The following is a 144,179-nucleotide window of genomic DNA, read 5'->3' as shown; positions in this document are numbered from 1 at the left end:
AATCCTGATCCACGTTGGTGGATTCTAGTTGGTGAATGGTCGTAGAGACGGGATCTGCTTTCCGATCCAAAATCCGACACTCCTTGACGAAGATACGTCAGGTTGAAATTCCGTGCCAGGGGCGGACCATTGTCTCGGGGATGGCTGATGGCTGCGACAACGAAGTGCATGATCGATATGCCGAGTGAGCGCCTCCTGTTCCAGCTGGCGGAGTAAGCGGAGCTGCGGAGTGGCCTGTCGCTGGCTGAACATTTGTGGTTGCTACGCTCGCACTTGCTTGAGTACTCGAAGGGATCTCGGAGTGATAACCCTTTGTTCTGCCCCTAGATCCAACATGGCGGGCAGGGGCGATCTTGACAGAACGACCAACCTCAGACCAACAAGATTGACCGGTACGCCCAACAAAGGACCTCGCAAACTGTGGCCGCTCATTCCAAAGACTCTCTACGTGCGGGCTCGCCAGATGGGTCGGAGCCAACACTCCGGGACATCATGGGGGCTATAGCTGGCATCAGAACGGAGATGCATAAGCAACATGAGGTCCTGACGCACAAAGTCGACACCCTGGTTTCGACCTCAACCTGATTAGGGCCGACCTTGGCAAAACTAACGACAGAGTGAAATCACTGGATATTAAAACTGCCAGCCTCACGACTGATGTCTCGGACCTGCAGACGGAGGTCCGGAATTTGAGGTCGATCAATGACCTGTTCTCAAGGCGGCTGGAGGACTTTGAGGGACGGGCCAGGCGGCAAAATGTGCGCATTATTGGGGTACCGGAGGGCGCAGAGGACTCGGCCACCGACCACTTTGTCGAGGATCTGATAAAGACTCATCTGGCCCCAGCGGGCCTCAGCCATTTCTTTTCGGTCGAGCGGGCCCACAGAATGCCGGGTGGACCACCGAAGACGGGCGCCACACCGAGACCCATCATCGCTCGTCTGTTCAACTTTAGAGATCGAGATGTGATCCTACAGGCCTCGAGGCGGCATGGGCCCCTCAAGTTCCAGAACGCGGATGTCAACTTCTACCCGGATTTTACTAGGACTGTTCAGAGACAGCGTCAAAGTTTTGCAGGAGTGAAGCGGCGTCTCAGAGACTTGGGGATGAAATACTCCATGATGTTCCCCGCTAGACTGCGTATTGAGCGCGATGGCCGCGCTTTGTTTTTCGACATGCCTGAGTCTGCGAGTGACTGGCTAGACACTTTGCCGCACAGACGCGAGGAGCAGGAGGAACATTCCGAGGGTGCCTCTGGAGGCCCTGATCGTCAGGAGTAGTACTCATCACACTAACTTTGTCGGTTGGTGTTCCTGTTGACTGTGACCTACAAGCCATACTGTTGCACTTTAATGTGAATATCCTTTCTCTTACATGGAGGGTGGCGGGGGGGACTACGTGATCTCCTTTCTCCTCTAGGGTCTTCTTGTAGCTTAGTTTATGGGGCGACAGGCACACTGCTGGTTGGGGGGGCTTTTTAGTCTGATGCAGGGGTGCAGGGTGGGGGGTGGTGTGTGGGATGGTTTTGTGTGCTTTCTTTGTTTCTTCTATCCTTTTCTAAGGCAATGTATTGTATGCTCTAATTCGTTCAATGTATCTGTGAGGTCTACTTGGGTCGGCGGAGGCCTGAGGTTCGACGATGGGGGGTAGGAAATTAAAAGTTCTGTGTTGGAATGCTAATGGCTTGGGTGATCGCATTAAGAGAGGGGTGGTTTTGCAATTGTTCAGAAGAAGTATGCCTGATGTTGTTTTGTTACAGGAGACACACTTGGTGGGAAATACGTGTTGTGCGCTCAATAGGAAGGGTTTCAAAATGGTGGTACATTCAGGGTTCTCCTCGGGGTCCCAGGGGGCAGGGATTATGGTGCGCACGTCTCTCCCTTTTGAGATTGACTCCACTGTCGTGGACGAGAGGGGGCGGTACGCTGCCGTCACGGGGCGGTGGGAGGGGCGTTCCCTGATTTTGGTTTCAGTTTATGTTCCCCCGGGGTTGCAAAACAACACTTTTCAGGACCTTGGAAGCGCCATTTTGAACCTGCCTGAGGGGCTGCTTATTGTGGGTGATGACTTCAATTCAGTCTGCTCCGGGACTTTGGACAGACATCCACCCAGAGATCTCCGTAGCTCACAATCTTGGCTGCCCGATTTCCTTGACACTATGGGTCTGATCGATTGCTGGAGACTTATGTATCCCACCCAGAGCCAATACTCGTTTCATTCTGGGGCACACGGTAGCCTCTCGAGAATAGATTATATCCTGGCCTTAGCGGCCCATGCGCCGGCAATCTCGGAGGCCCGCTTGTTGGCAAGGGGCATCTCGGACCACTCCCCGGTGTGGGTGTCCTTTGATTTCGACATTGTGGTTACCGAGCGGCCTGTGGTGGTCAATCCATGGTACTTTCGGAACCCAAAGACGCGCGGACTCCTGGCCAGAGCTATCGAGTTCTATTTTACTGAGAATACTGGGTCGGTCACATCAGCCGCCACCTTATGGGAGGCGTTTAAGACGGTTTTACGAGGTGAGGCCCTCACCCTCATAGCGGACGTCCGCAGAAACAGGGATGCCGATATGGTGCGCATTGAGGCAGAGATTATGGAGCTGGACTCCCAGTTGGAAGCGGGCCCGATGCCTGAGCTGCTCCATACCCTCTCTCTTAAGCAATTAGAATATCGCGATCTTGCCTCCGACGCTGCCATCGTCATGGGTAGGGAACAACAGGGTAGAATCTATGGATGTCGGTGACAAGCGGGCAAACTCCTAGCTTGGCTTGACAAGAAGGAGAGAGCCGGTCGCGTAGTTCCGGAGGTGTTGGGGGACGACGGCTTGCTTGTTACTGATCCGAGGGCAATCGTTGAGTCGTTCTCGGACTACTTTCAGGGCATTTACACTTCGGTCTCGGAACGGTCTGAGGCCGACTCTTGTGCTCTCTTGGCAGATATTGATCTCCCGTGCCTGTCGGAGACAGACCGTGACGACCTAGACAGGGTCATTACTGCGGATGAGATTGCCATCGCCATTCGCTCCCTAAGGTCTGGTAAAGCGCCTGGCCCCAATGGTATTCCTGTGGAACTTTATAAAATCAAACCGGATGTCGTTTCTCCGCACTTACGGAACATGTTCCTGGAGGCGCGGGAGGCGGGCATGCTTCCCCACGACCAGAGGCTGCCCACCATTGTGGTTATCCATAAGGAAGGGAAGCCAAGAGATTTGTGCCGATCGTATCGTCCCATCTCTCTGTTAAACGTAGAGCCTAAGATTCTAGCCAAACTGCTTGCCAACCGATTGATTGGCGCAATTGGCAACTTAGTGCACCCGGACCAGTCGGGCTTTATTCCACACCGCAACACTGCCCTTAACCTTCGGAGACTCCACGGACCCCTGGCTAGGGCCCACATGCTTGAGGAGCCAGCTGTTCTGGCGTCGTTGGATGCCACGATGGCTTTTGACTCCCTGGAATGGAATTACCTGTGGGCAGTGTTGGCGAAGCTCTGCTTCGGTCCGGAATTCGTAGGGTGGGTCAAACTTCTGTATGCTAGCCCGCTGGCGAATGTGGCGGTCAATGGTCGAGTTTCGGTGCCCTTTGTTCTTCAGAGGGGCACCAGGCAGGGCTATCCTCTGTCGCCCCTTTTGTTCGCACCTGCACTTGAACCATTGGCGGCGTGGATACGTAACCACCCGGACATACATGGCATTCGCTGGTCCCCTGAATTCGAGGACCGAGTGTCCTTATATGCAGATGACATCCTTCTGTACCTCACTTCCCCTTGCAAGTCTCTCATCGTGGCCTGTGATGTGCTTCGACTCTTTGGTCAGTACTCCGGCCTGGCTATTAATTGGTCAAAGTTGCATTTGTATGTCCTGAAAGGGGGGACGCCTCGTCTCCCGAGAGGCTGCAGCATACAGGTGGTGAGACAGGGATTCAAATACCTGGGGATTTACATCTCCACTGACCCTAAGCACGCTACAAGAACAATTTGCTTCCCCCTCTTCTTCGTCTCCGACGTGATGTAGAGGGGTGGCGTAAACTTCCTCTTTCCCTGCTTGTGCGCGCGGCGTTATTCAAGATGATGTCTTTGCCCAGATTCCTGTATGCCCTGCAAAACACTCAGGACCCGGTCCCGGCCCGATACTTTGGCAAAATCGAGAGCTTGCAACGTGCCCTGCTTTGGGATGGTCGGCCCCGCATTGCTATCACAAATCTCACGCTCCCGTGGTACGATGGGGGAATAGCGCTGCCCGACGTGCGAAGATACTATTGGGCCTCCCAGCTGGCGGCCAATAATCATGGCCTATATGGCCCTGCGGATAGTCCAGGGTATGCCATGGACCGGTGGCTCCTGGATGGCAGGAAATATCATAGGGCGCTGTACTCGAAATCTCTTGACAGGCGGATGTCTGGGCCAACGAAAACTGCTGTACACATCTGGAGAACGATCACAAAGGCGCAGGGGTGGAAGGACAGGCTTACAATGGTGACTCCACTTTATGACTCTGAGATTCTGGGTAAACTGTGGCACACTAAAGGCTTTGATAAGTGGGACATGATCGGGATCTCCAGGGTGGAGGACATGATGTTGCGAGGGGAGGTGAAGTCTTTTGCCCAACTGCAGACGGAGTCTCAGCTGGGTGGAACTGAATATTTTCGGTACGCTCAGCTGAGACACGCACTCCTGTCCGCTAGGCCGGAGGGTGAGGTGATTCCCGAAAGTTCTCCCTTAGAAGACCGAGTACTGGATGGCCACATGCCGGACAGCGCTATCTCTTTGACATATAAGAAACTGATCAATGTCCGCAAGGATCTTCTCCTGGGGATGAGAGATCAGTGGGTGTGGGACGGGATAGAGATCGACGACGAGGACTGGCAAAGTGCTGTGTCATCCCCCAAGGAGGTCGCTATCCCCTCCCGTCTTCGATTGGTGCAACTAAAGATCCTGCATAGAGTCTATGTCACTGGCCCCAGGCTTATACACATGGGACATTCAGCTGATGGCCTCTGTAGGCGTGGTTGTGGTGCTCTCGCCACCTTCATGCACATCATTTGGGAATGCAACGTGATAGCTTCCTACTGGAGGCGAGTGCACATGATCATGAGCGAGGTGACCGGGGTGGAAAAGCACGCGGAGGCCCGGAGATGCCTTTTAAATATCTGGGGCCCAACAGACTACAACACTGCTCAGACCCAGTGGGTGACCCTTGGGAATATGGTCGCAAAGCGGGACATCGCACAGATGTGGGGAGCAACAACAGCCCCAAAGGTGGTACACCACAGCAGCATACAGTGACTGCCCCAACGAGACACCATTGAGTCTACCACGTGCTAGTTCATCTTCTCTCTAGAAGTCACCTGCATCAGTGGTACCAGTAACAAAAAATCTAGGCTACGTGTACGTGCATGTTACGGGGGCATATGGGGCCATATGCACGCAACAACCCAACTGCACATTTGTACAATAGGAGTCTGGCTAAAACATTAGCACTGGACCACCCCCCTTTTTCTTTTGTGGAAGGAATGAGTTTGGGCGGCTATTTTCCTGAAATTGAGGGTTCCCAGCAGGGACCTAATTTGCCAGAGTGGTGGTTCCAGAGCTTTATCAAGATGTGCTGGAATTGGTTGGATAAGCTTTGCGGCAGAGTGCTGTTCAGACTATCTACCTGATGACAGACATGTGGACCAACAGTCAAGCCACTAAATATATGTGTATTATTGTACACTGGATCTCATTTGTGCGGGTTAGAAGACAGATCACTACTGTTCTCAGTACTGAAGATACATTTAAGGGCATTTAGCGACAGGTAACAGTAGCCATTTTCACCACGGAGAAATCCCATACAGCTGCAAATATCTTGGAAGTGTTTAAAAGAAAAGTGTTTGAATGGTTGTGATCAAGAGGTGAACAAACCAAACACAAGGAGATGATTGTTCCCATGAGATACTGAGTCAAGACTGATTTACATATAAGCTTGTCTGAACTGTGGTGGCGAAGTGTGCTAAAGAATGATGATGGATTCGACCCACATCTGTGACTAGTGGTGAGTGTTTTAAAAGTTTCAGCACTCCGTCCTTCATCTCCTTGTGTTTGCATTGTTTGCCCTAAGTTGGCAGGGTATGCCCAGACATGGGACCTTTACTCACTTTGCCACTGGATTCAAGCTAGCCTGGCTGATGAGGGGTGTTACCCCAAACCCGGTCCCAGTATGCTTGTTTCCAGTCCAGGGAAGATATGGCTTGGCAGTTCGGGCTGGACTGTTCCCATGAGGCACAGGGTCAAGACTGATTTGCATATAAGCTGTGTCTTAACTGGGGTGGTGAAGTGAGCTAAAGAATGATGATAGATTCAACCAAGATCTGTGAGTGTGGGTGAGTGTTTGAAAAGTTTCAGCACTCCGTCCATCTTCTCCTTGTTTTTGCTGTGATCAAGAGGTCTTAGAACCGGATTTGTCATAATGGACAATAGCAGTAATATAATTAATGACATGGCAGATGGAAAGTATTACAGAGTCCTGTGTTTGCCGCTTTGCATCAACCTCATTGTGCAGGACTTTTCTGAAAAAAGAAGACTTAATCAGTGAATTTCTGACCATCAGCAGAAGAATCTGCCTTCTTTTCTGCTATTCTTTTAAAGCCGGGAAGCAGTTGAAGATCATTCAGCGTGCTAATGAAGTACCAGTTAAAGCCTTCATACAGAAGTTGTCAACACGTTGGCTACTCACCCTCTTACATGTTACAGACTCTGTTTGAGCTGTACAACCGTACAAGCTGATCATTGAGTATGTCATGCAAAGAGGAGGGAGTGTTACTAACTAGTCAAATGCCTGACAGAGATCCTACTTCTTTTTGAGGTTTTCACATGGGAAGTCATCAAGGAGGACAGTACAATGTGCCAAGCTATCCTGTTGTTGTATCTGCTAATGGACCAGTTAAAAAGTGTGTCTGACAAGTTTGCAGTTGTGGACGATGAAAATGAAGATGCATATTCCTCGGTTCAGAGCTTAATCCTTTGCTTGATTGAGAATACAAGGCTGCAAAGATACATCATGTCATCCAAAGAGCACATCTGTGACAGAATATTGGATCCATTTAAAATAAAACTGGCTATTTAATTCCTTTTTGAGAAGGGATGTTTCAAGACGAGAGAGCAGTCCTGTTGTCTCAGAGCAGCCAACACCAGCAACAAGAACAACGGTGGTCAACAACAACAGGAACACAAGAATTCGCCACAACCTCTGCATTGACATGGTATCGAAGGGCAGAGATTAAGTTCAGTACAGAGGGAAAGGCAAAAGAGGTCGATCGAGTGGCATCACCAATGACCATTTAGAGGATGTTCCATGAGAATTTGCATGACCCAAAAAAAGGTCTATGTGGATCAATGTCTATTGTTGTATTGGTATGCTAAGATGCGCAAATGGCTACAGCTCAGCAGACTGGAAATAAAGTATATGACCTGTTCAGTAGCCAGTGTGTCTGCTGAGCATGTGTTCAGTGTAGCTGGTACTGTCATCACAGTGAGAACTTTTTTATTATTTTATATCGAATTGCTTTGCCAAAAACAATCAAAAGAAAAAGAATGATATTGTTAATGGAATATTATGTTTTGTATCTGTCTTATGCTGTCCCACCATTTTTATTTTTAGGCACATGTATTGCCAGATTGGAGTTGGACCAATGTGCAGTGAAACAGCCTCTCCACTTTCTTCAAGGACTTTGAATGCCTGCCTCCCTCCCATGCCTATTCTTTTTTTATCCCCTAGAAGGCTTGCTGCAGTAAAGATCATTTGATTTACAAGACTGTTAAATTCCAATGTGTTGCTTGCATCAAAGTGGAGTTACGAATGTGTATCTACCTGATCTAGCTACCACTGTGCTTGGATAGGTACATGTAACTAACTCATGCACCAATGTGTGATATAATATTGAGTGATTGTGAGTTATGTTTGATGATTCATGTGGTGGCAGACAGTAATGGAGGGTGTTCTACTAATCTATAAATATGTGTTGCTGATTTCCAATGTTTGGGGCCTTATTGGTAATCATTTTTGCCAAAGGCCCTTTTACACTTAGTGAGATTTACTTGCAGAGGCCATTTTGTTTTCTGGTTCTTCAGAGACAGAGGCCAGGTCAATCACTTTAGGTACAAACATAAAGATCCACAAAAAAATACTAAATTTCTGTTTCTCTTCTTCTTCAACAGCAGTGTACTACCGGTCTATCTCACTCAGGTCGGGGCATGGACGTGGAGTGATTTTTTATTGAGAGTCAGGAGGAGGCAGATGGAAGGACTCAAGGCGGGAGCACCTCAATATCCACAAGAATGAAGGAATAGATCGAGTCTATCGACATCATGGGAAAACCAACATCATGATAAATTTGAGAGCTTTATCCACACAATAAAGGGGGAGAGGTTACATTCCTACTCCCACCTCCCCAGCCAAGATACAGTAAATAAAACAGAGGGGTAGGAATGTGTGCTATGGTTCAGTAGTTGAATGTGTGCAAAAATACTGCCCTCACTCACAAATTCTGACTTGCTCCATCATCGGGCATTCTAACTGACACCTCTGTCCAGACCAACCACTGGGGTAGAGCAAAGGGGTTAGGAAAAAACAATAGAAACATAAAGTAGTGGGATCACCAAAGAACGTGCAGAATGTGAAGGTTAAAACTACCTTGGGTGTATCCTTGGTACTATTTTATTCCTGGACCACCCAGCCAGGGTTAAAAACGTGAAGGCTGAATTGGGATCAATTCATCCCTCCTTACTGCAAAAGTGTTGACATGTTTCTGCCTGTTTGACTTCACCCTCAGTGTTGGGACACTATGGCATTTATCAGGACCATTTGTATCCCCTTCAAAAAACCCTCAAGTCCTAGTTAGGATCTTACTGGGTAATTCCCTATTAGCAAGTGGTTGAGTAACTCATACTCTCAAAGGATCTGTCGAAAGGGAAGTCACTCCATCGACAACTCTCATAAGATTAATCATCCCAAGAGCTTGTAACCCTTTGCGTCAGTGCATGTATTGTACCTCACACACCACAATCTCATGACCATCATGCTGGAACCTCTGTGCTGTGTCCATGAATCCATTAAAATCTCAAACACCAGTAAAAGGACCCTATGATATGCTCAAAACATGCCCGTCCATTACTTAGTATGGTAATCTAAACACAAGGTCCCTGTCACTCACTGAGTTCCATCAGAAAGCAAACTCAAAATGGCGTGGGAGAAGGAGGGGTTCCCTGTAGTCACACACTTTATGAAAAAATAGAGATTTTAGTATAAAGTAACTCATCTAGGGTAAATGAGTTATGTATCGTTATCTCTGAGCCTTTTTGCTGATTCCTAAATATCAATCTTAAAGATCTGATAACCATAGAGGCCTTGGCAACACCCACCTTGATGGTGGTCATTGTTTAAAAAAAGTCTCCCTTCTCAGTAGAAACAAACACGTGTTAGAGTTTCTCATCCAATGTGTTATCTTGAGTGTCCTTCATGGTCGGTAGTAAAAACAGGTAGCTAAACTCCTCTCGTTATTGGTGACTGATGCGTGCCCAAAAAATCAAGAATAGCCGCGGTCCCTGGTAAGGCAGACCCACTCTGTGAAGGATTCTTATATACTGCTTGGAACATATTCAAAGGTTGCCTGCAATTACTAAATTCCATCTGCCTATCCCTCAAATATTTTGGAGGATTTGAAAAAGTTACGCCCCCAACCATCCAACTCCTTACTTTGTTAAGATGAGACCTCTTCCCGGCATTGCCTTCATCGCATCGTGAAGGGAGAGTTCTCTCTCGGTGGCATCTCTATTATACGGAGTTTCTCCGGTCACGTGGGGTGGTGTCCCAAAACGTGATCAGGACGTCCTCACGTCTGCGTCTGCTTGCCTCCCAATCCCGGTGGCATATACCTTGCACCAGTGGTGCACGTTCCTCATGGTTATCTTTATTCATTACAACTATGTTGGCTCTTATACATTCTCTTAGATGTATTGGTGCATGTGTGTTGTGTTTGATTCTCCACTTGTCCTCACCATTCAGGTGTAAGAATATGTGGGCTCACCTTCACTTCTAAATTTTTACTTTGCTTATAATGTCATGTTGAAATTTATTCAGGGTAGACGCCTTTGACTGCTGTTTGCCGGACACATAGAGAGGGATATTCTGGGGTAACCAAACCGGTACAAGATGTCCCCCTAACCCCTTCGATGCTCATGACGAGCTCAGCTCGTCATGAGGCATGGTGCTTGTGTGCTCATGACGAGCTGAGCTCGTCATGACCACACCCATTAACATTATGGTCCAGCACAGGAGGGGAAGATCTCAAGCAGTGATGGTGCTAATGGTCGCTGATCAAGGTACCCTTATTGCTGTTGCCCAAATATATGTGAAGTGGATTGTTACATACAATACCCTACCGGTCATCTGCCTGTCATCTAATTTTGTGCGAGGGTAAGGCACACAGTTGTGTCTCTAAACCACTCTCCTGGAGTGCCTAGAGTGGTAATGCACACATCTCTCATGCATATTCAGACTCCCTAATGAAAGACATTACCTGTTCTGAGAATTCCCTTTAATATCGTCATTGTGACCAATCTCATTACTGCAGAGTCTATACACCTATTTCTGTTCCTTCAAGAGAAGCAGTATTTTTACATCTAGTGTTGAGTTATACATTTTAGGTTTGTCCAGTATTGTACAGAAAATGTCATCCACAGAATCGTGTTTCTCTAGTTAGTGCATGGTGAATTTAGTGTTGGTTTTGTGGCACCGTATGTTGCTGCTGTGCTCCATGAGGCATATCTTCACTTTACGTGTCGTCATGCTTACATAACTTTTTTTGCATGGTCATTGGATCAAGTAAATAACATTTTCAGAGTTGTAATTTTTGTGGATTTTATGCACCTACAGGTAAGTCAGACCAACGTCTGTACTTTTCGAGTCCCTGGTCAGATTGCACATCTAGTGTGGAAGGTCACTGGGGTATTTCCACATGGACCCTTAGCTCTGTCTTGCACAGTGGCGTAGGGTTGTGTATGTACCAACATATCTCTCAAATTGTCACTCCTCCTATAGCAGAACTAGGGTTTTTCCAAGATAAGGCCGTTGGTGTTTAAAGTGCACCAGTTCTTTAATATAATAAGTGAGGCTGTATTGAAGGTTGTGATGCAGACTCCTCTGTTGTGGTCGGTGGTCCTGTTGCTTGTGAGACAGACTTGTGTTGTGATGCCATACCAATATTATCACACATGATGCAAGTACTGGGCTCATTTTTGGAGAACAGTTGTGAGATTGATGAGCTCAGTTCATGCAGCTACTTGTCTGTGATTGGTTGTAGATTTCTTTCAATTTCCAGTTAATTGATCTGCCATGAGTGACACAATGAATTATTGCAGCAGTCTATGCTCTTGCTCTGCCTCTGAGTCTTTGTAGTTGGTGCTCTACCCATTTAGCTTACATGTTGGCCTTCTCCTTGACTCTATAATATCATTTCTATTTTACAATTTACAGGCTCTCTTTTTTTTCTTGACGAAAGGCAAAATCTCCATAACACTCCTGCTTACCTTACCAGACCAGTTCAGCCAGGCAACCAAGATGGACATTTTGAAAAGAATGCAAATGCCTAAGCCCAATTTGGCAAAACAATATCATATTTCTTTTCCCAATCATAATTTATAGAACTGTATGGGTTCACCCATTGCAGAGGGAGCCAGGCTTCACAAAATTTGGTTATGGCTGTAAAGTAAACATTAATAGGAACTTTGACCCCTCCTCACTGTGTGACCAGGATCCCCCAAGATCTCTGACACCTTTTATGACCCCTCAGTAGCACCCCATCTGATTGCCCCTCAAATGTTCCCCCCTGGCACCCCGAAATTGGTAGTTCTCCAACCCATTTTCAAGACTTTGAAGCCCAAGCCAACACCCTTTCTATCTTCTCTCCATTTTCATGCTCTCAGTAACCAAGATGCTTCTCTCTCTGTTCAGTCTCAAGTGGCCGGTTGAATGCACATTGCTCAGGTATACACTATCAAGGCACTTTACACTCCGTATAGCCCATCTGCGCACTCAGACTACACTTCTTAAATTTTCTTAACTCCATCATTTGTATTTTTCAAACATAGGTGACAGACATTTAGATTTATTAATAACTTGGGTCTCTGGGGCTGAAGGAATGTTTGCAAAGCATTTTACTGCACTGTATTACTATTTTTTTCATTTCCTTCCACATCAGATTGTTGATGATGTGCTGCTCATCACCCTGAAAAAGATTGTGTTGTTGGGTAGTGTTTGTCTTTGTCACATCTTTCTCCAATTCACATTTCCCATCCATTTTTCGACCCGCTAACCATCTTCCACAGGGCTGTGTGATTTATTGAGGTGTGACTTAATTTACACCATAAATGGATCACACATTAGGTGGGGCAGATATGGTGAAAGTGACACCAACTCACTGTGGGATCAATTATTACATGAGCAATAGCCCACACCCATGCTTGAAATGAATTAGATTAGATATAGAGAACATAATTTGTCAACATCATCATTCACGCCTTGTCTTGCGGAAACACGTAACCTTGTTGAATCCAATTCTGACACTAAGTCCACCTCTCCTCCTGACTTTAGGATTTTGTAACTTTAGTTTTAAATTAAATACTAGATCCCCATTGCTCAGAAGAAGTTACTATTGCTAGTTTCTGTTATACTATCAAGTATTCATTTCTTTATTGTGTCATGGTGGTAGTAGTTTTGTTTCATGCTTTGCAAAGCTGTGATAATATATAACCCACTAACTCTTTAAATTGAGTTGCCTGTGATGGATAATCCTTTAGATTAAACGTCTTGTATGAGCTCACCTAGGAGAGAGTGGGACCTCACTTGTTGTGATTCCTTTCCTGTTAGCACACAATGCTGTTACTACTACCACCTCGGTTAAGAAGGCACCTTGGCAAACTATTCCAGTAGGAGAACTATGGAGTCAGGTGAACTAGTTTAGTTAGTAAGTAACTATCTTCCAGTGCACACAGTACTACTTTGGCTTTCCTTGTTTAGCAAGGTTGTTTTACCAATATCTGCATGAGACACAGGACCAAGAGGGATTTGCATATGGCCAGGACTAAACTGGGGTGGCATGATGAGCAACAGAATGATGGATTTAACCCAGCTATCTTGACTGGGGGTGAATGTTTTGATTTGTTCTGCATTCCGTCAATCAATTGTGTGTCTTTTGCCTTCTCGCCCTAATATATGAAATGGCAGCATACCCTACCACCCTCATTTTCAATCAATAATATAGTTACAGAAGGTAGTTGTACATGTGTAGAACTAACTATAATTAACAAGTATACTATACACTTTGAAAATCAGATTATGAACAGGCTATATGAAAATGGCAGCAATGCAAAGTAAAAGTAAAACACAAAGAACCTACTTCAGGCACAAAGCAGGAGAATATTTTTTCATTGAACCCCTCAACAATAAAGCAAGTAACCCCATCCTCTTTACCTACAACAGGCCCACCCTTCTCCCGAACCAAATCTTCCCGTCCCCGACCAATGTCCAAATCATAATTGTCCAACAAGAAATCCAAAGAAATAGTCCCGGTCCCAACTTTCAGCCCAATTCCTAGCCTCTCCATCTACAACAAGCTCCTCCCACCAAAACAAATATTAAAAAAGGGGCTAAAGAAGAGAGTATTATACATCAGTCAGAAGCCTCTTGAGGTGTCACTCAATGTATGCCATATGACTTTCTACCTGCTCCAGCCTCTGCAGGAGGTGGCACTAGAAAAGGTGGTCGGAGTGGCAGGGGGGCAGCAGTAGTGGTGTGATGGCAGCACTGGCATTGTTCTTGCCAGGAGGCAAGAGGTGCTGGATGGGGCCCTTGGCAACTGCCTCCTCTTCCTCCTCCTTCAGGGCCACTAGTCACAGAATTTTGCCCCTTATGGGCTCCAGCCTCTGCTGCTGCATCCAGGCTGCTATCTCCTGATATGTTGGTGGTCGACCAGAAGGAATAGCTATGTCAAGAAAGACAAAAGACAAAAGTGATATATAAAATGCGGATATCCTGTCTGCTGCAAGTAGACATGGGAATAATGATGCACTGCAGTACATGGGAAATATTAAGGAACTATATATATAAATTGTGTTTTTCATGCTCATTACAGACCATGACATCCGCAAATCTTAAGGAACATAGGGCTATATGTATCAACACATTTCCCCATAGACACAGAATGGGCAAAACCCTTTGTTACCTCTGGCCCTTAGTCCCACTCTATCCCTGGCCTCGCCCTACACCAGCAATTTATAATTATTTCCTACAAATATATTCGCTTAGCTGTAAGGAAGGGAAACTTCACTTACTCTACTGCAGGGTAAATTAGAGGGATTAGGCCGGGAAAGTAGAGGTATCACTATAGAATAGTCGGGTGCCACTGATTATCATCATGTGCCTACACTTTGGCTTAGTCAGTCACTGTAGCTGCTGAATGTGGAAAAGAAAAAATTTGTACAGGTGCAAATCCATTATGGAAGCCATAACATATATATATCACTTTGCCGAAAAAAAATGACATATACCAAGAATGGATTTCTCAATTATTTTGGTAGGCTGGGACAGAACTTAGGAAATAATAAATGCTTTAAGTACTAGGAGGTGACTGAATGGGGAATGGGAGGGAAAGGAAACACATTATGTTTTTATTTTGTTATGCTTTGAAAATTTTGTAAATGCTGCATTAACGGAAGCAGACACACATTGCACAGCCAACAACGCAGTCCTAAATTGAGCATTGCAGCAGTTTGGTCATGGATGCCACTGGTGAAATGCTATATGCAGGAAGGTGATGGTTGATAATGGGTGGGATACATACCTGCCTACTTAACAAAACCAGTGAGTCAAGGGAGTAGACAGAAATATCCCCTCACACTTTGAACCAAAGCTTTAATGAAACCACTCCAAGCAAGCTAAGTAGGTGAGCATGGCCCTCTCCAGAAGAGCTCCATTTTGCTTTATCCAACCAATTATTCATTCATCCTTGTAACAATGGGCAGGGGCCGGGAGGAAAAGATACGGAGTGGTGGCATATTGACCTGTCTTCACCACCCTCTCTACCCCCTTTCCAGCATCACTGGAAAGCTGGTGATTACGAGCCGTGGAACATAGGAAAAGATTACGGCTCCTTTAACGGGAAGACACCAGAGGACGTGACTCCACCCCCTGATGACGAAGCGAGATTCCTACATGGTAAAATTCTGGAAGAAGACGTGCTGGCGTGTGACGTCACCACTGGAGGAGCAAGCGGAGGGGAGCCGATCGGGGAAGGATCCGGAGAACCAGAGATGGGGACGAGTACGCCAGTAGGCCACCAACATCGCGTTTCGCCGTGCCACACTTCCGAGGGAGGAGTGTGGCTTCAGCAGGTACGTGTCAGGCCTATCGTAGCACTTCCTCGGGATTGGATTGATGCTCTATAGGGGCCCACCTCTAGATCGTCCCAAGTCTGGCTTTGTAGATCACAGACTATTAAGGAGATCAAGCGGGGGAAAAAGATGGTAGTCCGGAGGGGAACAGCTGGGCAACTGGAAATGGACACCTGAAAATATATAAAGCAGGGGATCAATGGAAACTTCACTTTCTGCCCCAACCTTCTACTACACAGCGTTATGGTTGACACCCACCTGTTGAGCTATACAGGTGATACCGTAGAATGAGTAACAGACCAAGCGTTTTCTTAATCCCCAGGCGTTCCTGCTTAGAGACATAAAGAAGACCATGAACATGCCCCTTCCTTCCCTCCCCTGTAAGATAGAACTAAGGTATTCAATGAAAGCAGAACATTCATAACCTACCCAAAAACCACAGGAAGGGAACCTAGATGCCAGTGGAGATTAACCTTGACCGTCACAGTGTAAATGAAATGAAAATCCTTCCCCTCCGTTATTTACAATGAAAGGATAGTACCAGCCGGTACTCAGACACCCTAAAAGTATCTCAACCAGCACGGGAGTCAATTAGGGAGTCTTCCAGAAATGAATGTCAAGAACATAAATGTTGCCCAGCCAAAAACAATCAATGAGGAGAGTGGCGTGCTCCCAGGCAGTACGTTAATGCACAGGAGTTTCTCAGTGCCACTCCTCCTGTAACCACAAAGACACTTAGCTTCAGTGTCTGACCAAACCTCCTGACTCAGCCGAGTAGGAGATAATAAGCATGTATACGTGCAATCCCATAAACAAAAAAAGAAGCCCACTGACTCCGTGGGAAAACCTGAATCCGGGTTTGATGACCCAGCGCTGTGGGCGCTTCCAAAGCCCCTCCGTGTAATCCACACCAGGCGATGCGTTACCGAGTAAAAATGCCCGGGGAATCAGCAAGTCGGGACGGGCGCTTCCTAAGCCCCACCTGATAATCCAACAGAACGGAAAACCTTCCAGAGAGAGAGAGCAACCTGCCGCTCCTCTGGACCCTCGAACTCCACAAGTCTGACACACGAACCTCCAGTGAACCGCCAAGAACGAATTATCGGCAATGACTCCACTGTGCACGCTGGGATATCCTGGTTCCTGGTCGCGCATCGTCATTCAGACGCGCCGCGCTAGGAACCATGGGAAATGTAGTCTTTTGGTTTGTTTCTGAATCGATGAGTACTGCAGGCAGTGATTTACCGGAGGTCGGGAATTCCTGACAGAACACCCCCCCTCCACAAGATTCACTGACTGCCACCAGGTTTACCCGGATAAGACAGATGGAACTTCTTCACCAATCTAGGGGCGTGTACAGCACCCGCAGGCTCCCAAGAATTCTCCTCAGGCCCATACCCCTTCCAGGCCACCAAGTACTGAAGCTGACCCCTCACCTTACGAGAATCCATGATACCTTTCACCTCGTACTCAATGTCCTGCTGTACCCACACCGGTTCCGGGGGCTTGGAACGAGGGCCCTTCGCGGGTTTAAGCAGCGACACATGGAAAACTGGGTGAATTTTGAAATTACCGGGAAGGCGCAATTTCACAGCCACAGGATTGATGTGACGAAGCACCTGGTACGGGCCTATAAACCTCGGGTTGAAAACACTATACTTGCGAAAGCGAATATTCCTAGTGGACAACCAAACCCAATCACCCTTGTTGTACAGTGGACAGGGCCTACGATGTTTATCAGCCTGTGCTTTATATTTCAATTTGGCCTTCTCAAGATTTCTCCTAGCCAGAAGTACCGTTTTCCGCAACTGCACCAGCCTTGTGTGCAACTGAGGGATTTGGACTTCAGAGGACGGGACACTCAACGGGGCGAACCGAGGATGAAACCCGTATGTGCAGAAAAACGGGGTGTAGGAAGTAGAAGAGTGGGCAGCATCATTATATGAAACCTCAGCAGTCCACAACCAATCAACCCATGCCTCAGTAGTAGTGTCAACAAAACATCTCAAATATTGCTTGAGCGTTTGGTTTAATCTTTCGGTCTGCCCATCTGTCTGGGGATGAAAGCTTGTGGATAAGGAGGATGTTATGCCTAACCTGCTACACCAGACTTTCCAAAACGTTGCTGTGAACTGGGCCCCTCTATCTGAAATGATCACCTTTGGTAACCCATGTAACCTAACCACATGAAGGAGCAATAAATGAGCAAGTTGGCTGGCAGTAGGGACCCCTTTACATGCAATGAAATGACCTAGCTTGGTCAAATAGTCTACTACTACCAAAATGGCTGTCATCCCTTGATCTTTAGGGAGCCCCACAACAAAGTCCACAGAAAAGCTCTCCCAGGGACTCACAGGAGTGGGCATGCTCTGCAGAAGTCCTTGCGTTGGACGATGGTCACTCTTGGCCTGTGAACAAATGTCACACCTTTGCACCCATGCAAAGACATCCGGACGGATGGTAGGCCACCAATACGTACGTAGCAACTTCTCCAATGTTTTCTTCCCTCCTGTGTGACCTGCACATGGTACATTATGACACCAATGAAAAGCCTGTTGCCTCAATGCTAATGTGGGCAGGAGTAACAGTGAGCCTTTTCTTGGTAATCCCTGTCGGATCTTCCATTCAGGATGTAGGCGAATCCATGTCTTCCAGACAAAGGTCTGCATCCCTTTTTTTACTTTGCGAAGGAATTCCTCGGTGTGTAATACTCCTACTACCTTCCTGGGATCAATGATGCTCTTCTCTGGTAGGACGTCCATGGCTGAGGTGTTTCCTTGACGCGAGAGGGCATCGGCCTTCCGGTTGTCACAACCAGGACGAAAGGTTACCATGAAGTGGTATTCGGCGAAGAACAGCATCCAGCGTAGCTGTCGAGGAGTGAGATGACGAGCAGCTCGCATAAACTGTAAGTTTCTGTGGTCCGTAAACACCGTGATTTGCTGAGAGGCTCCCATCAGCCAATGCCTCCATTCCGTGACGGCGTCTTTGATTGCAAGCAATTCCTTTTCTGCGATGGTGTAATTACGCTCTGCGGTGTTCAGTTTACGGGACATGAAGGCGATGGGATGGAGATGACCAGTATTCTTATTTCTCTGGGAGAGCACGGCCCCTATAGCTAGTTCGGAAGCGTCTGCTTCAACTACAAACGGGAGTTTTGGATCTGCATGAGTGAGCACTGGAGCCGTCGTGAAGGCACGTTTCAATTGTTCGAAAGCTGACTGTTCCCTCGAGCCCCACACAAAAGGAGTGGTCTTCCTAGTGAGCTTGGTAAGCGGAGTGACCATGTCAGAGAAATGAGCAATGAACCTTCTATAGAAGTTCGCAAAACCAAGGAGTCGCTGGATGTCTTTGACGTTGTTAGGTCTTGGCCATTCCACGATTGCCCTTACTTTTCTTTCAGCCATGATTTGTCCTGAAGGAGTGAGCATAACTCCAAGGAATTCCACAGTGGAAACATGGAATTCACACTTGGTTAGCTTACAATATAGGTGGTTCTGTTGTAAGGCGGAAAGGACTTGACATACATGGCTTTGATGTTCCGTCTCCCCATTGGAGTAAATCAGGATATCGTCAATGTAGACGACCACGAAGTTGTCCAAAAAGTCTCTCAGCACCTCATTCAAAAAAAATTGAAAAGAGGCGGGGGCATTACACAGCCCAAAGGGCATCACCAGATACTCAAAAAGCCCGTACTGGGTTTTAAAAGCGGTTTTCCACTCGTCGCCACTTCGTACTCTCACCAAATGGTAGGCACCTCTTAGATCTAATTTGGTGTAGATAGTGGCGGATCTCACTTGCTCCAATAACACCGGTATTAAAGGGAGCGGGTATTGGTTTTTGATCGTAATAGCGTTCAAAGCCCTATAATCGATGCAGCAGCGAAGTTCCCCGTTAGCCTTCGGGATAAAAAAAAGTGGGGAAGCTGCTGGGGATCTGGAGGGTCGAATGAAACCCAGTTTAAGAAGGTCATCCAAGTATTCCCTGAGGTGTGCATTTTCCGGCTGTGTCAAAGCATAAATCCTACCACACGGAACCACAGCCCCTGGTGTCAAATCGATACGGCAGTCGTATTCACGATGGGGAGGAAGAACTTCCGCTTTTACCTTACTGAATACGTCTTCATACTTCCGATAGCAACAAGGCAGCGTTACTTCCTTCTCAGCGGCTGTGGATATGTGATGAATAGCAGCTAAGGATATGGAAGGTCTCGAATTTTCTCTAATACAGTGCTCTTGACAGTATGCGGAGTGGAATTGCAATGACTGCTCCGTCCAACTGATGGTGGGCTCATGTTTTTTCAGCCAGGGAAGTCCCAAAATAACCCCGTATGTAGGGGCATGAATAAGGTTGAATGAGATAGTTTCGGTATGATAGTCCTCATACCACATCTCATAATCTGGCGTGTGTTGGTTGATTGGGCCAGATTCCAGTTCATGTCCATCTACCGCAAATACTGCCTCAGGAACAGATTTAGTAACAGGGACGACCCCCAAACGCTGGGCTTCCATTAGATCCATAAAACAGCCAGTGGCACCAGAGTCTATCATTGCGCGGATGTTCTTGGGGGTGTTGTCTATCCACAACTCAAAGGTTAAGAAGAACAGGCGGTTTTCTACTACTTCTTCTCCTGTGACTGAAGGGATGGAATGAGCGCTCGAGTTACTCCCTTCTGATAAACTCAAGCGTTGGAGTTTTCCGACCCCTTTTCCACTGTAGACCCTGCCACCTGTCCTGAGCGATAACGACCTCCCTTAGGTTTCACAGGGCATTCCCGTAAGAAGTGTCCTTTCTTCCCACAATAGAGGCAAAGCCCAAATTTACGACGATGTTCTCGTTCACTCTGGGTTAGGGATGCCCGCACCGCTCCAATCTCCATAGATTCTGTTTTCCCATCCGATTTATCTCCCGTGACGGGTTTCTCACCCAGAAGTAGAGGTCGGTCTTTACTGCTTCTTTCACCTTTTCGTTCTCGTAGACGATGATCCAGCCTTAATGCTAAATCAATGAAGGCAGCACAAGTCGTAGGCTGTGGTTCTACTTGGGCTATGATATCTTTAAGGTTTTCTGTGAGTCCCTGGTAGAACAGGACCATTTGCTTGGCTTCAGGCCAATCGGTTTCCGCTATTAGTCTCCGAAAGTGGTTCAAATATGTGACCAAGTCGGAAGAACCCTGTTTCAGCACAAGCAATTCTTTATCTGCTGAAAAGGTTTCCGCTCTTCTATCAAAAGTCTTTTCGAACTCATTCCTGAAAAGGTCCCAGTCATACAGAATGGCGTCATTACTCTTCACTATGGGAACCGCCCACTGAGCTGCCTCCCCACCCAAGTACGAAATCAAAAAGGATACTCTGGCTTGGTTAGTGAGGAAACACTTAGGTTTACAGGTGAAGTGTAACAACACCTGGGTCATAAACACTTGTACCTTTTTTCTATCACCCATAAACCGCTCTGGGGGGGCTAATGGAACAGGGGATGGCATTTCCACTACCACTGAGGCAGGGGGAGGGGCAACGGCCCATGCATCAAAAGGGTTACGCTGCGAGGCATCAAACCTAGCCTGCAATGCTGCAGTTTCTTGCCGAGAGGTGGCTAGCTCTGTTTGCACCAAGGCAAGTGCAGCCAGGACATCGTCCAAGGTGGCCATCCTAAATCAACCCAACCAGGAGGAGATGAACTCGTGGGCCGATAATTCTGTCAGGCCTATCGTAGCACTTCCTCGGGATTGGATTGATGCTCTATAGGGGCCCACCTCTAGATCGTCCCAAGTCTGGCTTTGTAGATCACAGACTATTAAGGAGATCAAGCGGGGGAAAAAGATGGTAGTCCGGAGGGGAACAGCTGGGCAACTGGAAATGGACACCTGAAAATATATAAAGCAGGGGATCAATGGAAACTTCACTTTCTGCCCCAACCTTCTACTACACAGCGTTATGGTTGACACCCACCTGTTGAGCTATACAGGTGATACCGTAGAATGAGTAACAGACCAAGCGTTTTCTTAATCCCCAGGCGTTCCTGCTTAGAGACATAAAGAAGACCATGAACATGCCCCTTCCTTCCCTCCCCTGTAAGATAGAACTAAGGTATTCAATGAAAGCAGAACATTCATAACCTACCCAAAAACCACAGGAAGGGAACCTAGATGCCAGTGGAGATTAACCTTGACCGTCACAGTGTAAATGAAATGAAAATCCTTCCCCTCCGTTATTTACAATGAAAGGATAGTACCAGCCGGTACTCAGACACCCTAAAAGTATCTCAACCAGCACGGGAGTCAATTAGGGAGTCTTCCAGAAATGAATGTCAAGAACATAAATGTTGCCCAGCCAAAAACAATCAATGAGGAGAGTGGCGTGCTCCCAGGCAGTACGTTAATGCACAGGAGTTTCTCAGTGCCACTCCTCCTGTAACCACAAAGACACTTAGCTTCAGTGTCTGACCAAACCTCCTGACTCAGCCGAGTAGGAGATAATAAGCATGTATACGTGCAATCCCATAAACAAAAAAAGAAGCCCACTGACTCCGTGGAAAAACCTGAATCCGGGTTTGATGACCCAGCGCTGTGGGCGCTTCCAAAGCCCCTCCGTGTAATCCACACCAGGCGATGCGTTACCGAGTAAAAATACCCGGGGAATCAGCAAGTCGGGACGGGCGCTTCCTAAGCCCCACCTGATAATCCAACAGAACGGAAAACCTTCCAGAGAGAGAGAGCAACCTGCCGCTCCTCTGGACTCTCGAACTCCACAAGTCTGACACACGAACCTCCAGTGAACCGCCAAGAACGAATTATCGGCAATGACTCCACTGTGCACACTGGGATATCCTGGTTCCTGGTCGCGCATCGTCATTCAGACGCGCCGCGCTAGGAACCATGGGAAATGTAGTCTTTTGGTTTGTTTCTGAATCGATGAGTACTGCAGGCAGTGATTTACCGGAGGTCGGGAATTCCTGACAGTACAGCAGCGTTTGGCGGGCTGGGTCGGAAAACGGGGAGCTAAATAGGAACTTTGGGTTAAGGCTCCACCTAATTGTGTGTGTCCCTGACCTTCCCACGTAGTTGCCATTACTCTAGTGTACATTTCCCTCCTCCCTCCTCACGGATGTCTCACCCTGACTCACTTTTGCCTTTCGTTGTGAAAACAGTATAGAAATTGAGCACTCGTGATCCTTGCACTCCCCGGTTCCCCTGTGGGTTTTTCCCAGGTAGAAAATAAATCATGACCATATATTTCGTTTTTCTTTCACGAGGGGGTTTGTCATGGCCCCAGAGAGAAACCGAAGATAGAACCCGGGACCCCACCAACTGAAGAATATATCAAACAACAGTCCCTTCCAGTTAAACACCCCCCAAGCCATCACGGAACCCAAGTACTTTCAGAAGGACAGACTGTCTACCCGCCATAAAGAGTCGTTCACAAAAATAAAACCCTATCTACCAAGAACTGGTCTTAAGTCTCTCTTTGATCCCCCGCCACAATCCATTTATTGTTTTAGCATTCTTCACTCTATGATAACTACTATTTAATCTTTACATTATCTCTTCTCATTCAAATACATCCATACATCCATTCATTCACCTATCCACGGCTCTCAAACATCCTTTCACCAATCCATCCATTTACCCACCCATGCATCCTTTCACCCATTCACTGTTTTTCCCATCGTACTCTAACCCACCCAAGCATCTCATTCACCCATCAACCCTTTCATCTACCCAGGGAGGCATCCTTTTACCCATAAACACTTTCATCTATCTTTCTCCCACCCATGCATTCTTTCATCTACCTAAGCATCCTTTCACCCACCCCTGCATCCTTTCACTCATATACCATTTCACCCATCCTTTTTCCTTCCATCCTTTTTTCCCTTTTCCATCAACCCATCATTTTTAGCGTTCATTATGTGCTTTTGTCTGCTGAGTTGCAGATAGAAGGGGCAATTCAGAACTCAGCCCCTGATGTAGCTGCCAAAGCATGGCTTTCCAAAGCCCTTGCAGTGAGTATACTAGTAATTGTCAATAAACAAGCAATGTGACTTACCACTGCCCATCCCTGCTGCCACTTGGACTCTCACTTCAACCACCACCACATCTGCTCCACCGGCACTCCCACTGGCCCCAACATTGGCGGTCTGTGTCGAAATCAGGTACCCCTCAGCTTTTTTTTTTTTAACCACATAAGAACACAATAGATCACTAAAGTTTGGTTTCAGTATCTTCCATCAAAAATATCATGTTGGGCATTTTTTGGTTGGCATTGGTTGAAAAGCCAGGTAATAAAGCCAAACAAAACTTTTCATAATAGAGCTATGATGACTCTGAGTCATTGAAGAGTAATATATGGTCTTGGTTGGCAAATTCAATCGGACTTTCCTCACACTACTTTCCAGCCATGCTGCACTGTCATCCAACCTGCTTGTATACCACTTTATAAAAGAAAGATAATACATACATAACATTGGTGAGGTCCACCCATGACCATGGCCCCTCTCTAGTTTTTTCTGTTTAAGGTTGATTAAGATAAAGAAAGCCTTCTCAACAAACTGCGTAGAACAGCTTACTTGTGCATGTAATCTTCAACATAGTACCTGTCTTAAAATGTGTTCTCTTAGTCTTACAGTATCAGTCGACAAGAAGTAGAAGGGGAGAGGGAAAGCTCACTGACAAAGCAGAAGATAGAAAGCTACAGACCAGTACAGAAAGGAGGAAATCAAATACAGAAGCTTGAAAAATAGAAAATAACTAGGACAATTTAGGGATAACAAGAATTTAACAAATTAACTCTTCAGCTAGACTGAAGAGGATTTGAAAAGAATTAGGAGACAGGCAGTAGAAAAAAGAATAAAAAACAAATATTCTAAATGTGAAACACTAAAGGCACTGGTGGTGGCAGTGGAACATCCACCCACCGCAACACCGGTGGTGGCACCCCTGGCAGCCTGACCCACTTCCGTGCTTGCCATTTTCTTGACCTAGGATGCTGATGTAAGAAATAAATAAGATACAATAGGTCAGTGGTTCAGTTAATCATCACCCTAAAAATATTTTAAAAGGCAAATGCCCTAACATTGCACTTTTCTAAATCAGATCTCCTAAGGAACTAGTATTGAGTTGACCTATTCTTAATTTCCTAAACCTAAACCCTATTCCAGATTTCTAAAATACATTTTGAAACTACTGATGCATTGCAACAAATTGTCTTTGCTTCTCATCACATTCTCAATCTCAACCCCCTTTGACACAATTTCCCTTTTTTCAATGCATAGATGCATTCTACATATAACTGGGAGATTACTTGGGACTATACAAGCTACATAAAAAAGTCACAGATAACGCTAACTCACTGATATTACTACTACCACTGTCTTAGTGACAGGGCAGAGGATTCTGCATAGCTTCTTAAATATTCAGCCCAAGCAAGCGCCAACGAGTACGATTAGGAAGTGCTGAGCACCTGGCTGACTCACATAATATTTGTTACATAAACTTAACGTACCTCTGAGTGTGAGCAGCATGCTATGGAAAAATATATTAGCATAAAACACAACAAATAAATAATTACTCACAACCTTGATGCCCAGTAGGTTGAGCAGGTCCTGCTCCCTGTCTAGGATATTGGCCCAGTGGTGTGTCAACTGCTGCTGGGTGTGCTGGACCCCAGAGCTCCAACGCACATACCAGTGCACCCTGCCCACAGCAGTCGATGCTCTAGGAGGCTGAAGTCCCTGCCAGGCCTGCTGCCAGCATGAGGAGAAGATATAGCTGCATGTACAAAGCAAGTGCAACCACCACCTGCTCTAAGAAAATATCATGGGCTTCATACCTTGAAGGCGTTGGAAACCCCATGGTGTTCAGCTAACAGCCACACTGGTACCGACATGGCTCCTGCTCTTTGTCTCCTCTGCCATGGTGCTGGATGGGGAAATAAAGAGGAGTACTAAGAAAAGGTTGGAAGAAGTGAGGAACTCAGGAAGTAAAGGAAAAATCCCCAAAAGTATAAAAAGTCACAAAAAACAGAAAAAATCATAAAAATGTAAAATACACAAACACAAAGACACACAATGATACAATAACGAAAAATGAGGGGTGGATGATTCTGCTAGTGGGAGGATTGAAATGATTAAGGGTGGTTTGCAAACAGACAATGCACAGAACAGAAAACAAAATGGCTGAGCCCTTGCAAACCATGTAGAGGTGTTCGCGCACAGTTTCCAGCCGGCATATGTGCCTCTTGCATAGTGAAATGTAAAAAGGTCTTGAAACCAGGCACATTCTGCTGTATCTCACTGACCAAAAGCCGCTCATCAGAAAGCTTCGGCACTTGGGTATCGGTGGACCAGCCCTCAATTGGATATCCTTTTTCCTCATGGACAAAACTCAACAAGTTAGGCTTTCCCCTTAAATCTCTGAAAACAAGAAATCCATCTGGGAAGTCCTTCAAGGATCATCGCTCAGCCCAACACTCCTCAACGTCTACATGACACCCATCTCAGACATCATCAGAGCCTACAGTATCAACATAGTTTACTATGCTAGCAACACACAGCTCATCCTAATCCTTACTGACTCAACTAGAATCACCGAAGTAAGCTTCACCAACTGTATGAGCAACATCGCTGCTTGAATGAAAAACAACTGCCTCCAGCTCAACACAGAAAAACCAAAGTCCTAATGCTATGCATAAATCAATCTCCTGGGATGCCTCTTAGTGGCCCCCCACACACCGATTTGGACCATGCCAAGAACCTCTGGATCATCCTAGACACCAACCTCTCCATGAGCAGTTAGATCAAAGCTCTCTCCTCATCATGCTTGCACATCCTGCAAATTCTACGCACACTGAACACCAGATGAGCGATCAACCAGGCTCTTATCGCAAGTAGGCTTTATTATGGAAATGCCCTCTACATATCTTATCCTGATTCAAAATCCCCTAGAACACTTCCACCAGACTCATTCTGAACATCCTTCAAAATAACCACATCTCTCCACACCTCAACAATCTCCACTGGCTCCCAGTCCTGGAATGATGTACATTCAAGCTACTCATACATGCCTACAAAGCTCTCCACAACACAGGTTCAGATTACCTCAACCACCAACTCAACTTCTCCCCACCCACTAGAGACCTTTGATCTACATAGGCAAAAGCACACCTCCCTTTAATCAAGAAGAACAGAAGCAGAGGATGCTCTTCTCATACCCCTCAGCCAAGACCTTGAGCGACCTCCTAAACACCTTAGAACCTCCCCCTTCCTAATGGACTTCTGAAGAAACCTCAAAGCATGGCTCTTCGGGATGAAACAGGCAGGATCTGCTCCTCCCCTCACAGACCTGCCCCACTCAACGCCTTGATACCCTCATGGGTGATTAGCTGTGGTCAACACATTCACATAACTTGACAGACTTGCAGAAAGGCACATTCAGCTCAGGCACAAAAATTACAACTTTCTAAAAGTGCAATTTTCAAAATAGTAATATATTATCTGACTTAACCATTAAGGTGGACTTTAATTTATTATTAGAACGCGTCCTTGAATCCTTTTTCCAGCCACTCCCAAACTGAAGTAATGCATTGCTAGATGGCATAATATAACTCAGTGCTCATTTTTACTGGAGAGCAAGCTTTACCACAAGGAAAAATTACTTCTGAGGTGTTTCATTGCTTGGACATGTAAAACATAGATGACACATGTCATATCTTTTAAATACCTTGCACCCTGTCCTAAGGGTATTTAGGGCCGACCTTAGGAATAACTTATAATTATCAAAAAGGAAGGTTTAGGCCTGGCAAAATATTTTTGCCAGATCGAATTAGTAGTTTTAATACTGCATACCCAGGCTGCAAGGGCAGTGTCTGGACACATGCCTGTGGTGGTACAATACTAGTGATTTACAGGTAAGTTAAATATTCCAAATAGGACCAGCGCAAATTTGACATGTTTTTAATGGTCAAAGCACATACACTGGGCCCTGGACAGCAGGGTTCCAGTGGGCAGAGTGCAAAAACCAGCACAAAAATGAGGGTGACACAGCAAAAAGGTCCTTTTTGTATTATCAATGTTATATGTACTAACTCAGCGGCTGTTGAAAATATTCTGGAAACAGATTCATGTCTTTCAAAAAAGCATAATCAGTGAAAATACAAAAAGACTGGCATGCTTATAGTCTGTTGCAGAGCCATCCCTGCTACATTTCCTCACCTGTCTGATGAGTATCTCTTTGCTAAAATTGCAAAGGCCAAAGTGGCAGGTCCACTTTTAGCAAAGCAGAACAGCTAGTCCACTTTGCAATCTTATATCCTCCAAAAATGGGTTGTTTCTGAAAAAAGTAACAAAGTTCCCTACCATGTAGCATGTTTTCTCTAAGAGTGCCTATTATTTTATTTTATTTTCCGTCTTGGTCGGAGATAAAATATCAAATATAATTGGCAGACAACCCTGCCCTAAAGAGGGTGGGTCATTTACCAATGTGACCTTGTACCCCTGTGACATATGGACCACCTTGATAATGGTTTTTGATGGCACAGCCAGCTGATGTCCACAGTTTGAAAATTGGGAGAACCGCAGGTTTAGCACAGCTCCCTCTAACCCAAATTCTAAATAACCCTCTCTGTGCCTCATAGGACACCCTTGACCTCATTTCAATGTCCCCAGACATAGGTTCAGGGTCATGATCTCCAATTCCAGCCAGTATCCCTGTACTCTGTAAATTTTCTGTGCATTAAAAATAATTTCACCTTTAATAGGGTATAACATCTTAACATAAGACCCAGGGAATACCAGGCCCATATCTGTAAATATGGACCATCTGCTTGGAGCAAGTGATAAGTGTGTGTGAGGGCTATTTGCAAGGCCATGGTGCAGGGGAAAAGAAATGGCAGAATAACAGAGTGGGTTTGCTGCTCCCACCGGTGCACATACACAAATATCTAGTTTTAAATATTATGATCCAGAAATATTGACAGGAAGAATATCGCGGTCAAGAACATCGACCTGCATGTAAGAAATATCATTTTTGGAAATATCAGAGTTTTTAATATCATTTGCAAAAATATAGGGGCATATTATCAAGGGGGTTTATCTCCGCTTTTTTGGCTTTAAGTTAGCGACAGCTATAAGGAGATAGCGACCATCTTGGGCCCCGCTTTGCATGTCAGTGATATTTATCATGGGTAGCGGAGCAGCGGTGCAAAATAACTGGCGCATCCCTGGGGATGCGCCAGTTATCATAAATCTGCCCCTAAGTATTTTTAAGAAGGTCTAGACACCAAGGACTCTATGGTCCAGTGGAAGGCTGCAGAAGCCGAAACGCGTAGGCCGTCCTATCTTGCAGGCAATCTTGCATATGGTGTGTGAAAAATAAAGTTTTTGTAAAACTTACTTGCTGCTGCTGTGCCGTGACTACTGCCAGAAGGGAACGGGAGGGCAAAAGATTCAAAGTAGCACTTAGCACGAGAAATGGGCGTGCATCACGGGCACCCACAAACTGAGGTGAAGCGGTCAAACAAAGATTGCCAGTTGTCTGTTTGCAAAGAGAAGCTGACCGACGCCTCTACTGTCAACCCTGATCTCCGTGTCATGAAGGTGAAGAGACACAGTGGTTTGAAACGGCAAAAACCCAAACAGTGAGTGTGCGGGATGGAGGGTGGGCGGTGTCTGCACTGCTCGTCAAACGTGTTGGAGGTGGCGTACGAGGAGCGGGGTCCCGTGACTACCGCCTGTGCACAAACCGTGGGGGTAAAGTAGCCGAGCGCAAGAAAATCAGCATACACTGTGAATACACTGGATGCAATTTCTGCATGGAAAATACAAGACACCGCACATTCAGAACAACTAGATAAGATAAGCGCAACGAAGCGCAAACACAAACTAAACAACCCAAAGCCTGTAAGAACTTTCTCCGAGGGGCGCAAAGGTTAAAGGGACAGAACAGTATTCTTGTGATTCCGAGGAGCGCGAGAGCGTTCATAAGAAGCAGCAGTCAAACGGGTGAATCCATCAAGTCTTAAGAGCAGACAATGGAAAACCCTGAAAAAGAATAAATTAACACACCTGCTAACAAGAAAACAAGCAAAAAAAGAAAAACATTAAAACCTTGGTTATACAGATGGCAAATAAGTCAAGGAATCGCCAACAAAGGGCGAGTGAGTTACTCAATGATGAGAACACTCTTATAATGAACACAAGCACAAGAGGAACCACAGGGGGAAAGGAAAAAGACAACAGTAATACCCTGAATATTGTGAGGTAATTACAGCAGAACAAAATATCAGAGATCAATAAATGGTGGGAGAAAGCAACATTAGAAAAATATATAGAGTTCAAAAGAATCCCTCAAGAGCTCAGGATACTCATCATGCCCACCCTAAATTACCTGGACCCAGATTTGATTAAACTATGGCAAACAGATACCAATGAATGTTCCTATAAGCTGAGGAAATATGAATTTTTATGATCAATTGTGTCCCCTATCTTAGACCCCAACGACTCCGTGTACGCGCTACAAGTACATGTATGTTCCCTCCACTTCTAGCTATGAAGACGCAAATACATTTGCGTCCAACGTTAACATGTCCTCTTTCAAATCCACCATGAATGGGTCGAATATTCCGTTCCTAAGTATGCCTTGCCAACGTCTTTATGTGGTGTACTTTACACGTTTTTCAGCTCTGGCGAGTTAGGCCCTGAATTCTGCCATCGAGCCTTTCCTGCCTTCTGCCTCTGAATGCTTCAGCCTGGACCTGCATCTGTATCCGTGACCTCTGCCTTACTCCCTGCGCGGCTAACGGTGCTTGGCTCGGCCTGTTGCCTGCCAAGACTGTATTCAGCCTTCAAGTTATCTGCTCCGCTCCTCGAAAAATACATTCCTGTCTAGTAGTTTTAGGTAAACATCCTTCCAGCTGCAGAGCAAAGGGCCCGGCCTCACTGTCTCCGTGCAAGTAATTCATAGCTCCTGTTACCATGGTAGGCCCATGCCCCCTCGCATCTCATGCAGACACGTAGACGCTTATACACGCACTAGCAGTCAGTATAGAATAGCCTCTGCCCGAGAGACCTTTCCTTCCAGATAATACAGTTCCTTAAACACAAGATATTAGATACGATTTGGGATTAGGTTGATCTGACATCCCAGACTTCTGTCTCCTCATGTAGGGCTAAATGTCAAGTCCCCTTCACCCTCCAGTTACACGTCAATCACACGTCATGCTGCCTGCGCGCGCATCTCTGCCATGTATTTCTGCTGACACTGCAGGATTCTCTTATGGATCCACCCACTTATGACATCCTCTTAATGACGTTTCTAGTACACGCCTTCATGCACGCCTATTGTAACGCCTTTTCATTACGTATGTGTACTCTTATCTCTCCTCTCAGCTGTTACGCCTTCTGCATCTGCCTTTACTGTAATGCATTGACTATATATATGATTAACTGTCAATAAAGTATTGTCTGTCTGTCCCTTCCCGAACCTTCGTGGTGACGGAATGGTGAAGCAACCTGGTTCGAACCAATTCCTTTTTAAGGAATAAAACCCCTTTTAAAACCTCAAATATCACGGATTTTGCCTCTTCTTTTTGACTGAGTTATTCTTATTGAACTTTACCGCATAAATTAAGTATAGGTAATTTAAATTTACCACATAATTGGCGCCCGAACAGGGACCCCTCCCCCACCCCAAGCGCCGGAGGTGCGTTGCAGGCCTAGCCCCCTGCCACAGCCGGACGGACAACTACGCGTACCCGCAGGATTTCCTGTACCTCCCTCGGGCCAACGGAGGTGACTGAGGCTGCGATCAACACCCAGACGAGGCGGTGAGGAGTGCCGAGGATCCCGACCAGAGCCTAGCTGAGAGAGCAAGATCCGAGCTATACGGAGGCCCACCAGGTTCCGAAGTTCCGAAGTATCTACGTCACGAGTCCAGTCCGGTCCAGTCCAGTCCAGAGTTTCCGAGGCCTTCCGTTCCGTGCTTCCCGGTGAGTACCATTGCTGGGGACGCATCTAGACGTGCGCATTAATTTGTGCCGGTCAAGATGGGGTTGGGTACACAGACCTGGTCTGCACTGTTCAGCAGTGTATCTGTACTGTTTAGCAGTATATCCTGTCTGCACTGTTTTAGCGGTGTATCTGTACTGTTTAGCAGTACATCCAGTATTATGCAGTTAGCTAGTTTTATTCTAATTATTGTTGTTCGTTTTAGAATGTTTTAATGTGTTTCAAAATGTCGTGGTATGAGTGATTGTTCGATTTTCATTATTGTGGTTATTGTATTAATTGTGTTCATATCTAAGTAAGGATCAAGTAGCCAGATTTTTAAGATGCCGTTATTCTCCAAATTAAGACAGATAAAAACTAGAAAAGGGATACTCGAGGAAGCCGTTCCCATTCCACCTAGGGACACTCCAGGGTACTTTATGTACCACAAACATGGCCTAGATGCCGTTTTATATCTTGATTTATGGGTGGACTACACCAAGGATCTAGCAGAGAATCAGAGATGGCCCGCTGCTGGGACATGGGATGCAGATTGCATTGTGAGAGTAGAAGAAGCATTATGGAAAAAGAAAGCCAGACAATCACAGAAAGATGCCATTGAATTATGGCGTGAAGAATCGCATAGACGTACAGAAAAAGCACTCAGAAAGGAAGAGAAAAGTAGAGAGGATTCAGACAAGGCCCGAGAAAACGTATTAGTTGAGGAAGGTATCCGAGTAAAAACAGAACAAGTAGATAGACAACGAAACACCCTTATGAATGGTATGTATCCTCTTCTGGCCGACGGTTTACCTAAGGCCACCCCGGAAGTACCAAAAGATATGCCACCTCCATTACTCCCGTCTAAAATGCATCACTAGACCGCAAAGGACATTTTCCTTTCTTCCTATCTAGACGATGTAGCCCCCGAATATGTTAATACCGCACCGCCACGCACACCCCCTACTGGCGGCGCTCGACCCCGAGATACTCAACCCCCACCTCCGCGGCAAGCTACTCCTCCTCCCGTTCCAACCCTTCCGCCCGTTCTTCCACCTCTTCCTGCACCTATTCTCCCTACTTTACACCCAACGAATCCTTTTGGATCCGGCACCTCAGGAGGCACCTCAGGAGGTGCGGCAGGAGGGGCGACAGGTTTCCAAACACCACAACAAGCACACCGATGGACTTATAGGGATTTAGCGCAGCAACGTACCCCTCAATCAGCCGATTTTGACATATATAAAGAACGTCTCGCAGACTGTAGATATGATCCAGTACCTGGTAAAAAGAATGACGACAGAATGATGCTCGCATCAATACGATTACGACGAGTTACAAACTTTTTATTGTTACTACCCGGAATGGTTGATCATCTAGATAGAATATATCATTTTGTTCAAACAGGGGAAGGCCCTGAAAGTATTGGCGAGGCCATGGCTTACCAAAAAGTTGATACTCAAGGCAAGGTATTACGGTTTTTTATAAACTGCCTAATAAGAGAAATGGATAGGCCGTATGCAGACCCCGAAGAAATGAAAGCACTTAATAGATGGGGTCAGAATATAGCAGACGGGAACCATGATAAACAGAGTTGTATAGAAAACATGTACCGAAGGATCAGAAATGCAGTAATAAAGATACATGAAAGAAGACAGCCAGAACCAGAAATAGATTCAGACAAAGTTGAATCCTCAGGGGAGGAGGAAACATTAGAAGCGGCAGCAGGACAAGCACAATTACCAGCTAGAGAAATGATAGCTTATGTAGGTAAAGGAAGATCCTTTAATAATTCAATGCGTCCAGTACGTCCAGAAAGTAAAAGAATTTTTCAGGAAGCCATGTCTAATCCAAGAACTCCTGAACACTTATTCCAAGCCACTGACAACAGACTTCGAGAACGAATGGGGTACCATGTACTCGATTCTATGGACGAACAAGAAATAGCCAGGTCAGCAGTACAATGGGCTGACAGTCCTGAGAAATATAGTGATGATGCGTTAGCACACACATTTTTGAATATGTCACCAAGCGAACAGCGTTTAGCTGGTATGTACATGATACAACACCTACTCATATTGTATAGAAGCCAACACTCCGATCCAGGTCCCCTGCCTGATATATTAGTAGAACTACTCATGAATAAATGGAGAGGTCTAGGTACCGATCTAATTAAAGTAATTCTAGAACATCAGCACAGATATAGTGCCTTCCTGTGTCCACAGCCTGATTCAGCACACTCCATGGAAAGAAAAATGTATTACATAGACAGACAGAATCCCTTACGAGAAGTGCACCCAGTTAAGAATGATGATAATACGTTTAGACGCGTGTTTGTGTACACGCCCATAACTAAAATAGAATTATTGGAAATGAAAAAATTAGTACCCAGCCATGACAAAGATCCCGCAGGTTTTCACCGTGAAATAAAAGACATGTTACTCATGGGTGATTACACCTATCCTGACATTATGAAAATATTGAAAGTACTACTGCCTGCCGGTATTTACGAGAAACTCAAAGAAAAAGAATGGGAGGTGGGATGCAAAGATTGATTGGGCTGCATTAGAAAACGAAGAAAATACCAGAGTTCCAGGCCTAGGGCTTGGGGACAAAGTTAAAGCGTTACCAGGATTGTTAGTACAAGTATTGCCACGTTTATTTGTCGTAATTGGCCCGGCCGCATTAGCGATTAGCTGAACCTACACGTTGTCCTCCTTAACTTGACCATATGCAAAAACGCCATTTTGAATGGTGCGGCGGCCAACTTAGATCATAAGCGGCCTCGTGGCCGGCGTGCCCTTTAGTCCATTGTCCGTTCTACTGACCACTCCAATCTGCCCAGCAACAGGCTATTTTTAGTACTGGTCAAGCCGCACATGCGCAGTTCCAGCTGACCCGTATGCCTTCAGGAATGTGCACCAAACTGACCAGCGGAGTTGTGCCCCCTCCAATGAGCTGGCAGTATTCCAAAACATGACCATATATGTCCTTAAAATGTGTCTTAACTTGTGCCGCCTATCTTTTATTGCCCCAAAACTGTATATAAAACGGGGTCACACCGGTGTTCGGTGTGATACCTCTTGCATTACCGAAGGGTGCTGTTTGAGTGTACCACCACCCCATGGGGTCTTAATAAACTTGTTCTTTGCCTTTTACAGTTTCCGTGCCAACAGTTCTTGAGTGTAAGTGGGTTATCTCCGGAGCGTGTAGGCCTTGGGAACCCTGATTTACTTCAATTGGCGACCACGAAGGGACTCATCGGCGACTCGGATGCCCGAAGGATAGGTCGTGACGAAGGCTTGGAAACCCGCCATGGGCGCGCGCTGCCACGAGTGACCCGAGTCTTGGCTGCCACGGTGTCTTTTCCTTTCCTTCCGATCTGACCTTCCAGGTGGCGCCGGTCTCCGACTGAGTTTTCGAGTGTCTGCATCGCTGAGAAAGTGCCGTTTGGCTGATTTGGCTTACAAGACCTTGGCAGTTGGAATCTGGACATTTGGGAATTTGGGTAAGCTTTGTGATCGGTAAGGTAGTCTTCGGACGCTTACTGAGGTCCTATGATTTGTGTTCGGTAAGGTAGTCTTCGGACGCTTACTGAAATTCTGTGATTTGTGATTGGTAAGGTAGTCCTCGGACGCTTGCCGAAATCTTACGATCTACGTTTTTGATTTGAGTTAGCTAACATTGTGAATTTGTGATCTTTGAACTTATATGTGTAGTGCACTTCACATAGGCAGGCATGTAGAGATGTTTCTCTAACTTTGTTTTTTTCCTCTGAGCGGCACAATCGTGTGAAGAACTGTAAGTGCCATTTTGTCCGGTGTCACGCTTTCGTGATACTTTTCGAACATGCCTGTTTTCAGCACACTCCGAGGAATGTGCTGTCTTGGAGAAGGTACCTCAATTAGGTTAGCAGAAGCACAGCCGGCTCCCCCAGAGGGAACACCAAATCGGGAGATGTACATAAAATTTGGCCTTCCCCCTATTATGTACAGTAAATTATGGCATAAGTACACCAAGGCCGATCCTGAATTGCAATGGCCTCTACACGGGTCGTTTGATTTAAGTAAAGTACAATTTGTAGAGCAATGTCTGTTTCAACGCAGGTCTAGACAAAATATGTTTGATTGCGTGCGAATGTGGGAGAAAGCGGCGCGTGAGCGAATGAAGCGTGAGGTTGCCTTGGCGGACAAAGAGCAGCGCAAGGCTGCTCGGGATAAGGCTTTACAGCTTGAGGAAAAGGAGGCTCAGGAGAAGAAAGAAAGGGAGGAACGGGAACGTAAATTACAAACGACTGGTCAATTTCCTATTCGCCGACCACTTTATCCTGTCCTTAATAATGAAATTGATGATTTTTCTTTGTTAGATCGGTCACCGCCTCCGTACGTTTCGCCGACGGCTCCGGCTGCGGATTCAGAGGACGATGGGCAGGATCAGTTGGGCCAGAAGGGTGTATCGGCTCTGAGGTTTACTGCGGAGAGGTCTGCTCATTTACGCAGTTGGGCTCGTAAAGTGAATAAGAATTGTGTTACTCAGGAGCAGTTGTTAACAGAAAAGAAAGCGTGGTCGGATCTTGAATTAATGTATTTCTTGTCCAGTTTGGCGGATGAAGTTGTAGGCGCGTTTCGTGAACTTTCTGATACGTTAGAGCCTAAATCGTTGTCAGTGTATCGTGAGAATTTGGCTAAAGGTGATTTTGATCTTTCAGATGTTGATGACCTATTCAAGCAACTGATCAAGCTGCGGGATGAGACAACCAGATTGCGGGAGGAACGGAGGAGGAGGCAAAAGGAGTCCGAGTCGGGGAATAATGGGCAGATTAAGGAGTGCTCTCTCCGTGGTTCAGATAAGAGTTCTGCATTACATGTTATGCCTATGCGTGAAGCCGCGCCGTTGTATGTTCCACCTAAAGGGGAAGGTACGGATGATGATAAATTGTCGAAGGATGCGAAAGGGTATTTTGTGTATAATTGGGTATATACGCCGTGGAATAGAGCAGATGTCATGGCATTGAAAAATTCTTTACCTGATCTTCGGAAGAATCCGGCGGCATTCTATGAGGGGGTGGAGGGGGCTATATCGTCTTGTGTGATGACTCTCGTGGATATAGATTTGTTTTTTGGGCTAATTTTACCACCTGATATGTGGAGGCAAATTCGTAAAAATAATGATGAAACGATATTGGGGGGAACATGGAAGGAAATAAATGCTGCAGATTTAGATAGAGAACCAGCATGTAAGCCTTGCCAGCTAATTCTAGATCTTCCGGCAGCTATCTTGAATAAATTAAAAACGCTTGTTCCCTCTAAAAAGATTGATTGGACTATGCTAACGTCGTGTAAGCAGAAACCCGATGAAACGGTCTCAGATTTCTTTACACGCTTCGAGGAGGCATTTCATGATTACAGTGGTCAATCTTTAACTGACGATACGGGTCGACATTTGTTTGTAGATAAGTATGTAGCTAATCTCCTACCAGAGATTGCAAAGCGATTGAAGTCGAGGGAAAGTTCCTGGGCCACGGCGACCCCTGCGTCTTTGTTAACTATGGCTCAGTATTATGAGCGGCAGGAAGTGGAGGCTAAAGAAAGTGTAGAGAAAAAGGCGAAGGAATTGAAAAAGAAGGTGATGTTGGCGCAGGTTCGGGGAACACAGGGTAGAGGGAATGATAGAGGTAGACGAGGTGGAGGAAACGCATCATATGGTCGTACGGACATAGCGGAGGATCAGTGTGCGTATTGTAAGGAGTTTGGCCATTGGGCCGAAGATTGTCCGGTACTTCGTGAACAGCGTAGTCAGCCTGGTCGAGGAAGTGGAAGGTCAAGAGGAGGTTATACTGGAGCGAGAGGTGGTGGAGGTGATCGTAGGCAGGTTGAGGAGAGGGGCCGTGGCCAGGATGAACGAAACACGTTTGATAGACGGAATCAATATCAGATTTCGGAGGGAGAGAATGTGGAACACCAGGATTATGTGCATGCATAGGACTCCGTAGGATGGGGTAAGGAATCAGTTGAAGTGCCGGTAGATCAGCAGGGTCCATATGTAACAGCGGGCATTCTGGGTTCTACTGATCAATTTCTAGTCGACACAGGAGCTACTCGTAGCGCTCTGTCGAAAAACTTGGTTCCGAGGGCTCCCCTGTCTGGCGAAATGATTACGTGTGTAGGGTTTGATGGCACACCCTCCCCCAGCCCATTGTCCAAGCCCCTTGCACTATGCATTGACAAATACTTCAGTTTTGGCCAATTTTTGTTATCACCCCATACCCCAGACAATATCCTGGGCATTGATTTGCTTAAATATTTTCGAGCGACAATACGTTGCGCTCCAGAGGGAGTGCGGGTTATCCTGAATGACAATTATCCTGACCCTGATAGGTTTTATGCTATTTTAGACATTCCAGCTTTGGCCTCTCTACCGCATACGTTGTGGGCGACCTCAGATACGGATGTGGGAGAGATGCGTATTCCACCAATACACATTACTGTTAAGGAGGGGGCCCCTCTACCACGAGTGCCACAGTATAAGATTTCGAGAGAAGGTGAAATTGCATTGACACATATTGTTCAGGATTTGATTTCTGCAGGGGTTGTGGAGGAGGTCCCTTATAATGTTTGCAACAGTCCTATTCTTCCGATTCTTAAAAGAGACACTGACGGCAAGATCTATCGATTTATTATTGATTTGCGAGAGATCAACAAAATTGTCATTCCCCAATACCCGGTGGTGTCCGATATTACGACCTTGCTTACCTTGGTTCCACCGACAGCCACCACCTTTAGCGTTATTGATTTAAAGAATGCGTTCTTTTCCATCCCTGTTCATCCTGATAGCAGATATCTGTTCGGCTTTACGCTCAATAATAAATCGTATAGATTTTGTCGTGTTCCCCAAGGATATACTGAAAGTCCTAGCATCTACAGCCAGGCTTTGAAAAGGCAGCTAGATTCCTTTAAATTGCAGTCTGGCGTTGCGCTCATCCAGTACGTGGATGACCTTCTGCTTGCCGCTGACTCCTATGCACAATGTGAACAGAGCACACTTGCGTTGCTTTCCTTTTTGGCACAAAACAATCACAAGGTTTCCAAGAAAAAGCTTCAGTACTGTAGACCCCAGGTGACCTACCTCGGTCATCTGTTGTCTAAGGAGGGCCGTGCATTAACATCTGATCGAATTCAAGCAATTTTAGACACACCAGTCCCCCGCACGCAGAGAGATGTACGTGCCTTCATAGGGTTGACGTCTTTTTGTAGGCAATGGATCATGGGTTTTTCACATATCATAAAACCTTTGTTAGCATTACTGTCCAAAGCTACACCAATGCCTCTTGAGTGGACAGATGAATGTCAGAAAGCTTTTGAGCAGTTGAGGCAGGCCCTTTGTTCCGCACCCGTGTTAGGTACACCAGACTACACGAAACTCTTCACATTGTACGTGCACGAGAATGATGGGTGCGCGTTGTCAGTGTTAGTGCAATTACACGGGGATAAGCAGAGACCATGTGCATACTTCTCTGCCATTCTGGATCCTGTAGCACGAGGGTTGCCTGGGTGTTTTCGAGCGGTAGCAGCAACAGCAGTGGCCATACGACAGAGTGAGGGAATAGTGTTATCACACAAATTGTTGGTGTTAGTTCCTCACGCAGTAGATGCCCTGTTAAACCAAACAAAGACCCAATACCTTACGAGTGCACGGCTAACAGGATATGAGCTGACACTCTTGGCGCCACATATTACACTGAAAAGATGCGCCACTTTGAACCCTGCCACTTTATTGCCCTATCCGGCCGAGGAGGGTCAGGAAGAAAAACATCACGACTGTGTTTTCCTGACCGAGGAACAGACAAAGGGTTGTGTCGACTTACAGGATGTGCCACTTCCAGATGTGGATGGGGAACTGTGGGTTGATGGATCGTGTTTAAGGCTGCCAGATGGTACGACTTCCGCAGCCTATGCGATTACGACACTTAAGACAGTGGTAGAAACAGCTAGGATACCACAAAAGTCGGCTCAGGCAGCAGAGCTGATAGCCTTAACAAGAGCCTGCGAATTGAGTGCCGGATTATGTGTGAGCATATACACGGACAGCCGGTATGCCTTTGGAGTGGCCCATGACTTCGGGCTACTTTGGAGGGAACGTGGGTTTCTGACATCACACGGAGAGCACATTATGCACGGAGAGCTAGTGCGCGATCTCCTAAATGCGTTGCTTGGCCCTAAGAAAGTAGCGATAGTGAAGTGCAGTGCCCATAAAAAGATCACGGACAAAGTGGGCCAAGGAAATGCCTTCGCAGACAGCATAGCAAGACAAACGGCTATGTCCCGAACTAGCTCCCCCATGTATGTGATACAATCGCAGGCTGAGCGATGGAGTGACGCTAGAGCAGAAATACTGGACATTCAAAAATCAGCTACTGAAACTGAACTCGCGGCTTGGGCAGCAGATGGGGTACTAGATGACGAGGGTTGTTGGAGAAGCAAAGATATGGAGAGGTGGAAATTGCCTGCGGCTTACTTACAGGCGATGGTCCAAATGACACATGGACTGGCCCATGTCGGAGCTCTTGCAATCACTCGGCTTTTAACACGAGTTTGGGAACATCCCGAGATTGCTAATACTGCAAAGAGAGTAGTGCAGACCTGCCTGGTATGTTTGCAACACAATCCTGGAAAGGGGACCCATACTCCGAAAGGAGGGTTCGTTCCACCGTCTGCACCATTTGAGGTGCTCCAAATGGATTACATCCAACTCGAGCGCTGCAACAACCTGAAGTACGTCCTAGTGGTGGTATGTGCTTTTAGCAAATGGGTTGAGGCCTACCCCACGAAAGACAACACGGCTTTGACAACAGCTAAGGTGTTGCTTAAGGAATTCTTTCCTCGCTTTGGAGTTTGTAAATTTTTGTGGAGCGATAATGGGCCCCATTTTGTTGGAAAGATTGTGGAATATGTACTGAAGGGGTTAGGGATTCAGCAGAAGTTCCACGCTGTATTCCACCCTCAGTCAGCAGGTTTGGTCGAGCGGTACAATGCTACGTTGAAACTTAAGCTGGCCAAAATTGTGGCGTCTACATCGTTGAAGTGGCCAGATGCTTTGCCGCTAGCACTGCTCTCTCTTAGATCAGTACCCCACTCACGAACTGGCCTTACGCCTTATGAGGTGGTGTTTGGCCGCCCTATGAATATCTGGGGGGTGCCCAAGCCGCGATTAATACGTGATGTGCCTTGTGTTATGATGAATGATTATTTGGCACGATTAACAAATGATTTGCTCTCTATTCATCAACAGGTTTGAGAAGCGCTCCCTGACAACTCTGCTGGAGAGGGCCATGATCTCCGCCCTGGTGACCACGTGATGATTCGCTCGTTTGAGAGAGCAAGCAGTCTGGAGCCCAGGTGGAAGGGCCCCGAGCAGGTTCTCCTTGCGACCCGCACCTCTGTACGAGTGACAAACAGGAAGCGGTGGGTGCATTCGACACATTGTCGCCGTGTCTCTCCGGACCTGGTGACTCCTGCTGTGCTGACTGATTACAAGGAGATCTTGGAGAAAGAAAAGAGCCCAGCTGTAACGTCGTCTGAAGTTGAGGGAGCCTTCCCGGACCAAGCTGCTGCCGGACGAGAGCGCTACAACTTGCGTCCTCGATAAGAAGATTTTTTTTGTATCTTTTGACTGGTTGGTTACCGCTCCAGGTTTGTGAAACGGAAACCGGGAATTCCAAGGGGGGGGGATCAGTTCTGCCAGTGTAGCGACACCCGTCTTGGCCCGGAGAAGAAAACAACGGCTACCTCGGAGTTCAGCACCGTATTTTTCTTTTTTTTTTAGGTATACACGTACGTGTATCTGAGACTTTGTGAACAATTTGTGCTCTTTGAGACTTTGCATAAACATTCCTGAACTATGGCATCAACGGCATCTCGTGATAAGAAAATATTGGGTGCCTTTCTCTTTGTTCTGACTATTGTGGTGATAGCTGTCATAGCCTGGGTAGTTGAACTTGTGGTGCCTGTACGTGAACATTTGCTGCCGACTACCCCGGCTCCGTCTGAACATTTTCATTTTACACTGCCCTTTCATGAAGAACGACACCGCCAAACGTATTTAAATAACAGCTTCATTCAGATTCTTCACCACACACATAACATGACCAATACCTCAAATTGCTGGGTGTGTGGGATGTTGCCAGGGCACCGAAGAGAGGGGGCACCCCACTTATTCCACTCCCGTTTTCGCATAATGGATCATGTAACGCTTGGTACACCCTCCTCTTTACTTTGAGATGGCCAACCAAAGGGGGGGTGCTTTTCCGCTTGAATAAAGTATGTTCCCATGACAAGGATGGGTTTCCCCGTGCTGAGGGCACTCGATTTGAGTAGGAAGAGTATAGGCCTGATAATGTGTCTGCCCCACGTGTATACAGCAATCAGCGGAACGTTAATGTATCTAGTGCACATGTTATAAATGTCATTGCTACAAAAGCCGATTTATGTATCAGGAATAAGGGCTCGATTGCAGTGGGGAAAAGCGAATGTAATACTACTCTCACTTTTGATAGCCCGAATGGCATTTCATTTGTTGCATCACGAAATACGTATTTTATCTGTGGAACGAAGGGCTACCATCAGCTTCCATTGGGGTGGTTGGGCACGTGCTACGTATCGTTTGTGTTACCTCCTGTATTCATTGCCCCTCCAATGTATCACAATGATTACACCTTGTACCACGACTTCGTCTTGAATAGGGTTAAACGAACTGTTGTCCTGGAAGATATTGACCAAACAGACACTGCATTGCAACAGTATGTGGACTTTAATCTGGGACTATTCTCCTTTGTGGGGGCTGCACTGAACAGCCGGAAAATCAGACGACTGACACGTGTTGTCGAGGCTGTCGCGAATGACACTGCCATTGCCCTGGGGAATATTACCGAGGAACTACAGATTTCCAGGATTGTCACACTCCAAAATAGGATGGTATTGGATGTTGTTTTGGCTGATCGTGGGAGGGCATGTAGAATTATCGGAAGCAGCTGTTGTGTATATATTCCGGACAATTCTCCATCCGTGTATGATGCCATCTCCAAGCTTCATAAAATTGCAGCTGAAATACACCCGGACAATGGAACTTGGACACTTTCGGGATGGTTCTGGTCCATGCTTGCAACTTGGGGCTGGAAACTGTTAACGATTCTGTGTATACTTGTGGGAGCCATGTTTTTCATATGCCTATGTATTCAATGTGGCCCAGCTTTATGTTCCATGTGTTTATCAGCTTGCATACCATCAAGACGAGCTCTTGCCCATGACAAAATGATGCTTCACAAAGAGGTAACACAAATAATGTTAATAGACATCGAGGACGAACATCCTGATTATGTTCACTATGAGGTAGATTCAGCTAAACGCTAAAAGGGTCATCTGTCGTAATTGGCCCGGCCGCATTAGCGATTAGCTGAACCTACACGTTGTCCTCCTTAACTTGGCCATATGCGAAAACGCCATTTTGAATGGTGCGGCGGCCATCTTAGATCATAAGCGGCCTCGTGGCCGGCGTGCCCTTTAGTCCGTTGTCCGTTCTACTGACCACTCCAATCTGCCCAGCAACAGGCTATTTTTAGTACTGGTCAAGCCGCACATGCGCAGTTCCAGCTGACCCGTATGCCTTCAGGAATGTGCACCAAACTGACCAGCGGAGTTGTGCCCCCTCCAATGAGCTGGCAGTATTCCAAAACATGACCATATATGTCCTTAAAATGTGTCTTAACTTGTGCCGCCTATCTTTTATTGCCCCAAAACTGTATATAAAACGGGGTCACACCGGTGTTCGGTGTGATACCTCTTGCATTACCGAAGGGTGCTGTTTGAGTGTACCACCACCCCATGGGGTCTTAATAAACTTGTTCTTTGCCTTTTACAGTTTCCGTGCCAACAGTTCTTGAGTGTAAGTGGGTTATCTCCGGAGCGTGTAGGCCTTGGGAACCCTGATTTACTTCATATTAACTACGAAAAAGGAAGACTGGGGTGCAATCTCAGCCTGCAAACAGAAACCCGATGAAGACACTAGTGATTTTTATTCCCGATTTGAAAAATGTTTTGGTATTAACAGCGGTCTGAAAGCAAGTAGCGAATCATATCAACATCTTTTTGTAACAAAATTAGTCGAGAATTCCCTGCCCCAGGTTAAGAACAGAGTACTGAAAGTCGAGAGCACTTGGCAAGCTAATACCCCTTCACAAATGTTACAAATGTTACAGTACCACCAGAATAGAATTAGAGAAGAACAAGAACACGAACAAAGATGTATGAAAGACACGAAAATGAAAATGTTAGTTGCTCAGTCAGTTCCAGCTGACGGTCACAAAAAGGGTGCGACCCAGCCCAGTAATTCGACGGCTCCTGTTAAAGGGACATGTAACTATTGTAAACAGCCAGGTCATTATATAAACGATTGTGCAGTTCTGAAACACAATATCTCCACGGGTAAAACCAAGGAGAGACCGCGTCCACCTAGACAAGATCAGGCCCAACAACAAGTACCTCAGAATATACAGAATATACCGCCTATGCCAGCTTCACAACAGACCGTAGCAGTACCACAGCCACAGCCTATTGCCGCAACACAAAACACGACACAACAGATGTACCAGTATGCACAAAACGACTACCCCGATTATCAGCGATACACATGAAGCAGCCTATAGAGGGAGGTTGGCTTGCCTCTTATTGAGGTTCCTGTAGATCAAGAGGGTCCTTATGTACACAGTCAAGTATTAGGGAAAGACAGAAAGTTTTTAATTGATACAGGGGCAAGCAGAACAACTATTAGTCACAATGAGGTTCCAGGGGCACCCCTCTCAGGCTCACAGAACGTTTCCCTTGGATTTTCAGGAAAGCCTATTATTAATGAAGTATCGCAACCTCTTCCTCTTGCAGTTGGTCCTCTGACACGGACTACAGATTTATTGCTTACAAAATCATGCCCAGAAAACTTGCTAGGTATTAAAACACTGAAAGCTCTAGGAGCTATAATATGCTGTTCTCCGGAAGGAGTACGATTATTCTTGCGAGATTTTAAAGGTCACTATGTATTGAGAGACATGGATCACCGGTTACAGAATGTCCCTGCACATTTGTGGGCACAAGGCCCCACTGATGTAGGTTGTATACACATTACACCATATCGAGTCACACTCAAAGCAGGAGTGGTATTACCACGAATTCGACAATACAAGTTACCTCCAGATGCTGTAGTGGCTTTGCTGCAAATCATTGACGAGCTCATTGCACAAGGAGTGGTCGTGGAAACCGACTCCAATGTATGTAATTCTCCTATCATTCCAATTCTTAAACATACTGATCCAAATGCACCACCAGTTTATCGATTAGTTATTGATCTGCTCGAATTGAATAAATGCATTGTACCACAGTATCCCGTGGTTCCAGATATCTCATCATTACTGACAGCTATTGATTCAGAAGCAACGTTCTTTACTGTAATTGACCTCAAGAACGCCTTCTTTAGCGTCCCAATCGATCCGGAAAGCCAATACTTGTTCGGATTCTGTTTAAATGGACGAAGTTTCAAATTTGCACGCGCACCACAAGGATTCACAGAAAGCCCCAGCATCTATAGCCAAGCACTAAAAAGACAACTCAACAGTATCCACATGCCTGTTAACACCGCCCTACTTCAGTATGTCGATGATCTGCTGATCACCGCCCGAAGCGAACCCGAATGTGAAAAAGCATCACTGACGGTTTTACATTTTCTGGCCGACAAGGGGCACAAGGTGTCCCCTTCGAAGCTGCAATTCTGTGTTCAGCAAGTTGTGTACCTTGGTCACTTGCTGTCCAAAGGGGGGAGACAGCTCACACCTGATCGCATCCAGTTAATTGTAAACATGTCACCACCCAAGACACAAAAGGAGGTGCGGGCCTTTATAGGCCTCACTTCGTACTGCAGACAATGGATTCCCCAATATGCATTTCTAGCAAAACCACTCATTCAGTTGACAACCCAGGAGGCAGCGACATCGACTGTCCTTCCTTGGACTCAAGAACATACACAAGCTTTTGAAGACTTAAAGAAAGCCTTATGTCAAGCACCTGTTTTAGCAACACCATGTTACAGTAAGCCTTTTACACTTTTTGTCACAGAACGTGAAGGTACTGCCTTGTCAGTACTCACTCAGGAACAAGCAGGTTCACACAAACCGTGTGCTTACTTTTCTAGCACATTAGATCCAGTAGCCCAGGCTCTGCCTACGTGCTTGAAATCAGTTGCGGCGACAGCTTTAGCAATCAGACAAAGCAATTCCATAGTATTAGGACATCAATTGACAGTGCAAGTTCCACATTCCGTGGAAGTTCTTTTAAACCGTACACAGACCCAACACTTGACTATAGCAAGACTGACAGGTTATGAATTGACATTGTTTCAGCCACACATAGAAATCAGACGCTGTAGTACATTAAATCCTGCCACACTTTTGCCATTAAGTGGAACAGACCCATTGGCACATGATTGTATTGAGGTCATTACTATTACGACGAAACCCAGACAAGACTTGACAGACATTCCATTACCAGATCCAGACCTGACACTTTATGTGGATGGTTCATGCATGAGAACAAGTACAGGAGAATTAGTGACCGCTTGCGCAGTCACGACAGACACCGAAGTTATTGAAACCAATTGTATCGACACATTGTCAGCTCAAGCAGCAGAGCTCATTGCTCTGACACAAGCCTGTATTCAAGCCAAAAATAAGAAAGTTAACATATACACAGATTCACGTTATGCATTCGGAGTCGTTCACGACTTCGGAGTCCTCTGGCGAGAGAGAGGTTACTTAACTTCTCACGGTGCCAACATCCAACACGGTCCCCTCATTCAAGCTCTATTAGATGCAATACATCTGCCTACTGCAATATCTATCATGAAGTGTAAGGCACATACAAAAGTCACCGATACCATCTCCCAGGGTAACGACCTGGCAGACAGGACAGCTAAGCAAACTGCCCAGAATCGAACTCATGTAACTGACTTGACAAAGACAATAGTTCCGACATCGACACACTGCATGACAGTCAGGGATCCCGCACATGATGTAATTGACATACAGACACATGCTACACCAGACGAAATCAAGAAATGGACTGAACTAGGAGGGATCCAAACAGATCAGGGATGGATGACGAAGGGAAAATCTACATGGTTTCTCCCTGATTCTATGGTTCAAGTCATCATTAACACGATACATAGTCCAGCACACCTAGGAGAAAAAGCTATGCTAGACAGCATTCAAAACATATGGTTCAATAAAAACTTACGAGCAGCAGCCAAACAGAAAGTGCGTACTTGCATGATTTGTTGTCAGTTCAATCCAGGTAAAAGCATTCCCGTAGAGCAAGGTGGATTTCAACCTCCCGATCACCCTTTTGAAGTCCTCCAGATGGATTATATCCAGATGGAACGTTGTCGAGGATTTAAATATGTCCTCGTAGTCGTATGTGCACTTTCCCGATGGACAGAAGCATATCCAGTCCCAGATTACACTGCTCCGACCACTGCCAAGCAGCTGGTTCGCGAATTCTTCCCACGGTATGGTTTGCCCCGTATCGTGTACTCAGATAACGGTCAGCCATTCTCATCCGAGCTTGTGAAACACATTACACTCCTGTTAGGCTATCAGTGGAAATTCCACTGTGTCCGGCATCCCGAGGCAGCAGGTCTCGTGGAGCGCCATAATCAGACTCTGAAAATCCGACTTTCAAAAATCTGTAGAGAGAAAGGCGTTGACTGGATAGTAGCTTTGCCAGTTGCGCTCTTCTACATGAGGATGATAGCGCATTCTCGAACAGGGCTATCCCCGTATGAGGTGGTCTTCGGTAGGCCACCAAATATGTGGGGGACGCCTATACCTCGTAAAATAACGGATGTTGACTGTATTATGCTGACAGATTACCTTGCTTCCTTGATGTCTGCACTACAATCTTGTCGTTCACAGGTAGCTGCAGCCTTTCCCGACAACACCGAGGTGAAGCCCCATGAAGTGGTCCCTGGGGACTTTGTTTTTGTGCGTAATTTTGACCGGAGAAGCCCGCTAGAGCCCCGCTGGCAAACCCCGAAATTGGTTCTTCTGACGACGAGGACCGCCGTGAAAGTTGAGGGCAGGAAAGGATGGCTGCACTCGAGCCACATTAAAAAGTTTCATGGACTTCCTTCTGATCTGAACTCTCAGCCCTGCCCTCCTCCACAGACTGACTCAAAACTCCCCCTGGTTGAGAAAACCGCTTCCCAAGAATATAGACTGAAACTACGGTCTAGCAAGTCAGACAGTTTAATTGTTTAAGTCCTCCCCTAGGTGAATCGGTTAAATTAGTTTCTGACATGTATCCCCTAGACCGAGATAGAGAGAGAGATAGACAGAGACAGCTCAAGAAACGTGCATATTGTAAATCACTTCGTAGTCACTGTATAGTGACATTATTGATTATGTTTTTTCTAAGTCTTCTGATTATTGCTGCAAGTATATTATTGCATATCTATTATATCATATTATTTCAAGCGTGCACATTCTGCTTTCAACGTCACTGCCGAACATTCTTTTAGTGAATTACCTCCGCATGAATTGTCTTACAGACTTGCGCTGCGCAACAACACATTCATTAGTATGTTACATCACTCCCATCAGACCAACAACGCTACAAATTGTTGGATATGTGGCCGACTCCCTCCCTACCAGAAATACAAGGGAGTTCTGCCCCTCTTTCCGTACCCGTTCACACACAATGGTTCATGTGGTGCATGGTTTAGTTTGATTAATTCTTTAGATTCTGATACTGTAGTTTATGAGGGAAATTGGGTTTGGGGAAACCTGAACTTAGTTTTGCTTAAAGCCTGCTACCCTAACAAGGAGGGACTTCCAACAAGGACAGGAACTGATCTAGAAAATGAAGTATATGGATTAGGTAACTTTACAATTAACCTCATGATTTTGAATGTTGAATCCGAAGCTGCACCAGTCTTGCCTGCCATGTCAGTATTACCAGTCACAGGCGAATTATGTGTTAGAAAAAATGGTTCAGTACACTTAGGTCATAGTAAATGTACTACTGTGGTCGAATTCAGTGATCAAGGCAAGTCTACATTTAGAGCTACCCGTCATTCCTACTTCATTTGTGGTCATACCGCATATATACGCTTACCTTTAGATTGGGATGGTACCTGTTACATTGCATTCCTTCTGCCACCTGTTTTCCTAGCCCCTCCTGATTATCACAGAAATACCCATCTAGTAAACAATAGACTCCGGAGAGATCTCCCGATTGTCGATTACACTGAAACGGCATGGGAGCAATACACAGATTTTAATAAAGGTTTCTTTCCCTACTTAGGTGCTGTCTTTAATAGTAAACTGATACGCAAATTAACTAGAACCCTCGAAGCAGTAGTGAATGAGACTACTTCCGCCCTAGGCAACTTAACAGAGGAGCAGTCTGCGATGCGGATTGTTGTTCTTCAAAATCGTCTTGTCCTTGACGTCATCCTAGCCGATAGGGGCGGAGCCTGTAGAGTCATCGGATCAAGCTGCTGTGTTTTCATTCCAGAAAACGCGCCATCAGTATACAAAGCTATAACCCGTCTTCATAAGATTGCAAGTTTGATACACCAGAATCCAGGCACCTGGACTTGGTCCGGTTGGTTCTGGACCACGTTGACTGCCTGGGGATGGAAGGTCCTATCCTTCCTAGGTATTGCCCTTCTCATAGTATTCAGTTGCTGCCTATGTTTACAATGTGGGCCAGCGATTTGCGGCCTGTGTGCCACATCATGTATTCCACATTCAAGTTCTCATTCAAAACGCCATAAGAAGAAAGAAGAGCAAATGATGTTACGTGAACAGATTGATCGATTCATGAGGATCGATATATCATGAAGGGTTCGTAGGGGACAAGGAGGGAATGAGGAAATATGAATTTTTATGATCAATTGTGTCCCCTATCTTAGACCCCAACGACTCCGTGTACGCGCTACAAGTACATGTATGTTCCCTCCACTTCTAGCTATGAAGACGCAAATACATTTGCGTCCAACTTTAACATGTCCTCTTTCAGATCCACCATGAATGGGTCGAATATTCCGTTCCTAAGTATGCCTTGCCAACGTCTTTATGTGGTGTACTTTACACGTTTTTCAGCTCTGGCGAGTTAGGACCTGAATTCTGCCATCGAGCCTTTCCTGCCTTCTGCCTCTGAATGCTTCAGCCTGGACCTGCATCTGTATCCGTGACCTCTGCCTTACTCCCTGCGCGGCTAACGGTGCTTGGCTCGGCCTGTTGCCTGCCAAGACTGTATTCAGTCTTCAAGTTATCTGCTCCGCTCCTCGAAAAATACATTCCTGTCTAGTAGTTTTAGGTAAACATCCTTCCAGCTGCAGAGCAAAGGGCCCGGCCTCACTGTCTCCGTGCAAGTAATTCATAGCTCCTGTTACCATGGTAGGCCCATGCCCCCTCGCATCTCATGCAGACACGTAGACGCTTATACACGCACTAGCAGTCAGTATAGAATAGCCTCTGCCCGAGAGACCTTTCCTTCCAGATAATACAGTTCCTTAAACACAAGATATTAGATACGATTTGGGATTAGGTTGATCTGACATCCCAGACTTCTGTCTCCTCATGTAGGGCTAAATGTCAAGTCCCCTTCACCCTCCAGTTACACGTCAATCACACGTCATGCTGCCTGCGCGCGCATCTCTGCCATGTATTTCTGCTGACACTGCAGGATTCTCTTATGGATCCACCCACTTATGACATCCTCTTAATGACGTTTCTAGTACACGCCTTCATGCACGCCTATTGTAACGCCTTTTTATTACGTATGTGTACTCTTATCTCTCCTCTCAGCTGTTACGCCTTCTGCATCTGCCTTTACTGTAATGCATTGACTATATATATGATTAACTGTCAATAAAGTATTGTCTGTCTGTCCCTTCCCGAACCTTCGTGGTGACGGAATGGTGAAGCAACCTGGTTCGAACCAATTCCTTTTTAAGGAATAAAACCCCTTTTAAAACCTCAAATATCACAGATTTTGCCTCTTCTTTTTGACTGAGTTATTCTTATTGAACTTTACCGCATAAATTAAGTATAGGTAATTTAAATTTACCACATAAGCGCAACGAAGCGCAAACACAAACTAAACAACCCAAAGCCTGTAAGAACTTTCTCCGAGGGGCGCAAAGGTTAAAGGGACAGAACAGTATTCTTGTGATTCCGAGGAGCGCGAGAGCATTCATAAGAAGCAGCAGTCAAACGGGTGAATCCATCAAGTCTTAAGAGCAGACAATGGAAAACCCTGAAAAAGAATAAATTAACACACCTGCTAACAAGAAAACAAGCAAAAAAAGAAAAACATTAAAACCTTGGTTATACAGATGGCAAATAAGTCAAGGAATCGCCAACAAAGGGCGAGTGAGTTACTCAATGATGAGAACACTCTTATAATGAACACAAGCACAAGAGGAACCACAGGGGGAAAGGAAAAAGACAACAGTAATACCCTGAATATTGTGAGGTAATTACAGCAGAACAAAATATCAGAGATCAATAAATGGTGGGAGAAAGCAACATTAGAAAAATATATAGAGTTCAAAAGAATCCCTCAAGAGCTCAGGATACTCATCATGCCCACCCTAAATTACCTGGACCCAGATTTGATTAAACTATGGCAAACAGATACCAATGAATGTTCCTATAAGCTTACGGGGACACTTACAATACATGCGGAAAGAAAATTGGAAAAAATCACCAGCGTGATTGAAGCCTTGGAGTCAGACACAAACTAAACAACCCAAACGCGTTGGAGGTGGCGTACGAGGAGCGGGGTCCCGTGACTACCGCCTGTGCACAAACCGTGGGGGTAAAGTAGCCGAGCGCAAGAAAATCAGCATACACTGTGAATACACTGGATGCAATTTCTGCATGGAAAATACAAGACACCGCGCATTCAGAACAACTAGATAAGATAAGCGCAACGAAGCGCAAACACAAACTAAACAACCCAAAGCCTGTAAGAACTTTCTCCGAGGGGCGCAAAGGTTAAAGGGACAGAACAGTATTCTTGTGATTCCGAGGAGCGCGAGACCGTTCATAAGAAGCAGCAGTCAAACGGGTGAATCCATCAAGTCTTAAGAGCAGACAATGGAAAACCCTGAAAAAGAATAAATTAACACACCTGCTAACAAGAAAACAAGCAAAAAAAGAAAAACATTAAAACCTTGGTTATACAGATGGCAAATAAGTCAAGGAATCGCCAACAAAGGGCGAGTGAGTTACTCAATGATGAGAACACTCTTATAATGAACACAAGCACAAGAGGAACCACAGGGGGAAAGGAAAAAGACAACAGTAATACCCTGAATATTGTGAGGTAATTACAGCAGAACAAAATATCAGAGATCAATAAATGGTGGGAGAAAGCAACATTAGAAAAATATATAGAGTTCAAAAGAATCCCTCAAGAGCTCAGGATACTCATCATGCCCACCCTAAATTACCTGGACCCAGATTTGATTAAACTATGGCAAACAGATACCAATGAATGTTCCTGTAAGCTTACGAGGACACTTATAATACATGCGGAAAGAAAATTGGAAAAAATCACCAGCGTGATTGAAGCCTTGGAGTCAGAATTAGCCAACATCCCTACATCAGATGAATCTAAAGAACTAATTGAGAATATGGAGAACAAAATCACCCAACATGAAGCAGAGGTGAAAAAATGAAAAGCTAGCAAATTCACAAGAGACAGATTGGAATATGCTAATGGGCGTGTTTACACATTCGCTCGTAAATATGACACATTGAGAAATCGAATTGTGATGTATAAATGCGCAGTCACAGAACACATAGACACGAATCACAGCTCAGAAGTCAGCTCCACTGATGAGGATGCAACAATCACCCCCCTGGATTTTCGTGGGGAAATCCAACTAGCCCAGATGATAATGCGGCAAAGAGGGCGAGGCAGGATGAACACGTGGAGAAGGGAAATCCCAAAACCCCAACCAAAGCCACAACCAGAAGGGGGAGTAGGAGGAGCAAAACCAAAGAGAGGCAAAGGAAAACAAAAGTAATCCTAAAAAAGAAGAGAAAAACAACTGATAACATAGTTATCAATCTATCTCGCAAAAAACTATCTGAGACACAATTGAAACTTTTAAATAGAGGATTGTCCTATTGCCCAAACAAAATCATGGATGTTCCTAATGCACAAATTTTGCCGGAAAGTCAAACTAAGGAAATACTTCTCAGAGAGAAAACCTCAGAGAAATGAACGACAAGAGGAAGATATAAATCTATCAACCATTACTCAAAAAGATGAGGGCTCTGACACACCTAGAGGAGAACTCAATGTCAATGGAGGAAAATGAAAATGAGAATTCTTTTCAATCAGATATTGACTTTTGTAAGAAATCTGGTTTAGCCTTAAACAAAGGAGGGGACAGTGGTCTACGGAAACAATCATGATTCTGTCCACAACTACCATCTGAGAATAAAGTCGATCTATTCCAAGATATGATGGTGGAAGAAATATCAAGACTATTGAGCAAATCCATCAACAACAAAACCGAAACATGGAATAGCAAATCAAGCAATCTGTCGCCAAAAGAATATCAGGCAATGTCAGAACTCAAAACTGATCCCAGCATAATAATAAAAACCTCGGATAAATGGGGAAACATTGTGGTGCAAAATATGATGGACTACATCAATGAGGCAAAGCGACAACTAAACAATCAAGATCATTATACATTATTCAAGAACAACCCAATGGATATTTGGACAGAGGAGTATCATGCCTTATTACTGGGCTGGAAAGATCGAGGATTGATTGACTTCAACGAATACTCATATTTGAAAACGGACATTCCCATCATAGCCACTATATATTTTCTGCCGAAAGTGCATAAGGCAATGAAAAATCCACCTAGCACACCAATAGTGAGCTCTATAGGATCATTGCTGGAAACAACTTCAAGGTTTATCGACATATTCCTAATTAATTATGTAACATCACATCCTTCATATCTGAGGGACACAATGGACTTTCTCAATAAAATGTCAGGTATGGAATGGAGAACAGGATATCTTATGACAACCATAGACGTATCTTCACTATACACCTCGATATGCCATGAGGATGGAATAAGTGCCATCAGGAAGACACTAGAGACGCGATCAGTCAGCCAACTGGAACACTCCGCAATGCTGATTGATATGTTGACCTATTACTTAAACCACAACATCTTTTTGTTTTTACAAAAGCAGGGTACTGCAATGGGAACATCTTTCGCTCCAACATATGTGAACCTCCTGATGGCCATCTGGGAGAATGAAGTTCTGGAACAAGAGAAGAAGAAATACTAAAAAAATCAAAGCATGGTGTTGTTTCATTAACGACTTGTTTGTCGTGTGGGACGGGAACGAATCGGAACTCCAAACTTTCATAGATGCATTAGAAAACAACATGTTAAGAGCTAAACGAAATTGCTCCGAAGATGGGGACCTGAAACAAGAAATTGAAAGAATGAGTGATCGCTTTCTGGAAAGAGTACCCATTAGAAGTGGTTGAAACAGCAGTATTAAGAATGAACTTGAAAGAGAGAACAGATCTCCTAACACCAACAACCAATACTACACGAGAAATGAAACAGGGATCAGGAGAGAAAATGGAAAAAACTTGCCTAATCATGGATTTCCACAATCAAAGTGATGATCTGAAGAGGGCACTAAAGAAACATTGGAAGATCCTATTACTGGATGAAACCTTAAAGGAGAATTTAACTTCATTCCCAAGTGTCACCTACAGGAAAACATCCTTACTACGAGATATCTTAACCAAAAGTCATTTGGAGATTAAACCACCAACTAAGTCAACCTGGCTAACGATTCCTGGATTTTGGAAGTGCGCAAAGTGCAAGGCCTGTGAACACGGTCTTATATCACAGAGTATAAATTGCAGAATGGCAGGTCTGAAAAAATCATGGACCACATTACATGTGAATCGAAATATGTAGTCTACAGACTTTCATGCCTGTTTGGGAAGTCCTACATAGGAAGTACCATCAATAAACTAAAACTAAGGATATTGCAACACCTATATGTGATTAAGAACAAGGACCCCAATTACTCAATGGCAAAAAACTTTGAGGAACATCATCTAAGTGACTGCAGTCAATTACAATACTCAGGGATAAAGATTAGTAAACAATCACAAAAAGGGGGTGACCCCACTATGTAACTTTGTAAACTGGAATCAAGGATGATCCTGGCAATGGGAACGGAGTATCCTTATGGGCATAACCAAGATGCTGAACTGCATGTACATCTGTAAATAGACTATGAGACTCTAAAAATGAACAATTCAGAAAAGTGAGACATGAATTTCCAAAATCAATTAGATCATTTTATATAGGTGTAAATTTCTCAGAAAAGAGTGACTTAACTTACCCACTAAACTTGAGTGATAATGAAACATAAACAGCTGTAAAATGATAGATTTTAAAAGCTAACATCACTAGTTTCTCCTTTGAACATCATAAACTATGTACTAACAATAGACAAAAATAACAGAATATCTCAATCCATACAAGTTTTACAATATGAAATCTGTGGTACTTTACAGAAAGTCATAAGTGACTAATATAATGAGATTGTACTAGGAAGTACAAGAGAAATATATACTTTTAAAAAACAAGTCACGAAATGTACATGAATGGATTGAGAATTTGGGAAGTTCCGTAAATGATTGTAAATAGTGTACATAGTTTGACTGACAATGGAAAAACTAATTCTTCATTTATCAAAAGAGAAAAAGAAGTGACAGCATGAACAATAGCTATTAATTTCAATTTAACATGGTGATCAATATGTAAAATTAGAGTGATGATGCATGCAGTAATATGATTTAACTCAAATTCAATTAATATATGTGTACTTTACGTAAATATTGTTTGAAGTTAGACTCTTTTCACCCAAAAATGGCGCCCATATTTTGGCCATAATCTGTAATCAAGGTTGACTGTCTAGAGGAGCAACAGAAAGGGAAAAAGGGCACGCTCACTAAGTATTTTTAAGAAGGTCTAGACACCAAGGACTCTATGGTCCAGTGGAAGGCTGCAGAAGCCGAAAGCGTAGGCCATCCTATCTTGCACGCAATCTTGCATATGGTGTGTGAAAAATAAAGTTTTTGTAAAACTTACTTGCTGCTGCTGTGGCGTGACTCCTACCAGAAGGGAACCGGAGGGCCAGAAGATTCAAAGCAATATATATACTCCGTGTGCGATTTCTCCTAGAGGATGCCTCTTTGTTGTTGGATATATTGTGGCTGGTCCGGCCGCGGAGAAGTCCCACTGCTGCAACACAGCGGGTCCTGGTGCTCGGCATTGTGAGCACGCTTTGGAATAGAATGGGCCTGACCTTCAGACTATTATTGGGAGCAACTCAGTGCCTGTTTGCTGACCTCCGCCCAACCGGGATAACATTTTGCACATCGTGAGGCTCCTGATCCACTTGGGACCAACGGAACCTGAGTCAGAGGCAGAGGAACTACATTTACCAGGATGCCTTACTGCCTACGCCCAAATGGGCGGGGACTCAATTATCATTAAATACGTTCCAAACCTACCTGGATGCCTCACCCTGTTATTTGCATGCCATTGATAAAGGGCTTACTGCTTGAAACGCGTCTGGTACTTGCAAATGGGAAGTCACAAGTGCGTGCTGAGCTTGCTGCTGCTGGAGGCCGTGTGCGGTAACCACTCCATGTGCGATTTCTCCTGGAGGACGCCTCTTTGTTGTTGGATATATTGCGGCTGGTCCGGCTGCGGAGAAGTCCCACCGCTGCAACACAGCGGGTCCTGGTGCTCGGCATTGCGAGCACGCTTTGGAATAGAATGGGCCTGACCTTCAGACTATTATTGGGAGCAACTCAGTGCCTGTTTGCTGACCTCCGCCCAACCGGGATAACATTTTGCACATCGTGAGGCTCCTGATCCACTTGGGACCAACGGAACCTGAGTCAGAGGCAGAGGAACTACATTTACCAGGATGCCTTACTGCACACGCCCACATGGGCCGGGACTCAATTATCATTAAATACGTTCCAAACCTACCTGGATGCCTCACCCTGTTATTTGCATGCCATTGATAAAGGGCTTACTACTTGAAACGCGTCTAGTACTTGCAAATGGGAAGTCACAAGTGCGTGCTGAGCTTGCTGCTGCTGGAGGCCGTGTGCGGTAACCACTCCATGTGCGATTTCTCCTAGAGGACGCCTCTTTGTTGATGGATATATTGCGGCTGGTCCGGCCGCGGAGAAGTCCCACCGCTGCAACACAGCGGGTCCTGGTGCTCGGCATTGCGAGCACGCTTTGGAATAGAATGGGCCTGACCTTCAGACTATTATTGGGAGCAACTCAGTGCCTGTTTGCTGACCTCTGCCCAACCGGGATAACATTTTGCACATCGTGAGGCTCCTGATCCACTTGGGACCAACGGAACCTGAGTCAGAGGAACTACATTTACCAGGATGCCTTACTGCACACGCCCACATGGGCGGGGACTCAATTATCATTAAATACGTTCCAAACCTACCTGGATGCCTCACCCTGTTATTTGCATGCCAATGATAAAGGGCTTACTGCTTGAAACGCGTCTGGTACTTGCAAATGGGAAGTCACAAGTGCGTGCTGAGCTTGCTGCTGCTGGAGGCCGTGTGCGGTAACCACTCCATGTGCGATTTCTCCTAGAGGACGCCTCTTTGTTGTTGGATATATTGCGGCTGGTCTGGCCTCGGAGAAGTCCCCCCGCTGCAACACAGCGGGTCCTGGTGCTCGGCATTGCGAGCACGCTTTGAAATAGAATGGGCCTGACCTTCAGACTATTATTGGGAGCAACTCAGTGCCTGTTTGCTGACCTCCGCCCAACCGGGATGACATTTTGCACATCGTGAGGCTCCTGATCCACTTGGGACCAACGGAACCTGAGTCAGAGGCAGAGGAACTACATTTACCAGGATGCCTTACTGCACACGCCCACATGGGCGGGGACTCAATTATCATTAAATACGTTCCAAACCTACCTGGATGCCTCACCCTGTTATTTGCATGCCATTGATAAAGGGCTTACTGCTTGAAACGCGTCTGGTACTTGCAAATGGGAAGTTCCAAAGCCCACACATGACAATAACCCGATTCAAGGCCCTATTCACCCGTTTTAAAAAAAATAGATAACACTCCAACAAAGTAAGATTATAAAACTTTATTAACTTTTAACTATAATGAACGGAACAAAAACTAAAAACATTTAAACATTTTTCAACTCAAAAAGCAACAATGGTTAGAAGCTGTCTTTTGTGCGAATAGTCCCAAGGCAGCACAACGTGCAGAGTTCTGGACGGCACCCAGGTGATGTCGCCTGGGTGCCGCACTGGTTTTGGGATCCTACAATGCAGCACAGAAAAACAGCGTGGGGTGTCCCGGGTGGTGCGGGGGGAGGCCTCGTCAGTAGCGGGCTGTTGTGCGAATAGTCCCAAGGCAGCAGAACGCGTTGAGATGTTGATGGGACTGTGTCCAGTGTCCCATGGCTGACACAACATGTACGACAGGCACCCAGGTGATGTCCAGTAAACTGCCGCACTGGTTTTGGTATCCTACAATGCTGCTCCGAAAATTGGCGTGCGGCGGCCCGGGGGGGGGGGGCGTGGGGGAGGCGGCGTGAACGGGCCTCCCCAGGTGGCGGCCATCTAGCTGAGTTGCGCCCGCTCTTGCGGCTACAGCGTCTCGCTCACCATGTTGTTGAGTTGCTCCCACTCTTGCAGTGCAGCGATAGGCGGCTGCCACATGGCTCTTAAAATGGCGGACGGCTCCTCGGTTTTGGGCCTGGTCCACTGAAATGGCCCTGGGACACCTTGGAACTCGGACGCTTGCCTGCTAGGGCTTGGGCTCCATTCTCGAAAAGCGTCCCCTCAGCCGTGAAGATTCTACAAAAGTCTTGGGGGCCCCCGACTCCCGCAGGCTTCCGGTGGGGAGCGGCTGCCATGATTGCTCACGGAATGACCACGACGGAGCCACGAGATGGTGGTGCTCTCATGCTGACGCCAGCTTCAGTCTGAATGATCCAGAAACAAGGTGGGGCTTTCATCGTTTGGGAAAAAAAAATGTTCTAAACCAATGAAAAGTGTTATTTTTAGGTCATATGACCAAGCCTTCCATCTTTAGGAAACCAAAAGTAAAATGAACCAATGAAAAGTTTTATAAACAAGTCACATGACCTGTTATGCGGCATAGGGCTACAAAAAGCGTAGAAAATCCGTTGGCACGTGAGGCGGCGTCAGTAGCGGACCGATGTGCGAATAGGCCGAAGGCAGCACAACGCGCCGAGATCCGGATGGCACCGAGGTGGTGTCCAGCAAATTGCCGCACTGGTGTGGCCATCCTACAATGCTGCGCCGAAAGACGGCGTGTCCAGCTGAGTTGCGGTCACTGTTGCGGTACAGTGACTCGAACGCGCCGAGATCCGGATGGCACCGAGGTGGTGTCCAGCAAATTGCCGCACTGGTGTGGCCATCCTACAATGCTGCGCCGAAAGACGGCGTGTCCAGCTGAGTTGCGGTCACTGTTGCGGTACAGTGACTCGAACGCGCCGAGATCCGGATGGCACCGAGGTGGTGTCCAGCAAATTGCCGCACTGGTGTGGCCATCCTACAATGCTGCGCCGAAAGATGGCGTGTCCAGCTGAGTTGCGGTCACTCTTGCGGTACAGTGAGTCGAACGCGCCGAGATCTGGATGGCCCCGATGTTGTGTCCAGCAAGTTGCCGCACTGGTATGGCCATCCTACAATGCTGCGCCGAAAGTCGGCGTGGGGTGCCCCGTTGGCTTATGAGGTGATGTCAGTAGTGGACCGATGTGTGAATAGGTCGGAACCAGCACAAGGCGCCAAGATCCGAATGGCAAGTCCTGGATGTTGAGTGCCTCAGTTGAGAGTTCTGAGCAGTGCTTGTAAGACTGTCTGAAGCTTATTTGCACCTGCTGCAGCTTCACTATTGCCCTGGTGTGGCCAAAGGTGGCACATGACATAGGCGGCCGGCTCCCGAGGTCCGGCGGAACTTTTTTCCTTTTCCTTTCTGCTTCTTTTCCTACAATCCGTTTCATCTGAAGACACGACCAGGTCCCTGAATGTGTGCAGGGGGACGCTATTGATTGAATGAAAATGGCGGCTTGACACAAAGCTGACTCAAGCGTTACTGTTGATGCTATACAGACAAAAATTGGTTTTCAGTTTGCACATTCTTCAGGTTTTTTTTTTCCATCCAAGTCTGATTGAGAGTTTGTAGAAAAATGGCTTCAGATTTTCCACATACTACTCTTCAACATTCTTCCTAAATGTAACAATGTGAAACTCACTAGGAGAACGGCTGTTTCTGTTTCCTTTCAAAATGCTGCCAACAATATTTTCTGAATGGAAGACACCATCTTGTAGCATAAAGGGCCGAAAGGGGTTCTGGTCTGGCCGATGGTTGGTGGAGACATTTTGACTATATCTTGGACCTGCCCGGCCTCGCCCAAAATGGCGCCGGTATAAATGGGACTCGTAACTCCTTGCCCGCAAATGTATATCTAGAAAATGTTATTGTAAGTGGCCCTGTCGTATTTTAATTACAAAATGTACGTCCACCGATTCCGCAACTGTTAGACACCTTTGTTCTTGCAACCTAATGGCCCGCTCGTTACGTTCTTCTACAGTGTAAATGTCTCCTCATCATATACGATTTCAGTTTGCTCCGTGGCCGGCCCACGTGGTTATAGGCCTGTATTTGTATACTGACATTTTCACAATAAAGGTTTTTAAAACAAAACACGGTAGTAGTATTTACATTGGTAAAGTTTTTACTTTTAGTCACTGTTTTCGAATCAGTAAAGGCAAGTGAAATAAAGCAGTCCAATTACATGACGGATAAAAGGTATAATATGTAGGAACGCAGTAAAGATAAATGCTTAAGGGCAGTTGTGTTTTTCATGTCTGCAATATAAAGTGATCGATAAGAATCTGATAATCAGGCGTATCGGCGACTAAGACAGCAGGCCGAATCTCTTTTACTCAACGGCTCCGTCATGGAAGGAATAAACGCCCTTTTTCTCGAAAAAGGAATATATTTTACTTACAAGACAGTTGTAAATTTTCCGGGAAAGTACATTAGCCTGGAATATTATAACATATGTTTGAAAAAAAAATATTGTTCGAAAACAATAAAAAGCGTAATTTTTAGGTCATATGACCAAGCTTTTCATCATTAAATTAACAAAAGTAAAATGAACCAATGAAAAGTTTTATTAACAAGTCACATGACCTGTTATGCTTACGTTACGCGCTGCGCGCCGCGCCTCGGATCACTTCCGGGTGCTGTAACGCGGCGTGTCATATAACGCATTACGCGACAACGTAGGTCAAGAATATAGTCAAAATGTCTCCACCAACCAGCGTTCGGAACACAACCCCTTTCAGCAGTCCAAAAAGTTCTGTTAAATGACAACAGAGGGGACAGGCAACAAGAACCATCAGTCAAAGAGGGGAGGGCAAGTTCTTCTCTTCCGGGTCATGTTGGGGCGCTACCGGAACTGATCGAATTGGTAGTCTACAGTGTTTCTGGATGTTTCAGACTAAAGCTGGCGTCAGCATGAGACCACTACCATCTCGTAGCTCCGTCGTGGCCATTCCACGAGCAATCATGGCAGCCGCTCCCCACCAGAAGCCTGCGGGAGTCGGAGGCCCCCAAGACTTTTGTAGAATCTTCACGGCTGAGGGGACGCTTTTCGAGAATGGGACCCAAGCCCTATCAGGGAAGCGTCCGAGTTCAAAGGTGTCCCAGGGCCATTTTAGTGGACCAGGCCCAAAACCGAAGAGCCGGCCGCCATTTTGAGAGTCCTGTGGCAGCCGCCTATCGCTGCACCGCAAGAGTGGGCGCAATTCAGCTGGATGGTGGGCAAGACGCTGTAGCCGCAAGAGTGGGCGCAACTCAGCTGGATGGGACAAGGTTCAGAATTGAAGAGTCATCAAAAGGCAAAAAGTTCCGCCGGACCCCGGGAGCCGGCCGCCTATGTCGGGGCGATCTCAGGCTACACCAGTGCTATAAGACTTGGGGAGGGTGTCGGAGCCAAGCGTCTTCTCCGAGTCCATGGCCATCACACCGCCCCTCAGGGGCCTCCGTCAAGCTGTTTAGGAAGGTAACATATCACATTGTTTTCTAATGCAGTCAGGTCCACAAACGACACTCACTTACTTTGAGAATAGTGAAGCTGCAGTAGGTGGAAATAAGCTTCAGACAGTGTTACAAGCGCTGCTCAGAACTCTTAACTATGGCACCCAACATCCAGAACTTATGCCATTTGAGAATGGCAGTGACATCGAAGCAACTCAGGGACCAAAACCATTAACGTACTTTCACGTATGAAAATCTTACTTGGGGAGGGGGCAGGAGCGAAGCGCCCCCTCCCAGTCAGCGCCACCACACCGTATGTTGAAAATTTGAAGCCATCGTTCTACAAAGTCAACCAAACTTGGATTGAAAAATCTAGAAAAATGTACAAACTGAAAACCAGTTTTGGTCTGCATAGCATCAGTAGCAACGCTTGAGTCAGCTTTGTGTCAAGCCGCCATTTTGATTCAACAAAGCACAGGCATTGAAAAGGGCTCAAACTCAGAACTCTGAACTATGGCACCCAACATCCAGGAGCTTGCCATCCGGATCTTGGAGCCTTGTGCTGCTTTCGACCTATTCACACATCGGTCCACTACTGACATCATCTTATAAACCAACGTTATGTAAATAGTTTTTTAATAAAATGTTTTACCCTGTTTCTTTGCTGGTGTGTTGTCTATATTTTTAATATTTGCATAGGGTTTGTCGTTATTTTGTGCGGGATGGGTGATGGAGCCGAGCTGTCTTGCAGCCCTCATGGTGTGGAGCTCAGTTCATCTCACTATTTTCGTATTTCTCATGAAGGGTTGTTCCTAATATTTCTATTTTAGCGAGGTCAAAAAGAGATCCAATTAGTGGCCTACTGATTTTGCTCGATTACTTTTATTTTTTTACACGATTTTTCACTATCTGCAAAGACTAAACAGAGTATTGCGACTTTGTGCTTGTTTGTAAATAGAGAATGATCCAAAGAGAACCAATTCTAAAACAGTAAATGCTTGGACAACAATCAATCAAATGGAGAGACAAGCAGGCACGACGGATTACAACGGGGGTAAAGGCCTGCGTTAACTACCCTTCAGTAGCTGCAAAGAGAGAGTACTACTAAGACAAAAGAGGGGAGGGGGGGGGGGGGGTGCAGCGTTCAAAGCACATCAGCGTGCATAAATACGAAAATGTTTTTATCTATCACGTACTTGACATTTTAAAGCTTTTCATATTTGCTATTAAAAAACCAATGAAATTCACAGAAAAAACCATAGGTTATAGTGGATATATAGTTAGGAATTTGCATTTACAAAACCTTGAAAATTCAATGAAAAAACCATTGGTTTTAGGCCATATATAGTTAGGGATTTGCATTTACAAAACCTTATTTTACTCGCATAAAACCATTGAAATTCCATATATAGTTATAAGCGCTAACTATATATCGCGCACCCGCAATCCACTGCTGATGATGTCACATATTACATCATTCATGACATGGTTAGTGACATCACTGATGACATCACTGATGACATCACTGAAAACATCTCATTTGACATGACTGATAACATCACTGATGATATCATTCATGTGATAATACGATGAACCTCTTCAGACTCTAATATAACCTTAGATACAATCAGTGTAAACAGACACTCACAGACTGTCACTCATCCATGGAGTTACTCACACACCTAGTCAGTCATGCAAAGAATCAATCACACCTCCATTTCCTCAAATATACAGTTATACAAACTTTACTTATTCAAACATATACTAACACATATTTACTCTCTTATACAATCCCTGATACAAGTTCACAATGATCCATACAGCCACTCACACATTCACTGGCTCTTATGCACAGTTATTTATATATGTCAACTCTCACATGTACTGTGTTTTACATATGTACTTACTTTGACATGTAGCACTGAGATATCCATTCACTCACCAATACACTCATGCACACAGTCAACCGCCCATACAGCTGTTTCCACATGCACTTTTGAAACCATACATCTAGTGAATCAACTGCTCACACATCTATGCACAGAGTCACACACCTCCCAGCCACCCACACACACACTCAGTATCCCATACAAATACTTGGGCAACCAATCAATAACCCATATAGTTACTCATATAGCTACTTATCAACACATGCAACAGTTTACAGAACAACAGACATAATGATGCACAAATTAAGACAGTTTAGTCACTAACCCATGCACTCAGTGAGACACATTTAATCACTCACTCATACAGTCAGTCATGCACCTACTAAATCCTTCATCCAGACACTTATATATCCACTCATTCTTCAATATGTAAGAGATATTTTAACTTTACAGAAACATACAGTCACTGGATGATGTCATCAGTGATGTCATCAGTGATGTCATTTGAGATGTCATCAGATATACATATATATATAGCGCTCCCTCTGTACCAGAAATGAGAGGAACTCACGAACGGGTGCAACAGGTGACGGTACCATCCACTTTACATGAAGCTCAAATCCCGACAGTAAGTAAGGAAACAGCACTCACGGGTAGTAGATCACTGGTTTTCTTTATTCAGCCAAACAGACACGTTTCAGCATGTAGCCTTCCTCGGTGTTAACAGCACACAGGGAAGACGCCATTTTTAAAGCCCTATATTCACATGTTGCCACACACAAAGGACCAAAAAAGCTGGCGAAATCGACAGCGCCATATTTCAATGAAGATTCATTATATGTTCGCTCTTGAGTCGTCTGAATATTTTCCTATTGTTGTGCACAAAGGATGTTTTACAAGCATTACTAAACATTATGCCCAATTACATATGGCAAACAGTAGTGGCGCTCACTTTGGCGTCTCAAAGTAAATGTTAAAAATCGGAGATAGACAAATACACCATGTACCCCATTCCATCGTATAAATCCTGACCTAACTTTAAATTTGCCAAACATTGTCAGGATTCAGACATTTGTACGATATTAAGCAAAGCGATATGTGCGAGTCTTATTCTTTCGCGCATGCGCATGAATGTTCAAATACAACCAGACCCTCAATCCTTTATACGATACAGTGGAGAGTCTGCGCCATTTTGTAATGTTTCTAATGGACATTGAACAAGTCCTATGCACATCGCAAGTATCACCATCTAGCCGTATATCGGCTTCATCGTCACTATACATTTACAAGACCTCACTCTTTGAACTCCTGTGTCACAATTAGTTTCTCTAGCCGTGTATCGGAACTGGTCCTATGTAGGCAATTACATGTTGGATTTTATTTCATTGCTTGGCATGTCTAACTTTCTAATACTGTGACTCAACCCAATTGGGTACGTTAGGATACTCAGCATTCAATGTCATTATTTCAACGACTTATCAATTATCAATGCATTTGCTCACAATTCAACCTGATACTTTTCTATGTTTCTGTTAGTCTCGCTGTCCATCTGTGTAGCTACAGACATCACAATACAAATTTCTATTTCTCAACTTTTTCAACACTGCATCTACCCACAGCCCTAAATGTGATGCTAATTCTTCCACGCTATACAGTCCCTTTGGTGCCTTGGTTTGTAAATTCACAATATGGCGTGATTCCAGTCTGCATAATTTCTTTAATCTGTCTCCCCTTCTGATGCTTTCTAGTACATGGTCTAGCCCATAGTATTGTAACAAGTCCCTATTGCTGATGTGCTTCTCCACATAATGTCTTGCTACTGGATAGGCCAAGTCGTTTTTAGCTATTGCCCTCTGATGTTCTAGTATCCTAATTTTGAAGGGGTGGATAGTACTTCCTATGTAGCGCAAGCCACAAGGATATACCAGACATTATACTGCATATGATGTACCGCAGGTTAGGAATTTATATATGATTTTCTTCTCTTTCAGGCCAGGGATGTTATACGGTAGCATTCTTTTGCTATTGGCACAAGCCTTGCATCTACCACATGGGTAGAATCCCTTCATCTCCTTAAAGTTGCTTGTGCCATGTGGTTCTTTTCCAAAGTGGCTGCTGACTAATTTATCCCTCATTGACCGAGCTTTCTTAAATGTCACCAGAGGTTAAGCGGGAATATCAGAGTTAATAACACTATCCGTTTTGAGAATGTGGCAATTCTTCCTCATCATATGTTTAAGATGGTTAGCTTCCTCTGAATAAGGGGTTATCATTGTGAATTGACCTGCTTGTTGTGTGTTCTCAGAACTGGCCACCTTCTTAGCTGACTTAGTTCTTTTTGAGATGGGCAAATCTTCTAGCAAAGGTCAAAATCCTCCCTGATGCATAATCTTTTTCGTTTCTTTTGAATTTGCGTTCTTTGCGTTCCTCTATCTCAGTTTCATATTTTTCTAGCCTGTCATCGATTTCCTTCCTCAATTTTGTTGTTTCTTTTTTATTGGCATGTTGTTTAATTTTGTCTTCAATTTCGGTAATTTTAGCTGTGATGTCAGTGATGTCGATTTTGGCATGTTTTATTAAGATGTGCATCATGTTGAGTGAGCATACTGTGTTGTTTTGTACCCATTCTTCAATAAATTATTTTTTTGTTTCTGGATGAGTCGGCATTGTAAAGATCCTTAGTCCTCTCGGTATTCTCTTTACCTCGATGTATTTCTCAAGGGCAATCACTTCCCAACTTTTGTTTATTTCTTTTTTATACAATTTTTCCACTTGATCGTACATTTGTTTCAAGACATTTGTTTGCGGTGCATTAACATTATTAGCACTTGAAGTTTCTTTGTCTTTTTCTTTATTTATAGTAGTTTTGAACATGTTGTTAGCTTTATCTGCGCGTTTAGCTGCTCGCGCTTCCATTTTCCTGGATTAAGAACTGAAAAGAACAAATGCAAGACATGTCACAATTATAAGAAATAGGGTACTATACCCAAGTTTAAATTTGTACATGTGAATGGAACTTTGAACTGGTACTATACCACAATGACGAGGACTGGCGCAGAAATGCAGCGCGCTATTACATTATATATACCGTGTGAATATCACAACAAAATACAGCGCGTAACAGCAGCGCGTAACAGCAGCGCGTAAATATATTATCATGTCAAAAATATAGTTTGCGTTTAAAATACTGTATGTCAGAGTATTGAAAATGAAAATGTTATTGTTGAAATCATGAACAAATAGTCCCACAATGCACCTTAACAGCCAGGTGGGATAAATAGTAAACATAGAAGATTGCTCACTTACCGTGAACAAAGCCTGTTTCTAGGCTGAAACGCGTTGGTCTGAGCTGGAGTAATAAACCGAATTGAGAATAATTCAGAACTTAGTGTGCCGCATCCTTTGTGAGAAAATTGTACGCTTGGGCCTGGATCCGGCCCCTATGCAGAGCACCCACAGCTGAGCACCCGGAGTCGAAGGATCACTTTGTAGATAAATATAATATATATATATATATATATATATATATATACCACAACGTTCAGTAAGCGCGCTCTCAGGCTGCTGCAAGGTCCACACCAAATTGTTGCGGGAAACGGTGTATATTCACATAACAAGTGTCGGCTGCCCAGCAGCCTTGATCACATGTTTATTTATTTTAATTATAAAGTTTTGTATTGCGCAAACAAGACCCTGACGGGTATCAGAGTGCTACACGTAATGGAAGGGAAGAACAAAGTAAAGGGGAAATTGCAGAGGGAGTAACAGAGAATAGCATAATGAACTAATAGCAATGTACCAGGATGAGAACAAATATTACTTAGTAGAGTGTGACGGACAACCCTGAGCATTACAGTTGTTAGGCCAAAAAGAGTGTAATCAGGGGTCATTTAGAAAGCAGACAAACCGTGATCACCATTTAAGACAAGAATTTGTTCATTAGTATTATTTTTACTTCATGTTTCAGAAGGAGCAAAAAGTAGTGGATTGAATTGAGGGACTCATTTGGTACCGGCCGTGGATGTGTTGGTGACCTGAGCAAACAGAGGAGTCACGTTGCCGAAGGACAAAGCGAAGGTAAGCCCGCACTGAACTTTAACGAAATACTTGCTAATCTGCTCTGGGTCCTACCGTGCCACGCATTGATGGTGTCGGACTGCGACAGTGATCCTGTGTAAGCAGTAATACATTGCTGACTCTTTGGGCACTTACAAACCATTTTGGCATTTTCTCTAATCGGCGCGGCACTGAACTTTCACTGGATGCCGGCTAATCAGCATTGGAAGTGTTTTGCATTGCGGCAGCGATTCTGTGAACGTCTTGAAAAATCGCTGCACGTTGCAACACATATAAACCTGTCTGCCAATTTTGCTGTTCGTTGCGGCATGAAATTTTCACTGTATACCGCCAAATCGGTTCTGGGTCCTGCCGTGACACGCACTTGTTATTGTCCAGTTTGTGGCAGCTTGACAATGCAATATCGCTGATTGTTGAGGCACGTACAAGCTTATTTGAGAATGAAGCCTGCTTTGTTTTCAAACCTGCTGGGACACTTTTACACCAGTGTCTCTACCCTATTGGCTGAACCTTGGCATTGCAGCCAAGGTGTTTGGCGGTATCTTGCAGTCTCACCAGACCTTCGGGATACATATCGGATACAACAGCACTTTGCAGGCAGGTTCACACTTAAGATCAGAGTTACCTCCACCCTCTTGAGAATATATGTTGTTACAATGAATGCGCTACAACGCATTCCATTACAACATGGTGGTTACAACGAGCGCGTTGTTACAACTGAAACCATTGTATCGCAAGTCGTGACAATGACTTGCTGTAGGGGGTCCGCTGTATTTAGGAATAGTATTATTTACTATTCCTACTCCAGTTTGTGCAACAGCACGGAAGGTTTGGATTGTAAATACAACACCAGCGCGTCTCCTAAAGCAACTCGTTGTAACAACTTGCGATGTAATGGTTTGTGTTGTAACAACGCAGTCATTGTAACAACCTTGTTGCAATCACATGCGTTGTAGTGCATTTGATGTAAACAATATCTCCCTCGCAAGCACACTTGTCCAGACTTTGCCATAAGAACAATTTCTGGTGACGGGGGGCGTGGCCGGGGGACACGGCAAGGAGGTGGAGGGCAGTGGCTGACGAGGGTAAGACCGGCACTGGACTGGGCTGCTGAGGTGGGATTTGGCTCTGGCGCCATTTTGAGTGCTCAAGTAACGAGAGGCCCTGGCCACTAAGGCTCAGCGCTAGGCCCTCCAGCTACGAACGCCGCCGGCTCCAGCAATGGCGCAACCACTGCACAGCTGGAAGCAGAGGGACTCGCCTGCACTGCTGAAGCGGGGGCGCCTTTGAAGAGATGTTGCTGGTTGCGACCCTGCACTTGCACAAACAGGGACGGGCATCGGGAGCCCGGAGCCAGCCGATGCACAGCTCCTGATTGCCCTATCACAGTTGTCTATTAGTGGAGGCCACCCGCGGCCCACATACATTTGCCAACACACAGCCCTGCCTGCTAAGATGCGGACCGCACACCCGTACGGCCGCCACTAAGACAGAGTCAGTCTGAGGTATAATTGAGAGCGAGCTGCTGTCCGCAATTGCCTACCCCAACTGATTGGGCGAGTCTGACCACCCCAGTAGCCATAGTCGATGACCGAACAGGCAGAGACGCACTGGGGGGAAGATTTGCTGTTTGCACGCACGGACCCTGACGGGAGGGAGCCCCCACGGGAGTCCGGGAGCAAGGTAGTAAGGCGGACTGCCCTAGGACGCCTGGGAGGCGGCACCTCAGAGCACATCTTGGCGTGAAGGGCGCACTTCCGACAGACCCACAGTGCTGTTAGATTAGCCAGTAGGAACAAGGGCCCCCCTGCTTGGCCCGCCGCTTGGTGGCCCGCGGCGCAGCAGCTGGTAATGGGCCGGCTCAGGGACAAGGCGCAGTTGAGGCAGCAGGAGGCAAGCGGACCCGACACATCGCAGGCTCAGAGGCGGATAGACATGGACCCCGCAGCTGCTCTAGCGGCCAAAATGGACACTGTACTAGCGGCGGTGGAGCGTATCGAGTCGACCATATAGCAAACCAAGGCATCTCTAGAGGGATGGATTGATAAGGTCACGTCTGACTTCACATTACTACATGCAGACCACCGCAAACTGGCAGAGTCAATCACGGAGCAGCGCCAAGTGGTCCAGGAACTGCAACCGGTGGTGCGTAGCCATGCCTCAGATCTACAAGACCTGATCGATAGAGTCCACGCACTAGAAGACCCCGCTGAGGACGCGGAAGAAAACTCTCGGAGCAACAATGTCCGAGTAGTAGGCCTGCCAGAGGGAGAAGAAGGGACAGAGCCGGAACGATACACAGAGATATGGCTGAGGACGATCCTGCCTGATGGAGTACTATCCCCGCAGTTCGTGGTGAAAAAAGCGCACAGGGTGCCCAGAGACCGGGAAGCAGACCCCGACCGTTTCTCTTCAGGCTCCTCAACTATAGAGACCGGGATACGGTGCTCAGGGAAACCCGGAAGATGAGTGACTTTCAGGTGGGCAATGGTCGTGTGATGCTTTTCCCGGATTATACAGCGGCAGTACAAAAGAGGCTTGGCTCCAATATGGCAGTGAAGAAACAACTGCAAGACCTAGAACTGCCTACTCGTTGCTGTTCCCCTGCACGTGGTCTCCAAGAAGGGCACATGTTTCTTCGAGACCCCATCGGAAGTCTGGGATTGGCTGGAAGAGACTGGGCAGTTGATGGGGACGCGACAGACGGGCTCGGAAGACGGCGAATGGCAAGACCAGCGCTCCAGGAAGAGGAGGAGGAAGAAAGGGGCCAGAAGAGGAGCGGGCCTGGGGCAGGCGGTGCCCAGCCCGGAGAGGATGGGACTGGAGCGGCAGGAGGTGCTGGAGGCGGTCACGACGCTGGGAGCAGTGACAGAGCAAGGAGGCCCGGAACATCGACCGCAGCGCGGCACCAGAACTAGCGGATCATCATCGCCATCCACTGTAATGTCGGAGGACGCTATACTGCCAGTAGTAACACCCCAGACAGCAGATTACATCATGTGACTGATGGCAGACCTAAGCTGAACTACTGCATGGCTGGTGTTTTTAGCGAGATCCACTGTATCCTTTTTTTGACTGATGCAACACATTGGCGGGGTAGGCCGCACTGTCGGCCCTGGAGTCGCACCACTGCACAAGCATAATTCTAAGAAGTTGCTGGGGCAGCGCAGGTGTATAGCCGCACCTTCCTCTGGGGTGTGAGTTAGCATATCAAAATGGCAGGGAGATGCTCCTGGGGGGCCCGCACTAGCCCGATGCGCCTCGCTGTCAGCGACACACCAAACGCACCTCAGCAGAGCCAAGGGCCTCCAATGACGGAGTAATCTGACACCACCACTGACTGCGCGTTCCCCCACACGCACACACATTGTGGTCACGTTACCTGAAGCAGTAGCTTAGTTGCCTAGTCTGGACGCATTCCTCGTTGGGAGTGCGCCCATAAAGTTATGAAGTTAGTTCTGGTTCACATGTTTCAGATGCGGTGCTTAGTGATCTCCACCCGAGAGCCTGCCCCTCAGCCCTGCATGATGCACTCCCCGACCCCCCAGGCGGTTCCACCACAGCATTACTTATGGCATGCACTAATATCATGACCTGGAACATTTACGGCATGCACACCCCGTTGCGCCGATACTCTGTTTTCGCATACATGCAACGCCACCAAGTGGGGATCACGCTCCTTCAAGAGACGCACATGTCCCTAGTGGAATTGGAGAGACTTCGCAGGCGCTGGAGGGGGCAGCTTCATGGCATGACCTATTCAGCACACTGATATGGGTGAGGGCAGGTGTCCCCTTCGCATGCACTGATTCGCAGGTAGACCCGGAGGGGTGGTACACTTTTGTGAGGGGGAGACTTAATGGGCAGGAGATAGTAATGGGTTCTATTTATGCTCCCAATACGGAGCAACCTGCCTTCCTGGCGTCCCTAAATCACGTCCTTCAGAAGTATGCAGGCTTTCCCTGGCTGATAGGCGGCGACTACAACATGGTGCTGGACACACAGTTAGACCGCTCTTACCCGCCTCTACGTGCAGTGGCAGCGACCTCGGCGGCGCAGGCCCTCTGGGACTGGTTAACACACTGGGGCATTCATGACTTCTGGCGTGCACAGCACCCCACAGACAAAACATACTCATACTATTCGTCGGTGCACGGCCTCCAAGTTCGCCTGGACAGAATAGTAGGCTCCCAGTCCCTGCTCCCGCTCCTGACCAAGTCGGAATACCTAGGTAAAATGCACTCAGACCACAACCCCCTGTGGTTCCAGATCAGCTGGGCGGCAGATAGACCCCCGGTGCCCACTTGGTGCCTTCAGTCGGCTGCGCTGAAGGACGCCGAGTTCAGGTCATCGCTGGGCACTGCCATCCTATCCTACTTTGAGGAGAATGAGGACACAGCAAGCAGTCCTATGGTGGAATGGGACGCCCATAAGGCAACCATCCAGGGGCACATCATAGGGGCCAAGTGGAACATCCGTGCGCAGATCTCTGAGTCCCTAGCCCGCGTAGAATCCGAGCTACTGCTGTATGAGCAAGAGGGGGAGGGTGAGTGTAGGCATATGCTCAAGCTTGGAGAACTGCGAGGTGAGCACGTGGTCCTACTCGAGAGACTACAGTGCCACAACTATGCAGCGCACACGGCTAAGACACACGTGAAAGTGGATAGAGCTGGCCGCTTACTAGCCTGGCTTATACAGGCCACAGAACGTAATGTACCGATTGGTGCCATCCGCTTAGGGGACGGGACTGTGGTGTATATGCAGCGCGAAATCCATCAGACGTTCACCGAGCATTATCGAGACCTGTATAGAGCTCGAGGCACTGGCCAGGAATATGCGATGACTGACTTTCTGGAAGCGGTTGCGTTGCCCTCTGTCACAGACGCACAGAAGGAAGAGTTGGACACCCCGCTCATGCTAGAAGAGGTGGGCGATGCGATTCAGGCGTGGCGAGTCGCGACCGGGAAAACGCCAGGGCCTGACAGCCTGCCAGCTGAATACTACAAAGCGAATAGGGATGTCCTAGCGCCACGGCTACTCCAGGTGTATAGGGCATCGATAGATGAGAGCCGTCTTCCGTCCTCGCTACAAGAGGCGTTCTTGGTGTTCCCTACCTAAACCTGACAGAGACCCAATGTCCCTAAGCTCGTATCGGCCATTGGCGATGCTCAATACAGACTATAAGATACTGGCCAAGATGCTCGCGGAGCGTCTGGCGCCAATAGTCCTGCATTTAGTCCACTCGGACCAGAATGGATTCGTGCCGGCAAGGTCCACATCTCTGAACCTCAGACGGTATTTTCGAGTAGCGACGGAAGCGGCAGCGGTCTGGCCCAGAGCGGGGTGCCTGGTGCTGGATCTAGAAAGGGCTTTCAATAGCCTTGAGTGGGGCTATCTCCTGGCGGTATTTGAGGCGTACGGGCTGGGAGGGGAATTCACGCAGTTGGTGAGGCTTCTGTATAGGAATCCTGTGGTCTGCGTCCGGCTGGGCCCGTACGTCTCCGAGGAAGTGGCGGTGGGCAGGGGCACGCGGCAGGGGTGCCCCCTGTTGCCACTGCTCTTCGCGCTAGCCATTGAGCCCTTGGCGACGGCCATGAGACAACTCCTGGCTGACGGAATTCCACTAGGGGACGGTGTTCATCAAGTGTCCTTATACGCGGATGATCTATTAGTCTTTGTCAGGGATGTGGACCCCATGCCGGAACAGCTTGCCCCATTGCTGAGTCGCTTTGCCAATCTCTCTGGGCTCCGAGTCAATGCGGGCAAGTCATGCCTCTATGCTTTTAACAGTGAGGTTGCCGATCCGGAGTATAGTCTACAGGGCATGAGAGTGCAGTGGCGAGCGGACACGTTTAAATACCTGGGGATCCAGATCTACCGACAACCAGCAGACCTGATGGACGGAAACCTAGGTAGAGCGTTGGCGGTGCTCAAGGCACAGATAAGTTTCTGGTCCACGCTCCCTCTGACGCCCACAGGTAGAGTGGCCCTGGCCAAAATGGTGATGCTCCCTCGGCTGCTATACTATTTCGCAAATCTGCCTCTGTTCGTGCCTGCATCTTTCTTCTCCAAACTTAATGGGACCCTGCGCAACTTTATCTGGGGCACATCCCGGCACCGCCTGGCGCTATGGAAACTTTTTCTACCCACGGACAAATGTGGCCTAGCCGCCCCCCGCTTTGAGAATTACTATCTGGCAGCGCAGCTCCAATGGATTGCCCACTGGTTAGCAGAAAGGGGGAGAAAGGACACCGCCACGAGAGAGCCGCCCTACACAATGGAAAGGATCACAGCTCTGTTTCGGACCAGACCTGCCCCGCTTCTGCTAGGGGTGGCGTTCAAATGCTACCCCAGAGCACTATACCTCACAAGGAAGGTGCTGTCAAACGCGCCTGCGGTGCCACTAGAGTGCTCGCCAGGGGGTGCGGGTGTCATCACGCGCCAAATGCTAGAGCAGTGGCAGGAGGCGGATGTTCAGACGCTAGGCGATTTATATCAAGACGGAGTCTTGATCCCCTTTGAGACGCTGGTAGCAGAGGTTGGGCTCCCTCCCGGGGGATTCCTCATGCATAGGTCCCTCACGGCCTGGATGGCGATAGGATGGGGTGACATTGCGGAAGAGCCGGCACAGCACTTGACGATGCAATACCTGCATGCCATGGGCAGGGGGAGACATCTCATGAAATGGTTTGCAGCGTACCTGCGGACGCTTACAGAGCTGGACCTGACCCCTCTCCGCGGAAAATGGGAGTGCGATATGGGGCGCCCGTGGCTGACAAAGAATGGGAGAGGATACTTAAAAGCCCGGTGCGCATCTCCAGAAATATCCGCTTTCGCCAGATCCAAGTGTATATAGTCCACAGGGCATATCTCACCCGCCTCAATCAACAAATACTTCCATAGGGCGGATGCATCTAGCCCTCAGTGTGGCGAGCTGGATGCGGACCTCCTTCACCTTCTGTGGCACTGCCCAGGGCTTGGTACCCACTGGAGGGAAATCGGAGCCCGGCTCGCGCAATGTACTGGCCGCACAATTCCTTGTAACTGGCCTGAATTCCTTCTACACCACTTCAAGCGGACACCTAAGGACAAGGCATCGTCGTCCCGCTTTCGAGACCTGGGGATGGTCGTAGCGGTGCGGCTCCTCACAAAACGATGGAAGGCAAGTGACTCGCCCAGTGTGCAGGCGTGGACCTTGTCTCTCCTGTCATGGGCCCAAGCGGAGTGGACCGCCATTAGGAGAGAGGAAACAGTGGGGCTCCGCAGAGAACCCATGGCAGAACGTTGGGAGGGCATGATTAATGCACTGCAGGCTATAGGGACTGACACAGCTGAGGTGGTGGAGGGGGACACAGCGGATAGAAAAGATGGCGGCGGGGAGGGGTGCGTGACGAATACTGCCATTAGCACACAAAATGGGGCCTGTTGTGGGATAGCTGGGAGGGTGCAATAGACGTAGTGATGCATGCACATGATGGGGGGGGGGGACGGGAGAGTCGGTAAGACAGAACGAGGGGACATGCACACATTTACCTGTTTCTCTTTCCTTTTCCTTTTTGGGAGGGGGAGGCGGGCCTGGGGGAAGGGAATGAGGGGACGATTTGTATTGAATCCTAGTGACAATGCCGTATCTTGTTGTTATTGTTTTCTTGCAAATGTTAATATTGCAACTGAGTTACCATGCATGACTTGTCTCTCTAAGCACAACAGGAATGCAAAGACTCTTGCAAGCTGCGGACATGTCTGGGCACCTGAGACTTAGTCACCCGACAGATGGGTGGTGTTGTATTAGCGCCTTAGCAGCACAATGCACTGTCAGCGCACTGATAACTGGACACTGTTGACAAAGTATCTTGATGTACATGGTGCACGTAATGAGCTGTTGCATATGACATAGAAATGCCAATAAAAAGAGTTGACAAAAAATAAGAACTATTTCTGGTGACCACTGCACAATCGAATACATGGCAGGAAGAACCTGTCATTGTAGACAGGGTGACAGCATATCCACGCCATATTTTTACACAGGGGAGACTGTCACTACATGGTGGAGGAAGAGACACAGAGAAGTGCAGCAGCTCTGGCATTATTTGTGCAAACTCCAGGAATGGGGACAACAAGGACCGACAAACCAAATCAGGTTCAACCCCTAGAGGATAAATGGAATAAATTTGAGAAACTCAAGAAAACTGAATTCTCCAAATGGTGGGAGGCCGTATCATTACAATACTACAGCAATAACAACATGGTTCCCAGGGGTCTAAGAATATTTACTACCCCATCCTATGACTCATCCAACCCTAAAATGCCATGCACAGTTCAGTCTCAGAATACACTCTTCAAGTGTTTGGGTACAGGTTTACCAGTTATCAAACTCGCAGTTCACCAGCAATCAACTGCCAGAGTTCATCAGTTATCTCCACTGACGGACTTGTTCATTGCAGTTTGGGTAGAATATTCAGTTCCTGTTGAGTGTGAAAAGGAAGAAGAGCTAGACATGTTTGCGTTGTGCTGTGCGCTACCTCCTTGACTTGACGGCGCTTATGATGAGTGATAAAGTCCTGAAGCTGTGATAGCTGCAGGAAAATGCTGCTATGAGTAATTACCCCTACAGCCGAGTAGCACATGAAGTTCCCGACAGTGGTACACCTAACTCTGTGGATCCCCAGAACACACATACATCTAACTTGAATCCTTGATGCAAAGCATGAAGCAGCAGTTAGGTGTGGTTTAAATAGCCACTTCCAAGATTATGCTCCAATCGCTGTTGACCTGCACATGCTGGTCATAGCCAATAACTAGAGTGTGGCTAGCTCCAGGAAGTAAACATGGCTGTCTCCTTTGAACCAGAAAATAGAGCACCATAGTCAGCGCATACTCTGCAGTTCAACTGTTCTGCAAAGTCTGCAACACTTGCATGGCTTAACAGGACTTACTAGCATATCAGTGACCAGTACTAAACAGCGCTACATACCTAACAATGAAGACTACCACTAGCACACTACTGAATACTAGCATATGTTGGCTATTGAATACTAGCCTATGTTAGCTAAGATGGGTTTAACAATTGACAATAATGACTATGACAGTGATGGCTACTATATAAGCATACCACCAGTATAACAATGATGGCTACCAGCATAACAGTGATGATTAGTGTAACAGGCAGGACTAGCATATTAGAACATAGGACATGAGAACATGGGACTAGGAGAATGACAGTAGCTCGCTCTCAACATGGCCACCAAAACCTGGGATCTGGCTTCTAGTTTTTCAGGGAATGAATGAATGAATACATGCTTGTATAGCGCATGGCTACCCAGAGGCATCCCAGCGCTTTCAGACCAAACAAGTATTCACCGCTCAACGGAACAGAAAGGTCTAAACCCGTTTCCTGAATGCAAGATGGTTAGATTCCAGCCGGATAGAGTCAGGGAGCTGATTCCCAAATTTTGCTGCATGAAATGAAAAACGTCGGCCGCCCATGCGTGTCCGTTTTACCCTAGGGACTATCAGCAGGTTTTTGTAATTAGATCTGAGAGATTGCGAGCTCTGATGGTGATGAAACATAGGGCGCAGGAGGGCCGGGCCGTTGTCAGTAGTTGACTTAGGGACCATACACATGGCCTTGAACCAGACCCTTTCCTGCACCGGCAGCCAGTGTAGTGATCTCAGTGCCGCCTTAGCAGGGCTACGTCTCGGAACATCCATAGGAAGTTGGGCCACACAGCTCTGAATAGTCTGTAAGATTTTAATGGTACCCTGAGCTGCAACCACATAAACCGCATTCGCATAGTCCAGACGGGATAAAATTAACCCTGGGCGAAGAACTACGCTCCGTTCGCGGAGTTTGCGGAGTTTCGGCAACTCCGCGCTCCGCGGAGAACGCGAAGTTGTTGAATACTCCGCAAACTGCTGCGTAGCATAGTTCTCACGCGCTCAATAGCATTTTCGCGTGCGCGAGGATGCTTGTCGGTAAGATCGAGTTGCCGAACACGCAGAAACTGCAATCTGGCACAGAATAACTCGCGAACACGTTAGTAGTGACCGGAATTAAGGGGACGCGAGCGGGCGGGACAAACCTCATGGGTAACTTCGCGCGCTACACATCCCGAGCATGCAGGCAATCAATCAATCAGGATATTTGTATAGCGCGCTACTCACCCAGAGGGTCTCAAGGCGCTTGGGGGAGGGGGGTCCGCTACTGCTCGAACAGCCATGTCTTGAGTTGCTTCCTGAAGCAGAGGTGGTCTTGGGTCAGGTGGAGGTGGATGGGGAGGGAGTTCCAAGTCTTGGCTGCCAGGTAGGAGAAGGATCTTCCTCCCATGGTGGATCTTCAGATGCGTGGCACGGCGGCGAGGGCGTGGCTGGTCGATCGTAGCTGGCGGGTGGGAGTGTAGAAGGTCAGGCGGTTGTTGAGGTACCTGGGGCCCAGGTCGTAGAGGGCCTTGAGTGCGTGGGTGAGGAGTTGGAACGTGATTCTCTTGCTGACGGGGAGCCAGTGAAGGTCTCTCAGGTGTCCGGAGATGTGGCTGTGTCGGGGGATGTCCAAGATGAGTCGTGCGGAGGCGTTCTGGATGTGTTAGAGTCTTTTCTGGAGTTTGGCTGTGGTTCCGGTATAGAGGGTGTTTCCGTAGTCCAGTCGGCTGGTGACGAGTGCCTGTGTGACCGTCTTCCTCGTTTCGGTGGCGAGCCATCGGAAGATCTTTCGAAGCATGCGTAGGATGTTGAAGCACGATGATGAGACGGCGTTGACTTGTCTGGTCATCGAGAGGGAGGAGTCCAGGATGAAGCCCAGGTTGAGTGCGTGGTCTGTTGGTTTGGGTGCGCTGCCCAGGGCAGGGGGCCACCAGGAGTCATCCCAGGCAGAGGGTGATGATCCAAGGATGAGGACCTCCGTCTTGTCTGAGTTCAGTTTCAGGCGGCTGTTCCTCATCCACTCGACTACGTCTTTCATCCCTTCGTGTAGGTTGGTTCTGGCGGTTCCTGGGTCGTTGGTGAGGGAGAGGATCAGCTGGGTGTCGTCAGCGTAGGAGATGATGTTGAGGTTGTGTTGGCATACAATGGCTGCGAGGGGGCTCATGTAGACGTTAAAGAGGGTGGGACTGAGTGATGATCCTTGTGGTACGCCGCATATGACTTTGGTGGCCTTGGATCTGTACGGGGGGAGGCGGACTCTCTGGGTTCTTCCGGTGAGGAACGAGATGATCCACTCCAGTGCCTTCTCTTGGATTCCGATGTTGCTGAGGCGCTGCACTAGGGTGCGGTGGCAGACCGTATCGAATGCTGCGGAAATGTCCAGGAGGATGAGGGCCGCTGTTTCCCAGTTGTCGAGCAGGGCTCGGATGTCGTCAGTGGCTGCGATGAGGGCGGTCTCGGTGCTGTGGTTGGCGCGGAAGCCGGACTGCGAGTGGTCGAGGCTGGTTGGGCGAGCGCAATTGGTGATCCACTGTGTGAGGTTGTTGGCTGCTTGGTTGGGGTCCGTTGAGCTGGCGGGAGGGTTCTGGCTCAGTGAAGTGGTGAGCTGGTCGGTGGTAATCTTGTTCCAGTTCCTGCGGGGTACCTGTTGCGGGTGGTGGTGAGTCGTGGTCTTTCTGAAGCTGAAGTGGACGCAGCTGTGGTCTGTCCAGTGGAGTCCGGTGGAGTGGCTGAAGGAGATGTACTTGCTGGAGGAGAAGACTGGGTCAAGCGTGTGTCCTGCGCAGTGGGTGGGGGTGTTCACCAGTTGCATGAGTCCGAGGTTGGCGAGGTTGTCCAGCAGGGTGGTGGTGGTGTTGTCGTTGTTGTTCTCCAGGTGGAAGTTGAGGTCCCCTAGGAGGATGTAGTCAGCGGAGGCGAGGGCGTGTGGGCTGATGAAGTCTGCGATGTCTTCGCTGAATTGTGTGAGAGGTCCTGGGGCTCTGTAGATGAGGGTGCCTCTGAGTGTGGTCTTGGGGTCGGTGTGTATCTGGAAGTGAAGATGTTAAGCGGCTGTGAGGGTGTCGTCTGAGTTGGTCGTGATGCGGATGGTGTTCTTGTGGAAGATGGCGATGCCTCCTCCTGTCTCGTTGACGCGGTCTCTCCGGGTGATCTTGTATCCGTCTGGGATGGCGACGGCGATGTCGGGCGCTGAGGAGGCGTTTATCCATGTTTCCGTGAGGAAGGGGACGTCTGGAGATGTGGTGTCGAGCAGGTTCCAGAGTTCCACGGCGCTCCCGAAGACGAAAAATGGCTCGCGAACGGGTCAAGCAAGCTACTACGCATGCTCGCGGAGCTATGCGTAGTTCGCGGAGTGCAAGTGCATCTTCGCGTAGCTCCGCGGAGTGCGGCTACGCGAACTACGCCCAGGCTTAGATAAAATAAGTGTCTGGACTAGGAGGCACCTGGCCTCGGGGGGAAGAATGGCCAGGACCTTCCTTAGGAGTCTAAGCAGACCATAACACGTAGCCGCGACCTTACGAGCTTGCACTCGAAAACCCAGACTGGGTAGGATGCAGGGCTTTGTTGTTCTCCACGAACGATGATAATGCGGAATTAACATGTTTCTCCGCAATTTTACCCAACCCAGGCAACAAGGAGATGGGGTGATAGTTTGCCCAGTCTTCAGGGTCTAGGCTTTTTTTTTTTAGAAGAGCCTTGACTCTAGCCTGCTTCCACAGTGGCGGAACCAACCCAGCAGCCAGGGAAGAGTTGATAACATCCCTGATGACTGGGGAAACAGTCGCAGAGGCCAGCTTAAGGACAGATGGAGGCGCAACATCTGAAGGTGAGCCTGATTTAAGATTTCCAAGGAGTCTTTCTACAGTGACTAAGTCAAGCAGAGGGAAAAACTCCAAAACAGCAGGCAATACGGGGGCTGTTGAGAGACGAATGGGATCCAGCGGATGAAATGCAGAGTAGATATTTGCCACCTTAGATGCAAAAAACTTAGCCAACTCGTCACAATGTTTTGGGGGGTCCAATGATTAATTAGGGGGACTGGAAGGGGTAGCCAGTCATTTAAAGATTTTAAAAATTTCCCTAGGGGAGTTGGCAGTGGCGGCAATCTTGTCTTGATAGTAAGAGGATCGTTCCATTTTTATTTTATTTTTATATATCCGTACTGCCAATCTGTATTTGTTCTTGTTGTCCTCCGAAAAAAAATCCTCATTTTCTTTCAGACTGCTTACAGCTTTGTTTGAGCAGTTTTAATTCAAGGGAAGCATTGGTGATATGGTTTCAGCATGGGAGCAGCATTGGTAACATGTGAAATAGGCTCCAAAGACTGGTTTTCAGGGCCATAGCCCTCCCAGTCCATGAGACAGTGTAGTTTTCAATGAAAGCGCTTGAAATCTATGATGTCACACACAACATATTCTGAGTGTCCTTCAATCTCAAGTGGCGCAGATGGTGGTGTGTCTCGGGTATCTGGGTGGCATGGTTTTAACAATGAGGTGTGAAAAACAGGATGTGTTCTCAAGGAAGGGGTAATGCGCAGTTTCATGGGAACAGTGTTTACAATAGACGTGATTTCAGGGGGTCCTATAAATTTTGGGATAAGTTTCTTTTTGCCTTCTAGGGGAATGTATTTGGTTGATAACCAAACTTTGTCTCCTATTTGGTATTGAGGTTCTCGACTCTGGGGTTTGTCAGAGGCCTCTTTATATTGTTCCTCTGCTTGTGCTAATTGAAGATGGGCATAATCCCACGGATGCAGAATATGAGCATGATAGTCTGGGCACTGGGTTATGACAAGGTTCCTCCTAGGGGGTCAGTCTTCGGTGTTCCCGAGAAGACAAAAGAAAGGGGACATACCAATATAAGTATGGTTGGAGTTGTTGTATGCAAATTGACCTGCCCATAACAGTTCCACCCGATCATCCGCATAAGAGAGCAACAGACAACAGAGATATTGTTCTTGAGTTTGGTTTATTCTTTCCACTTGCCCATCTGTTGGTGGGTGACAACTGGAGGACAGGCGCGCATCCATGGTTAATGATTTGCATAATGTAGACCAGAATTCGGAGATAAACTGGGACCCTCTATTGGTGATAATCACAAAGGGTAAACCATGCAAAGTACTACATTGGTATGGAAAATTGTTGCAAACTCAACAGATTTGGGAAGACGCTTTAGGAGTAAAACAAATGGGCATTCCTGGACACATGGTCTACCACAGTGCAAACCGTGGTGTACCCTGTGAATGTTCTTGGACGTTCCACAATGAAATTCATGGAGATCGTGTGCCATGGTTTCAGGGGAACAGGAATTGGTCGTAATTATACACTAAGGGAGCCATGGGAGCTCTTGCCTTTGGCGCAAATGGCATTGGATTCTATACAACGTCGCACATCATTGGACATAGATGGCCACCAGAAGTATTGTTTGACAAGTTGAATAGTTTTTTGCAACCCTAGAAGCCCTGCTAAGACGTTATCATGTCCCAATCAAAGTGCAAGGAGCGAGTAGGTAAAAAGTCATCATATTGCAACCACCCATCAACTTGGAGTTATGGTTCCATGTGTAACCAGTCCTGTAAATGGTTTGGTTTGTAGTTCTCAGCTTAAGTCATCCAGAAAAGCAGAAGATAGTATGCTTCCTTGGGAACATGCTTCAGAAATGATGGGTTTTGATTCCTCCTTGCACTGTGAATGCTCCAGTTCTCCACTCTATGACAAAGCATATTTTTTTGCGTTCTCCTTGCCAGGCCAGTACGTGATAACAAAATCATAATTGTTGAAAAAGAGAGTCCAGTGTAACTATCCAGCAGTGAGGGCTCGGGCAGAACGCAAAAACTGGAGGTTACAGTGATCAGTATAGATGGTCACAGGATATCTAGCACCTAACAAATACTAACGCCATGCTTCCAAAACTACTTTGATGGCAAGTAGTTCCTATTCTGCTATGGGGTGGTTTTCTTCTGCTGAAAGCAACTTACATGAAAAATACGCAATTGGGTGCATTTGTGCTGTGGTGTGGTCTCGTTCGGATGAGGCTTCTCCTATTGCATTTTGGGAGGTGTCAGCCTCAACCAGGAAAGGAATTATCGTGTTGGGATGAGCCAAGATAGATGCTTTGGTGAATTTCTTCATAGAGCTTAAAATGCTTTTTCTGCTGTTGCACCCCCAAGCAAAGGTTTCTCCCTTCTGTAAAAGCCATGTTATGGGTGTGATGATATCTGAGAAATTCTGGATGAAGCAGCAATAAAAATATGCAAAGCCCAAGACTCATTTGACCTGTTTCACCGTATTAAGAGATGGCCAATTTAACACTGTTTCCATCTTTTTTACACATTAGCACCCACTGGGTCCCAAAACATAATCCAAGAAATCAACCTCCATCATGTAGAAATCACTTTTTTGAACTTTGGCATACATATTGGACCTTCTGCAGTTGTTGTAGAATGGTGCGTACCTGTTTTACATGATCGTACAAAGTCACAGAATAGGTGAGAATGTTGTCAATGTACACAATAAAACATACATCAATCAATTCAAGGAGAACTTCATTGATAGAGAACTGATAGGTGGCCAAGACATTTCACAGCCCTAAGGGCAATACTTGATATTCAAATATGCCGGATTTGCTTCAGAAGGCCGTCTTCCATTCATCTCCCTTCCTGACCCACGGCAGATGGTATGCTCCTTTCAAATCTAGCTTGGTGTACATAACAGCATCCTTGATTCTATCTAATAGCACAGGAATTAGGGTAGAGGGTATCTGTTTCTAACAGTTATGTCATTCAAAGAATGATAGTCAATGCAAGATCGTAGGTCACACCCTTTCTTTGGCACAAACAACAAAGGCTATGATACAAGTGACTTAGAGTGGCACATAAAATCATTAGCCAAATTCTCATCCAAGTATTGATGCAGATGTTCGTCCTTCTTTACCTTAAGCGCATAGATGTGGCTACACACCAATTTCACTCCTGGTACCAAATGTGCAATCAAACTCCACGTCCTGCACCCCTTCCACCACAGAGATACTAGGTCCAGCATTGGTCATTTCCTGAGCATGAATAGTCCATGTGTGACAGTGGGTGGCACAGCTATGCTGCTCACAATACCCTGAATTTACAGTCACAACACGAGTTTGCCATTCTATCTGCAGATTATGTTTCACCAGCCAAGGAAGGCCAAGAATCATGCAAAACTGAGGCGCACATATAATATTGAAACAGATCTGTTCCCTATGTACATTGTTACAAGTTATGAGTACTGTTTGTGTGTGAGTCAAAATAGGACCAGAATTAATTTTCTTACTGACCACAGTTCATACATTCTCTGGTTTTGTTTGAGAACAATATTTATACCTAAGGTCACTGTACACGGGGGGTCTATAGAATTACCTTTCCTTCTGGAGTCGAGTAGGGCCTTAACCTTCCAAATTCATACTGATGAGGATTGTAACATAATGGTAATCATGAAGTGACTGTACGCTAATCAAAGCTGGGTCATGTTAAGCATTGAACTCAGTGGGCAGACCCCGTCACCTTTCAAGCCACTCAGGGTACTGACGGTTGACTGATATGTGGGGTAGCAGTGTTGGAAATCCCAGCTGATGTGTTTTGTCTTTGAGGGTGTATTGGGGGATTGGCAATCCGCGAATTTGCGGATTTGCGAACTCGCAATCCGCAAAATCCGCGAATTCCCGCGAATTTGCGGATTTTTTTTTTTTTTGTGTTCGCCCGTGTTTCTGCCAGTTCGCGAGGGTTTTTACAATTTCGCAATTTGCGAACTTACCTGTCGGGTCGCAAGTTTTGCGAACTTGTTGTTTCTACGTGTCCAACCTGTTTGGGACACTCTTCTTCATCACTGCCACTCTCTGTCACCACTGCCACTCTCTGACTACTCATGCCACCCTCTGGCCCACCCATGCCACCCTCTGTTTCATCACCACACCCTCTGGTTGTCCAGTGTACATTATTTTCGGCAAAGCAAAGCACACCTTCCCTGCCTCAAGTGACCTGAATTAATTTGGGGCTGATTAATGTGTCACAGAATATTTTTTTAGCTGGCACCTGCTTCCTTAGTGCGCCCTGATTAGTGATCTTTTGCACTTGCTAAGTGCTTTCATTGTTGCAAAATTAGTTACAACACCTGCCCTGCCCCAACTGACAATAATGAATTAGGGGCTGATTAATGGATTTTAACTTCCAGCCTGGCTCCTGCTTGTCTCCCTTAGCTGTAATTCATGACCTTTGTGGCATATGTGTAACTATTCTGAGGTTCAGAGCAGGGTCACATAATAGTTTCAACTGGCAACTGAACTCTGGAGGGGCCCCTCAGGAAGCACTACAGGAAATGGCTACTAATGATGTGCCTGAACTTTTGAACCTGGTAAGTAGTTACTTTCAGTTTTGCTTAGATCGTATTTCTGCAATTTCGCACTTATTCGCGGGGCGCGAACTCACGCGAACAGTGCGAGCAGTGCGAGCAAAATCCGCTGCTCGCGGATTTGCGGATTTTGCAGGAAATTCGCAAATCTCGCGGATTGCGGATTTCCCGAAAATCCGCAAAATCCGCGAGCGGAACGGATTTTCCGCCCATGCCTAGGGACACTCCTTCACAAAGTGTCCCACCTTGCCACAGTACAGGCACTCATTAGGCTTCCTATGCTTCTCTTTGTCTTCTTTTAGTCAATGGCCCCCTAATGAAGCCGATCTGCATTGGTTCAGTCAAGTCACCAGAAGCCCTGTTCTGCGACTCACTTCTGTGTTTGTCTTGAAGAGCGATCACCTTCTGATCGGAGTGTTTCCCTGTCTCAACTTTCAGAAATCCACTGGTTCAACTTGACCCCAAGATCAATGAATTCAGTAAAATCATCAGGAAGTTCTAAAATGTGTGAGATCCTGCAATTTATCCTTAAGACCCCGGTAGTAGAGAGCAACTCTCTTCTGGCAAATTGGCTTCTTTGTCAAGTCAGTAAAAACTGGTGATATAATGCAAGAGGCCTGACGATCCCTGCTTGAGGTTCAACAAATTGTTTCAGCTTCTTGTAAAAAGGCATGTTGGGCAAAAAGCTATGCATGGCTTCTTTAAACCATCTGAAGTTATACAACAGAGAGTCATCTTATTGAACCTAAGGGATAGACCACATTGCAGCATCACCACATGAGAAAGGATGAATGCTAATTTTATAGCATCATCCAGGAATGCCGTTGGCTGGGCCATGAAATGTAAGTGGCACTGATTTGTGAAGATGCCAAACTTCTGGCTGTCTCCATGAAACCGTTCTGGAGGATCTAAGGGGACCAGGACTAGGGTTATCACCTGGATTTGCACAGGGAGCAAATTACCTTCACTAGAAGCCACCCAAGCTCAGTCTGAAGGTGCTAAAACAGGAGGCTTCACAAAAAGTTTTGGTTGCTTATCTTGTTTTGCTTATTGTTCATGAATCGCGGTCATCTCCTTTTCTAGCCTAGTCGCTAGCATTTTAGCTCTATTCTGTAGGGAATCTGTGGTTCCATATCACCTGGGCAACGTGAAAACCTTGGATTTTGCTTTCTGTCTGTACTGAAGTGCTCTCTTTCCTATCTACGAGCACTACAACATTTCAGAGATGATATGGACCCATCTCCTAGTGCCCCACCTATCGCTCTGGACGTTAGGATACCCCATGAATTAATGATGAAGCGAAGCAAGGAGGGCCTTCCAGGATTCCATCTGTCCAATTCCTATACCTAGTTGTTGACCTTAAAAGTAAGTAATAGGATGACTTCACTCTCCCTATGGGTCTGTTAACGCCCACCAATCACCCACTGACCCATGTATCTAAGTGCTAAGGGAAGTACCTGCAATTAACCTGAAAGCCGTTCTAAGAATGGACATGTTGTTGACCTTTGGCCTGGACTGTGTGGGCGGATTTGCTGTAAGAAATGCAAACAGAATTAAACCCTCTGACACTGATATTCCTACTTTAAATGCATGAGACTAAACACAATATCACTTTTGTACTTGACATCTCTGGATTTGGGGCATACAAGTAAGGACAGCAGAGGTTACATCACTCCTGCGAATGCTTGAACTATGTTGACTATGTGTGTCCTGCACCTACACAGTCAATGCTCTGTGGGAACCTGGCTCTTACCGTGCACAGTTCAGTCTCAGAATGCACTCTTCACAAGGTTGGGTACAAGTTCACCCATTATCAGTCTCACAGTTAACAAGCTATCAGTCTCAAACATACTCTTTGAGTGTTCAAATACCAAAGTTCATCAGTTAGCTCCACTGATGAACTTGCTCATAGCAGTTTGGGGAGAATTTTCAGTACCTATTAAATGTGAAAAGAAAGAAGAGCGCTAGAAATGTTTATGCTGTGCTGTGTGTTACCTATTCGCTGGTACTTATGCTGCTTGATGAAGTCCCGAAGCTGTGATAGCTTCCGACGCTCTGATTAAATGCTCTTTTCAATCAGGACCAACTGATGGCACCTGCAAAGCTGTAAAATGCTGCCATGAGTCATTGCCCCGACAACTGACAGCAGGACCCCTAGCTCTTTGAATCTTTGATGTGACGCATGAACAGCAGTCGGGTGTGGTTTAAATAGACCACATCCAAAATCTCACTGTAAGAGCCGTTGACCCATTGCACATGCTCTTCATAGCCAACAACTAGAGCATGGGTGTCTCCTTTGAACCAGGAAGAAAACGTGGCTGGATCCTTTGAATCAAGAAGTAGCGCACCATGTTCAGTGCGCACTGTGTCTGCCTACTATGCAGAGTCTGCCACACTTGCGTGGCTTAACAGTGCTTACAAGCCTATCAGTAATCAGTACTAAATAGCACTACACATCCAACAATGAAGACTATGGAAAGGGGCACCACTCGGTCCCCCCGAACGTATGGTTGGGTGCCTCGATCCCTCCGGGAACCCATTTTGGGCGGGGGCGTGGCCCGGCTGGTATGCCCGAAGTGGCGCAGCCGGGGAGCGCCTTCTCCCGCCCAAGAGGGGTTGTCCTAGACACCTCCAAAGAAGACCACGCCCGAAGGCGTACAGGAGGAGGGTACACGCCCTCCCGCACAAGAATAAATAGAGCGGTAATCCGAAGAAGCGTCCTCTTGTTCCTCGGCTCGGAAGGCTGCACCCACCCGTTGCTCGTGAGCCCTCGACGGAACAAGCAGCAATTTTGAGAACTTGTAATCTTGTTTTGTCTCTTTCAGTTATCTGGAGTTCGAAGAGTCCAGGACATCGTAGATCGACTAAAGGCGGAATACTCGAAACCATGGCCGGCAAGAAAGCAGAAAAGGGTTCCGAGACGGATAAGGTGTTACGCCTATTGTCGAACCGAATGGCTTGCATGGACCGAAAACTCGGACAAGTCCAATCGATCGAGTGAAGTAGTGTGGCTCACTGGTTAGAGGCGGCAGACCCGAGAGCAGAGGACGGCCCGGGACCAGGGTTCGATTCCCGGCGCGGCAGGTTTCTGGACCAGGGTCAGCGGACTCGATAATTCTCTCGCCTCGGTGCCCACTCTGATCAGCGATCACACTCGGCAACTCTGGGCATTAGCTTGCCTCATCTTCACTAACGGCCCCACCAGACCGCCGGGGATGCCTGGTCTCACCCTGGAGATACCCATTAAGGGACCATCTCTCAGGGAAGCCAGGAAGGGTTTCGCAGCGGTTGAAGCGCCTTGGGACCCTACGGGTAAGTAGTGCGCTATATAAATGCCTATACATTTACATTTACATTTACATCGATCGGTAGAAGTTTGGCGGAGGTAAAGAAGCAACTGGCCGCACTGAGCGACCCGGGTCACCCTAAAAAGGTAATAGGCCCGGCCTTGCCGTGAGTCGTCCCCGAGGGTAGAGGGAAACGGGTTAAGCAGAGGGCGGTTTCGGGGGAGGTCCCTGTTCCAGAGGTACCCCCAGTCGCCCCCATCAGGCCGGCAGACAACCCGGTACAAAACCCAGATATAGGTCAGCCGATCCCGGTTGTGATCACTCCTGCTGATGATGAGGAAATGCCTCCCGAATTGGCCATCCAGTTGGCAGCATGGCTCGAGAAAAAGGCTGGGGGCACAGTGGCCCCTGGAGACCCGGCCGAAGAGGCCAGAATACTAATCAAGCAATTGCGGCAGTCGAGAGATGTCGCAAAGGCGAGTGTTCCTCTTGTTCCCCCACAGGTGGCACCGGTAGGACCAGCAGTTGGTCAGGAGAAGACGGCAGGAACAACGGCCGATCCGGGTAAGCTCGCATTGCCAATGGCGGGGGAGGGCTCAATACCCTCGAGGCGCGAAAAGGTTGCACAGCACATTCCCCTGGCCACGAAAGAGTTAATATGGGGGGACAAGTATGTCAACATGTTTTCATTATTAACTGACCATCGCGAGATGGAATATGCTAAAACACAGAAGGATTTGTGGCACCCGAGCGTCTGGCGCGCCAAGATGGCGGAATTTAGGGTGGATGAGACAGTAACAAACTGGGTTAAAGCCTTCTCTATATTCACTGCAGTTATGGGGGAACGTAAACCTGAGGTTATGACTGAGTTGACTTGCTACCAAAATCGCATTATGGATTTTTATTCAATGTATGAGGGGGAGGAATGGAAAGGTTATGACATGAAATTCCGAAAAGCAAAAGAATATGATGCTACTTTGACTTGGGATTGTCTGGACTCGGTGTCATGGCACAAGCAGCTCTTGCCAGGGGCGGCAGGTACGTCCTCGCTAGGCGGGAGCGGGTCAGGAATTGTCCGCCAAAAGCCCACGGTGCCCTTTCGAGCGGGCACCGGTGGGGATTACCAGCCTAAGACCGGCGGGAATGGCGGCAAACGTGGGGTCTGTTGGGGCTTCAATCGAGGCAACTGTAACAGACCGCAGGGAACATGTAGGTTTAAGCATGTGTGTGCCGGCTGTGGGAATTCCTCACACCCGGAGAGTTCATGTAGATCAAAAAATAGCGGGACGGGAGGAAAAGGGGGGTCTAAGCAGGAATGAGGTAGACCGTTGTGACCGATTGCCTACACCCGTTGATCTCATGGCTATGACTCCTTGGTTGAACAAATACCCTTATCATGTATCCGCTGGGGTGTTGAGGAAGGGATTCTTACATGGCTTCCACATCTCGGCGGGGGATTTTCGGGGGGACTCCTTTTGTAAGAACCAGTTATCGGTACAGCACAACCCAGGCGTGGCAGAGAAGAAAATAGCAAGAGAAGTCAGTTTAGGGCGAGTGGCTGGGCCTTTTCATCGCCCGCCGGTGGCGGAGTTCATCTGTTCCCCGTTGGGGGTTGTCCCGAAGAAAGACGCGGGGAGTTTGGACTTATACATAACCTTTCTGCTCCAAGGGGTTCCTCGGTGAACGATGCCATTGACCCAGAAGTTTGTTTGGTACGGTATGCATCGTTCGATGACGCCGTGGCCATGTTAAACCACCTAGGCCCCCGGGCGCTGATGGCGAAATCAGATATCGAATCGGCATTCCGGTTGCTTCCGGTGCACCCGCAGGATCGGCGCTTGCTAGGTTTTGCATTTCAAGGGAGTTATTACATGGATAAATGCATGCCTGTGGGTTGCTCCATTTCTTGTGCCTATTTTGAAATGTTCAGCTGTTTTTTAGAGTGGGCATTCACCGAGGCTACAGGGCATAGGCATGTTATGCACTATCTTGATGACTTCCTGTTCTTGGGGGCAGCCGGCGATACGAACTGTGCGCAGGTGCTGCACGACTTCTGCATCCTCATGAGGGAGTTTGGAGTCCCATTGGCACCAGGTAAGACGGTGGGACCATCTACTTCACTGGAGTTTCTGGGAATTGAACTCGACTCTGTGGAGGGATGTTTCCGTTTACCGATGGCAAAGGTGGCCAAGTTTAGGGCTTCCTTGACGCAATGCCTGGGCAGGGAGAAAGTGACCCTGCACCAGTTGCGACAAACAGTGGGTCAGCTTAATTTTGCTTTGAGGGTGATGCCTATGGCCCGCCCTTTCTCGCGCTCTATCGCACAAGCTATGGTTGGTCTAAAAGAGGGTCACCACCGTACGACACTGTCGGCAGAGGTTCGCCAGGATATGCGCATTTGGTTGGCATTTCTGGCGGACTTCAACGGTCGAGTCGTGTGGAACTCTCCGCCAGCGTCTTCAGATGAACTAGGTCTAAGGACTGACTCAGCGGGGAGCGTGGGATTTGGCACCATCTTAGGTAATCGATGGTCGGCGCAAACATGGCCGACGTGGTGGCACTCCAACGGTCTCACAGGTAACATTGGGTTCTTGGAGTCATTCCCCATTTGGGTCGCTCTGATGGCATGGCCTGACGACTTCAGGAACCGCTCAGTGGTGTTTTTGTCTGATAATATGACTGTTGTTGACTGCATTAACCAACAGGCAGCACGCTGCAAATGGATCTTGAGATTGTTGAAAGAAATTGTGCTGCTTTGCATGAGATTGAATGTACAGTTCAGGGCGAAACATGTGCCAGGCGTACTGAATCATGCGGCTGATGCACTCTCTCGTTCACATGTGCAGGCATTCAGGGGTTATCTACCTACAGCGGACCTAGAGGCGGCACCATTCCCCGAAGCACTATGGCTAATCGGTGGCCCGGATTACAGGACCTCGTGGCAGCGAGCTTAGCCCCCAGGACAAGGAAGGCATACGAAGGAGCGTTTCGTTCCTATTGCACATTTTTGGGTCCCACAGGGAGTCAGAACTGGGGTCAGGAGGAATCCTTCCTGGGGTTCCTGGTAGCGCTGCACAGGGAGGGCCGAACAGCGGCAACGGCCAGTAGGCATAGAGCGGCCATTTCATTCATGGCTCAGGTGCATGGCATAAAAGACCCGACGGGTTCCTTTTTGGTTAAGAAAGCCATTCGCGGCTGGCAGCACCTCGAGGGTCGCAAGCAAGATACGAGGCGCCCGATTGGCTTGGACAGACTGTCTCTGCTTTTAGCAAAGCTGGATGAGACGTGTTCCTCCCATTTCGAAGCAGTTCTGTTCCGGGCAGCTTTCGCATTGGCATTCCATGGGGCTATGCGGGTGAGCGAACTTGTCGCAAGGAACAAGAAAGATATTGAGGGAGGCTTGTCCAGGGATCACGTCCAAATAAGGGGTGATTCGATGGTGATCTCGATAGCCAGGTCCAAGACTGACCAGGGAGCTATGGGAAATAGTGTTATCGTGCAGCGCGCGCGAGGGTCCCCCATCTGCCCGTTGAAGTGTGTAGAGGAATATTTGGCGCTACGAACAGCTGCATGGGGGGGGAGTTTGCTTCGGCACAAGGATGGCACCCCACTGGCGAGATTTCAGTTTCAGAGGGTGCTCGCACTGTCAATCGCTGCCGCGGGCATGGACCCGTGCGATTTTGGGACCCACTCCTTCAGGATAGGGGCTGCTACTGAGGCTACAGCCAGGGGTCAGAGTGCGGAGGAAGTGAAACAGCTGGGCCGTCGGTCCTCGAATTGCTTCAGAAGGTATGTGCAATTGCACATGTTGTAAAGATCAATTGACATGCACTCACGCTTCTTGTCTTTTGTTTGCTTTGCAGTTTCGCGAGCCTGTCACGCGGGGCGGAATTTGAAGTCGATCCAACATCGGGAGACCAGCGGTCAAGGATCACCGACTGGAGAGAGGATGGTATGGGTCGTGGGCCACTCATACGTGAGGCGCGCCGGGGACATATTCATGGCAGGTGATGCGATTCACGCACCTGGGGAATACGGGTACAGAGTGGCCTTCCATGGGAAGGGCGGGCTCTGTTTTGACCAATTTGAATCATTTTTTGAGGGTCTTTTAGGGCGGCATAGGTCACCGCCATCTGTAGTCATAGTACACGTGGGGGGCAACGACTTGGTGACACTGGGTAGACGAGTGTTATTGGAACACATTTTGTCGGCTGCTAGCTGGTTGGCTAAAAGATTCCCGGGGTGCACGATTGCCTGGTCCCACATGATTCCCAGGAAGGTATGGCGGGGGGCCTTTCGGTGTCAGCACTGAACCATTCAGTGAAACGAGTCAATAATAAAATTGGTAAATTGTTCCGCTCTGCGCAGTTGCATAGCATTCCTCATGGGTGTATTCGGGGTGATCACATGTATCTGAACGACGGGGTTCACCTGTCCAGGGAGGGGAATGACTTACTCATAGGAGACTTCATAGCATGGCTAAGGGGTTTGAGGAAGCATGACCTTTAGGAGGAGTAGGGGGGACAGGATAGTCGGTCAACTATCCAGTCTGTGGCGGTAAGGTCATGATCGGTGAGCAGTAATTTCAAGGTCCCTAGAGGGGGGCGCCACCCAGAATGGATGGGAGCGCCCGGGGGGAGGCGGCCATTGGCCCCTTCCACGGGGAGGCGGCACCCACTAAGGATGGGTCGCCTATGGGGAGACGGCCATAGGCCCCTCCCAGGGGGGGAGGCGGTTAGATGCCCCTCCTACTAATTTCCCAGGGGCCGGATATCCGCGACGGCGGATAGAGAGTATGGGGATGGGGGGGAGTCCACGCTGTCCTTCCTACAGATACCTCACACGGGAACTCGGACGACCTTTAAGATGGCGTCGAGTAGAAAGGGGGCCCCCACCACGACAAGGGAAGTTACATTTGGCAATGAGGGTAGAGTCCTCTGCGCATGCGCCGCTCACACTGTGAGGGCGAGAGTCTGGTAGTAGGGATCTGACACCGGTTAAGACCTTGCCGTTGGCCCTTAATGCTAGGATGTACAATTTTAATTTAGAATGTATGCATTTTCAGGATGTTAGACTCGGCTAGGAAACCTTTGTATTAGAGATCTGTTAAGGTTAGCCAAAGTACATGTCTTCATCGAAATGTAATAAATGTAAAATTGTACATAATGCATAATGATGAAACTTTTATTTAATGTTTTAAATTTTGTTTCATATTTTAATAAATACGGCCGGGAGGGTGACTCCCTCCCGCCTTCCAAAAGTTCAACTGGTGTCCGACTTCCCATCCTGGGGATAGGTGTTGGGAGGGGGTGGCGGGCATCCCAGCCATATGGAAAGGGGCGACCACTCGGTCCCCCCGAACGTATGGTTGGGTGCCTCGATCCCCCCGGGAAACCATTTTGGGCGGGGGGCGTGGCCCGGCTGGTATGCCCGAAGTGGCGCAGCCGGGGCGCGCCTTCTCCCGCCCAAGAGGGGTTGTCCTAGACACCTCCAAAGAAGACCACGCCCCGAAGGCGTACAGGAGGAGGGTACACGCCCTCCCGCAGAAGAATAAATAGAGAGGGAATCCGAAGAAGCGTCCTCTTGTTCCTCGGCTCGGAAGGCTGCACCCACCCGTTGCTCGTGAGCCCTCGACGGAACAAGCAGCAATTTTGACCCACCCACCAGCCCCTTATGGCAAATGTTTGTGTAAATAAAGAGTTGTGAGAAATAGGAGTATAGGCCTTTTTTCCTTTTGAGAAAGAGTAAAGGAATGTTTAGGATAAGGATTTGACTTTTGCATTGCAGAATGTGTTCTTGCAGGAGAGAGCAGTTGATGACACATCAAGACTATGTCAGAATTTTTTCTTTCCTTAGTAGGTAAACAACTGTCATATTTATTTTGGTCGGGCGGTAAGGTCATGATCGGTGAGTAGTAATTTCAAGGTCCCTAGAGGGGGGCGCCACCCAGAATGGATGGGAGCGCCCGGGGGGAGGTGGCCATTGGCCCCTTCCACGGGGAGGCGGCACCCACTAAGGATGGGTCAACTATGGGGAGACGGCCATAGGCCCCTCCCAGGGGGGGAGGCGGTTAGATGGCCCTCCTACTAATTTCCCGGGGGTCGGATATCCGCGACGGCGGATAGAGAGTGTGGGGATGGGGGGGAGTCCACGCTGTCCTTCCTACAGATACCTCACACGGGAACTCGGACGACCTTTAAGATGGCGTCGAGTAGAAAGGGGGCCCCCACCACGACAAGGGAAGTTACAGTTGGCAATGAGGGTAGAGTCCTCTGCGCATGCGCCGCTCACACCGTGAGGGCGAGAGTCTGGTAGTAGGGATCTGACACCGGTTAAGACCTTGCCGTTGGCCCTTAATGCTAGGATGTACAATTTTAATTTAGAATGTATGCATTTTCAGGATGTTAGACTCGGCTAGGAAACCTTTGTATTAGAGATCTGTTAAGGTTAGCCAAAGTACATGTCTTCATCGAAATGTAATAAATGTAAAATTGTACATAATGCATAATGATGAAACTTTTATTTAATGTTTTAAATTTTGTTTCATATTTTAATAAATACGACCGGGAGGGTGACTCCCTCCCGCCTTCCAAAAGTTCAACCGGTGTCCGACTTCCCATCCTGGGGATAGGTGTTGGGAGGGGGTGGCGGGCATCCTGGCCATACCACTAGCACGCTACTGAATACTAGCATATGTTGGCTACCTAATACTAGCGTATGTTGGCTCACACTGGCTTAACAATTAACAAACATGACAATGACAGCGATGGCTACCACATAACCATAAAACAAGTATAGCAATGATGTCTATAGCAGTGATGGCTAGCACATGAGCATAAAAGTGATGATTAGTGTAACAGGAAGGACTACTACATTAGAACATAGGACATTAGATCAAGGGACTAGCACTTTGGGGCTTGGACTATGACAGCGATGTCCTCCTTAGCCTCTGGCGTGGTCACCATTGGTGCCCCATCCACCTCAGCTGGGAGATATTCTGCGGTGGATTTCCCATGACCCTTGTCCTTCTCTTTCATGACAGCTGGCTGCATCAATCTTCTAGGTTTTGGCCCTTCTTGACTCCCTTCCTGGGCAGTCCTGGACCTGGTGGTAGCACATATCCACTCAGGCAACCCGAACATTTCCAGGTGTGCCTTAAGCGCCACTTCCTTCAAGGCAGTGTGTTCAAGGTCATTACCTACCAAACAGTCCACAGGCATGGCAGGTCCTACTGCAACTTTCAGAAGTTCTGAGACCCCCCTATCTCAAATGGAACAAGGACCATTGGAAAGTGACACTCGCGCATCTCAGCCACCACAAAGTGGTGGAATGCTTTGGGTATCACCTGTTCTGGGGACACCAACTGACTCCTTACCATAGTCATGCTGGCACCTGCTTCCCTCAGAGCCTCAACACCTTGCCCATTGATAGTAACCTCCCAAATGGAATTCCTACGGTGGCCAGAAAATGCTGGGTGTTGCCCGGTAGCCACCAAGAAGACAAGAAACCTGGGCATTGTGTGCAATGATCAATTACATTTTGCTGGCCAGTGTAACTCCCTGTGTGAGGTCTTACCTTTTATTCCTCTAGCCCTTTGCAAAATGGTGGTAGTAGCACTGGTCCTCTCCAGAATTGATTATTGCAATGTACTATTTCTTAGCATTGACAAAGGCCAAATACTAAAACTTCAAGCCTTGCAAAATGCCGCTGCGTGGTTGCTTCTTAACATTCCTAAATACCACCCCATCTTTAACAGCCTTAGGGAGCTCCACTGGCTCCCGGTCCAAAAGCGCATTGAATTTAAGGCCATCTGCTTCGTAAATAAGGCACTCTATGGAGGAGGATATTTGAGTTTGCAGCTACGGTTTCACTGGCATGTCCCATCACGCGAATTGAGGTCGGCTAATAAAGGACTAGTCCTGATCCCTAAAATCCATAGAGCCAGATGGGGCGGAAGAACCCTCTCATTCCAGGCAGCCACACTCTGGAACCCAATGCCGATCGCTATCAGGCTACAACTTGATAGAGTTATGTTTAGGAGGATGATAAATACCTGGCTGTTTCCTACGACATATGTCTAATCTTTGCCTGCTACGTACCAGTCGCCACGCCCTTTTCAGTTCAACGTCAAGACGCCTCGGCAATAGTTGCGCTTTATAAATGCTTTCATTCATTCATAGTAACCCATTTCCTAAACTTTGCAGTATTTTAGGAACCACCTTAATGTTACCCAGGGACACTACGGTAATTGTACTGAACTTTCCGCCACTTACTGGTACAAATGCCTCCCACATCACTACACTTCCCATCCCTAGTGTCTTACTTTCAGTTGGAGACTGCGCTCTTTTGGGGCTCTAAGGATCCCCCTTGTAGTGCCCATACCCAAAACACTCATAGCACTTGGGATTCTTTGGCTGACTCTTGTCAGAGAAGCTCTTCTTCTGGAGGCCAAATTGGGCATGCAACCGTCTCTCCAGTGAATTGTTTTGGGAGCATTGAGGGATTCATTTTTGCACCCCCTTGTTTTGATGGGAACCCTCTCTACGCTTTTGGGATTTACCCTCAGATGCCTTCTTGGATACTCTGGTGCTGACCCAGGTGTCTGCCTCCTCAACAAGCTTCCTGGGGTCAGTCAACTTGCTTGCTATCCACTAGTTGTTGGTGCAGATCTGGAAAACAGCTGTTTACCTTGTGCTCCTTCTCAATAAAGTTGTAGAGCACAGAATAATCATCAACCTTGCTGCCCCTCACCCATCCCTTCAGTGCCTTGCTTGCATAGTCAAGGAAGTTCATGTTTGTAAGGAAATAATATGGCTGTCTCAGAACCTCTGTCCATACCTCTCATGGGTCATCCCAAACTTATTAGGTAAAATGGCTATCAGGGGTGTGTACTGTCTCTTATCTCCTAACTCTATTGTAAGGAGTGTGTCCCTCCCCAATGTTGGCATCTAATACTACTGACACCCACCCATGACTCCTCAGGAATCATGTGCACCCTAAGAGCCACCCGAAAGGGGGATAACCACTTACCTATGTCATCCCTCAAAGCAAAACTAGGTACCAAATCCTATGCAACTTTGACCTTATTCAATAGGCACTGTAGGTATGTTGCCACCACTACTGCTGGACTCCACTTGCTAGGCACTGATATCCAGCTCTCTCAAGCTCAGCTCATAGGCCAATCTCCTCTCCTCCATTGCCAGCATGTTCTTTTTTAGAGCCTTTTCTTTCTCCATTTTTAATTTAGAAAACTCTAGCTTTAGCTTCATCTTCTCCCTCCTGTCCTCCAGCCCCTCTGGGGCCAGCTTGCTGCAACACACTGTGGCCTGCTCTTGGATGGACTTCTGATCCTAGTAAGATATTACCTCTCTCCTCAGCAGGCTGCATGAGAAGACCTCCAGATAGGTCCTGCTCCAACTCTAGGTCAGACTCTGACCCTACCTCCTCAGTATCTGTATGGGTCTGGTGGGCTGCTGCCCATGCTTTTAGGGCTGTTTGAAGCTTTGCCTTCTTGACACTCCGCCTCTCTTCTCCTAGCTGAACCCCTTGAACTGGACCACTGTGTAGCTCTCCAGAGTGGACAAAAAAGTTTTGGAAAACTCAAAGATGTTAATTAGGGAGCGTAGCCTCGATTTGGTCTAGATATGGATTAGTAGTGTACACCATGTCTCTGTATGGCACCACACAAACACTAGTCCTATTCTCAACGCTGATCACCAGTGTTAGAAATTGAATTTCTGGTTGGCAGAGGAATGCACACTTTCCAAGCACGAACAACAATCCTAAATTAACCTGTGCTCAGGCTCTGGTAGCTTGGCACAGAGCAGGCAGGATTACCTTAAGAGGCAATGTGTAAAGTACTTTTGCAACAATTCAACAGTAACACCAAGAAAAGCCCACAAAAAGACCCACACCAGTTTATAGATTCTAGTTTTATAATAAAACAAGACAAAAATTACAAACATCCAATGAGTAAAATTTGAAACATTGATTTATAAACATTAACGGCCTTATTACCAGTGCAGCAGTCCATAGGACTGCCATACTCACAGTAGCAGTCCACCCACCTCTAAATTGCAGGCCCACCCGCAGCATTTTGAGTGAAGCAATGGAACCACCATAGGACCACTGCGTCCGCCGATTAACCAGAATCCTGCTGTGGTCGTGCAGCAGTCAGGATCAAGAATATAATGCCAGTGCTGATGAGGCACCGCCAAGCAAATTCTGAGTTTCCTGTCCACTGTCCCTTTCATGGAGGTGACCTCACCATGAAAAGAGTGGCAGATAGGGAACTAAGGGGGTCTTAACAGGGCCCAGGTGCTGCTCTTAGGCCTGGGGGTGCATGCAAAGGGGCACAAGTTGTGCCCCCTGGAATTGCACCACTGTCCCTGCATGGTGTGGCATTCTTGCCACACCATGCCGGGAACATGCTGCAGGTGCTGTCACAGCTCCGGGCTGCATGTTAGTCTCTCTGATGAGCCTAACAGCCCACCACTGTGAGACTGCCACAGCACCACCCACCGGGCCAGGATTAAACTCCTAATTCAACAGGTGGGTGCAAGACAGCTTTGGCAGTCCGCTAGCAGACGGCGCTGAGGTGGCACCACTGGAGGACTGCCAAATTCATTAAAAGGCCTTAAATGTAAAAATAGAGCTCAGAAGCAATAAGCGCCTATGGGGCATATTATAAAGCAGGGCATTAAAATTATCGCAGTTTTAGCGGCAGAAAACTGCTGCTAAAGCGGCGATAATGGGCTTGATAATATGCCTTGGAGAATGCCAATAGAAGCCCATGTTAATGTTAATGTTAATGTTATATGGGCTTGTATAGCACACAGCTGCCCCAGCCAAGGGGCGTCCCGGCGCTTACTGAAGGGACGTGAACAGAGGGAGGGGTCGGGAGAAGGAAGGAGACTAGCAGAAGAGGTGAGTTTTTATCGCTTTCCTAAAGGACTTCAGGTCCTGTATCCCTCTGATAGGGTCAGGGAGGTCGTTCCAGAGCTTTGCGGCCAGGTACTTGAAGGAACGGCCGCCCATCCTGGATAATTTGATACGAGGTACTGTTGCCAGATTTTGGCCTTCTGAGCGTAACGTACGTCGGGGAACCACCAGAACATGGGTTTCTGTTGGAATTCAGGAGGCCATAATATTAAGCCCATTATCACCGCTTTAGCTGCAGTTTTCTGCCACTATAATGGAGAAAAGTTTTACGCAACTGCTTGATAATCTGCCACTTTGAGAGTTATCTGGCTGCGCTGGACCAGGGCAAAGTCAAGAGTTCAGGCCACCTGTAATGGAGCACAAGCCAGATGCAGGCAAAATGCAAGGCCCACTGAACAAAGTGCCTAGAACCTTGTTGCAACAGCGAGATGCAGTGTACAGCTGAGCAATGTGTCAGTGTCGATGCCAAGAGGTGATGTATTGATTTTCTCCACACAATAATGGGGCTGCGCTGGTTCTATAGACAACGATTTAGAAAAGGGGGTGGTGATGAACAGAGTGTCTGAGTTAAGCAGACCACTCTTACCCAGTCCAAAGATCAGGGCTTGATCCATCACCGTTATTTATCTCACTGCCCCATCCCAGCTTAGAACCTGGCTATATGCAAATCAGTCTGTCCCTGGCCCAGTGCATCATGGGAACAGGGCAGACTAAACTACCAAGCCAATTCTTCACCAGAAAGGAGACAAGCTACCGGGGACCGGTTTCTGGCATTTCAGCCTTCTTCGGCCCGGCTTGCTTGAATCCTGATGGAGCAGTGAGAAAGGAACTCATGTCTGAGTATACCCTGCCACACCTATAGTGGCCAAAAACGATTTAGAAAAGGGGGTGGTGATGAACAGAGTGTCTGAGTTAAGCAGACCACTCTTACCCAGTCCAAAGATCAGGGCTTGATCCATCACCGTTATTTATCTCACTGCCCCATCCCAGCTTAGAACCTGGCTATATGCAAATCAGTCTTTCCCTGGCCCAGTGCATCATGGGAACAGGGCAGACTAAACTACCAAGCCAATTCTTCACCAGAAAGGAGACAAGCTACCGGGGACCGGTTTCTGGCATTTCAGCCTTCTTCGGCCCGGCTTGCTTGAATCCTGATGGAGCAGTGAGAAAGGGACTCATGTCTGAGTATACCCTGCCACACCTATAGTGGCCAAAAACGATTTAGAAAAGGGGGTGGTGATGAACAGAGTGTCTGAGTTAAGCAGACCACTCTTACCCAGTCCAAAGATCAGGGCTTGATCAATCACCTTTATTTATCTCACTGCCCCACCCCAGCTTAGAACCTGGCTATATGCAAATCAGTCTGTCCCTGGCCCAGTGCATCATGGGAACAGGGCAGACTAAACTACCAAGCCAATTCTTCACCAGAAAGGAGACAAGCTACCGGGGACCGGTTTCTGGCATTTCAGCCTTCTTCGGCCCGGCTTGCTTGAATCCTGATGGAGCAGTGAGAAAGGGACTCATGTCTGAGTATACCCTGCCACACCTATAGTGGCCAAAAACGATTTAGAAAAGGGGGTGGTGATGAACAGAGTGTCTGAGTTAAGCAGACCACTCTTACCCAGTCCAAAGATCAGGGCTTTATCCATCACCGTTATTTATCTCACTGCCCCATCCCAGCTTAGAACCTGGCTATATGCAAATCAGTCTGTCCCTGGCCCAGTGCATCATGGGAACAGGGCAGACTAAACTACCAAGCCAATTCTTCACCAGAAAGGAGACAAGCTACCGGGGACCGGTTTCTGGCATTTCAGCCTTCTTCGGCCCGGCTTGCTTGAATCCTGATGGAGCAGTGAGAAAGGGACTCATGTCTGAGTATACCCTGCCACACCTATAGTGGCCAAAAACGATTTAGAAAAGGGGGTGGTGATGAACAGAGTGTCTGAGTTAAGCAGACCACTCTTACCCAGTCCAAAGATCAGGGCTTGATCCATCACCGTTATTTATCTCACTGCCCCATCCCAGCTTAGAACCTGGCTATATGCAAATCAGTCTGTCCCTGGCCCAGTGCATCATGGGAACAGGGCAGACTAAACTACCAAGCCAATTCTTCACCAGAAAGGAGACAAGCTACCGGGGACCGGTTTCTGGCATTTCAGCCTTCTTCGGCCCGGCTTGCTTGAATCCTGATGGAGCAGTGAGAAAGGTACTCATGTCTGAGTATACCCTGCCACACCTATAGTGACCAAAAACGATTTAGAAAAGGGGGTTCTATAGACAAAGCACCGAAGCTGAGATGCATTGGTTCCAAAGCTGCTTCATCAGGTTTCTCCACGTGGTAGAGGTGATGTGTCGATCTTCTCACACTTCTGTGACACCTATGCAGCAGTTCCGATGCATCAGTTCTGGAGATGCGCTGGTTCTCCGTGCGATGCTCCAGTTATGTTCCTGCAACAGCGGCGATGCATTGGTTCTGCTTCACACAGCAGATGATGCGTTGGTTCCTCTGGAGCAAGTACATGCATCTACTTTCAATGTACCAGGACATATGCTTCCTGATGACATGGAAACATCCCTTACTTTACTGGTGTGCTGGGGTATCGGTCCCCTGTGGTAGGTAGCTGCTGGCTCAGCCTGTACGGCTGACAGTAGCAGGAGGCAGTTATGGCTGGAGGGTCAGCTGGGCAACAGTCTACGAAAGACAGTAAACTTGCTTGTAGTTCAGGGCGAGCAGGCAAAGCATATCCTGCTGGTTTGTTTCCTCCATGTGGGCTCATCCTTGGGTGTCCTCTGCCCACAACAGCACCAAGCTCATGTCTGTGCCTATTCTCAGCTCTAAGTCAGCTTTGACTAAAACCAGCACTCGACTGGGAGTCCAAGTCAGACAGGATACACATAGAGTACTGGTGAAAACTCGGACACAGTGTCACAGACTCCAAAGCAAGGCAAAAATAAAACAAACTAAGGGGCAGATTTACAAGCCACAAGCAACAAATTTGAGCCGCCATTGCGTCACTTTTTTAACGCAGCGGCGGAGTAAAAAAGGCAGCCAATTTACAATGTGATACATCTAGGGAGATGGGCCATGTTGTAAAACCCCCTGCATCGCATTATACCTGCGTCAGGTATAATGTATGCAGGGTGGGTGCTCCCATGCAGGAAAGCCTCGTAAAAGTGACGCAGTGAAATCTACAAGATTTCATTGCTTCACTTCTAGGACGCCACTGCTTCCAAACCTTAAAGCAGGCTTATTAAGTGACACAGTGTAGTGGGAATAGGCCTCACAATGCATTGCTGGAGTGCGCCGTGCTTGCAACATGACTCCAGCAATGCATGACTTTTGCCCCAACAGATGTGTCAGAATTGCTGACGCATCTGTCAATCCTTGCACCATGGTGCACCGTATTGTAAATAAGGCACATCCATGGTGGCGCTAGGGTTTTTCAGGGTAGCGCAGGGAAAGTGATGCATCTCTAAATATGCATCACTTTCTAGTAAATCTGCCACCAAGTTCCACTGCAGCCCACCAAGGCACAACAAAAGAGAGAAATCAGGTAAAAGAGAGGCTTCTAAAGTGGTATAGCTGTTCCCTTACTCAAACTGCAGGGCAAAACAAAAACGTAAAACGCTGCACATTTCAGCCCCTGATGGATAATTAATGTGGAAGGAAGCTATGCTGGACTCCCCCCTTGCCCCAACCCACCCACCAATTGCGATCATGAGTCATGACTTAAAACATCAGTTGCTGTGTGCCAATCCAGGAGGCAGAAGCAAGTGATACACCAAGTCCTTCATAGTACCATGGCCCTGCCCTGGCCTCGGCCATTTATTCTAAGGACACTGCTTCAATTCAGCCCTGGGCCATGTAAATAGCACCCAAAATGGAAACCTATACCTGAAAATGAAAACCTCCTACGCCCTGCACTATGTCATCACTGTACAGGCTTAACTAAGCCAGCCAACACGTGCATTGAACAGGAGACCTCAGACCATTCCCATGACTCCTTGCCCCCAGAAAAAAAAACGTAGATTCCCATTGGTTTTTGACCGAGCAGCAACTGCATATGTTTCCCAGCTATGTTTTCTACTTTTGTCATCCTTTCTCCCCCCTTCCCCCCACCCAGGGTAATAGAGTGTTGTGAAACCCCTTCAGCCCATTAATACCAGTTGCCCATGGTTATAGCCGCCCCTGGTTAGTTTATAGGTGGGCGGTTAGGCTTAGGCAGTAATGCCTCTAGAAATGGCAATGGGCTAGTCTCCCAATTTAAGATAGTCAGACCTTCATTGTATCAACTGACTTCTCTTCTTTGAGAGAACATCAATGGTCAGCGGTTGTTGTTTTTTACTTGAATTTATAGATCTGTTTTTTGAGAGCTTTAGAGGTCTCACAAGACTTATTTTCCAAACAATTCACATATCATATACATACAGAGAGGGGGTTTTGGTCAACAAATTTAATCCATTGATCTACTGAATTGCCAATTACATTTTAGTTCTGCCCAAAAACAGCATACACCATGGGGCAATAGGTCAACTCATATTACACATTGGGGAATATTCACAAGGAACTATCACAGAATTAATGGTACATTAACGCAGCCAAAGTTGTGATAAATTTACCTCCCCATTCACAAGCTGGGGTTAACAGCCCACAGCACCAGTTTACCTGCGATAGCAGCCGCAAGAAAACATTGCCACAGAGGACCCCTGCAACTATCGCTTATGAGATGCAGAGTAGGCGCTCCTGTGCAAAAAGCAGCAACAACACGACACCTCAACATTCTCAACAACCAGCCAGATTGGCGATAAGAACACAAAACACACAATAAGGCGCGTTAGCAGCAGGAAATTAACACCTGCTCTGGTCTGGTGTAAAGTTGGACCACCGCCTTCACCACAAAAGGGAGCACAGCCCAGAGTCACACCTGAAGACAAACAGATGCCATGGAGCAACTGAACAAGCAGCACGGACACCCAAGAGGGACACAACACCTACCGACACCACACCCAGGACCACCCCTCCCTGGCACCCCGCGACCAAAGACATGCCACATCAGCTACACCTAAACATGTACAAAACAATCCACCTGATGTCGCACAATCACAACAGGTGACATGCATGTGTCGTAACAGAAATGAACATCACACATTCACTTTCGAAGCAACCAATGAAACTTTATTGAAATGAACACTGAAATGAAAAGAAGACACATGGCGGCACCCCTCGGGACAATCCATAGGTCACAGCCTGTAAGACATAAAACATGATGGAAAGGTGTATCCTGTGCACTTCAAAGGACAGAGAGAAAGCGAAGGAGAGAGAGAGAGAATAAAAGAGAGGGCGAGAGAGAGAGAGAGAGAGAGAGAAGAAGAAGAGAGGGGGAGAGGGAGAGAAGAAAAGAGGGGTAGAGAGAGAGAGAAGAAGAGAGGGGGAGAGAGAGAGAGAGAAGAGAGGGGAGAGAGAGAAGAAGAGAGGGGAGAGAGAGAAGAAGAGAGGGAGAGAGAGAGAAAGAGAGAGAAGAAGAGAGAGAGAGAGAGAGAGAGAGAGAGAGAGAGAGAGAGAGAAAGGGGAGAGGGGGAGAGAGAGAGAGAAGAAGAGATGGGGAGAGAGAGGGGGAAGAAGAGAGGGATAGAGAGAGAGAGAGAGAGTGCTGCCCCTGCGCACCAAGGCCACACTGTTCACCTGCTGCCACCTGTGTGTCTTCAACAACTTGCCAGTATGTATAGCAGTATACCAGGTCACACATCAGCGTCAGTGCCGTCATATGAAACAGAGTCCAGATACGTGACTGGCACAGTGCACACACTTGTAAAAGAAAACATCGCCCGCCCGCCCATGCACACCATGGCCGAGGCACCCCAGCACCTCCCGCTGCCCATCGGAGTATGCCTGCCAATGCACCCGGGCCTCACTGCTCACCTTCCGCCACTGGAGTGTGACAGGAGGTCCCACCAGGTGCTGCTGCAAGCCACAAGCCCGGGCCCATGGACATGGCACCCTCCACACTGTGCAGCCACTCTGCTCAGGCTACCAGGTCTCATGTCTGGTGCTGGGTCTTGATTACTTCATGCCACAGGACATACCAGTGCACCCGGCACTATCGCAGGCAGCACACCAGCTCAGCCCAATGGGTGCCACTAACTCTGTGATCCCGGAAGTGAGGCCATGTGGCCCTAGGCCCGCACTGCCCACTGGTTCGGCCTACACTGACGTCCAGCAGGGCACACAAATCCTGAGCAATCCGGTCGCCAAGATGTGGCATCATCACAGGCTGCAAACCCGCTCAGCAACTTAACGTGCCAATGACGCAGTGCACCCAAAGTCACTGTCCCGTAGCGGGGTGTCTGTGCTGGCCTCAATGCACCGTGTGCCCCAAACCCTGTCCCACCCCAGTCAGCAAAACGTGGTGGTAGGCCCGTGCCGGCCTCAAGGCTCCAGGTCCGTCATCCAGTCACCACCGGCGGCGGCGTATGTGACGTCGTCGGCCCCTTATATTTGCATGGTCACATGGCCTGTGACGCCTGTGCCGGATGGGTGTGGTGTGAGTGCAAACGTGGCTGTGACATGCTGACAACTAGAAAAGTGACCTGCACACCACCAGCGAGTACTCCTGTGATGGGTAGCAACGAGGCCCCCCTCAGAGTGTTAGCTAAGCATGGGCGGAATTAGCTAATTCACGATACGCAAATTCGTGCTAATTTGTAATCTCGATTTTCAAGAATCCACCAAATTCCGCGAGCTGGCCGATTTTTTTTTTGCGAGTTCACAAGATTTTTTTTACCAGCCTGCTCGTGGTGCCTTTTTCCTGTTTCGGGTCGCAATGACATGTTTGTTTTCGCAATTTCCTGTTTCGGGTCACAATGACGTATTCGTGTTCACAATTTCCTGTTTTGGGTTGCAATGACGCGTTCGCGATCGCGGCGTCACTCGGCCAGCTACCAAAATCTCACAGCGCACGCAAACAGGGAGGAAAACTAATCAGCGAACGCAGAATCATGGTAAGTCAATGCAGCGTAACGAATTTTACGCCCACACTTAGTGTTAGCGGAGGTGTCTGGCCTGCCGTACGGCATGCAAAAATTACTTGTGGGCACTGGGCGTGGTTCAGTCCATGTTCGGACAAGGAAGTGGCTGATGCATGTGTCCCTGTTGTGGTGTCCACGGGACCCGTTACACAAGTTGCTATATAGCACCATCTAAGTGGCATCCCACAGGATGAGCATCATTGATGCAAGGAAAATCACTGACCCTACATTCATCCTCACATACATACATGAATGATGAAAGACATGACACAGCAGTGCGTCACTGGGTGTTTATTGCACATCCAGTGCAGTTCTGCAGCTGGAGCGGTACAGTGCAATGCCGAGCACACTACACAACATGGGCCCGTGGAGGGCAAGCAAGAGTCCATCCGGGGAGGACAAGTACTGCGGTAGAGAAAGGGTACAGTCCACAGTCTGGTCGCCATGTCATTGGTCATCAAACAGGATGTGGCAGTCCATGTCGTTGTCCAAGGTGAGTGCATCTGAGTGAATTGGGGGTCGGTGGAAGTTCAAGAGGCCATGTGCGGGACCAAGCAGAAACAGACCAGGTGGAGGAAATGAATGCTACTGAGCCCTACTGAGTCCTTCTGATCCATCAACGTCCTGGTCCCCGGATGAGTGCTCTGCCCCACCGGTGGGTGTTGCTGTACTGGCTGCAGCACTGTGTGCCACTGACACATCAGGGGCAGGAGGTGGATTGTCAGCCGCACTGTGTCCCACTGACACATCCGGTGCCAGAGTGGTTAGGCCTGCCGCACTGAGAGGCAGAGGCACACCAGCGGGCGGAGATGTGGATAGTGTGGGGGCAGAAGCATTCATCATTGCCACACCTTGTGGCAGCAATGCCATGATGAGGATCTGCTGGGCATCGTAGATCCCAGCTACATTCCGCTGATGTTCAGCGGTGGCTGCCATCCTTTCCACCTCCATCCGCACCATGTCCTCCATGAGCCTCCGCATGTGTGCCAGCTCACGGCTGGTATCAGTGGAGCCACTCTGCGTCATGACTCCAGCGATGTCAGTCAGGGCTTGTTGGAGACCATGGAGCATGCCGACACACCCAAGGATGGCATTAAGTTTGGTCGCCATGATGCTAAAGCCTAACTGTTCCTGCTCTGTGGTCTCATTCTGGCACTCCAGCAATTGGCGTTGGAAGGCCATGTGCTGTTCCTGGGGGTCTTGGGGGAGCGCCCGGGCTGTGGGTACCTCCTGCTGGGTGCTTTAGGTAGTGGGTGGGGTCTCCTCAATGTAGCTGGGCTGCCCTGATCCTGGAGGTGAGTAGCGGATGAGTTCAATGATGTTTTGGATGGTGTGGGTGTTGATGCTAGTGTTGTCCTCCTCGTCATCAGTGAAGAGTGGCTGGGACTGCTCTGCAGGAGGTGTTGACAGTGCCCCTGCGATGTGAAGGGGAGATGGCGTATTACAATGTGTGCACATGTATGTAGCCGCATGGTACATGTTGACATTCAGACAGCATGACATTGTACATTGTGACAGTCTGTAGATCTGGGCGAGGACCCAGAGTCATTGTGGGTGTGCACTGTGCTCTGCTTGATTGTGCATGTGTGCCATTGTGCCCATCTCCACCCGTCCCCGCAGTGCCTGGTGGTCACTCACCCTGTTGTGGTTGTGTTATGTCGTTTATTCAAAGTACATCTTTTAAAAGGTTTTAGAAAAGTATAGACACCTCCCAGTAAAAGTCCTTGATTTTAGTTCTTCTTTTGTTTACATGTGATCATTTTACATATTCATAGTTTGTTTACTTGTTGACACTCCAAAGAAAAGTGGCCCATTGTATAAACCTCATGTAAGATTGCAACTGTTATGAAAAGTTCATAAAGTGTTGTTTTCGAACTTATTATGGCACAATATGATAGTTTTGCATTACAATAAAAGCAAACGTGGTTGTCCTAAAGTGTATCCATTGCAAGAGACAGTAAAACATCCATTTTCAGTTTACTGTAAGGGTAGATATTTTTGCTGTTTTTAATATGCATACACCCTGTTTATTAATATGTGACAGTTTACAGCTGCAAAAAATGAAATTGCTCCAGAACAGTAATGTATTGGTTTTAAAGTTCCCTGGTGGCTATGGACTGCGCGGGGTTATTCTCAAAAAAGCAATTAATTTTACATTAAAGTTATTTAGGTAAGAAGTCATTCCGTTGCCATTTATATATCACGTTTGCCAGACTATCGCTAACTAACCAACGTATTCTTAATATAGTGTAGATTTAAGACAATATTAAGGCAGTCATTTATTAATTCAAACCATCTGTGCAGCGTTCTCGTGATTAAACATTCTCTCTCGCTCGTTTTAAACTTTAATTGAAAAACATGTTCAAACAGCGCAGTCTGTAAACTGGCATAACGGTTAATGCCATGTTATTTTGTGTACAGCCTGCCTAGGAAAATCATGTTCTTTACTAATGCACATCACTAATCCTGCACGCACACAGGCACATTGCTCATCTTCACTTACTTGGGCTCACTGCACACCCTAAATTCACACAGGCACACTGCTCACTATACACTCACAGATGCACATTGCTCATCCTACACTCTTGCTGATGTTCCTCTCATCCTTCATTCTGGCACATTGCTCTTCCTGGACTTGCAATGACTCATCCCTCACTATAAACTCCTCTTCAACATCAACCACAGCGGCAATCACCACGCCTTGCACCCAACTCATCTTTCATTCAAGCAAGCACACCACTCACCCTGCACACCTTTCAATGCACAAATATAGACACAAACTTCCCACTACACTCATCGAGATGCATGTCTCAACTTGTACTCATAAAGAATCACTGCTCAAATCATAGCTACGTAGGAGGGCCAAAGTCCACTTCATTTGTTTTGCATATTTCCAAGTGTTTTAGTCAAGTTATAGTAATTACACCGCACACTGGAGACTACACATTATATGCCCCAGAGAACCAGCACTATAAATGAGTCCTCGTATGAATCCTGATGAGGCCTTTAATGCATAAGCCAGCCGAAACACGTCGAATGTATTCTCCAAAAGGACTTACAACTTTATAATACATGAGAAAAAAAGACACCTTCTACGATAATAGGAGCAAAGGACAATATACTCAGTTTTTCTAATCGGAACATACCTTGGGCCCGATTCACAGAATGAACTTAAGACTCGATCCTAAACTTACTACTGTTTTGGTATTCACAGATTGGGCTTACTACTTTTGGTATTCCCAGAATGAATTTACTACTTTTGGCATTCACAGAATGCACTTACTACTTTTGGTATTCACAGAATGAACTTACTCATTTCGGAATTCACAGAAGTTAGGACTCCTAACTTTAGGACTCCAAATGCCTTCTGTGAATACCAAAAGTCCTAAAATTGGTATTTTTCATAATTTAGTAGTAGTAAAGTTAGGAGTCCTAACTTTAGGACTCCTAAATGCCTTCTGTGAATACCGAAAGTCTAAGTTAAAATTAGGATTTTTCTCAATTTAGTAGTAGTAAAGTTAGGACTCCTAACTTTAGGACTCCTAAATGCCTTCTCTGAATACCGAAAGACTTAAAATTAGGATTTTCTCAATTTAGTAGTAGTAAAGTTAGGACTCCTAACTTTAGGACTCCTAAACTGAGAAAAATCCTAATGTTAAGGCTTTCGGTATTCACAGAAGGCATTTAGGAGTCCTAAAGTTAGGAGTACTAACGTTACTACTACTAAATTGAGAAAAATCCCAATTTTAGGACTTTCGGTATTCACAGAAGGCATTTAGGAGTCCTAAAGTTAGGAGTCCTAACTTTACTACTACTAAATTGAGAAAAATCCTAATTGTAAGGCTTTTGGTATTCACAGAAGGCATTTAGGAGTCCTAAAGTTAGGAGTTCTAACTTCTGTGAATACCGAAATGAGTAAGTTCATTCTCTGAATACCAAAAGTAGTAAGTGCATTCTGTGAATGCCAAAAGTAGTAAGTTCATTCTGTGAATTCCAAAAGTGGTAAGTGCAATTTGAGAATACCAAAACAGTAGTAAGTTTAGGATTGAGTCTTAACTTCATTCTGTGAATCGGGCCCCTTGTGTTCTGCATAAACAGGCATCAAACAGCGTCCTGTGCACATACAGTGTATCAGTGTTCAAAATTATTATATGTAAATACATTTTGTGCTGCTAGGTGCACACTGAATAAAGAGCTAACTTTGTAAACAGGTTACTAGATCAAGAGAAACGTGTTTTTTAAAATTATGTTGAGGAATTATTGAGCCAAAAATGCCATTCTAGTTAATCAATAGTAAGTATTAATACATTAACTAAGTAGCAAGTGGAGATTTTCACAGCCCATTATTTTGGATATGAACTCCCATCCATCGTAATTACAATTTTCTGCAACTCAGGAACAGCAAGGTCCCTCAATTGATGGTAAATATTATTCGGGCTATATGGGGAATTGACTTGGGTCCCAGCTTTCTCACCATGGTATAAGTGGATACGGGTATTTTTCGAAAAAGTCTGAAGCTATATTTGACTTTATTTCAATAAATCGGTTTGGGTCTCCCATTCTTCTTGAACAGTAATGAGGATGCAGTTAACCCCTATGAGGTACACATAAATGGGTTCAAAGTGAAGAGGAATTAGAGGAGTTCTCCTCTCTCTGCTGGCTTGTGTGGATTACTCCTGGGCCATGTCTGATAATAAATGTATTTCTATTATGACTATCATGCCATCTGCTACGGTAGTTTGAGGAGGCTCAGGTGACTATTGTTCAGGTAGATGTTCAGTGGATCCATGATTCTTTCTACTATCATTTCTATTCATGTATATATGGTGAGACTGCAAACACATTAGCAGTCATCCATATTAGGTATGTGTTATGCAAGTTTAATAAATTGTTGTGTCACTTTTATTTGACTATTCAATTAGTGCATAATTATGTGAGATTTACATTTAGTTGGCTAGCAGCTTCCAGCCTGACATCAGTTTCTTCAGTAAATAACAATCTCCTGCTTTATATGATCAAGAACCTTTCCCCGTGAGGTGATGAATTGTGTGATATTCAGGGCTAGTGCAGGAAAAAATCCCTTTATGCATACTGTTGTGTCTTGTGTCATTGATGTATTCCAAGGAACCGGCAATTGGAACTCAGAGACGTAGAGCTCAGCAAGGAGTTCAGGTCTTATCCAGGTTACTATACTGAGCCTGCACATTTTTCCTACTTTTGCTTCTTTACGGCTTGAATCCAATGATTATCTCAGCGCCAGAGATACATTACATGCTTTCTTTTTTTTAGTGATCACATTAATTCTTCAATGTTCATCCAGTTGACCAATATGAAGAAGGGTCTTAAAGAGGCCGTGGAAGTGTTTGATTTTTATTTTATATTCAAAGTATGCCAATGGACTTCTGTAGTGTCGTGGAGGTACAAAATGCCTATTTTAATCATCTCAGGGGTAGATATTGTATAGACAGTAATAAATATTTCCCTTGAATGACTGGTTGTTTTATTAATGTAAAGAACATTATATTTTATTTTTATCACTTTGTTAGGTGTATTATAACCACACGTTTGCATTTTTCAATCCGCCATGTCTAGTTTGCCATTATATCTTTATATTTTAAGGGTGGCAAATACTTTTTAGTACTTACTGAATAAAGAGTGTCATGTCTAACAAAGATGACCTTTCAACAACATGTGTGTCAGCTCTAATTGTAAGGTGTTATAGATTTTGCAGGGGTCCTGTTTATTTCTATTTTATGCAGGTGCCCTATCAGGATAAGTTGAAAGAATACTAATCAAATATGTAGGCAAAGTCCAGTAAGGTTGCATTTCCATAATCAAGGCTAGAAGACATTATGAGTTGAACTATGGTCTTTATTCCATGACTCAACAGAACAGCAATGGAAAAGTCAAATGTATGTGCTAGAAATGGGATTCCTGGTTGGCTGAGATATGCATCAAAGCCAGGAAGGGACCACCACTCTAGTTAGGGTAAGCTAGATACAAACTAAAAGTTGACCTATGTTGACCCTCTGGTAGCTTGGCACAGAGCAATCACGCTAATCTAAAGAGGCAATGTGTAAAGTATTTGTGCAACACACACACAGTAGCACAATGGATACACCATAAAAAGGCTCCACACAGGTTTAGAAAAATAGAGAATATTTATTTGAGTAAAATAAAACCAAAATAACAAGGATTCATTAATTAGAGGTCAAGATATGAATTTTTAAAGATTAAATGCAAAAACGGTGCTTAGAAGTGACTAGCGGTCAAAAGGTTACTTGAGGTAGTAAGGGACCTGTGCAAATCCAAAGTTCATGCCCACGGAGATGGACGGCAGGCTGGGTACCGGACCCATGCAGGGCCCGCTGAGAAACTACCTTGGATGGAGCAAAGTGGGAATGCTGAAGACACAATGCATTGTTCCTTTTCAAGCGGTCAGGTCACTGCATCGCCATCGAGCTTTACTGAGGAAAGGCAATGCATTGTCGTCGAGCCATGCTGAGCCTCTCAGTCGGGCGTGAAGACTGTAGAAGAGCAATCATCGAACAGCCTCTTCGTCGGCATTAACGAGCGATGCAACGGTTCTGATTGGCGCGAAGGTGATGATGTGCGGCTTTGTAGCAAAATATATGCAGAACTCACTTCTAAGGCCCGGAGCTTGCAGTGTGCTTCTCAGGCAAGAATAGGGCTCACAGAAGGCAGAGTCCAGCAGCACCACTGGAATTGCTGGAAGTGTTTTGTGTCCTTGAGACTTCAGAAAACAGGAAGCAAGCCAGCAAGTCAAGCATCACAGCTGGCCTTCTTACAGAGGTTCAGTTCAAGATCCAGAAGACTCTGATTTGTAGGAGGTCAGAGTTTCAGTACTTATTCCCAAAAGTGCGGGTGCGGGGTGAGTCCAAAGCAGCTCTCTGAAGTGCACAATGATCACTTTAAACCCTGCCTTGTCTGACAAGTTATCTTTAGGGCTTAAATCAGTGCTTTGTGTGTGTACAGGACACGACCTATTGAAGTGTGTCAGTCCCTCCTATTCCTCCTTGCCCAGGAAGACACATCAGAATGCTGATGAATGCAGATGAGTGCTCAGAATGCAGATGAGCCTCACCTTCCTGTGTTTGTGGCTGCCTAGAGGAAATGCACAACCTGTATCTGCAACCCCGTCCAGAAGTGTGCTAGAGGTAGGCTTCAAAGCAGAGAGAGTTAGGGGAGGGCCTAATGGCTAGAGCGGTTGACCTTGAAGCTGGGGAGCTGGGTTCGTGTCTCAGCTGGGATGCTCAACATCCATGGATTCTGAGCAAATCACTTAATCTCCCCTTGCTTACAAAAAATGAATGTGTCCATCTTTTTCATAACTGGTGCTCATGTAAAGCACTGTGATACCTTCGGGTTGAGTTCACGCTACATAAAACTCACACAATAAGCACAGAAAAATTTACACTTTCTAAAAGTGGCTTTTCTAAAATAGTAATTCCACATCCAACTATGTCACTACCAGGACATGAAAACATACCTGTACATGTCCAAATTTTAATTTACAAAGCACTCTGCCCTTAGGGATACGTAGGGCCTACCTTAGGGGTGGCTAATGTGTAATAAAAGGGGAGTCTAAAGCTTGGCAAGTAGTTATGAATGCCAAGTCAAAGTGGCAGTAAACTTCACAGGCCATACAGTGGCAGACCTGAGACGGGTCTAAAAGGCTACTTCTATGGGTGGCACAGTCCGTTCTGCAGACCCACTAGTAGCATTTAATTTACAGGCCCCGGTATTTGGCATACCACTTTACAAGGGACTTACAAGAAAATCACATATGTCAAACAGGTGTAAACCAATCATACCTTGTTTAAAGAAGAGAACACATACACTTTAGCAGAGGTAAAATGCTCAGTCTTAAAGCCAAGAAAAAGTTTAGAAAAAGAGAAGGAGGAAGGCAAAACGTTTGGGGTGATGCTTCAGAGTGGGCCATGTTCCAACACTGTCATTTTGAGGTGAAAAGAACAGTGACTGATCAAAGCAGAAATCAGTGGTGTTGCACTTGGATGGCAGTTGGATGGGAATTAATGCTTCATGCTATCGAGTTGCTGGACAGACCATTGGATGTCCACCAAAACCAGAACGTCTGTTTCTTTCAGACTTGAGTTTTAGTGTTTTATTTTGCATCCTCACAATTGTCATCCAGATGGACAACAATCTGATTATAATTGGCACAATAATAGAAAGAAAACTAAAAAAGAACAGATAAGATTTGCTTGAAGTGTCCCATTTAGCCTGAACATATACCTTACAGAAGTGCCCTGAGTCCCCTCCACCTAAGAGGATAAAAGGAGTGCAAAACAGGGGAAGATACATTGTCTGTGTCTAGTCTGTATTAAGGGTCTTAGAACTCACAGAATTTACTACATGGAATTCCACAGAGTTACAGAAACATTCTGGAAGATTACATGGAGTTCCGTGAGTAGCCGAATTTTGGCACGTCACTGTGATTTTCAGGGCCAGGAGCTTGTTTTGCGCTGTAAAATCCGCTCCACTGGAAATATGCACCACACCAGAGGGCACTTCTTCTTGTCTGTCGCTCAAGTAAATTTTGTGCTCAAACAGCAGGATTTTCAACACGAACAGAAGTGACTTGGTGCAACTGTCCACATTGAGAAATCTAGAAAGGACTTGTCGTAGCACTTAATTTTTCTCACTCGTCAACTTAACGTTGATGAGTCGAATGTGAGAAAAGCTCTGCCATGTGGCGGTTCATGGACTTTTTCTGGAACTCCGTGCTTCAGGCAGCGTGTGAAGTGTGCAAAACTCCATGAACACTGTCAGCGGAGCAGAACATACCACCCACCTAAATCTATAGAAACTAACCCAGACAAATGTCAATGCCATGATTGCCATTCCATAATGTGTGGATGGAGAGAAATGTGGCTGACAAACCCAGTAGGACAATTGTATTATTTTGTAAAGTGCCGACGTGTCACAGAAAGATATTTTGCAGCACTTATAATTGAGTAGAATTTAACTATTGCTATGGGACAATCATTTTTAATGATGGAGAGAAAGATCTGATTTCAAATAGTTGGATGCAATTTGATAAGAAAAACTTATCTGTGATGCATTGACTCCTCAAATAATTGTATTGACTCCTGTGAAGTAGTCACTCTAAACGTAGTGGGAGTATACCATATTGGCTTCATACAATAAAGCACTGAAGAGCGTTGGTCATGTCTTATAATGTCAGGTTATTTCTTAATCACACATTCAGAGCTTCATGGTGTTATGTGACATAATAAGAGTTGTAGTACTAAATAACCAATATCCAAAAGGAATAAAAGCAAGGGCTAGGTGGGGAAAAAAACAAAGAATTCACCAGACACTTCTTGCTAAAAGGTCACATTATTTTAGGAGCTTCAGAAAAGGACTACGTTAGTCTCATCTAATAGTTATCTGGCAGAAAGCTGAAATGCCTGGTGGCAGCTCTGGAAAAGGAACACTCACCAAAATATACAGTTCTTGTTTTGGGAACAGTGAGCATTAGATGATTACAGGACTCTAGTGGCAGAGTACTAAGGTAAGCAGTGAATTTAGTTCCAGGAACGGCTCATAGATGAACTTATGTTCAATGATCAAGGTTTTTAAGGCACTTCTAACACTGCTGGCAGCCATTGGAGGAATTCAAGTACAGTACTGATGATGGAGGAGATTTTTGAGTTTCAAAAGATGGAATTAACATGACCACGTCTATATTAAATGAAGATGTTCATTACCATGATGTGAAAGTTGTCCTCAATGAATGGTACAACCCATCTGAGGACAAGAAGTTGTTTGAAAGAAGCATTGGGTGCTCTCCCCCATCTTGGTGTTCATGCCCAACACAATCTATTAAGACCCTTAGATTTGTCACGTCTTTAGAGAAGGTTGGATACTGACCCATTTCTTCCCGTCTATCCAAGTTTTTACTGGCATGAACATCCAAATATCCAATTTAGCTCGGTTTAGTTTGATAAAATGGATTGCTAGCCAACAGTGAATGATTGTAAGACACGCTGTAAGTGGAGCCTGCTAATGGTTTGGCTTCCTGCAGTGTGCAGTTGTGTACCGGCAATAGGTGTGTAGATGTGTACAGGCAATAAGTGAGGTAAGTCTGACCTGCATTTCTGTAAAAGCATACCTCTGTTCAATGGAGTACATAAGCAAGGGTCTCTATAAAGAGATTAAAAAAAAGAGTGAAAAAATAGATCCACGTTGAACCCCACAGTTTGCTCTTCAGATGAAAACAAGTGATGTCTCACTGTCTGATACCTTCCCGGGAAGAAAGAACCCATGAAGAGACCACTTCCACAATGGCAAGCATCGACACATTTCTATACAGGATACAGTGGTTAAAGATGAAGGTTGTTAATATAAATACATTCCTATTTTAAAATAATAAATTCCCATTTATAAAGCGCAAACATATCACCCCCTTAAGGGTTACAAGGCGCTGGGGTCCGTCCGGGAGATTAAGTAAGCTGTTGAATTGGGGCTCATTCGATCAATGCAATGACACCACCACCACTGGCAAGCCTCCTTGGATCATCAAGTGCTGAAAGCACATCTAACACAGAACAGTGACATGATGGAAGGTCTGCTTAAAAAGTATTAAGAAGGCAAAACGTGGGATTTGGTTGTTTGCATACAATTTCTTTGTATCATATTCCCATTGAAGTGTTTGGATTTAGCTTAATGGAGTTGTTCCATTTTGATTACTGCTTCTTTTATGTTAGCAGTTTTACTTCCTATTTTTGCCCCTGGATGCATTAAGTCCTTGATTCTTATCTTGATCAGTCTCTCTGTACTGCGGGCTGTCCTTGTGAGTGCCTGTTTCGATCACATGTGGACAAACCATTGGATGGTGAAGGTCCTGAATAATTGGTGACTGCAAGTTATTTTCATTGCGAACATTTGGAAACATGTCACAAAGCTAAAATAAAAAATCTCATCCTTGCATCTAAAACCAAAAAAAAGGGAAATCATCAAAAACAACAAATTAGGTGAAAATTGAATAATAGGCAGAGCATTAACATACTCATTTTTCTTAACGATTATTTCATAGGGGAAAATGCAACTTGCCTATTCTGTATTTTACATGATTCGAGGTAGAGTTAAATGAAGCTCGCCTGATGGAAATCTTCAGGATAATTACTGCATTTAACGTGATGCTAAATTGGTGTTATAATAGAAAGTAGAAGAATACATAACAATGCGAACTTCATTATCATGAAACGCAATCACCTGCATGCAAATGAAGAGCAATGCCCACCGAAAGATAAACTTGTTATTGAAGGAGCCACCGCGTTAGATCTCTGCACAAGCACCCAGAGCGTCCAGCGCACAGAACAGGATCCGATCAAACGGGAGAATACGCTTTGAAAGGTATCCGGGTCAAACACATTAACACACACACAGGTACCTCCCCATTGCAAATTAATAAACTATACACGACCACCAAACATACGCCACGATCAAACCCGCGCTTGCATTGTGTTAGCACCAAAGTCAATGTCAAGCACGAAAGAAGGAAAAAACATGAGCTGTTGCTCTTTGTAAGAATTAATACATTATCAACCGCATCTGCCCAACTAACTAATGCAAAGCACACAAAAATGAAAATGGCACTTCAAACCGCTTTGTATGCAGAGTCTCAACAACGCTGATGCACGTGCACGATCAGTTTCGGATGGTGCAACTGACAACGACTCTGGAAATAATTTTCAATGTGGCCCAACACACCTTACCCGCCTGATTTCATATTACAACGTCATTTCCAGTGCACAATTACATACAGCTCATTCAGTCATTGTTGTAATCGTGATTTCTCATTTTTAAACAGATTGCAAAAAATCTGTAATGTTATGACAGGTAGCATTAATTGTTGCTTATTCTGAAGTCACACACAAGACAGATGTACAAACAATTGAAACTTGAAAAATAAAAAGCAAACAAAATATATGGGTCCATCTAGAGACAGAAATGTAGACATTTATTTACACATGGCCCATCTTTACCCCTCTACTATGCCTAAGTAATTCCAAAATATGGATTGACAGAAATACAGAACGGCACCTTTAATTTACACACTTAATTCTGTCCACAGAACCATTGGATCTAATCTGCTGATGAGGGTTTGTTAGCTCGGGAATGTACAGATGTGCCTTGTTAGAAATATAGGTACACGCCTTTTTTATACTTTGAAAATTATAATATTTAGGTTACAGTATCTTTAATCTGCTGCATCGATTTCTTTCACTATGATTTTATTAACAGCCCTATTGCATCGCCCTTATTCAGTATTTGGCTACTTTAATGCAATTTGATGAGACATTGTGTAAAACAGTACTTCAAAATTGACATTACACTTCTGGCTAAACATCAGAACATACATATCCAGTAACCTGAGGATTAGCACACCCCCAACAGTTCTTAAAGTGAAGCGTGTCATACAACTTGATTATATAGCCTCATTCATTTCCCAACTCAACTGGCAACTCCATTGACCCATGATGATACCAGTGCATGCACGTGTATTCTCTAATGCATACAGTAGTGACGCTGGGATGTAATTCAAACCTTACATACGAAGATGTGATTAGTGTAGGACGCATATTTGTTATATGTCAATTTTCTTTGCAGTGTGACAATCAAATCTACTCATATACATTCACCATATGTGATCTAAGACGATTGCTGTCTTAAAAATAATTGTTGTTAAGTTGTGAATAAAGGTTCCCTGGAAAGCCAATAATTATGTTTCTCGTTAACTGTTATTGTTTAAAGCACAGTCTTGCAGAGTAAGAATTAATAAAAGGGCATCTTTAGTTTATTCTGAAAGATGAAGCACTGAGGGGCCTATTTATCATGGTTATACGTGGCATTTGGTCCACTCAACGGGGCGCAGGGGTGACACAAAACCTAGGATTACATTTACCAAGTGGCTTGGTACATGTGGAGTGCACATGACAGTGCACTCTGCCCCAGGGAGGCGTTCCATGTGAGGAGCATAGGTGTTCCAACACAGCTACCCATGGATTGTGGCACTTTCCCAGAGTTACCATTAGTGGTAGACATGGGAGTACGTCAAAATGTGATGCCTCGGTTTTTCCTCTTTCTACATGTGCTGCATTCTGCAGCACATGTAGAAAGAGTAAAACACCTCAGAGGATTACTTTTGTGCAGGAAAGTGTATTTATATTTACATTCTAAAAGGGGAAGGTGTCCCTCGTGGGCCCCTTCTCATGTATAAATGGGTTACCACCGCCTTCAAGGAGTCGATAAAATATGAATATGAATGTTTAGCAACTGTAATTAGGTCACGAAACATTCATACATGCCACTCAGATTCAGTATTTCGAAGTGACGGTCTAAATACACCTTTTTCAAATACCGAATCGCAAACACAAATTGCAATTCAATAACATGTTACCGAATAACAATTTGTGTTTTGTACATATGTAAAAGCATTTTTGTGGTTGGAATCGGCCTGATCAGGCTGTTGCCAACCACAAAAATGATGTGTACAATTAGCCCAAAATTCTGTGTAGATATCTAGTGAAACATATCACTCTAAAATGATTGGTGAACACATTCCTTCTATAATGCCATCCTTGTAGGAAAAAAAATGTCAGTCTCTCTTGCTCTTGCCTTTTGTCATTTTCACTTCTGGAGTTGTGAGACCTGCTGATCATGGCTCAGCTACATGTATTCTGCTTTAAAGAGAAAAGCACTTCTGCTCTAAGAGATGCCACAAATGACACTAGCAAACCAGTCATATATTCGTGAAGAAGTGGTGGACAGTTGCATAGAGTTAAATTATGTGGTGCAAGAATTTCTCGCTTGCACCTCAAACATGCATTAGACAGCACATTACCTGCAGCTAGTTTTAAAATGTGTAATATGGATTAGATTTAAGAAATCTATTTTTGCTAACATTTGATATGCAATCTATTTAAATCAAATATATAGATAATCCACTATGAAAACATCAATAGACTTGTTAGATTTTAGTTATAGGGCTTCTCTGTTTTTTCATTTACCAAATACAACCTGCCTGAAGCTTATTTGTTGTGTTAAATTTCCATGAGCTAACTGAAACCACGTAAGACAGAAAAGTCTTCATGCTGATACATTGCAAAGTTCATCATTGCCTGACAGAGAAATTAGGTCTCCATCTTGAATATTAGGGCCTGGAAAGCTTTCATGTAGGCTTGTCAAGATTTACTCTTGTTGGCCCATAAGGATAAATGAACTGTAGTCCTTTCAGGAAGCCTGTTTATCCTGGTGGCACTTCTCAACTATACTTGTGGAGTACAGAAATTCATGTGGACAAAGGAAGCCAATGATGTGCCAGGGAGATCCCAGTAACCAGTTTTAACTGGACATTTTGGTGTCAAACTGAACTGGAATCATAACAAGCCTTTCAGCAACTTGAACCTACAGACTGTTTGTTATCTGGTGAACGTTTCCCGGGAATAGTGTGCAGAGAGTGGTTGGAAGATGCAATCCCATCGGCTTTACCTCTGTTTTTTTTCTGGCTCTGAACGTTGTGAACAACTTTTGAGGGTACATGATGCCACTAAGGAGTCATATATTTGCTTTTTGAGTTCTACTCAGTCAGAGCTTTCAACTTTTCTGAGCCAAATATTTTCAATTCTAGATATTTTCTAAGCTTGAACATTTAACTTTCTACATGGGTAAACCGACAATTTGTGTTTAGTTGTAATCCATTACATGCCACAACGAAGGGCGCTTAGGCCCTGATGCAACACACCTCATAACCTTACCTGTTTTTTCACTTTGCCATTGTTTAATTATATTGCTTGTTTTTCCAATACATTTTGTTCAATACATATATTTGCTTCCGTTTTGTGACATTATTCTGAATGAAAGCTTTGCTTTTTATCTAGATTGATGAGGGCATTTTAAACTCTCTATTTCTTAAAAAGTATTGTTATTTTGTTGTAATATAGTTGCAGTGAGCCAGGAGCAGAGAGGAAGGCTGCCGGATGGCAGGGGCATAAGGTGAATTTAGAACTCATTGTGGGAAGTCTTCTTAAGTGGCTGTCAGGATAACCATCTTCGTCTCTGGTCCCAGATCGCTTCAACCATCAGCACCCATCCAAGACGTGCACTTGTTCCCTTTCAGACATCAGGCATATGAGTATATTTTGTTCCTTTTTCGCACATTTGGTGGCCTCCTGCTCCTCCCTACAGTGACCCGGTTCTCAATTCTTTTCAAGTATCCAACCAGAGATATCTTTCCCTAGGTCATCACCAGTCCTGCAGAGACCCTTTTAACCACACAGGGTTGAAACGCCGTATACACTTACACAAACAGACCATTCTTGTTCAGAATATTATGTCAATACAACTTAGGGCCTCATTACAATGTTGGGTGGAAACTTTCTGCACAACACTGTCTAGGATTCCGCCTGATGGATTAGATGCGACCGAACACCATTTGGTTAGAATCCCATTGTTCCCTATGGGAGCCCATCTTCTGCCCAACAAAAGCTCCTATGGGGAAATAGGGTGTGTGTGTAAAGCCATGCACCCTTTCGCAGGCACTCCATGGTGCCAGCCACACAGTGCAGGGTTTTACAGGGTGGTCCCTTAGGTACGCCCTCTGCCCCCAACCGGAGGTCGCAGCATGAAGGGGGCCCAGCTAGTCACTTTCCGACAGCCTATGCATGTCAGAAAGGCTGACTCGGAAAGGCTGTTGGAAATCGACATCGTAATTGGTCAGTCGGAAACTCTGTTCGTAGAGGTGAACGATGCGGTTCTGACTGACACAAATTCAGAATAACCACACAGTTTACTTTCTGACCGCAAACACCGTAATTGGTCAAGATGATAATATCGGAAGGGTTCCAATGTGGTCTAGGAAATTCCGACTGTCTGGTGGAGGCTTTCTGCCCAACATCGCAATGAGGCCCTTAGTGTTTCTATATTTCTAGGAATTTGCATTGGATTTGGCTGTTTATTTATACCAACAATCCTGTATCAGATGCAAAGTTTTCATAACATTTCTTTTTAGCTACGGTTTTTCAGTTGGGATAAGGCACACTTTTCACCGATTTGCAAACTTTGTCTATACTGTTGTATTTTATCCACAATGTGATTTAACAGTTGGTTACCTAACTACAACATGCTGGTTCTCTTCAGATTCATTCATAATAGTCATTCTACCATACTATTTCGATAACTATAGATATCGGTTCCATGAAAACCTCTGTTTAAATTTGGTTTATAACCAACCACTCTTAAATCAGTATCTTTAATTAGCTCTGAACTGTGCTACTCTGTTCCTAAGTATAAATCTATCAGTGGCCACCAAACGTGAGCTGAACTCCAACAGTGACCAGTCACTGTAAGCTCCCTCCCAGCAACATCCTCTAATATAATTTCTATCCTTGCAGATCTCCCTACTTAATAATGACTGCTAATCAGCAATGCTCTATCAGTAAGAACTCTCTTCGAGCAGTATACTGATAGTTTAGCTCCCTCTCATCACTGCCCTACTTTTTGAGGTTTTTAAAATGTATTCTTATTGAGTTTGCAATTTAATGTGCAGTCATACATGTCCAGTGTTACATTTCAGTATCAAAAATTGTCAATAGTAGCACATGAAGCATGTTTGTTATAAGAGGCCCATTACTTAGCAAAAGCACCTCCTGCTGACTATGGCCTGAGAACGAGTCTGGAGGTCCACGGACTGCCAGACTCACGAGGGCGCGATGGTGGCAGTTGGACTGCCATTGCACGACAGCAACTATCAGGGATCAGAGATCCATGGCAGGTACATGGCGGTCTTGAGGGTCCAATATGCTTGGTAGAACCACTGCGGTCCCCTCAAGCATGTTGCGAGTTTCCTCTCTGCCACGGTTGTCATGGTGGTTCATCCTCTATTAAAACCATGGCATAGAGGAAAAATAGGGGGCCCTACAGGGTCCCCTAATGCCTCATGGCCAATAGGGGCATACAGAGGGGCACTTGTGGTGCCCCCTGTGTAAATGCACCCCATTAGCTACAGGTCCATGCAGTGCAGGTAATTCCTTTGATGTTCCCATTGCAGTGCTTTTTTCATAGGCACCACCATTAGAATGGCAAAGAACAGCCCGCCAGTGACTTCAAAAGTCATAATATAGCAGGCGGTGTGCACATTGGTTCGGCGGTGCCGTAATGGGGCGGCCTCCCTCAAACACCACCAAACTTGTAATTAGGCTTTAAGTCTCAATATAATAATTCTCGGGATAGCCATCAGAAAGGGTTCCTCCTTAAGCACTACTTTATAACTGTGTGAAAAAACAAAGAAAAGAAAAGCTAGTGCCCATCCCTTTGACACACACAATCAATCAACAAAAATCCCTTCTCCCTCTTGATCAAATGACGTGTCTCAATCTCAATAAGTGTATTCAATTGCACTACCAATTGCAATGGGATTTCCATGCACTCTTCCACTTTCTATTAAATCACTTAGGGGCATATTCACAAGGAGAAATCGCAAAATGAATGCATCCAAAGTCGTGATACATTTATCACCCCATTCACAAGCTGGTGTTAACAGCCCAGAGCACCAGTTTACCCACAATAGCAGCTACCAAAAACATTGCCCCAGAGGTCCTCCACAACTATCGCTAATGAGATGCAGAGTAGGAGATCCCGTGCAAAATGCAGTGAAAACACGACACCTCAACATTCACAATAACCAGCCAGATCTGCGATAAGAACACAAAACACGCAATAAGGCGCTTTAGCAGCAGGAAATTAACACCTGCTCTGACCTGGTGTAAAATCGGAAGGCAGCCTGCACCACAAAAGGGAGCACAGACCAGGGCGTCATCGGAAGTGCAAAAGAAGAAATGGAGCCACTCATCATGCAGCCCGGAAACCCAAGAGGGCCACAATACTTACCCTGCATCCCCCGGACCACCACAGAGGCAGCGCAGACAAAGACAATGCCCCTCCAGGGCGATGTGAAGGGGAGGTGCAGGTTGACTTTGTGTTGACATGTATGTTCGCGCATTGTGCTGGTTTGTATGCAGACTGTATGGCAATGTACATTGTGACTGTGGGGTGCAAGTTTCTTCTGCGGGACAGTGTACATTTGGACTACATGACAGATGTGAGGTCGTACGCGTACATTTCGATTTCACAGTTTCCAGCTCTATCAGATATAGTAGGCGTGTTTCTGTGCATTTGCTGAGCCAATTGTGTTCTCTGTTCTGCAGTGTCGGCTATGCGCGTTGATCCACGTTGTCGTCAATGTGGGTGTGCTGTTTGTGCTATGTGTGTGTGCTGCATTGTGCCAAGGGGATCTATGACATGATCCTGGGTGATTGTGGGTGTGCTGTGTGCTACACCTCGTGGTGCATGTATGCCATTGTGCCCATCTCCCCCCATCACCCCAGTCCATGCTCATTGCACTCCCTGTTGAGGTTGTGTCAGAGACTCTCAAGCTGTGTCTGTGCTCCCTACTCCTTGCACCCTCTCTACACCGATGACTGTGGCCTGGGTTTCCTCCAGCTCCTCCGGTGGCGCTGGACTGCCACCTCCTGTCACTGTTGCTGCTTTCCTGTTGGTAGCAGGTTGGTGCCTGGTTTAGGTAGTCACGTCATGCCAGCGTCTATCGGCCTCCTGGATTGGACTCCTCGGCACTCCTACTGCAATCCATGCAGGCTGCTATTGGGTCAATTGCTGGTAGTGTTCTGTCACCTCCGGGAAGCTGGTCTTATTTTCCTGTAATCTGCACCCCGTCTTCCTCTCCATCTTCTCCTTGGCCTTCCCCGACCCCGTTGTTCCTTCCTGGTAGTCTGTGGGGGTTGTGGGGTTCAAGTTGGCCTCTGCGCTGGGTCAGGGTGCATCCATGTTGCTACATGCTTTGGCTTGTTTCTGATGTATTTTTTGCGTGGGATTTGCAGCCCTGTGGCTGGTTTTCGCTACTTTTTGTACCGCGGTTGGCCTCATCGCATATTTTTTTCCTTTCGCATATCACATTTTTGCGGCGTGGCATTGATTTTCATGCAGACATTTGCAGCGTTATCTGGTGTCTATCGCATGCTACCACCTTGTTATGAATTCCATGTTGACACAGGGTTATTTTCCCGCGATAGGCTGCGATGTTGAAAGTTGAGTTACGCTACTCTTGCAGTAGTTATCACAAGTTCTTGTGAATATATCCCTAAGTCTGTTTCCATATTCATTACTCCTCCCTCCCAGCCGCGGTCGGTAGTAGGAGTTCCTGCAGGGCGGTGACGTGGGGAGGGGGAGGGGCAGGGTGGGGGTTAGTAATGTATGGATTATGGAGTATAACAGGTAAGTAAACATATAAATAAATAGAACAAATTTTGTTGCGTGCACTGCATCACCAAATGTGTTGCAGTGTGCACAACGAAATTTGTTTTATTTATATGTCTACTTACCTGTTATACTCCGTAATCCATACATTACTATCCCCCCACCCTGTCCCTCCTCCTACCCAAGTCACCGCCCTGCAGGAACTCCTACTACCGATCGCGGCTGCTCCCTCCCAGTATAAAGTGCCAACATGCCCATCCATTCATCTGATACTGGCTGCCTATGCACACTTCTGTGTTCCTCTGACCACATGTCTACTCTTTTAGCAATCAACCATCTCTCAACTTCTAATTTCCACCTGCTAGGGGGGAGGGGGTCTTGTGATTTCCAATGCATTGCCATTGCTCGCTTTGCTTTCACCAGTGTCAGGTCAAGCAATCTGGAGTCCACCTGAAATTTCTTTGGTTGAGGGTATAGGCCCAGTAAAAATGTTGTTACTCTATTTAGATGCTCCCTGTAAACAGTATGTTCCAAATTAGTTGTCATATTCTTCCAAAACCTATGATGACTGGACAAGCACAGACCATGTGCATGAAATCTGCATTTACCAATTAAAATCTAGGGCATACCTTGTCCCTGGTGGCCCCTACCTTATGGTCTGTGGTCTGGTGGTCTGAGTGGTGTCAAATATGTGGTGTGAAGAAAATTAAGCTGCATGCACCCAGACCTAGAGTTCCCAAATACCTTATGAGGATAGTCTAGTGTTGTGGACTATTCTCTATCCATCAACTTGCTACCAAGTACCCCTTCCCGTGGAGGTCTGACTTTGGCCATACAATCCATGGCCATGGAAAGCATAGTTTTGTATAACCAGGAGATTAACTTGCAACCACCCTAAGGGGCTAATTATGATTGCGGTTTTCCCACATCCTCCGGGCCGGCGAAAGCCACCGCCGGCCCGGAGGATGCGGGAAAACCGCTGCGGAGCCTCCACAGACCCACTGTCAAATTAGGATGGCTGGTGGGTCTGAAAAACTGTCTGCAGCTTTTCCTACGCAGTCGCCTTCCGACCGCGGTGGAAAAGCACTAACATGTCTGACGGTGTCTATCAGACAACCGTCAGGCATATTAGGATGTCTGCATTTGTATGCTTTTCCACGGCGGCTTTTCCGCCGTGGAAAAGCATACGGACCTTCACTTCGGGGGCCCGTTGCGGGCCCCGTGGGTGAAGGGGTGGTGGGGGGTGCACATGGGGGGTACCTATGGTACCCCCCTGCATTTGCATGCACACCGCAGCGGGCACCGCGCGGTGCCTGCCGCTTTGTGCACGCAAATGCCGTGCATTCATTTTTAACATTGCGGCGGGTGCAGCTTGAAGCTGCACCCGCAGCAATGTTAAAGATAGAGGATGTGACCGCCACCCTGGCGGTCACATCCTAATCTGCACAGAGGGAACGCCGCAGCCCATGCAGACGTTCCCTCCTACTCTGGGGTCGCGGACGGACTCAAGTCCGTCCGCGATCCTAATGACCCCCACAATGTCAGAAGTGGCTTTAAGATGTCATGCATGGTAGGGCCTGAGTGCCCTGTCTCTAGAAGAAGACACAATTTATGTACGAGCACCCCAAAATTGAAAAATTGTGAGTAAAGTACAGCATCTTCCTCAATTAAAGAGATATGGCAGCACAACTCCCTTCCATTGTAGCAGTCACCGACTTTGGGTTTCCCCCTCTCTGTCCACTTCTCCTGTATCGAGTAAGTAAAATACCCATTCTTGGGTGAAGGTAAACCTATTAGAGGTAATGCTTGAGCATATACCAGCCTCTGCCAGATTTTCTTGATAATTATATTTCAATAACATAGTGCTATTGCATGTCATTTTGGGTGTTGAATGAAGGCTATGTTAGTCCCCAGAAAGCTGGTTAATGAGTGCCCCTTCGTTCGGAGTTTCTTCAATGTTCCCCAGCTCTTTGTGTCTCATGCCAACCAGTTGTTTGGTGATTCATTGCAGTTCTGCTACAATGCAATACAGTTCGAAATCTGTGACCCCATCCTGCCTTCTAAGGAGGGGCCTAGTAATATGTGGAGAGATATTCTCTATTTCCCTCAAATCCACAACAGAGTTATGAGCAAAGTATTCATGGCTGTGAACCAGGACTGGAGAATCCATACCAGGATCTTTGAAAATAAATACAAAATGCGGGGAAACATCACTATTTTAGATGGTGCAACTCTGACCATCGTAGTGAGATGCAACGTGTGCCCGAATGCAACGCTGCCCCTCAGCACCAATAGAGTCCCTCCCACATTCCCTTCTCTGACATGTCTGTGTGTGAGTGTTTACACCCGAGTAGTTTATCATCACAGGTTCCCTGTGCTAATTCCACTCTCGGCTTCCATCTGAGGTATAGAGCAGATCCAGTTGACAGGTAATGAACAGGACTTTTCCTGCTTAGTAAAGAGCCCTAAGATCTTTTACTAGTTGCAAATCAAAATAGTGCAGGTTAAAACAGACCAGCACATTTTGGCTTTCGCCTTCAACAGGGTCATAGAGTTCATGTTTCCAGAATATCCCTTTTTAAAGGAACCTTCCATTCCAAATACTGTGCAGATTAAAAGAAAATGGGCTGCTACCTTTTAGCCCATCTGGGATTCCCCTGGCACACCTGAGTGGCTAGAAGATATTCTTATCTACCCAGTAGGTTAGTGACCAATGAGAGAACTGCAAAGATTTTCTGCTTTGCAGGCTAGCGGCCATCATGCCTTTCCAATAACTAATTGACATCAGTGAACAATGAGTCTTAATTATGGGCCCAATTGCCCCAAATGGCGCTCCTCTTCCCCAATGGATTTCACAGAAATGTCAGTCATGGTACCTCACAGATATGACTGATAGCATTGTTTTACAGTCTCTCAATGTTGTGTTGCTCCATTCACTCATAACATGGTCAGTGACATCACTGATGACATCACTGATAACATCATGAACTTTTAAAGACCATTTATATAGCGCGATAGCTACCCTTAGGCGTTCCAGCGCTGCAGAAGCCACTCTTATAACAGAGCCCTTGAGAGCTACTCTGGTTTATTAAAAAGCAGGGTTTTTAGGAGTTTGCGGAAGGTGAGTAGTTTTGGCTCGGATCTGAGTGGAAGAGGGAGGGCTTTCCAGAGTCTTGCGAGATTATGTGAGAATGAGCGACCTCCACACCTAGCTTTCTTGAGCCTAGGTATTATGGCAAGGAAGTAGGACCCTGACTTGAGCTGTCTGGTGGGATGGTATGCGGTTATCAAGGGCCGATTGATGATGGCGCCTGTTTCCCAGAAGGATCGATGTGCAATGCACATTGCCTTGAATTTGATCCTTGCCCTTACTGGGAGCCAGTGGGGGTCCTTCAGTCTGGGTTTGATAGAGACTCGTCGGGGAATTTGAAGGAGGGTTATAGCAGCACAGTTCTGAATTATCTGCAGCTTGTTTAAGGTGGCCTGGAGAGCCCCAAGATATAGGGCATTCCCAAAGTCTAAATGGGACAGGATTAGACCTTGGACCATTATCTGTCTGGCGTGAAAAGGTAGCAGGGAGAGGATTTTGCGCAGGAGTCTTTAAAGGCCAAAGCAGGTGGCGGATTGTTTGGTCGCCTGGTGTTTAAATTCAAGTGACTTGTCCAACCAGATGCCCAAGCTTTTGATTGAGTCTTTGGGTGCAGGGGGAGGTCCCAGGCAGGGAGGCCAGAGTGAGTCAATGGTGCTGTTGATGGAGTTGCAATGGAGCATGAGCTCTGTTTTATCCCCATTCAATTTGAGGCAGGAGGATGTCATCCATTCAGTGACTGCTTCCAGACAGTTTTTCAGGCCGTGGGGTGAATTAAGCAGGGGTTTTAGAGCCACCACTAGCTGAGTATCGTCCGCATAGGTGAAGATTTTTACTCCGAAGGGCGGACGATCTCAGCTAGGGGGCTCATGTAAATATTAAATAGCGTAGGGCTCAGAGAGGAGCCTGCAGGACCCCACAATTCAAGGGCCTGCTGGAAGAGGTACATTCACTCTCGAATACCTGGAACGAGCGGTTGGAGAGAAAAGACCTAAACCAGGTGATTGCCATTCCTGAAAATTCTCTTCCTGCTAAGTCGGTGCAGTAGGATGTTGTTATGTTATGTTATGTTATGTTAAAAGGGACTTTTATAGCGCAACGGCTACTCCAAAGGAGTGTCCCGGCGCTTTGTGCTCCAGACCTTAAGAAGAACTGGAAAACATAACAGTAAAAAAAGACAGAAACCTGGAAAAGAAGAAACACATTAACCAGCGAACAGCCAAGTTTTTAGACCTTTCCTAAAGGTAAGCAGATTCGATGTGGTCCGCAAAGACAGTGGTAGGGAGTTCCATAGCTGGGGGGCAAGAAGTCTAAAGGACCGGCCGCCCAGTCGGGCCCTTTTTATCCGTGGCACCACTGCCAGGGCCAGTGATTCCGATCTTAGGGATCGTGTAGGCCGATAAAAATCCAGTCTCTTCTGGAGATATTTTGCACCGTTGGCATGCAGGGCTTTATGGGCCAAGGTCATGGCCTTAAACATTATCCTCTTCCGTACAGGAAGCCAATGGAGGGATCGAAGAAGGTTTGAGGCACTAGTGCGGCGATGCAGGCCAAAAATCGCTCGAGCTGCAGCGTTCTGGGTCACCTGCATGCGCTGTAGGAGATATTCTGGCAGACCCAGATATAGAACATTTGCATAATCCAATCTGGATCCTATAAGTGCCTGGACAGTTATCCTCCGATGTTCCTCGGATAGAAGAGGAAAGAATTTAGGAAGCATCCTGAGGATCCCGAAGCAAGTTCCCGTAAGAGTGGATACCTGGGATTTGAGCGAAAGCTCGTTATCAATTTTGACTCCCAGGTTCTTAGCCCATTTAGATGACTGAACTGGGGGGAACATGTCAGCAGGCCACCAGCCATGCCATACTGGTTCCGATGGGCATCCGAAGAATAGTATCTCGGATTTATCCGAGTTGCACTTGAGGCTGTTAAGTTGGAACCAATTAAAAACAGCCCCAAGGCACTCACGGATACTTGCTCTATCGAAATCTTCGCTCTTGCGGCAGGTGAACAGAAGCTGGGTGTCGTCAGCATAAGAGACTGTGGTTCACAGTGTCAAAGGCGGCACTTAGGTGGAGAAGACTGATGGCTGCTGAACCTCCATTATCCAGGATCCTCCTGGCTTCCCCTGTTACTGCAACCAGAGCGGTTTAAGTCCCATGGAGGGGGCGGAATCCCGTCTGGGAAGGTTCTAAAAGTATTTTGGACTCCAAAAAGTCTGTTAGCACCGTGTTGGCATGTTTTTCGAGAAGTTTGCTTAGCCAGGGCAATAGGGAAATAGGTCGGTAGTCAGAAGGGTTGTTTTGATCTAAGTTTGGTTTCTTTAAGAGGGCTTTGACCATGACTTGCTTCCAAGGAAGTAGGACAATACCGGTGGATAGGGAGGTGTTGAGCAGTTGAGTATCATCCACAGAACCACTCACACACCCACTCACACCCCCATACAACCTCTTGCATGCCCAGTCACACATCCACACAACCACTCACATACCCATTCACAGATCCATACCAGTACTCACACATCCACTCACTCCTCCACTTCAAACCAGGATGTGTTGGCAGCCATCTTGGGACTCAGCTTGAGCCGAGTCCCAGAAGAAAATGTAAAGAAGAAAAGGTACAGGGTAGACATACCCTGAACCCCTAGACCACATAAGGGGGGGTTCCCACAGGGACCCCCCCACACAGCCAGAAAAGCATAAACAAAAGTTCTCCTAAAATGTTCAAAAAACAAAGCGCAGACTCCAGCACTATGTTAGTAATCGGCCCCTGGGTGGGCCAGGTCCCAAGGGCATGTTGCTAATCAAAGGGAGGGGGGGTGGACAAGTCCCCACCTACTGCTTATTAATGCCCCAGGAACTACCACCTCCCTTGGGCTTATTCATTTTTAAACGAGGGCCTCTCTAACCCACCCAGACCCTGGGGACTACCACCTTCCCGGACTTAAGTATTATTTTGGGGGGCCTCTCGGACCAATGTGCCCAGGGGACCATGACAAATATGTATTGGGTGACCTCAGGGCCCCCCAAGGGACCACCACCTCCCAGCAACCATCTTCATTTTAAATAACTGTGAGGGGGCCAAACTGCCTCCCGGGCCCTTCTCTGCCCCAGAGACTGCCACCTTCTTGGATATTGCCCCACACACATGAAAGGAGGGTGGCTGCACAGCCCCCCTCCATGCCATTTCAAATAGGCCTGGACCAAGGGGATGGGGTCCCCAAGGCCAAAAATGTCTCAGGGAATGAAGGCCACTTGGCTCACTTTGTCCCTAATAAAAAGAAAAAAAGCTGGCCTGGCAAGATGCCAGAGACCTTGGACCTTTCATCAACACTCGAAACGCTCCTCCTGGTGCACTACTAGTTGGGGATGAAGTCCCCTTGGCTCTTGGGGGTTCTTGGGAGCCAATAACCCCGCCTGTTACCTCCAGTAAAACCCACACAGCGGGACTGCTAGGAGGTCATTAGAGGCCTGCCCCCTTTCTCCACCACTCTGTAAACACACCCACTGGTGCACTACTGTTTGGGGGGTGAATTCCCTTGGATGCTGAGTGTCCCTGGAGGCCAACAAGCCATTCTGTTACCTCCAGTAAGTCACAAACATTGGGATTTCTGAGAGGTCATCAGAGGCCCACCCCCTTTCTCCGCCACTCTGTAAATGTGCCTCCTATTGCACAACTAGTTGGGGGATGAAGTCCCCTTGGTTGCTTAGGGATCTCGGGGGCAAACAATCACTCTTGTTGCCTCTAGTGAGTCCCACACAATGGGATTGATGATAGGTCACAGAGGCCCCACCCCCTTTCTCCTCTACTCTGCAAACACACCACCTGGTACTACTGGTTGGTGAAGAAGTCCCCTTGGCTGCTAAGGGTCCTTCGGCACCAACAATACCTCCTGTTACCTCTAGTAAGTCCCACACAACAGGATTGCAGAGAGGGCTTTAGAGGCCATGCCCCCTTTCTACAGCACTCTGCAAACGCGCCTCCTGCCACACTACTGGTTGGGGAATGAAGTCCTCTTGGATGCTAAGGGTCCCTGGGGGCCAAGAAGCCCTCTTGTTATATCCAGCAAGTGTGACAAAGCAAGATTCCTGAGATCTGGTTGCACGCCCCACTCCCTTTCTCCACCACTCTGCCAATATGACTACTAGTTAAAAAAAACCATATAAATTCACTTAAAAAAACAAAACGTTACAGGCACGTTATAGTTAGGAAATAGAATTAAAAAATCCTTGGAAATTCACTTAAAAAAACCAAAGGTTTCAGGGAAGTTATAGTTAGGAAATAGGATTTTAAAAAACCGTAGCAATTCAATGAAAAAGTCAAAGGTTACTGGGACAGTATGGGTAGGCTCAGATTTCACTCATACATAACCATAGAAATTCAACAGTTATAGTTACCTGAGCTAATTATAACTAACACCCCCGCAATGTACTGCTTATGACTTCACAAATTACATTACTCATGACATGGTCAGTGACATCACTCATCACATCTCAAATGACATCACTGATGATAACTGATGATGACATTCACAAAATCACTCACACATCAACTCACACGACCATACAACCTCTCACACCAACACAACCACTCACATGCCCATTTACAGACCCATACCTGTCCTCACACACCCACTCTGCTATAAAGCCACTCACAGACCCGCTCACTCATGCAGCCACTTATAGAACCATTCATTCACCCATATAGTAATTCATATAACCAATCACTCACCAGTACAACCAGTCACAAATCCACACACTCACTTATTTATACACATAATCACTCACATACCCACTCACTCACTCATACAGCCTCTGAACACAGCTACTCATGCTCCCATGCAAGCACTCACACATTCACTTACACACCCATACAACCACTTACATACCCATTCACACATCCATACAAGCACTCACATATCCGCTCACTCACCCATAAAGTGATTCACAAAGACACTTACTCTTCAATACAACCACTCACACACAAGATTACTTAACCAAACACCCACTCATACAGCCACTCACTTACCCACACAGCCACTTTTACACCCAGTCACTCTCTCATACAGCCTTTAAGATACCCACTCACTCAACCATGTAGTCATTACACACCCACTTACTCACCCACAGAGCCACTCACTGCCATTCACTCAACCATACAGCAACTAACACACCCACTCACTCACCAATACAGCTACTGACACAGCATCCCACTCACCCACAGAGCTATTCACTCACCCACTTATATACCTATACAGCCACTCATACACCCATACACACAAGGATATATACCCTCACTCAGCCACTCACAAAATATGTTAGAAGCATAATAACTCAATAGTAGTGCATCTAGTATATTAATTTAATTTGTATAGTTTACCCTGGCATGTCAATCTCTGCATGGGCTGCGATGACACTATTGGGAATGTGCTGCAGGTGCTGCGAGGATGCTGAGGTAGTCCCCATCTACAAAAAGGGCAGCCGGGATCTACCTGGGAACTATAGGCCCATAAGCCTAATAGACTCGAGCCAGAAATTGGCGGGGAAAGCCATTTTGGGGAGGATCTCACAATGGGTGGACGAAAACCACATCCTGTCCGATATGCCAGCCGGGTTCCGTTCAGGCACCGGAACTATCGAACAGGTCTTTAGGCTCCTGCTATTGCATTGGAAGGTGGTGGAGCTAGGCAAAGGCAGTCTTTACTTGGCCTTTATTGACCTAAAGACTGCCTTTGACCTGGTTCCTAGGGAGGAACTTTGGGGGGTGCTACACGGACTAGGGATGCCCCCGTATTTACTAAACCTCCTTATCAAACTGCATAACAACACCTATGCCCAGGTTAGATGGGGGTTGAATGGGGAAAAAACCGACAAGATCAGGGTCGAGAGGGGAGTAAGGCAGGGTTGTGTCCTGGTCCCCACCCTATTCTCCCTCTATATCAATGGGGTGGTAGATCATCTACTCGGCGAACCAGCAGACGCTCCCACTCTGGGAGGCGTAAAAATTCCAACTTTGCTGTTCGCCGATGACACCCTCCTCATCTCTAAAACCCCCCAAGGTCTCCAGACACTACTGAATCGCTTCCAGGTCTTTTGCACCACCAGGGGACTTGTCATCAACGTGGAAAATAACAAGTACTTAGTTATGCACCCACCCCGCAAACTTGGTCGTCCTCCCATTTAGAATTCTATACCCCTTGAAAGAGTGGCAGAATTCGACTACTTGAGAATTCGACTTAATGATGCGATGAGCTGGACCGCCCACATCAATAAAATGACAATGGCTCACAAAAGGGTGGGGGGGGCCCTCCTCAAGGAGTTTCACAACTCAACAAAACATTGTGTCGCCCCTTTATTAGATATATATAAAGCACGTGCGGTTTCTGCGTCACTTTATGGAGCCGAACTGTGGTGCCTAGGCAAAGTGGATTTACTGAGCAAGGCTGAAAACAAATTCATTAAAGATCTCCTTGCCATTCCATCGAGTAGTCCGACTATCCCAGTCCTCATGGATGCTGGCTGTAAAGCAATAGGAGATCAGGCCTGTCTTCGACCCCTCTTGCTCTGGGCTCGCCTGTGGAGGGTACCGGAGCTAAAACCTTATGCTGATGGCCTAGCTGAGGTGATGCACTCCGACGGTTGGCACAGCATCAAATGGCTGAAGGATATTAAACATCTTCTAGGGGACCTTGGCCTGGACTCCTGCTGGCATAGCCACTCCGCTCCTCCGAAGGAGTCCTTAAAAAAACTTTTTTGGGAGTGGGTTCGTGTGAAGCGCATCAGTAATCAGCAGCACTGCAAAACCACCGCAGCCTTCCTGCTGATAAAAGATGTCGTCGCCTACGAGCCTTACATGGACATAATAACAATCGCCATGGACCGGTCCCTGTATATCAAATTCCGGTTAGGAACCCTACCCTTGGCCGACCTCTGCTCCAGGTGGAATAAATCCCAGCCCTCATCACGCTACTGTGCCCTTTGCCTTGATAAACCGAGACGGTGCCACACTTTCTCTTCGAATGCCCGGACTATGGTCACCCCAGATCACGTTGGCTTGGACCTATCTGCAGAGAATTGGGTACCCGCCAGTACTCTGTTGCCCTTCGGATTCTTTTAACCAATACAGCCCCTCCTATTGTCTGTGCTGTTGCCAAGTTTTTAAAATGGGCTTGGTTGATTAGACTTAGAAGACTGACCATATCAATTTAATCCTTTTTTTAATTAATTTATGCTGACCAAATGTGTTTTACTCTTTTATCTAATGTTCAGTCATACTTTTTTCGACATGCGGTTTTTATCTTTTGTACTGCTTTTATGATATATGCATATCGAAATAAAGCAATCAACCAACTGGCTATTGGACCCATGCAGCCTGTTGTGATGATGATATTTGAGAGGTACTGCAGTGTTGCAAGGACTCTATTGGAGAAGTGCTGCAAGGAGACACTGAGATGTCCTGACTGAGGATTGAGCCGTGGTTCAGATACTGCTGGAAGATGCCACTGCTGTCTGCTGTCCTGAGGAGGTTTGAGACAGACTGTGGTGGAATCAAGTGTTTTCCTTGAGGGCCTTACCTTCATCGCTTGCCATATTGGAAGAGGCGCTGTGGCTGGTAATCTCAACGATTTATAAACTAGCTCTGACGCCGCGGTGGGAAGCCTGAGAGGCTGTGCCATACAGGTTTGCAGTGCCCCTGTGACTTTGTGAATCACAAATTGTGTAACTACTGTGCACTTTAAATCTGCTCGGGCCACCAACCAGTGTCTGAGGCCATATACACTGCTGCAGTGAGCTAATGGTTGGGTGGGGGGTGCTTACTCACACTGTGGCCATCCAGCCCACCACCCTTCCCATTACCCCATTGTTTTCCATCGGTATAGGCACCACAGGCTTAGCCGGCGTGGATGCAGGTGCATTGTTGTACCCCTGTGGACTGTGGGGGACCCGTGAGTATGCCACACCTTCACTTCCCCACATACCCCTCTCGACCATACAGGGATTACCCTCAAGTCGGTGCTGAGAGGGGTATTAGCTGTATCAGCTAGGTGTTGTAGCAGAGTGCACCAGAGAGCGGTTTGTTCTAGGAGTGCAGCATTTAATGTCAGCACTGAATGTCTGGATTAAGAGAGGAGGGGCGCGTTATGCGTTTACAGTGTTGGTAGCACAGAGAATGGAGGCAGCCTCTCTAGTGAGCAGGTGTGGCTGGTGTTTTAAGAGCACCACCTGTGCACCCTCCTAGTTGTTTTGGTGCTCTCTGATGTTCACCTTTGCTGTTTCATACACTGTGCTACTTTGTGGTTTAACCTCTGCCATTTTCATTGTTAGTACCAGGATTATTTAAGGCGACTAACCAAGGCAAGGTAATTGCTGGAGATGTCAGAACTTCCACAGAAATCTGGAATTGTTGGAAATTGTTGGAACTGCTGAAATTGGTACTTGACAACTGGAGATGTTGAGGATTTGTCACCTTGGAATCTCTGTAACGCTTAGGTGTTAATTTTCACCTTTCTTATTGGCGGAGCGCATGAGAGAGCGCAAAACTGAGTTAGAAATTGTAGGGGTGCACCATATTCATGAATAATCAGCACCCACATATATAAAGGATTATAATCATGTTTAAAAATGATGTAGAGCTATGAAATCATGCGCCAGAAATTACATAGAGTAACGTAAAGTGTTTTGAAAGTACTAATGCCACGTTAATCTAGAAATATTGTTTGCAGTGAAGTATTAATCCAATTAAGAGATGCTCAATAAGTCATTAGAGTATCAAGCTGCTCTATTAGAAATTCATTATTGTATTCATGTAACGAGATAGACATGCTTAAGTTAGAAAATGAGTTTAGAAAATGTATTCTTGCTATAATGGTGAAGGCCTAATGAACGAAAATGTATTGCTTATGTTAGAATGTGATACCCAGAAACGTGCAGAGGCCCAGGTGGGGAGAAAGACTGTGTAGGCCGCACTGAGAATGTTTCACTTGACATTAAATCATGGAGATGTCTTTTCTAGAAGGTTGCTGTAGAAAATTAATTGCAAGTAGCATGGAACTGTGAACCGATTTATGTGCGTTCCTTTGCAGGTGCAAGGTTAACTAGAGATTGTAGAAGAAGGGCCCATTGTGTATGAGTGTTAGGATGGTAGTCCCAGACATGGAGGAGTAACTGCGGAATTTAAGGAAGCAACTTCAAGAGAAGAGAGCGCTGGGACCCAAGGACGTTTTCAACGGACAAGGATGAAGATGTCGTAATGGAAATTACTGAAAATTAATACCTTTGAGAGGGGCGTACCTTAGGGCGTGTCGTCCATATTGTGGGGTTTTGTATTAGGGACAGCACCCCCAAGGAGAGGCAGAGCAGATGCTCACGAGGGCGAAGGAAGATGTTGGTCAGGCAGAGAGCTTTGCTATGCGAGATGGGTTTTTAGGCTAAGTCCGAACAAAGTGAGTGTACTTCTTTGGAAGTCACCACGGCTGACACCTTTGATATGAGGGAACTTTGTTAAGTAGGGATGTCACTTAGTATAGTGTAGGGACAGCTTAAATTGAATTGATTCCTTTCTTTTCCGATGCCTACTAAAACCCAGATTATAGCCATTCTTGTTAGCCTGATGATTTTGGAATTGATACTTGTATTGCTTCTTAGTCGATTAAGACTTTTCCGTAAAATTATGTTTGTATTAGTGCCTGTTTATCTTCTGAATCTTTTGTTGAGATGCTTATATATCTTCAACTGTTCTTGGCCTTGTAATAAACCTTTAAATCCGATCTTTAGTCAGTGGTTCTTTGGGAAAGCAATGGGGACTGTTCAGGTTGACATTATACTGTTATGATAGATTGCCTTCTACACTCTATGACAGGTAAAAAGGTCTAGTCGACCTGTGAAGGGACCCTAGAGAATGCTATTCTGGTTCTAGAGAAGAAATCCTGCCTTTCCAGTTGGTAGCAGAGTAGGATGGTTTATCTTCTGGAGTGAGGGTAATCTAGGTGAGGTTAAGATTTCCCCAAGGCCCATAGAGATCTGGAGATGTACGTCCGCAGAACCGCGGACGGAGGATGGCGTTCCACGGAAAATGACGGAGAGTGACGGTGCGGCAGAAAGCAGCAGGTCGTAAGAGAGTGAGTATGAAAAGGGTCATGCGTGTTAGATTGAGGTGTGCATTGTGTTGTTGAATTGTGTTGTCTAGCAGAGTTGAGTGCCTGTAGTGTGAAAGGAGATCAGGTTGTGAGCGCGCGCAACCAGTGAAAATCTTAGACTCAAGGAGAGTTTAAGTGGTTCGGGTGTATCGAACACCTACAGTGATTGTCGACCATTGTAAGGGGGTCATGAGGTACCATTGATCGCCCGCAGGACCGAGATAGGGGGAACGAATGTGTGAATGTGTGGGTAACGGACGCTGGTCGTAAGTTGCCGTGTGTATGTAACCTATCAGAGGAGCGATTGTCTGGTCGTTAAGGGAACAGACATTTGCCAGTTCGGTGACAATTACAGTCAGACTGTGGACGTACAGTCAAGGAAGTGGTTGCTTGGTCGGAAGTGATCATTTCAAGTGTATGATTTGGACGCATGCATGACCGAGAGACTTGCGGAGAAAGGAGGGGAACTGCTGCGAAGCGGAGGCGAGTGACGTCAGAAAGTGCCGCGCTGGGATAGGACGGTTAGTGTGGAGCCGCACTGAGATTGGGCGGTTAGCGAGAAGCGAGTGACGTCAGAAAGAGCCGCGCTGGGATAGGACGGTTAGAGTAAAGCCGCGCTGAGATTGGTGGTTTGTAATTGGGAAATAAACGAGCACTGTAAACAAGGAAACGTTGTGGGTTTCATCATGAAATGTTTAAAAGGATTGCGAAGCTGTTTTCAGGGAGAAAAGAAGCTAGAACCTCGGGGTGGGGAAGAGGCTCCGCCCGAGGATACGCCAGCCCATTACATGGCTATGAATGTTGGGTTGCATACTATATTGTGGCTTGAGAACTGGTGTAAGATGACTGATGGAAGTGAGGAATTGACTTTTCCTAGGTACGGGACATTCAGATTGGAGGTGTTGTACCAGTTAAAAGCGACTATGGCTTCTTTGCGACCTTTGCCTAGACCAACACAGTTTGAAGCATTAAATGCATGGATCAGGGCAGCCTACGAAAAGAACAGAGATAGGCGACAGGAGAGAGTAAAGAGATCAGTTAGTGCGGTACAGGATGCGAGATGGGACGCACTGGCCAAGAGGTGGAGAGTGCAGACCATTGAGGGAGACAGACTGTACCCACTGCTGGTCAATGCAGGAGAGGCGCAGAAAAAGAGTACAGAGGATGATGACAGTGAAACAGACGACAGCCTGATAGAGAGACTGTTGTCGGAGAGACCACCTCCATATAATCCTGAGATAGAGGGGAGGCCAACGTCACCAATGGGAAGGGAGGCATCTGTAGAGGACGGTGGCACCCCAATGGAAAGCAGCTTAGGCCTAATAGGGGACAGATCCGGCTCGGTGGAAGGAGAGAGGGTACCCCAGCTTTCCCCAGAGACAAGAGTTGTGGGAAGAATTACGGTGCAGAAGGTACACAGTGAGGAGGGAGTCGGCTCTCAGAGACTGCCAGACGCCCTTACGGTGCCTGTCACCATAGGTCCCATAGTATCAGTGTACAACCAGAACAGATGCAAGGTGAGAGTCTGCCACAGATGGAAAGAGAGAGAAGTACCAGCGAAGGTAGAAGCAATGTGGCGGACGAGTGGAACCAATGGTCCAGACCTATAGAAAGGAGCACCCCTTTGGCAGCATCGGCAGACTCATCCAGAGAACAAGGGGGTCTGAGGGGACCGATGGATTTGAGAGGGCCACGGCCAAGGTCTATTAAAGAATTGAGGCCAGATTTGCGAACATGGGAGACGATCGTGGATACCCAGAGCGATAGGTCAAGGGAAGGTTGTGGCAATGGAGGTCTGGACAAAAGGGAGGTGTCTCACCATACGTCTAATGAAAGCGTACAAGTAATTCCCCACCCTTCCTCAAGCGCCTTGAGACCCTCTGGGTATGTAGCGCGCTATACAAATTTATTGACTTGACTTGACTTGACTAGACATGAATGGGACTGTGGGGGGGAGGAAAATAGGGGAGCGTCCCCCCTGCTCCTACAGATAGAAGGCAGGAATGGGACCGGGGGAGCGGGGAAAATAGGGGAGAGACATCTCCGGCCTCTACCGACAGGAGACAGGAATGGGACCACGAACGCTGGGAAAGAGGGAGAGTTCCCCATAACACACCCGAGGAAGACAGGCGAGTGAGTCAGGAATGTAAGGGGAGAGACTCGAGTGAAACTTCTAGTCAAGGCACATTGAGGGCGGCTATAAAGGCAAGGAGAATAGATGTGCTGAGACTTAAATCAGAGGTGGAGGAAATAGTAGAAGGTACAATACCCCTGGAGAGAATAGAACTTTATGAACCAGATGAGCTGATGTTTGTAGCGAAAGATGTTACTTGTAGGGCTAGGGCAGCCCACGAGAAGTTAACCGAGTTAGCGAACAAATACTCAGTGGACCTGACCAGGACAAAGGCATTTCAGGGTGGCCATAGGTTGCAGTATTCAGACCAAGATCTAGACGAGAAAAGAGTGATCGGATTAAAAACCCACATCAGAGAATTCATTGTGGGAATCCGAATATGGGTCCAACTGGACAAATGGGAGGAAAGGTGGTCAAGAAGAAGAGCGTTAGGCGAAGCACTATAGAGACAGCACCGGGAGCGGGGCTGATGCATGCAGAAGCATACCCCTTGAGGGAGTTGGCTCATGGGGGATATGTGCATGTACCTTGGAGTAGGGGAGATTTGGCTGCCTTTACGAACACATTTCCTAAATTGAGAGAGAGTCCAGTAGAATGGTACAAGCAGGTAGAGAGGTTCGTAAAAATCTCAAAGGTACTGTGGGTTGACCTGAACACGTTGTTTGACATTGTAGTCCCAGGTGACCTGTGGGTAGCCTGTAAGGTCAGCGTTGAATGGCCCACAGAGGAGCCAGAACGAGATGCAGCCACGAATGGTCCCTCACCTAGAGTGATGGTAAAGTACGAACAGGTGATTACATGGTTAAAGGCTAAGGTACCACCACAGGACATAGATTGGGTGAAAATAGATCGAACTAGACAAGAACTAAAGGAGACAGTCCATGAGTACTATGAGAGATTATTGCAGATATTCAAACAGTGCAGTGGATTGGATGTGATGGATCCAAAGGACATGGGACAGTTTGTGTCCAAGTTCGTTCTGGGACTGAGACCCGAGATCTGCCTCATGATACAACAACATTTGATTTGTTGGCAGAACAAAGCTCTAGACGAGATCCTGAGGTACGCAAGGTACTGCAGTGACGAGATAGACTCTAAGGCTAAGAAGCTCAAGGATAAATTGATGCTGGTCCAGATGCAACCGGGAGGACAGGGTCAGTCTGGAAATGGAACGTTAGGGAGGAAATCGAGCGGTCAGAAAAGAGACAATGAGGACGGCCCAAGGCAAAGAGTAGACTTGGCGACTCTGAAAAGGACAACTAGGTGTCATCAGTGTCATGAGATCGGACATTGGAGACGCGAGTGCCCCCATAACCCAGAAAATCAGGTACAGGAGGAGGAAGAGGAGAGTCAGGCCCCTCAAGTACAGAGGGCAACAGTAGCTAAGTTCAAGGCGGCAAAAGGGGGGACTTCTGCTCCTAGAGCTCTGGTTCCCCAGCCACCGAAGACCGCGACAGGGAACAAGGTTTACCAACAGATGCCTCTCATAGTAGACGGAGACGAAGGAGTCTCCTTAATGATGAAGAACCTGACTTGTGTTTTATTACGGAAACATGGCTGCATGAACATGCAAACCCTGATCTCCATATCGCTTTTCCCCCACAATACTCCATACTAAGACGAGACAGAATAGGAGGAAAAGGTGGGGGCGTACTCATAGCTGCCACAAAAAACATAAATGTTCAAATCATAGACAGCTTAGCGGTAAGAGACACAGAAATCCTAATTTTTAAAATCAATGACCTAGAAAAGGAAGATATCTGGAAAGGGGCTTTATTATACCGCCCTCCTCGAAACAAAGGAGATTTCGCCAACACCCTACTTGAAACTATCGCCCCTCATGTACTGACATCAGACAATTTCCTATTATTAGGCGACTTTAACCATCATGTGGACGATCACTCCGAATCAGACACAGAAAAACTAATTTCCACAATGAACACCCTAAACCTGATACAAATGGTCACTGGCCCCACTCACTTTGCGGGCCATACTCTTGATCTTTTATTTACAAATTCACCTAATGTCACATTAAAGACCCCCACCCCATTATTATGGACCGACCACTTTCTGGTAAAATTCTCCATAAGTGGCCATAGAGCTAAAACTACAATAAACAAAAAGCTAAAAGCATGCAGGAACATGAAGAATATCACCCAGGTTTCTTTCTCAGAAAATTTCGAAATAGACCACATTAATTTTAAAGAAAACGTACACCTAGGAGCTATGCATCTGGAGTCCGCCATCCATAAAACACTAGATAAAATAGCCCCCCTACGAAAGGTACACTGTAGGGAAAAAACCTCACCATGGTTTACCGACCAATTAAAACATCTTAAAACTCAAACAAGAAATGCTGAAAAAACCTGGCGTAAAACAAAAAACCCCAATGATCGCAAAATTTATCAAACCCTGCATACTGAATACATGAGGAAAATAAAAGCGGCAAAAAAAACCCATATAGCTGAACGCATAAGTAAAGCCAAAAACTCGTCCAAAGAGCTCCATCACATACTAAAAGAACTTACGTCCGTTAAAAGTTCACAAGAGGCCCCAAAAACCCAAGAGTGGACGGAAGACCTTTCAATGTTCTTAGACGACAAAATCACAAAAATATGTCAACCTTTCAATATAGAAAACACCTCTCTTCAACATCTTGAAAAAGAGCTACACATGAACCAAGTCGTCTCTTCCACTAATTGGTCCACTTTTGAATTGTTAAATGATGAAAAAATCTTACGCCTAGGGCATAAAATCAAATCCGGATCTCCTTGCGACCATCTAACATCCAAACTATTTTCAACCCTTGCCCCAGTGTTGGCCCATCCCCTCTCTTGCCTTCTAAACACATCCCTGATAGAAGCGGAATTCCCTCAAATCTGGAAAGCGGCTAGAGTTAGACCACTACTAAAAAAGCCCGGTGCGGATGCAAACACCTTTTCAAACTATCGCCCTATTTCCTTGCTACCCTTTCCAGGGAAAGTGTTGGAGGCATTCGTAAATGAGCAGCTGATAAGCTATCTTGAGAGAAACAATCTACTCGACACCTCACAGTCAGGCTTCCGCGCTGCTCACAGCACGGAAACAGCCCTGATTGAGGTGACCGACAACATCAGAGGTGCCCTTGACAAACATCAGTCATGCATTCTGGTACTTTTAGATTTATCGGCTGCTTTTGACACCATCTCCCATCACATCTTAGTCAGACGACTGTGGGAGTATGGTGTCAAGGGGCAGGTTCTAAGGTGGTTCATCAGTTATCTGTCCGATCGAACCACCACACTACAAACTGATGAAACCTTGGCCAGTACACGGCCAGTTAC

Source organism: Lissotriton vulgaris, chromosome 3_1 (genome assembly GCF_964263255.1).
Source record: "Lissotriton vulgaris chromosome 3_1, aLisVul1.2, whole genome shotgun sequence".
Classification (NCBI taxonomy): domain Eukaryota; kingdom Metazoa; phylum Chordata; class Amphibia; order Caudata; family Salamandridae; genus Lissotriton; species Lissotriton vulgaris.
This window is presented reverse-complemented; position numbering follows the sequence as displayed.